Below are 140,854 nucleotides of genomic sequence, written 5' to 3' on the forward strand. Positions count from 1 at the left end.
ATGAAGATCTGCAGATGATTGATTAGAAACTCAGTAGTAGTCATTGATCAGAGAGAGAGAGAGAGAGAGAGAGAGAGAGAGAGTAAACGATTTGAAATTCTCGAAGCTTTCTATTTACATTTTTCCCAGCCAGCGATCACAACCCCAACCCACCATCGCAGCTCGCATTCATCAAATACAACACCAGATTCCAAAATCCTCCATAGCCGAACATCTAACTCTCTCTCTGCAAGTAGGAAGTTCTGCTCGAGATACAGGAGCAATACATGCGATTACATCAACAAGAACACCCCTCCCAAAAAAAAAAAGAAAAAAAAGAGAGGGAGATCTGAGAAGAGAGAGTCGAAACTGAAGTGGGTGGAAACGAGTACAGGATTTCAACCGAGAAGGGGGTTCAGAAGTGGCAGCCGCAGAAGAGGTAGAAGAAGCAGAGGGTGGCGACGAGGACGATGGCCTCCAGGACGGACACCAGCTTGAACACCAGGTCGTCGAAGAAGGAGAGCTGGATGTTCACCCTCCTCCACCGGAAGGCGCTCCCCAGGAACTTCACCCTCGCCCACCACGACGCCGCCCGGTCCCTCCTCGCCGCCCTCCTCAGCGACCACAGCCCCCACCTCCTCCTCCTCCCCTTCTTCTTCTTCCCCTCCGCCTCCGCCGCCACGGCCGTCGTCCCCGTCGCCGCCATTCCTTCTTCCCTCATTTCGCCTCGAAACCGCCTCCGGATCCCCTCGACGCTCCGTACGCTCAGCAACGAAATGGGGTTTCCTCTCTTTCTCTCTCTCTCTCTACTGGTTCCGTGAGTGGGAGGGTGGACGGCGTGGGGTGGTTATATGGGGAAGGGAGAGGGAACAATATTTTTTTTTTTTTTTTTAATTATTTTTTTTGCTTAGAGAGTACGGATCGATTCGATTCGATTGATCGAGGGGGGCTGCGTGGAGATTTCGGGGATCGAGCGGGGGCGTTTGCGTAATTTCGCAGGCGGGCGGGTGTAAAGGAGAATGAAACTCGCAAGCCACAACCGCGTTGTGATTGGGTCTTAAAGGTCTAGTTGTTGTTTGGGAGGGAGGCGTTTACGTGGGGACGTGGACTGGTGAGCTGTACTCGGGGCGCGTTCAAGCCTCTCTAGAAAAGATGAAAATTATTAAATTGAAAAAAAAAAGTAGTAATTCAAGCCCTTCAATAATTTTTTCAAAAAAAGAAAAAAGAAAAGGGAAAATTAATATTAATTTGCAAAAACATTGTCCTGCTGATTATCTAGAATAAAATGTTAGGAGAAGAATGTAAACGGACCGAGAGAGATGAGAGATTTTCCGGTTCGGACTCGCATTCTCGTCGCGCAAATCAAAATTAACGTGAGGATCTCCTACACGAGTCTCGTCGCGTCGCGCGACTTTTCGAACCATGATCCGAACGAGAATGTTTCGAAGGAGACGGGCCAGAGAGAAAGAGAGGGGAGCGGTGACGAGAGAGCAGATGAGGGATAGAATGATCGATTGATTACCGTGACGTTTTTTTTTTTTTTTTTGGACAAAGGCCAAAAGAACAATGAAGGGGAGATATGGAAAAATATTGTCTAGAGCTGCTCAGTGTCGTGGTACAAGAAACCCTGGTTGTTAATATCGATTTATTCTCGTGAGTTGATTCGAATTAACTCAAAATTTCAGGGTACGAACCCAATACCTGTGAAGTGCAAGGAACCATAGTCATCCTCAATCTATTCTCGATTCCCTTCTTCGGGTTATCAAGTTTTAATGTATACGTATATGCCGAGCGAATACGTAATTCTAACACGAACAGAGTACTAGTCCACTCCCAACCTTCAAAACCAATAGGAATCGTCGATAACATCGGTTAATAATACTGTCGTATTTCACTCTTTAAGACGGTGCGGGCTTTGTTAATTCATGTGGTGAGTTACGCTGTTATACTTTCCGCAACATAGATTAGATTTCGTGACGGGCATGGAGAACTAATCTTAAATGAAATAACACCTAAATTTCTTGTCTTTGCTAAATAAAGAACTATGTTGCAATTAATTCTATTTCTAGGTTGCAAATTATGCACAAAAAAAAAAAAAACAACGACAACAACAACATAGCCCTGAAAAGCCAATTGCTTCGTTTCTCGTGCTGCACGAGTTGCTAGGTACGGCACGTGTGATGGTGACTATCTCTTTCGACAGTCTATACTAGTCTAGGTCAGATCCAATACGACTTTCTCTTCATTTCTCCTTTTTGTTAGTTTAATTATTTTATTGGTAAATAGTAAATTGACGTTAAAAAAAAGGGTTAATACCATGAAAAACCCTAAACTGGTACACCCGTGACAAATTTACCCCAAACTATTTTTTTGACCACGAAAAATCCCAAACTGGTACATATGTGACAAATTTACCCCAAACTATTTTTTTTACCACCAAAAACCCTAAACTGGTATATTTGTGACAAATTTACCCTAAACTAATTATTTTGACCACGAAATACCCTAAACTGGTACACATGTGACAAATTCACCCCTCGTTAAATCGTCACTTTGTTTTGGCTTTTGGTCCGCTACGGTATGGGAGAACACAACCCTTGGTGCTCCACCCATCCGTGCGCTATGGATGGTGTCATCGTACAAGAAGAGACTACTGAAGGAAGGAGGTTCACGATTTGACATAAATAGGTAAGCCTTAGGGGCGGCCGACGGCGAAGATCCCGACCATGGAGACCATGGGGATAACCCGGTAACAATGATACGGAAAGCAAGTCTTCGATCTTACAAAGAAAGGCGATGGCTCGAAGACCTCGTCTCTAATGCTTTTGCCTTCCACGAGACCGTACCTGTCGGATCCGAAGATCACCTATCTCAAATTGATAAACCTGTAACAAATTGAGGGTTAAAACCCCATATTGGTATACCCGTCAACTATCACATGTCACTAAATCAACAATTTGATAGTTAAATTTAATGAAAATTAACGGAGGGTAAATTTGTCACATGTGTACCAGTTTAGGGTAAATTTGTCACGTGTGTACCGGTTTGGGGTTTTTTGTAGTCAAAAAAATAATTTGGGGTAAATTTGTCACAAGTGTACCAGTTTGGGGTTTTCCATGGTATTAACCCTAAAAAAAAAGGGGGGGAGTAAATTGACGTTTGCCGTTTACCCATTCCCCAAATTTTTTCTTTATATATCTCTTTTGAGTAAAATAATGGATTAACATCATAAACTAATTTTTTAATAAAACACCGTAAACCGATATTTGCCCGAGATTGATTTTTTGATCATAAAAAAAATCATAAACCGATACACTCGTGATAAATTTACTCTCCGTTGATTTTTGTTAAATTGAGTTATTAGCACGAAAAACTCTAAATTGATATACATAAGGGTGTAAAAATCCCAAATTGGTGTATCCGTTAATTATCAAGTGTCATCCAACTCATCAATTTGATGGTAAAATTTAAAGGAAACTAGCGGAGGACAAATTTGTCACGAGTGTACTAATTTATGATTTTTTTGTGGTAAAAAAATCAATCTCGATTAAATACCAATGTTGGACTTTTGGTCCTTAAAAAAATTAATTTGAATAAATTTATCACACGCGAATAAAAGATGAGTGATGTCGGTGCTTGTGACCCATAAATTCAAAGACATAATTGGAGGAAGTTTCCTCCGACAAGGATGAAGGAAAACGCACGGTGTCCTCGTCAAATGGAATTTCTTCTATACTTTTTTTTTTTTATGGGGCGAAATTTCATCGTAGCATATAAAAAATAAGAGAATAAAGGAGCATAAACTCCCTTTTTCTTTGAACGACTTTTTCATTTTGATTCCTAGCAATATACGTGACAACTCATTGGCCCGAATGTACGACCTTGAGCATTTCCACAGCTTTCCGAAAGGTATGCAAAGTAGAAGAATATTGTAATTGAAAGCAAAGAAAATTTGCAGCTGCGAGTGAAGTGAGGAGATAAAAGTTCGAATTGAGGGTTTGGAAGGCGGCACGTGGAATAATTCAGAAAGATACTCCAATTCGCGAACGAGAATCTCCGACTCTTATTTACGGGGAATCTTACCCAAAAGGAAAAAGGGAAAAAGAAGGCCGGACCAAAGTTCGAAACGAGAAATTCAACACGTCCCTGCATCAATTCAAAGGGGGAATACGAAAGTGAAATGTGTCTCCGGTAAGGTCGGCTGGTTCTCGAAGAAGACATTGGTTGAACCCACCACCGTCTTGAATCCAATGGATTTGATTTAAAGTAGTTTAGGGATTGGAATGTATTTTTTTTTTTTTTTGTCGAAAGAAAGATTCTATTCATTAATAGTCGAGAGAGTTGCATAGAATGCTTTCAAACTCTCAAAAGACGGAAAAAAAAAAAATCCCGGAAAGCAAATTATGCGGGTAGAAGCACACCCTCATCCTCCAAGCGTAGATCCGATACCATGACCTTGCGACGGCCGATCACCAAAGTTCATAATGGGCATACACCAAGAGCTCCCATATCAAATGCAATGACTTACGATGTGCGTCGAGGTTCGACATCTCTATCATCAACGCCGAGCAATAACACCAACAACAATATGTTGAAAAAACACAGATCGGATACATGTAGGGAACTCCCAAATCTATATCTAAATATAGATCGGGAGAATAAAATCCTTAAATCTAGACCTAAATCTAAATCGGGATAGAAGAGCGGCTTAATCAGCTATAGAAAATTGTTTATACTCATAAACTCCCAAAATATAGTGGGAGAGAAAAGGAAAAACAACCTAATAGAAAAAAAAAAAACCGATGACAGTCGAGCGCTTCGCCTTGACGATCGCCTCCCGGAGGCTAACGAACTCCCGAACAGAGAAGCGCGAATCGGGACTAGCTTCCGAGTCCAACTCCACCGAGATGAAAGAGAGAGCGAGAAAGGAGGGAGGGGGGAGGGGGGAGAGCTCTCTCCCTCCCCCTCGAAAAATACAGGCGGCGGCACTAACCCTAGGGGAGCGAGAAAAGGGAGGGCAGCACGCAGCTCTTGTATTATATTTACAGGCCACATGCATGATATTAAGTGAGTATAAGTGAGTATCGTGGATAATTATGTGCGAATAATCTCGAATTGAGGTTGCCCACCCGGCCCGGATGTTGTCGATTGTGAAACACAGAGTTGAGAATTCGTGCGATAGCTGTTGTTTCGAGCCCAATTTCTTAATTTAAAGCCATTATATGTTAATTTTACGATGGATCATGGAGAAGAGTGTCTCAAAAGCACTTGTTAAATATGCTTATTATTAAATTATTCAGTTCTTGGAATATCGATTAAACACAACACGATGGTAGAGGGTACATTGAAGACAAAACAAGCGATATATTTTTTTAGGAGGAATAGACGGCAATTATCGAGAGGGGTTTGAGTAATATTTCGATTACCCATAACACGATTGCATGTGTATCGACCTTGCTATGTTTGGCGGATGCTTGCCTACGAAGTCCTTGGGATATATCATGCTAAGTTCAATTTAAAAGTTAATACCACAAAAAGTTCTAAACCGATATACACTTGTTACATTTATGCCAAACTAATTTTCACGTCGCAAAAAAATCCCAAACCTTACACCTCTGGCAGCTTTTACACTATCCTAATATTCATGTCAAAAACAATCCCACATCATACACTCATAACAAATCTATCTAAATATTAGGGCAAAATTGGGGCGAAAGAGAGATTTTAGCAAATTTTCGAAACGTGCCAGAGCTCTTGATGAAAAATTAGCAAATCTTAGCGGATTTTCGAACCTCGGTTAATTTTCTATAGATATGGCTTCTCCAAAACGACGTCGTTTAGGAGACCCATCTAACACGTCAGATCCACATCACATGCTGATGTTCGAGTTGTTTGCCGCATGCGTTTCCACGTTAGCAATTTGACGGGGATATAGGACAGAAGCTAACAGAGGGTAGATTTGTCATGGATATACTAATTTATGATTTTCTGTGATGCCGAAATTTATTTGGAGTGAATGTAGCACCGATGTCCCGATTTAGAATTTCTTACGATTTGACAATCAGTTCAGGTTAAATGTGGCGTGGATGTGCCCGGTTTGTGATTTTGGGTGGTAGTAATCCTTGATTTGTTGAATAACAACGGCTAAATATGTCGTGGATCGGTGGATGTGCCGACTTGTGACGAAAAAGTCAATCAGGAATCTTTCTGCCTAGAGAAAGGCCAAAACAAGCAGCCCAGCTTGGTTTAGAAAACAAAATATTCCCCTATAGAAATTTTGCGCAACTCTTTAGAAATTTTATTGTCGACTTTAAGCTATGCCGGTGATGTGTTTATTGCCTTTCTCAAGATGCTCCAAATTAGAGAAATTTCATCTTCTCGTTGCAATGAATCAAGCCAATCGTAATTTCAGAGCAAGCCAATCAAACATAGTCTCATGAAGACAGGGAAAAAAGAGGGAGAGAGGAGATTATGGTTCCATTTGTTACGTGAAAAATGAAATTTTCTTGAAAGAAGTTTCTCGAATAAACTTATTCTATTGAATTTCCCCATATGCGGTTGTATTTTGCAAGCGATGGGAAGTCATTTCTCACACTTGTTGTAAGAAAAATATGAAACACACGTGTGAGGAAAAGCCTTGGGTATGACCCTGGATTCCGAGACTCATGGACTTGAGAAGGGGCGCTTGCGATTGGGGCACGAGAGCCGGGTACTCGTCGAGCACTAGGGTCCCAAGCACGGATGCTGGGGACTTGGGCCGGGGCACCGAGGTCCCAAGCCCATCGTCGAGGGATTTGGCTCAAGCGCCAAGGATCTAGGCTTGGCTGCCGGGGTCTTGAGCGTGAGAGACCGGCGCATGGGTGCTTGGGACATAAGGCTGGGTGCGGGGTCCTACGCCTGGGTGCTGGAGAATGTGCCCGACTTTGGGAGATTCAATCGTGGGTGTCGGAATTGGGACCTAGTTGTGGTGGTCCTAGGCTCGAGCTTTCAACGGTCCTTGACTCGGTCTTGGGGGACCCGGCACCCCGGGATTTGGTTTACTTTTGTAAAATGATCTTTGGTTTTTTTAAAGGAGAAAGTCATTTTCCTAGCTCCTTTGGTTTCGAGAAAAATGAGTGATTTGAAAAATATTTTCCTCAAAATGATCGCATGCATCGTTTAAAATAGTTAGTCAATGAAAATTATTGTCGGAAAACAATTTGTTTCTAAACATTTACTTAGACGCTGAAAATACTTATTGTCTATTCATTTTGGCAAGCGATATAAGCGCTCATTTTTTGAAAAATATTTTCCAAATCAATCATTTTCCACAAAACAAACGGAGCAATTTAAGTTTAGGTTTTCCGCTGATTATGAAAAGATTTCTTTTCAACTCCTTTTCAGAATTTAAGGATAGGTTTTCGGCTGGTCAGGAAGAGATTTTCCAACTCATTTTCCCAAACGATCCAAATGTTAGAAAACATTTTCAAAATAACAAAATTTTCGAAAAACAAAATGGACCTTGCTTTGTGGCGTGATCACCCTATATGTCACGACACACAAAAAAATAAAAAAGACATCAAGAAGGGGTCGGAGAAATGCACCCCAATTTGTCAATCAATTCGGAATACGAGAACCACTCTGCAATTCTTAGCTCCATTAAGGGAAAAGTACACTAGAAGTGCCATAACTTTTGTACGGCGTTCACTTAGGTGCTATAACTTTCAAAACGTTCACTTAAATGTCATAACTTTCAAAAATCGTTCACTTGAGTGCTACGTCGGCGCAAAATCGTTCACTTGAGTACTACAATAACTTTTCCGACGTGCCACGTCAGCTTTTCGACGCGCCACATCATCTTTCCAGCGTTTACAGTAACTTTTCCAGCGTGCTACAGTAACTTTTCTAGCTGCCACGTCGGTTTTTTCGGCTGCCACGTCAACATGGCACTCAAGTGAACGATTTTTAAAAGTTATGGCACTTAAGTAAACGTTTTGAAAGTTATGGCACTCAAGTGAACACCGTACAAAAGTTATGGCACTTCTAGTGTACTTTTCCCCTCCATTAACCATTAATCCGCGCCACTTATTCACTAATCCACAATATTGACAGCCGCCAACAATTCTCTCACTTCACTCCGCCTTTCTGTAAACTTTACATTTCGATCCAGAGGTCCGCGATCAAACCCATTTCTCAATCTGATTATTCACATTCGCGTACACATTCTTCCGATCGTTTCGATACCGTCCGACATCCTTCTTCATCGCGCACGAAACAGAGCACGAAAGCAAACTCTTGCGACGCCAGACAAGGCAACCATCATTTTTTAATGGAAGCATCTCAAAGCCAAATTGGTCCCGGACAAGAGGAATGTTGGTCCGAGATCACTTTAACAAATCAGCACGAAACATCCGTATGTGCTGTTGGTGACTGTTTTGCCTGCATTTTACACGACGTAGGAATGCCATTAAAATAACACTAAGCCAGCCCACGCACAGTATGCAACATCCAGAGGGATAAGAGCAATCAGTCTTCAAAAGCACACTACACCATCATTCCCTACAACAATTAGGTTGTCACCTTTGCCTTTATCTAAAGGCACTGGATTCCCGGATCGTCCCTTTTTTAGGCGCCGGTCGGGTCGAAAAGTAAGTAAACGGACTCGTTCGACCATAACTCGAAGGAGGTTGCCCCAGTTGATCAGAAGAGGGGGCACTCTCGGTAGCCTTCTTGATACCAATCCCGATTTCTAAGAGAATTATTAAAAAACTCTAAATCTATTACAATTGAGTCAATTCAGTTATAAATAATTTTTTTTATGCCAATTGAGTCCTTTTGCATTTGTACCAATTCAGTTTATCCGGTCAATTATGGCCTAAAATCATTGGAGTGGTGTGATTGACGCCGACGTTAACAACTTTTAATAATATTTCAGTATTTTTTGGATTATTTTTCTTATTTTGTCTTTTCTTTCACTTTTTTTTCTTTTCTGTTTTTTTCTTCCCTTCCTTCTTCCTCTAGCCGGTCACCGAGCCTCGGACCAGCTACAAGCAAGGGCGAGGTCGACCTCACCAGCCTCTAGCAAAGCTCGCCCCTCACTAGCCACCGGCGAGGCCAACCTCGCCGACCCTTGCCTTTGGCTAGTCGCCGGACCTCTATGACCGGCTGGAGAAAGAAGGAAAGGAAGAAAAAAAAAACAGAAAAAGAAAAGGAAAAAGAGAAGAAAAAAAATGAAAAGCAAACAAAATTTAAAAAAAATACTAAAATAGTATTTAAAATTATCCACATTACCTCCGGCCATGCCACGTCAACAATTTCCGCAAAAAATGGTCGAATAAATTGAATTGGTACAAATACAAAGGTTTAGAATTCAATTACCAAAAAAAAAAAAAAGGTTTATAATTGAATTTGCACAATTACAATAAACTTAATTTAATTTTTTGATAATTTTCCCTCCGATTCCTGTATTGCAGGCATATGTGCCTTAAGAAATTGATAATAAAATTTGGTCCCGTCCAATAGGACAGTCACTCCCTAATTATCTTGAAGAGGCGGGGCGTATTGAATTGTTCTTGTGGAGTAGATGTTATATTGTTGTTTATGTTGTCTATGTCATGTATTCAACTATGCACGTGTACGGGTGCATCAGAGCATATGCGTCACCTAGCGTATATATCTATTGGGTTTTATTAGCATAGCAGTTTTTGGGTAATTGCGAGGGTCAAGTAAGTGTGGTAAAGTAATTTTGCTAATATTTTTTTTTTTAAATATTGATTACCATGTTATGTTCGAGTAATGATAGTAAGCTCGATGGGAGGCTAAGAAAGTTCATGTTCGTAGGTTATCATATTGGTTGCTATGCATGAAATTAAATTCATCTGTTATCAACAGAGAAGTTTCATTTGACGAGTCTCTAGTACTTTTGGCTATGAGTGATTGTGGAAGTGTATATACAAATTTGAATGGTGTTAAGCTCAAGGTAAAGTTGCAATAAAAAACTCCTGAGGTAGCGCGTGCTCGCGGGATAGTCGAGATAGATGATGCTTGTAGCGAGGTAGAGCCTGTAGAGCCAACGGTTAATATACTTATCAAGTTTAACAAAGTACGTGTTCGATCTTCTAATATATGTAGCAATGGTGGTTTTGCTTTATCCGTGATTGTGCAGGTTGTGTCTAAGAATCCTTATGAAGTAGCTAAAGGTGCAGGTGGAGTTGGTGTTATGATGAGATCAACGATTATGGCTGGACTTGGAAGATGTGTGGCAGCTCAACTCCTGTGGAGCTATGCGAGAGTAGCAACGAAGTTCGGATGTCATTTTTCTCTCACTTAGGATGCGTTTGTTTATCGAAAAATAAATAAATCGAAAAATGTTTTTTTTTTTTAAATAATCGCCTGCATCACATGAAATAATTAGATTAGGAGAATATTTTTGTTATGGATAACAATTTATATCTAAATATTTTCGTGAATAACAAATTTTTTTATTTATTTATTTTTATAAGCGACAGAAAGATATTTCTCAAACTAATCATTATGGGCAAAACAACGGAAGGGTGGGCTCTCCCTCAAATGGCCGGCTAAACTCCCAGGGAGGAAGATTAACCGGGAGACCCGGCAATTGAGCCACTAATTTTTTCATGCAACATGAAGCCACAAATAGAATTTACAAACTGAATCCTCATTTTGGTCCCCTGTAAAGTCCGATCGACATCTTTGCATTTTAGGACCTTTGCTCAATTGCGTAAAATATCCGGGTCGCTCGCGAAATCACCGGCAAAATTCATTCAAGCCTAGATTGATCAAACTCGAGTCGTGCCTCATTTAATCACATACTCGGGCACCTATCACCGTCCGTAGCTGCGTAATGTCCTGATTAACGTCAACATGTCGCTACGGCGCAAAATTGTAAATTTAACCTGACATCCAGAAATTCTCTCAGGTTCTGGTATGTGCTTTGAACCGAATGTTCTTCTGTTAATCGGTTCGATCTTTTCTGTTAATGTTTGACTTGACGCTTTCGTTAGTCTGAAGGCTTTCCTAGGCCCATTTGACGATCCTAACAAAAGAACAGCAACTATCTAACTGCTTGGATGGAACAAAATGAATGTGGCCCTCTAACATTTGCCGCTTGTTTGATCTTTCTTTAATGGTGTCAACAGCGGCAGACCCGAGTTTCCTGGTTTCTTGTTCCAACGACAAGGGCATTTATTACTAGAGCGACAAGGAACACATGATCATGAATCCCCCCGAATCCTTCATCGGTGCAAGCACGTCGGAGAGGGATTGAGAGTTTTGAGGAAGAGGAAGCAAGACCGACCTGATTCCATACGGTCCAGGACGGAAGAGGGGGCATGGAAGGAAGTTCGAGTATGAACTCGACGCTGATGGAAGAAGAGCATTGCATCACGCTCCCCCCGAAGATCAATTCGCATGGGCTACAGGTGAAGGGTTACTGGGAGCGCGGCGTGTTCCAGTTCGCGATGCCCCAGATGCAGCTCCAGATGGTGCTCATCTTCGCCGTCTCGCAAGCCTTCCATTTCATCCTGAAGCGCGTCGGCCTCCCTCCCTTCGCCACGCAGACCCTTGTACGGTTTATCCTCTGCTCTACTGCGCCCTTTCCTTCCTTTTTTTTCCTTTTTCCTGATGAAAAGAACGAAATTCGCTGTTTATAATGCTAATGATGAGTTCGGAACTTTGTTCGGTTTTGGGGTGGAACTAAAATAGGCGGGGATTATGCTCGGGGCGGTGATCGGTAAGAACAAGGACATCAAGAAGTTCCTGTTTCCGAACTTTGGGATAGACGATTCGCAGGCGCAGGAGATCCTGGACGCGGTGGAGCTTTTTGCGTACACGATGTTCTTGTTCCTGAGCGGGGTGAAGACGGACATGGGGATGCTATGGAAGATCGGGAAGAAGTCCTGGGCAATTGGGGTTGCCGCCTCCCTAGTGCCGCTAATGGTAGGCGGCGCGGCCCTCTTTGCCCTTGCCGACTTCCGCAGGCCCGATACTAAGGAGATCATGCTCCTGACTGCGATCCAGTCCATTACCGTCTTCCCTGTGGTCTCATGCCTCCTCAACGACCTCAAGATCCAGAACTCTGAGCTGGGCCGCCTCGCGTTGTCCTCATCCCTTGTGAGCAACCTCCTCGGCCTAGTGCTCCTGTTCTTTCCATCGCTCACGAGGATGAAAAAGGAGGACGCTTTCAAGAACGTGGCCATGGCCGCGGGTTTCCTCTTGGTGATCATCTTTGTAGTGCGGCCCGCAATGCTCTGGATTATCCGGCAGAACCCCGAGGGCAGGCCCATGAGAGATGGCTACCTCCGCGCGATCCTGGCCATGCTCCTTCTGTCCTCGCTAGCGTCCAGGTACTTTGGCCAGTCGGTTCTGTTCGGGTCCATCTGTTTCGGGCTGGTGGTGCCCGACGGTCCCCCGCTGGGGTCCGCGATAGTGAACAAGCTGGACTGCTTCTTCGTTGGCCTCATTCTCCCGATCTACGTGACGGTCACAGCCGCAAAGGTGGACCTGACAGCACTGACGGGCTCTTTCCAAGATATGAAGCTCGAGCTGATCCTTGTCTCCCTCGTGTTCGTGTCCAAGTTCGCGGCATGCCTCGTGCCCCCGCTAATCTGTGAGATGCCCGTCAAAGACTCGTTGGCCCTCGCCCTGATCCTGTGCTGCAAGGGGGTCGTCGAGCTAGGCATATATCGGTTCCTCCACGAGATGGAGGTCCTCAATGAGGGCCGGATGGGGCTCGCCCTGATGGCCGTGCTCGCTTTGGCGAGCCTCATGCCAATCTTGGTTAAGCTTCTATTCAACCACTCTAGGAAGTATGCGGGCTACCAGAAGCGCAATGTCGTTCACCTGAAGCCCGATTCGGAGCTCCCAGTCCTGGCCTGCATCCACCGGGCTGATCAGATCAACCCCATCCTAGACCTTGTCGATGCCTTTTACCCGACCCCGGAGGGGCCTGTTGGGGTCTACGCGCTCCACCTGATCAAGCTGGTGGGACGGGCCATGCCCGTCTTTATCACCCATCAGCTCCAAAAAGACGGTGGCTGACGGCACGTCCTACTCAGACCAAGTCATCCTTGCCTTCGCCCACTATGCACGTAGCAACCCCGGGGCGGTCCGGGCCAGCATCTTCACCGCAGTGTCGCCTCCGAAGCTCATGTACGAGGACATATGCCAAACCGCCCTGGACAACCTCACCATACTCATCCTCCTCCCCTTCCACAAGAGGTGGTCATCCATCGATGGCTCTGTCGTGTCTGAGGACAACCACATCCGCAGCCTCAACTGCAGCGTCCTCCAGTGGGCGCCTTGCTCCGTGGGCATACTCATTGATCGTGGGGGACGTCCGAATGCTGCTGCCAGCACTGCCACGGACGAGCCGTTCCATGTGGGGGGTGTTCTTCCTAGGTGGGAATGATGACCGGGAGGCCCTGGCCATCGCCAGGAGGATGGCCAGGGACCCTGAGCTCTGCCTGTCGGTAGTGCATCTGGGTGTTGACGACGAAGAGGGGTGCGTCGTCAGCTGGGACAAGATGATCGATGGGGAGGCGCTGAAGGTCTTCAAGGAAGGCCTTTTGGGGAAGAACGTCGAGTACTGGAAGGAGATTGTGGAGGATGGCCCGACAACGGCGAGGCTGGTCAGGTCCATGGTACAACAGTTCGATCTGGTCATCGTCGGGCGGCGACACGAGCTCGAATGCCCCCAGACCGCCGGCCTCTTGGCATGGACCGAGCTCCCAGAGCTCGGGATTTTAGGGGACCTGCTGGCCTCCAACGATCTTGACACTAGTTCTTCCGTTCTGGTAGTGCAGCAACAGCAAAGGCATTAAGCCACATGCAAAGTTGTAGCTTGTTAGCATTGTAACCCTCTGGTCATCCTTTTTTCTACTCTTTTGATTCTCTACATGTACTAGCAAATCAGTGGTTCTTAGCATGTTGAACCCTTTATTCTCAACACATATAAAAGCAAATCCACTTTTTTTTTACTTCAAATGAGGGATTTACCGTTCGAATTAAACGGCTAGGTCGCATACTTTATGTTCGTCGGAAATGTCCACCTCTATCGAGTGTCAGAAATTCCGAACTTTAGATCGTTACGAAATAAGGGCAGTCCGAATTTGTCGTCCAACGAGAACGGATCGATGATTCCGGCCTTGCATGCAATTAGAGGAGATTACTAAATCCTTGTCATTTAACATGGAAGGAGGCCACATAATAAGAAATGAGGAAGTGAGCATAGGAGTTTCCTGATGAGACAGCACTTGGGTAATCTTAGTTGACCCGTGGTCAAGTTAGTCACCTTTTAGGCAAATCATATCGGTTAATCCTCGTATTAAGGACTATGATCCAATGTGTATGATTGCCTCAATAGACGAATCCCCTTTCGTTATTTACATCGATGCTCCATATTTTGCCTTGCTAATTTTTCATGGATGTGTATATCATATGGTTATGAGATTATTTTGTAACTTAGTTACACAATGAAACACCCATCTTGTTTTTGGATTCAAAATAGAAAGGACAATTTTGATATTTTCATTAAAATTCTATAAATATGTATATACTATGGTTTTAATAATTTTTTTGGTGCATTTGTTTCACCGAAAATGGATGGTTTGTAAGACATTTTCCTTAAAATGATCGCTTGTATTAATAACAAAAAATGAATGAATGGAAAATATTTTCATCGGCCATGAAAATTTTTGGATGTAAATTTATTGTGGATATTGAACTTTTTTTATTGACTTATTATTTTAAGTAATACAATCGATCTTTTATTTCTTTTCAAATCATTCATCTCCCATGAAATAAACGGAACTTTGATCTCCATGAGCATGCTCATTGCAGAAAATCGAGAAGTTTGAACTATCGCCAATTTTAGCTGGTATGGTATAGTCAATTTTAGTTATAGTGACAATTTTAGATATGTTCTATAGTTCTAATATGTATATTGTTGTCGTATAAAGTCAGTTTGTTATTGTACATATTACATCGCAAGAGACACAAAACCAAACTTTTCCCTTATATTCTTGTATAGATAAGTTTGTAGACATTTTTTTTTCTCTACAACATAACATACTCAACTTAAACTAATTTTATAAGTTGTTGAGAAAATTTTTCTATGTGTTTTGAAGACGGCAAAACATTATGCCTGCTCTAATATGGTATTTAAGCGTACGTACGAATTATCCTCCATGTATACAAGTTCATATACAAATGTTGTTAACAACAAGACGTATGTACTAGCAAGGGAATTGTTACTTTGCATATGGAGAACATGATGCTGTGATGAAAGGTTGTAGAGTTGGAAGGATTTTTCAAGGTTTGGTGAACCAGCAAGGGAAGGGTGATCGTCGGGGTGCTTGGACCGATCAAATGGGAGGAGAACAACTTGGATAACATTGAGTACATCAATATACAGGGACCTAAGTGTAGAAGGTAAACTAATAGGGATAGCATCAAGTTGCCAAGTCCGGATGCATCACACTGTAGAGGAAGTTTACCCTACAGATGGCGTGGATGGTACTACACCTACCTTGAAATGGAGATCTACTTCTAAATAAATTTGAACAGGAATTTTGGTGCTTTCCAACTAATTTTAAGTAGGGGTGAGCATGGTTTCCAAGCAAAATCTGGAACCTAGGACTGGATTGATAGGGAACCTGTTTGATTTCGGGTTCCAAAATATGCAGTGGTAAGTTTCGGGCACCAAAAATTGAGAAACCGGTTCTGACGGGATAGGTTCGAAGTTCCACTAACAAGTTTTTGTACTTTTCTTGGTATATGTCTTCACGCGATCCTGCGGTATTCCATAATATTGGATGATGAATGTGTAATCTAGAGCTACTAGTCCGAGTATCCATTTCGATTTTATTTTGTTAATGTCGTATTTATTCATGCGTGTAAATACGAGTTGTGATCGATGGATTATAGCAAGCAAATGACGTTCATTAAAGGTGATGATACACTGCAATCATTTAATTAAAAATACAGGTGGAGCACCCTAGCACCCGAGATAGGTAGGTTTCGTGATATGCATGGTAAGTTCCGATTTCAAAAAATGATGAACCTGTTCGAAAAGTAGGTTTCAAGTTAAACCTATATGGAACCTGAAACCTTTCACCCTAGTTTTAAGCCTTGGAATCCGTGAAAAATTACAAAAAATTCATAAACCTATTGCAATGGTGCTAATTCAACATAACTCTTTTAATTTGACCAATTTAGTCATAAACCTTTTGATAATTTGCTAATTCAGTCAATCTAATCACTTTTTGACCAAAAATCGCTAACATGGACAATTTCTATAAATTTTTAAAATTTTATGAATTTTTTTATCATTATTTTCATTTTTTATTATATCATAGTGGCCGACGAGGCTCAACCATCCCCTAAGATCGCGAGGATCTTACCCTTGCCAAATCCGACGAGGGCGGCCCTCACTAGAGGTTGCGAGGTCGAACCTCTTACCCTCGTCATATCCGGCGAGAGCGGCCCTTGCTAGAGGCTACGAGGTCAAAGGCCACGAGGTTCGACCTCGCAACCTCTAATGAGGGCTGCCTTCACCGGATTTGGCAAGGGCTCGAGCCTCGCCGGCTCGGCGAACTCATTGGCCACGAAAAAATAAATTAAAAAGAAAAAAGAGAAAATAACTAATAATAATATGAAATTATAAAATTTGTTCACATTAGCACTAGTGGTATCACGTAAGATGTAGATGGCCATCGTTTATGTCAACATTTTTTAGCCAAAATTGACCGGATGAACCGAGTTGTCAAACTTTCAAAAAAAAATTTTGGTCGAATTAAAAGGTTTAGACTGAATTGATACAATTGCAATATGTTTAGGATTTTTTTGATAATTTTCCCGAATCCATGAAAAAAATCTACGTCCTTTCAACAATTATAAGTAATTTATATGAAATTAGAAGGGAACGATACAAACGGTCCTTGGGCTTTGGTCCAATATGTAAAATTGTTTTTCAACTCTTGATTTATTCAACATGGTCCTTAAATTTTAGCCTAATGTGCAATATGGTCTATGAACTTTTAATTTGCTAAATGCAGCCTTAAGCTTTTTTGTACATGTTCAATTTAGTCATTGGACTAGATAATTCATGGACTGGATTGAATCTAGGAATATAATAATTCATGTATTAGATTGGACATTTACCAAAATTTCAAGGATTATATAGAAAAAATTAAAATTTCAAAAACGACATTGCACGTCGAGCAAGGATCAATGACCATTTGTGCAATGATCCCGTATTAGAAAATTGCACTTGTCCAGTATATTTTCTCTTCTAGTTTATTTAGGGAAAAAGAAAAGAGTTCATTTTTCATTACGGATCAGATTAATGCAGTCATTACGCAAAAAGTAAATCTTAGTGATACACTCAATATTCATACCCATGCTTCGTATGAGCTTATTTATTTGATTTTTTTTTTAAATTTCTATTTCGATAAATTCACTTGCATACTTTTATAAACGCCACTTTATTATTGTGTTAAACTTAAAGTGCTTCCAGTCGGCAATACAGCGGGCTGTCTGGATGCGTTTTTTATTTTAACGTGTTGGTACCTACACGGCGCACATCTCCAATTGTCAACATTATCTTTTTCTTTTCGGGAGGCAGGGAATATCCTCTATTTGTTTTACATTCAAGGGATCTCGAAATTCGAACGTGGCATCGGACGAAGCAATTTAAGAACTTACTTATGTCGAAAAACCGAGTTAAATTTACTGCTTATGTGTTGTGAATAATGAGAGATTTAGGTACTTTACAATATATTTCTCAACTATGTAAATATTATGAACGGTCAATTTCATTTTATAAGTAAAAATAATGGTATATTTAGGTGTTTATATTTGGATTGAAGAAAAGTCTCCTTGGGGCTTGAGAGCGAAAATTCCAAACTCAATTCGAGAAGTCGTAACCTGCGGATCTTCCCATTCAATCCATTCGTCAGACCTCAGCGGAAGCGAAATTGAATCTTTGCCCTCTCAATCTGTCAAGCTGGTGATCCCAGTGCAGGAATCAAGGTCGCTCCTTGCGGTTTCGAGTCTCGAGATGCAATCTGGCAGCTCCACGCCTCGCGGTCATTGATGCTTGTGTGGTCCGATTCGGTTCTGTTTCTCTTCTGATCTCTCTCGCTGCCCATGATTACCCCTCTTTCTGTTCGCAGTTTCGTGCTTTTGGGTACGGAAATCGGGTGCTCTGTTTCCTGATCGAATGATATGGAGATCGAAATTTGACTGGATTGATGGGTTTACGCTGGATTCTAATGTTCTGAACCTGGTTCCATTTGAATCTGAGAGATAATCTTGTTTTTTTTTTCCTCTAGGTAGATTGTAGCGAAAGAGAAATGGATTGAATCATGCTTTTGAACGTTTCTGGACATGGGTTCGCGTGGAATTTTGAACTCGTCTGGTATTGCATAAACGGGTCGTTTGAATTGTTATCTTTGAAAGTTTCAAATACGGCTGCTTGTCTCTATGTTAATGTTCTCCTTTTTAAGCGGTTTAATATGACATGCTTTGATGGGAAGTTTTAGACGGATGTGGATGATTGACTTCATTGTGTAATGCAGGAGTCCGAGGCGCGGGACTTGTGATTTCATCTCTGATTGAAGATTGATTCAGGGCAAATGGAATTTATACTTTCAAATTTGGTGAATCCTGCTTTGGATTGGGGATTGAAGGTTTTAGATGCTCCTTCTGTTCGAGCTGTGATTTTCGGAACGTCTATAGGCGGTGCGATTGGGATATTCTCATCATTTCTGTATCTGATGACCTTTTTTTTTTCATTTGAGTTTATCTCGGCTGATTTATCATCTTCTTTTGGAAAGGTCATATATTTGTGGATGTTCTGCTGCTGCTGGTGATTATCTACCTACTTTCTCAGAAGAGTTATAAACCCCCGAAGAGGCCTTTGACTGAGAACGTTAGTCCCAACAATCTAAGTTGTTTGCCTGGATGTGTTTGCTCTTTATGCTGATTTGAGTGCCGTACTCAATTACTTCCTCTTGTTGATTTGAATATTAGTTATTGATGTTTGCTTTTCACGTAAATCATGCTATACTCGTCTCTGACCTATAAATGTGAAATTAAAATGCATGATATGATAAAAGCTGGTGGTGGAGCTTGAATGCTTGATTGCCCATGCTCTTCGTTGAGAGTCTGTGTTATATTAATTAGGATGATACTAGAAGTAGTGCTGTTTTCTATTGGAGCTTCCTTTATTCCTTGTAAGGAGCATAATAATTCGAGTTGTCGGTATAATTCTTTGCCGAAATGGTTCCCCTTATCAGATGGCATTTACTCTGGATCCTCTATCTGCTGAATTTTGTTATTGTTTGCTTTGCTTTAGTATGATGAATGAACCATTTCCACATGCCTTCTGTTGATAACTGAAAATTTAGTCAGAGTCCATAAAAAGGCTTATGCTTCAAACTTAGATGTCAATCTTGCTGCGATTGGCATTGACGGTCCTTTTCTAAATGCATCAATAGACAGCCTCCATTAGGTTTTGAGGTAGTTGAATGGTTCTTGTAGTCTGAGATATGTGCATGGTGTCTGCAGGAAATAGATGAGCTATGTAATGAATGGGTCCCAGAATCCCTTATTCCTCCATTAACAGAAGAGATGACTTTCCAACCCCCCGTTTTAGAGAGGTAAAAACATCTCTTAGCACCATTCAATTTTTGTAAGCTCTGCTCTTCTTCTTTTTTTATTTAACTCATTATTCTGGGTAAAAAATTTATAACCAGGCTCTGTTTTCCGGATCTCATCAACAGACGGATATCTATTTTCTAGTTCACTAGAAAAAGAGCACGCTATTTATGTGTAAAGGAAAGTAGCGATGACAATTTTTAACTTAGTAAAGAATAATATAATACAAAAAGACTTGTTACCTTTGGGCATATGGATTCAGATTATGTTAAAACAAGGAAGAGGCGTGATTCATGGGATGTCCAACAATTATCTTGAATTCAAATTCAAAAAGTGAGAGACTGATGGACTTTTCACTTAAATTTTTTTAAATATTTAGGTTTAAGTTACAGTTGGTTTTTTTAATCAGTAATAGAGATGTTTCTTCTCTTGGTTCTCATTTTGGCAGAATCATTGTGCTCCACTTAAATCTTCTTTATTCACCTATCTAACTGAATCACAATCTACCGTTCTTGTGAATTTTAACTTTTTCGTTGAGATTCATCTACTCATCAATTGGCATCATGCAGTGCCGCAGGACCACATGCTGTCATCAATGGCAAGGAAGTCGTCAATTTTGCTTCTGCAAATTATCTTGGATTGATTGGAAATGAGAAGTTACTTGTAAGAAAGAGCTTTCCTGTAAATATATCACCAAGACAATGGCTTTGCCTGGATGCAGAACTTACTGCTTTGTCTTATTGCAATATATCACCAAGACAATGGCTTTGCCTGGATGCAGAACTTACTGCTTTGTCTTATTGCAGGAGTCATGTACATCAGCACTGGAAAAATATGGCGTTGGTTCTTGTGGTCCTCGTGGGTTCTATGGGACTATTGGTAAGCAACTAAAAGTGATCACAGAAGCTGGCTTTAAGCGATAGCGTGAATCTAACTTTCCTTAATTAAATAAACGCTTCTTTCCCGATTTGATAAGCTCTTGGTAGAGCTTTTATTCTTTTCCCTCCATTTCAGATGTCCATCTCGATTGTGAGACCAGAATAGCCAAGTTTCTGGGGACTTGTGATTCAATCCTTTATTCATATGGCCTTTCTACCATGTTCAGTGCAATTCCGGCATTTTGTAAGAAGGGGGACATTATAGTTGCGTAAGTACTTCTCTAATCGCCTCCATAGATTCTTTTTTTCATGGTTTGTGGCATTGAAAAGAAGCTTTTCACATGGTAATGAACCACATACATGAGGATCTTGGTTATTTGGGCTTCATTATTTGTAAAAAGTTTACTGCTATTGGTCTGTTCCCCATCACTTTTCATTTCATTTTTCTGCTTGGTTTTTGTGGAGCATCACCTTAAACCAACACGTCTCATTCTCATTTAGGGTTTTATGTGTTTCTGCATCTGTCAATCCTTCATAAATTGAGCAAGATTTATGTATCGATTTAGATTTTTTAAGGAGCCAGGAGTCTATTTACTCCCCATGTACTGCTTCTTTTAGAATTAGTTTGTTCACAAGGTTGATTACTTTCACCTTTCCAGGGACGAGGGAGTCCATTGGGGTATACAGAATGGCTTGCAGCTCTCTAAAGGAACTATTGTATATTTCAAGCACAATGATATAAATTCTCTTCAAAATACGCTGGAGAGAATTACGGCTGAGAATAAACGGGCTAAGAGGTTGCGTCGGTACATTGTGGTTGAAGCCATATATCAGGTGTAGTTTTCTAGCTTTTCTCCTCAACTTTGGAGTTTGGATTGCAATCCCCTTAACCTACTTGAATAAATCAATGGAAATTTGGAGAGCTTCCTGCCATTATTCAGGATGTATTATTTCACACACTACAAGTCCTAGAAAGCTGACATGATGTTTGCTGTATGCATTTATGCCTTCATTGGTTGAATTCAGCATTAATTAACTTCCTGCCATAAGATGGGACGAGAATTTGAGAGGAACATAGACAAAATGAAGTGGCACTTTGTCCTGCATTCTTTTGCCTGAGATAGATCCCAACAGAACTTTTATGATGTACCATGCATGTTCATTTTTCACGTCTCTGCACTGCAGTATGCATTTGCATTCGACCATAATCTCTAGCTTTGTTGTTCATTCCTGCAAGGTAAAAGAATGGAAGAAAATTGCAAGTCTTGAAGAGATTAGGCTCACATTTTAATGGAAATATATTGCAAGCTTCAGGGAAAATTTCAAGGATGTGAAAAAAGACTGCTTTTCATAGATTTCCATAAAGTTCTTGGAGCTAAGATGCTTCTTTATTTGGTCATGTATTCTTATTTGACTTGATTTAGACAGGTGCAGAGCACATGCTAGTATTGAGTATCGGGATCAGCACCTCATTCTTTCTGTCGCACATTGTTGTGAAGGAGTGAGTCTGTATGGTAGATTGGGGTTCTCCCTTTGCATTCTGAAATTGATTGCAGTAATGGGAAATGCAATGCACATCTATATCCTTCCTTCGTAGGTCATGAATAGGCTAAAGCAACATGCAAATGTTACAACATCTTGTTTGGGCTCTTCTTGCTAGTCTAGTATTTGTGACAACAGAGTTTTGTTTGCAGAGTGATTGGTTAAGAAGCTGCCTTCTTTTATCCTGTTTAATGCTGTCTGGAATATACTCTATAATGATCTCCATACCAATTTTTTCTGATACATGTACATTTTTGAAGTAATATGCATTCTTATGTTTTTTAGAATTCTGGTCAAATGGCTCCCTTAGATGAGATAGTAAGACTGAAGGAGAAATATCGTTTCCGCGTATTATTGGATGAGAGCAACTCTTTTGGTGTGCTTGGACGTTCTGGAAGAGGTCTCACGGAGTACTATGGTGTCCCAGTAAGCTATGAAGGATTATTTCGATCTTGATTGGATTGGTATGGTACATATATTCACAGTTTCTTTGTGCAGGTCGAGAAGATAGATATCATAACTGCCGCTATGGGACATGCTTTAGCTACAGAGGGCGGATTCTGCACTGGAAATGCTAGAGTAATTGATCACCAAGTATGGAACATTTTGACCATGAATGATGACTTTTTCTTAATGAATTTAACAACCATTTCATAGATGTAGAACTGTTTCTCTAAATAATTGACAAAGAAGGCAAAAGTAGAATCTTTAAGCGTCCATGCTTGTTTGAGTGGTCGTAATGCTAAATTTCTTTGGACTTTCAAAATATTAATGCCTGGGTTCTTGCACATTTTCTTTTGCAGCGATTGAGCAGCTCAGGATATGTATTCTCTGCTTCTTTGCCTCCATATCTTGCAAGTGCTGCAATTACTGCTATAGATGTCCTGGAGGAAACCCCTGGCCTTTTGACAAAACTGAAGGCTAATGTCACTCTGCTGTTCAAAGGTTGGTTCTTACCATGCTCTTGCTGTTTTATCATTATTTGTTGAGAATGCAGGCAATACTTGGTGTCTTTTGTGATCCATCCGGCCATGAGGGTTTAATAAGCTAGTTGGTTATCAGGACTTTTGATATGAGTAGTGTTTCTTAATCACAATATTTATTCCTCTCATAAAATAAGCTATATCTGATCAAGAAAATCCAGCTCGATTGTTTTGTTACTCCTCTTTTCCTGCATCATTATTCCGATTTAGTGAGTTTGGATTAGCCATATCAGCACTAAAGACTGCACCTGCAGAAGCAGCATAGGAATTATGTTACTGGTGATGAGTCATGCTCTAGGTTTATTTCTGTGGAAAGCCAAATGCTGCAATGGCTTCTCAGTAACTTCTGCCTGCATGTCCTTGAGGAGTCGGGGATTCCCGACATTCTTAGGCTCCATTTGTTACACGGAAAATGAATGATTTGAAAATATTTTTTGAAAATGGTTGCTTATATTGCTTATGAAAATGAATGAACGAAGAATATTTTCATTGTCTATGAAAATGTCTAGATATAAATTGTTGCCAATACTGAAAATATTTTGTATTGACTAAATATCTCAAGCAATACGAGGGACATTTTAATTATTTATTTTCCACAAAGCAAAAGGAGCTTAATCAGATTTCGTTTTCCTTGTCGACATATCTACATTTGCCACCTATGCAGAAGAAAGTGTATATTTGTGCTGTCGGTTCTGAGTCTACTTTCCTATTGCAGAACTATCGGGCATACCTGGACTCTTAATAGCAAGCAGTCCTGAATCACCTGTTATTTTCCTTAGATTAGCAAGGTCAACAGGTTCTATGAAGGGTGACCAACTCCTCCTTGAAAATATTGCTGATCGTGTAAGTAAAGAATCTACTGCTTTATTTAGATTAAGCCTGGTGAGTTACTTCTCTACTAATATGTTTTTTGCCAATGGCTCTTGTATTTGCAGGTGTTGAACGAAGATTCTTTGCTTGTGGTGGTGTCGAAAAGATCAACACTTGACAAGTGTCGTCTGCCAGTTGGGATAAGATTGTTCGTTTCGGCTGCCCATACAGAGTCTGATCTGATGAAAGCTGCTGATTCATTGAAGAGGGCTGCATCACTGGTTCTGAAGGATTGTTAATTCAGTAGTCGACAGAGATCTCTCGGATATTTGTTCGTCGTCAGGTCTAGTTTTCAGTTTTGACGTTGTATTTAAACTAGGCATTGACTTATAGTTGGATGGATAGTACCAGTTTTGGTTCTTAGATTATACAAATAATTCTTTCTGCGCAGTTTCTTTTGGAAGTTGTACCCCTTTTTGTATTGGTAGCCCTCAACTCTTGCATTACTCATTTTCTCTTGCTAAGGAACATTTTTCCTAATTTAGACATTTTTTGGGATGTCAAAGTACTAAAGGTTTTATTTTCTTAATGCAAATTCTGGTAAATAACATTTAGGTTTACACTCATTACTCTTGATTTTGCTTCCTCTGGATAAGACAAGCGACCATAGCGAGTCCCAAACTGAGAAATTATGCTTTGCTTGGATCGGTTCAGGTCTAGCTTCTGTTTTCTAGGAACCTCTGGCTTTAGCTGATATGCCCTACTATCTGCTGAAGTAAACTGCTACTTTGTGAACTGATGCATGCCCTTGAATAGCTACATGCCACTAAGAAGGTGAGCTGGTATGTCGCGAGGAAAAGTGTCCCCAATTTCTGTTGAAGCCAAAGAAGTTGATCACTGTGCTTCATCGACCTCAAAAGTTTCATTGTTACTCAGACTCTACATCGTTGGTCGGATCCAGCAGCTTCATCTCTGTTCAGTCAGTTTTCTGACTGAATCTCCGTTGGCTCATCGGTTGACATTTTAGTTAAAGATGTAGTGTCTTAGGGATGTGGATGGTCTTAGATCACATGTAGTGTCTCTGTTCCTGAAGCTGAAAATTCCCGGTTGCCGACTTTTTCACTTTCGTGAATTCATCTGGTTCTTGTCCGGGATAATAAGATAGTAAAATTCTATCGATTTGTAGTACTTGGAGTGAATGGTCATGAGTTCCAATGTCATCCTTTCCAAAGAGCATTGTTATATAGAAAAATTTGTGTGGATCTTGGTCTAGTCACTCACACTAACTTGAGATCTAGAGGGAGAACTCTCTAAGTGACAGTTGAGGTAACTATCTCACATATAGCTTTTAAGGGCATGAATAATAATCATTCTGTTTCTCTATTTTTTATCCAAACCTGTTTTTGGAACAAAAACTCGTTTAGTAACGCAATTTCATTTTTTTATTTCTAGAACAAAATTTTGTTCCAGAAATAAGTTTAGCGCAGAAATGAGAAGTTAAAATTTTCAGATTCTGGAACAAAATGAGAAATAAGAATTCTTCTCATCCTTTACTCCCTCTCTCTCTCGTGTCCATGGTCTGCCATTCACCGGTCGCCCATCGCCGGGCTACCGTTCGCTAGTTGCCGATCCGTCAATCGCTATTCCCCCATGTGCTGTTCCTCCGAACGCCGTCCGTCGTATGCCGATAGCTGGCTAGCGGTAAGCCGGTTGTCGGCCCACCGGTCGCAAGCCCTCCGGCTGCCCGCCGCCATTTGTAGTCTGTAGGTCATTGGTCGTCCTTCCGCTGGCCGCCAATCCACCGGTCTGTCGGCAACCCTAGAAATTTTATGCAGTTATCAAACGAATTTTTGTTTCACAAATAAAAATTTTGTGTCGTTATCAAACGCGTTTATCTATTTAGAAATTCATTTAGAAACTAGAAATAGAATAATCTATTTCTAACCACATAAATTGATTCCAGAATTTGCGCCCTAACAAGCTAGCTATATGAATTGTGGAAAAATCCATATGGGTCACTTTATATGAAAAAAGGCGAGGATCTCATCTTGATCTTTTGTTGAAGGGACATGCATTTTATGCTCCGTTTATTTTATGGAAAATATTTTTTAAGAAAACTTTTGCCACATTTTTGGGATTTTGGATTACTAAGGAAAATGAGTTAATGGAAAATCTTTTCCTACCAAAACTTAAATTCAAGATAATGATTTCCTCTTTCAAAACTTCGGAGATCATTTTCCTGGCTTGGGCTAGAAACTCTGTGTTTGGATACGAGAACCTCAACATTCTCGGACTCTTGGCAATGGGCCTAAGTCCCTATCACCCGGTTCCATCGAGACCGGGCTCGGGATTTCGGCATCCTGGACCATGTCCATCTAGGTTGCGCCCGAGACCCTCGCAATGGCTGGGGTCCATTGAGGCTAGTCCCGAGACATCGTTGCCCGTGCCCGAAATTCCAAGCAAGGTAATATTGACGATGAGCCCCAAGTCCTAAACGCTCGTGCTCAAATCCATCAATCCCATATTTTTTGAAAAATTGATCTTTTTTAATTTTTAAATATGCTTTAATTTTAATTTTTTTTTCTTTCTTTCTTTGCCAGTTTCTAGGCCTTGGCCACAATAGGCAATCGACTAGAAACATTGGTCGGCTAGCTGAACTCGCCGGTGCTCTATGTTTGCCCAATCCTGGCGAGCTCGAGGCTCGAGCTTGCTTGTCGTTGATGCTAGTTGGTCGTGGCAAAGGAAGAAGGAATAAGGAAAAGAAAAGGAAAGAGAATAAAAAATATTAAATAAATTAAAAATAAAAAATATTAAAAAACTCAAAAGTTGCCCATGTTAGCGTTAATCGTGCCACACAGGACGGTCATATCCCCATCAGCAATTTCCTGCCAACCGATGACACAAAAAATCTAATGAAATTTTCCTACTAAACGACATAAAATATTTTCTAGTTCATTTTCGGTTCTCAATCTAACATAGAAAAATATTGCCATTTTCCTAGAAAGTAACTTCTTGAAAAGTATTCTCCAAAAAGGTCACATTTTCTCGAAAGAAATGGAGCCTTAGGGTACGTTTGTTTCATTGAAATTTCATCATAAAAGAAAATATTTTGCCCAGATATCATTTTAAAGGAAAATATTTAATTTTCAATTATTTGGTGATTTAGGGAAAGTGATCCTTCTTCCCTGAAGGGGAAATCGTTGTTCATCAATCTAGTCTTGTTATTTCCAGTTCCTAGAAAACATTTTCCGTTTGTCGATTAGCTTTCCGTTTATATCAAATCCAAGTCTATATCATGCAAACCGCAATCGGCTATCATTGAGAATCGTCGACCCTATGGACCCCTTTGGTTCGGCTTTGGTGAAATGTCTTTCGGGAAATACAAAAAGCTTTTGGGCTGAGGGGGTTTTTCGAAATGCAAGTAGTGTTTGGTAAAGTATAGTTTCAAAACACATTGGGATACAACTTTGGTTAAAATGGTGTTTGGGAAAATCACACTTCACTAAACCCCTTTGCTTTTATTTGAAAAAAAAAAAAAACTCAAAACTTGCTACACCAGCCTCACCTAAGGTCGCGGGACCTCGGGCGAGGCCTAGGTCGCACGAACCCGGTGACTATCGTCTCGGCCTTGCACGACCCCAAGCGACTGTCACCTCGGTTTGCGAGACTTAGGCAATGTTGGATTGCCCGACCTCAGGCAAGGTTGGCAATGGCTCACCAGTGGTTCGCCGGCCATCTGCCAGTGGTTGGGGTTTTTGATGGAATTCTTGCAATTATGAAAGTATAGCGAGGATAAAATTAGAAGAATTTTTTTTTATTGCATTCTAGAAATGCAATATTCCAAAGTACCTTGAGACCTAACTCGGGCTAAAGGCCTTTAGAAGCTTTTGGAAATGTAATTGTATTAACCCAAAACTGTCCAAAAAAATTGCTAAGCGCCATTTGCATTTGGCCAAGTGTCCTTAGGGCCCCAAAACCCCATGTTAATGCTGAACACAATAGCATGTTTCTGTTTTGCGTAATGTTTATGCTTTAGTTATCTATAAGCTTATATCTCCTAGATTGCCATGTTTGTCCAAAAACCATACTAGAAAATTTTTATTGGACTTTTCTCAGCTTGAGTGTTGTGATGTCCTTTGATACAAACCAAATATCTGCTCCAAACATGTTCTTGGGGGCATAAAACTCACAAATTTGTATCAGTATAACAACAATATCCTTCGTCGACCACAAAAAGCTTAAATGTGCACAACGAGACATTAATACGCATCTTTTAAGTCACTAATACTCCAAACTTGTAAGGGTATGACAAAATTTTGTGGTATTTGTGCCACAGTGAGCATAATTTAAGAGTGCTGGTGCCACCAAAAAAGTTCGGGATATTGGTGTCGCAGTGAGCATAGTTAGCATTTTTCGTGACAAAAAAGTTTGGGATATTGATGTCATCACAATGAATATAATGTAGGATACTTTATGATATTAGTCCTTAATATAATCGTTGCCTTGTCAACAATACTGCAAGAAGACTTCAAGGCACGACAAAATATTTTTAACTTAACTAGTAAATATAGCCTAGCACAACATATTCGAGTAAGATCATAAATGGGTCTCGAATTGTCTTTTCCATAAGAGCATAAACATGCTTTATTTTCCTTTCCAATTAGGGGTGAGCGATTTCAGGTTCAAATAGTCCCGTAACCTATCCATTGGAACCGGTTCTCCATTTTTGAAACCCGAAACCTTCCCCGCATACCTTGGCACCTGCAACCTACCATGTTACGGGTTCCAAGGTCAGGTTCGGGTCTACCTAGGTTTCATATGTGTTTTTAATTGAACAATTGCAATGAATTATCACAACTAAAGGCCACCATTTGCTATCACAATCCATTGACCATAACTCATACTTAGAGACACATGAAGAATATGAAACATTAACAAAATAAAAGTCTCAATGATGAATATCGCTGGAAATGGAACCTGGGACTAATGATTCTAGATTACATACTTATCATCAGACGCTATGAAATATTGGAGAACCACACTTAGACATAGAACAATAAAAACACAAATATTTGTTTGAAGTTTGAAGTTCCACCTCTTGAAACCCGAAACCTACCCTTCGAAACCGATTCCTCAATTTTCGGAACCTAAACCCTACCCTACATACCCCGGAACCTAAAACTTATCTTGTTTCTTTCGGTTCGATTCCTCGCAATTTTACCCTAAAACCATATTAACCTCTTTCCAACAACATAACTGAGGACCAAGACATTTGCTACTCTATTACCCTCATCTTCATCCTATTCATCATTAATCTTAACTAGGAAAGTCAAAGTCAATGGTCAATGTCACATACAAGCTTAAGGTATCCTCATCTTCATCCTATTCATCATTAATCTAAGAAGGAAAGTCAAAGTCCATGGTCAACGTCACATATAAAGCTAAAGGGCGAAATCCTCACTCAAGCTAAGTTGGCTGTCTTACATGTCCTTATCCAACACTGAAACGAATAAAAGAGTATAAAGATGATAGAAAAACCCTTTGTATACGTCGTTGTTTAGGTGTTCTTTTATAAATGTCATTTTTCCATAATCAAATTATAAGTAAACTTATTAGCTTTTTACACTTTTTTTTTAATCTGCCTTCTCTCTCTGACTTTTTGTTTTGTTTCTTTGCAGAGCAGGGAACCCTGCACTTATTCCACCCCCGCAAGCCCAGTGACAACTTTTTACTTTTCGATAAGTTGATAATAGGTGGAATTTGTATCTCAAAAAGCGGGAGATCAAAACTCACTTCTTATATAATGCAAATTTTCTTGAGCTAGGCAAGAGAAAATAACTCTTAAGTGAATCACCTAGTACAATTACAATCACCTATCTAAATGATGTAAGAGTTCAAACTATATTTAATGGTGAAAACTGGCTTAAATACCATAATACCACAAAAAAGTAAGGGAAACTTCAAATAAGGTCCAAAAGTGGGGCTGGTTTTTCAAAAGAGGTCTGGAGTAGACATTGTATCAAACAAAGATTTAAAGTGGTCAAGTTAGTTTGAAATAAGGGCCTTAATTTGGGAAAAATTGTCAAAAAAGTTCTTAATCTTTCACACTTTTGCCAATTTAGTCTTAAACCTTTTAAGTTTGCCTATCTAGTCCTAAATATTTTCACTTTGTGTCGATTCAGTCCTAGTCACCGGAAATCGTCGACTTAGATGCTGGTCGTCCTATGTGGCACTGCCGGAGACAATTTTTAATAATTTTTCAAAATTTGTATTTAAAAAAATGGATTATTTTTTTTGGTTTGCTGACTTTAAGGCTGGCCACCCCCACCGGATAAGGGTTGGCGGGGGTTGCTGGCCCTAGGAAAGGACCGGGGGTCGCGGCCCTCACCCTTGTGGGCCACGGCAAGGGCGTCGCAGCCCTTGCCCGACCTCGGCATGGCCAGATCTGGTCCGGCAGTTCATCGTGGCCAGCTGGCCAAATCTGGCTATGGCATGGGCGGGTGAGGGTCGAGAGGGCAAGGGTCGTGACCCCTAGCCTTCGATTGCAAGGGAATTGCGGCCTTGCTCAGGTTCCTATGGGGGTCACCGGCCCCCACCGGCTCTCCCCTAGGGGCCGGTGACCCCCGCCGCTCCTTGCCCAAGGGCCGACCGGCGGCTAGGGTCGCCAACCTTGAAGCCAGTAAAGGAAAAAATGGAAAAAGAAAAGAAAAAATATTTTTTCAAATAAAAATATTTAAAAATTATAAAATTATCCATGTCGGCGCCGGCGGTGTCACGTAGGATGACCGGCATCCTTTTCAGCGATTTTCTGCAAATAGGATTGAATTGGCATAAAGTGAAAAGATTTAAGACTAAATCGGCAAACTTAAAAGGTTTAAAACTGAATTGACAAAAGTGTGAAAGATTTAAGACTTTTTTTTTTATAATTTTCCCCCTTAACTTGCCCGTCAACCAAATTTCGCCGACAAGCTTTTTTCCCATGGCAAGAGCAGGGGCAATTTTATTTAGAATTTTCTAATTTACCCAAATAAAGCTATTGTTTGTGCTGATCAATTGAAATAAAATGGACAAATCCCTAAAAATTAGACACCCCAAATTGAATCCACTGATTCCTGTTTTCTCCCAGACCAGCAATCTCACTACACGTTTCGCATGAACACTCATTGGTGCACCTGATCCTTTGTGTGTCCAAGAGAAAGCGATTGCAGCTTATTGAAGCAACACGTCGATAAGTTGTGAGCATACTGTGGAATACCACACCAATGGAAGCGACGACAACGATGGTAGGAGTGTATACGTTTTAGTATTGGTTTGGCTCGTTTGGTCGGATTTTGGGTGCATTCTGTCTCTCTTTTTTTTTTCCCCCCGAATCAATTGCTTTTCCTAATGGTAAGTGTTATCCACTCTGAATTTTCTAACTGGATTTTCTGTTGTCGTGATCCCTACGTGCCAGTCATGGTCCTAATTTTCCCAGTTTTGTTTCGTTAGAATCGATGCAATTTTTTACTGTCTTCGTTTTGTTTTTTCAGGTATATGTTCCGTCTTTAACAATCAAATGCGCTGGTTAATGCTTTGTTGTATCTTGCATGAAGCTCGCCATTGCTGAAAGTAGTTGATCTTAAATTTTTGGAAGTAGACTACATTTCATCATATTACAGCAGTACCCAAAGCCACCATGAGCATCGCGATTTCACCTCTCAGATGTACCTTGATGCCTCAAGAAGATTGAGACCCCTTCTCTCTTTAAGAACAGTCTTCGCTTATTTGCATCAAACTATAATCTTCCCTGCTAGAAGTTTGGATGTGCTGCTCAGACAGAGAGCATGGTAGTCTATAGATGATAACTATCAATCACATTGTGGGATTCAGACAATGTCTCACTCGAAGGGTGGAGTAGGATAAGGATATTAAATCAATCTTCGAGCCAAGATCATAAAGTAGACTCAAACGTGCAGAAAAGGCAAAAGTAACTTTCAGTCGCATGAGATAAAGAGTATAAACGTGAAATGCACGTCTCTTCTAAATCCGGGAGAGGACGAAGATTTTCGAAATATTCAACAGAATCGAATGATCAACAAGATGATCATTTGACCCTTTTAAAACGCACATATGTTTACACCAAAGAACGACCAACTTTTTACTGTTGACAAATGATGTGTTCAGTCAATGATAGTAATGATTGGTTAGAGTTAAGTCGCCGAGCATTAAAGTGGTCGACATGAGGATTGCCTCGCAGGTATCAATAACCAATGTGAAGAGAGCTGTCGATGGGGAGCGTTATCAATTGATAAAGGTTGTCGACAGCCCGGTTCCATAAGTTGCTGAGTATTGAAAGATGAGGAGAATGTCAAATTTATCCGGAGCGATATCGAGTATTATGCCCAGCGACAGTTTCTAGCGTCAAAGCCATCCCAATGACTTTGGGCTATGTTTGGTAGTTAGGATAAAAGTAGGGATACGATAAAATTTATCATATTATGTGTTTGGTCGGATATAAGACTGTGTTTAATCGTCAGAATTTCTATTCGGGATACGATGTGATAAGAAATCCTGAGATTTTATTATATCCTTCCTACTGTTTGGTGAGTTGCGGATTTAAATCCGCATATTTTTATATCTTATCCTATCTTTTGTTTGATAGAAATTAGATATAGATATAAATAATTCCAAGAAATAGCAAACCTACATAATTCTTCAAATACTACAGCAAAAACTATGAAAAATGCTAAAAACTTAGCAAGAAATAGTACATTCATAAAACGTATGATTCCTAGAAATAGCGAAAAGAATATTTTCAACGTTGTTCATTTTCATAAACAACAAAGGCAACATACCAATTACTTATAAAGAAAATTAGGAACAACTTTCCCCTTCCAACTTGCACAAATGTATTGCGACTCATCGCTCCAACTCTACCTAACTCACCGAATTCCACGAAAACTATTAACTAAGCTCCAAACTCTGCAAGAAATGGCGCATTCCGAACAAATCACCAATCTTTCCCATCTTCAACCTCTCGGAGAAGCTGTTCCACAAATGTATGTTGAAGTTTGTTTGTAAAACAAACAAAAAAGCTGCTTTTTCCAATCCCACATAAGATAGAAAGAAGAGTGCAAATCTCTTTATTAGTTAGAAGGCTAATATAGTCTTTCAAAATAAAGAAATTGGCAAGTGGGCTAGACCCCACTATACTCGCGTACGGGTGCGTGATTATTAGATGCACTTAGCACTTTGCACGTTTCCGCGGTCGCGGTCCGAATTTGGCACTATTCAGCAGTTATTTGTTTTTATTTTCAGAATCATAATAATAATTAACTATTGAACCCTACTGAAACAGCGCGATTGTTCACATAGGAGTTAAAGTTAATTTCTATTTTATTCCTGTTATTTAATTTCGAATTATGAAAGGTTGCGTCCGTCCGAATGGTGGTTTTCACGCACGAACATCCATGTTCGAATTGTGATTTTTCGAACATGAACGGTTGAGTTCGAATGGAGATTTTCACACAGGAACAGTTATGTCCGAATTGTGATTTTTCGGACATGAATCGGTGTGTTCATATGGGCAATTCGGACACCAAGAGGTGTGCTTTATTCATATTATAAAAGGACAATCATGTTCATTTTCTATTGTTCTTTTTCATTACTTCGTTTTCCTTCAAAAGAGAAACTAACTATTTTTCAATTGTTTTCGCAGAGAGTTTTAAGAGATTTATTGGAATTGCTATCTAGTATTCTCGCCGTGACTTTGTTGTATCATGAAGGGAATTTGACAGAAACCTATAGCTACTTCGTGGGGCAAATTGATTTTAAAAGAAAGTGATTACATGCCTCAAAATCCGACTACATTGTTACTCTATTTCCTCCGATTATTTTCCAACAGTGTCTTCCCATCATCTCTTGGAAACTATAAGCCAAGCTCCAACGCTGGTCCTTTTAAATCTAATCTGTTGTGATGCATAAGAACCTCCACATTCACAGTAAAGAAAAGCAGCAACGTGCATATGCTTCGCTTGCCCGGAGATCGTTCTAGTTACGGAATCACCTATGGAAAACCCGGCACATGTGAACTGGAGCATGTCCCTGGTTCTGGAAATGCAATGCATGCCTATTTCAAGTCATTGTCGAGAACAACTGTTTGCTACTACGTTACAATAAACCCAACGAAATGCGAAGTGCCTTCACATGAAAAAACCCAGGTGCAATACATATCTGAAGGCTCATAACATAAATTGTTAAAGGCACAAAATGAGTGAGATCAAATTGGAAACAGCAACATTTAAGGAACTAGGTTTCTCCATCTTAAAGCCATCTTAATGGGTGTGTTGAGGCAAGATGTAAAGACATCAGCAGCAAATTCAACACTCTCATTCACTCCTGGCGAGCCCACCCGGACACCCTCACGAAGCAGAAAAAAGAAAGAAAGTCAAATCTGTTCCCATCCGCATTCGAATTCGTCATCACAGGTACTGTCGGTTCCAAAAAAAACAAAAAGAATGCAAATACGGCCTAGCTTCGGCTGCAAGGGCCAAGGATTCTTCGTCTTGGTTTTTCTCTGTGGATTCGATTCTCATCGGAAAACAGAAAAAAAAGGAAATTTTACCTGGTTAATGAGCGAATCTGAGGCTACGAGTGGCGATTAAAAGAACGCTGCTCTAAATCGAAGAAACAAGCTCGAACAATGGAGAAGAGGAGTGGTGCGTGTGAACGAAAGAGAAGGAAAACGACAGCGTAGGGTTTTCCAGGAAAATTACTTTTATATTTTAGATATGAGAAATCCTATCCGGTTCTATCTCATCTACCTTCCTAAGATTTTTTTTTATATCCGGGCTATATCCCCTCTATATCTGACCTTATCATGTCCTAGACCTTTTATCCGGACAACCAAACACAGCCTAAGAAGATATAGTTTGGATCAAAATATCCTGTGGGAAGGTGAGATAAATGTGTATATGATTTCATATCCTCGTGGTCGAAAAGCTATTTTTCTCGAATAACAAACTTATTAACTAAATAATTAAGATAAATACATATATTTAATAATATTTGGATTCTAAAATAAAAAGGAAAATTCTATACAAGAAAAAGAACGATGGACAATTGTCCATCATATGTGTTTGAATTTCTTTCTATTCTATGAAATATGTTTTTAGTGTATACATATTTAGTATCCATATTATATATATAGTTTATTATCAAATAATTTTTTTGTTAAGGAATGATGGAAGGGAATAAAAAAGAAATAAAAAGAGAGGAAAAATAGTTCAAAAATAAGTAAATAAAAATGAAGTAGAAGTAGGACAGTTTTCAAATGAAAAAATTCAAACTTGAAAAAGATCTTTATAATTCTCCCCGTCTCCTTCTCCTTCATATTTCTAATTGATGTTGAAGCTTCACGATTCCTCCGTAGTTCTTTATTCACGTCAAAGCTCCACGAAAATGACAAGAGATTTGAAACTCATTCTCCTCCGTAACTCTCTGGTTCACGTCAAAAGTTTGTGATAGCAACAAAAAAGTTGAAGCTCCTTCTCCGTAAATTTGTGGTTCATGTTGAAATTTCACGTAAGTGTTGAGAGAGTCAAAGCACTGTATTTTCTAGAATTGTAAAGTTGAATAATCATTTTTTTTTCTTTTATATTTGGCGCATGCTAGCTGATTTACCTCATGAATGTCGCTGTACACAGTTTACTTTTTTTTGTCATATTATAAAATGTGGCTATAGAATGATGCAATGAGCTCTTTTTCTGTTTGAAATGTAGATCATACATTGATATGCCATTCACGGAGGTTATTTCCGTTTGTGCATTTGTGATTTCTTTAGCGGTGCACCATAAGAAATTCTTAGGTTTCCCGTTCGTGCACATTTAGGTTCATTTACATTGATATGCTATTTATACCATACAATGGATATGATTTGATATGAAATATTTGGTTTTATTGTTGCGATTCACCAAACAGTAGATAAGATATAATAAAGTTTCTAAATTTCATATTCTACCCTCTCCAATCATATTATGACTAGAAATTCACACTATCAAATGCAATATTGGAAGGTTTAACTCCTTTGTGGATATTGATTGTCAGAATATGAAAAGCACGGCAAGTACCTCGGAGGATGTGTAGCAGTAACCATAACTATAGTCTATGTCAGCCTTACATGCCTGTCCAAGATCAACATAGAACATGTTCTCGCAAAAGATCAAGGTCAACCATCTTGGTGCAAGATTTTTCACCTTTTGGGCGAAACAAGTATACATGAACTCGTGCTTTTGGAAACAATTATTACATAAATAGGAAATTCTCTAAGTAAATTTGGACTTTCGTTCCTATGCTTTTGGACGTCCAACTTGCATTGGGTTTTGGATAGTCCACATGATTCTATTTGATTTGGATTTTACTTACAGACTCAAACTCGAAACATATTCTAACAATTATCTTTCTTTGCTAACCTGACATATCATTAAGTAGTATCAGCTGCTTTGCTGGCATTGGAAGGAAAAAGAATGTACAAATAGTAAACGCTCAAGAAAAATGTTTCGAGTGTCTCTAATGGCCTTTTGAGTATCAAGCAGTGGGTCAACTAGTGTTTAAATCTGGAAACCTGAAACAATAAAACTAGAAGCGAGAAAGTGTCTCATGGATTCTTCATTCCATGTGTTAGCAAGTCAATCAATGCTCGGATTATCCTGGAAGAATTTCAAACATTAAAGTGGAAATTTTCTCTATATATTACACACTACTAACAGTGTGATAAGTTCCTTGTCCATATTCTGGATGTTGCGAAAAACAAGCGATTAAACAAAAAAACAAAAAGATTGAAAAAATTAATCGAGTGATACGCGGTTAGGTAGATGTGACCTACTTCATGGTAAGAGCAACACGAGATTTCACTAGAGACCAAGAGATATAATGACAATTAAAACAGTACTCGAGTCACTCATATACTCTCAGTATCTCTAGCCCTTTATTTTGTCCAATCACCCACACAATGTTTAATCCTCACAATTGCTCGCCGTCATACATGGCATGTTTGGTGCCTATATGGACGATTTGTTAAATTTCCTAATCTTTTGCCTTTTTTTTCTTTCCTTTGCAGAGGGAAATAGAAAAAATAAAAGAAAAAATAAAAAGGAAAGAATAGAAAAAAAAAGTCATAAACTTATTCCATTGAGGCCAATTCAGTTCTAAACTTTTAATAAAACTAATTTAGTTCTAAATTTTTTGTATTTGTGCCCATTGAGAAATCTGGCCAATTTTAATAGGAAATCGTCGACGCAGATGCCGACCATTTTACGTGGCGCAGCTGACTCCGGCATGGATTTTATTAGTATTTTTTTTCTTAAATTGAACTTCTAATAATTTTTTTTTTACTTTTTTCCCTTTCTTTTGGCCAACCAGGGTTGCCGACGGCCATCGCTTACCACCGAGCGAGGGCCAGCAAGCCCTTCCCGACCTCCGGCGAGGACCGCCACACCTAGAGTTGGCGGGGCCACAAAGGCCTTGGGTGAGGGTCCTCCCAGCCTCACTCGTTGTGGGAGAGATTGCCCTCGCCCAAATCTAGCAAGGCCGTGAAGGCCCTTGCCGGCCAAAATGAAAAGAAAAATAAGAAAGAAAAAAATAATTCAAATTTTAATTTTTTTAAAAACGAATTTCACGTCGGCACCAGTCGCGCCACATAGAACGGTTGATGTTCATATTGACGATTTCTTGCCAAAATTTGTCGGATGGACTCAATTGACACAACTTCAAATGGTTTAAGACTAAATTGATACAATTGAAAGATTTAGAATTGAATTGGTACCATTGCAATAGGTTCATGACTTTTTTGTTTTTGTACTTTTCCCCCCGATAACTCTCCATCAATGGCGCATCAACGAGGCAAAAGTAGCAAGATTACAAAAGGTATAGATATAAACGCATAGCCCAACTTGGTCAAACACAAAATTGATGAGTCGGTCACCAAGTCCAAATCCGATCCGACTTTCCCCTTTTTGATTTATATTGCCAACCTTAACTTGGATATGCATATGACCAAAAAAAAAAAAAAAAACTTGGATATGCATCCGCCCGAAATAGCAGCCAATGGAGTATTGGCTAAGGACGGCCAAGATTACCTTGCTCCAAAACCTTAATATTAGGAAAACAAAATCTTAAATAAATTAATGCAAATCAATCTTAGGAACAATTTAATTCTCGTAACCAAAATTTATTCTTACATATGGAAGGCACAGCGTACATACAATAGCAAGTTTCTAAACCCAGATCTCTGAAACCGGTTTAATTCATCGGGCGATGTTCTGCGAGAAGTAACAATGAGAACGTCGCCTCCATGTCGTTCATCCGATCTTTCAGTTTCCGGCGAAGGTCTTCTAACGAGCTCCTTAGCTCCCCGAGTTCAGGCAATCCGAGTTGATCGACAGCAGGTTGGCCCTTGGCAGCTTGTTTCACTTTCACCATCTTCTCCAGCATCTCTCCTCGCTTCTCCTCGGTGTTCAACCGCTTGAGTAAATCGAGGAGTCGCTGGTTCAGGCTATCGTCGGTCGTGCTCTCGTCGCAAGATTCGGCATCTTTGCTCCTGCGCTCGTCCGGAGTTTTTTCCCGATTTTGAAACCGATGGACGATGGATTCGACGTTTGGGTGCCCGAACGAAAAGGGTTTGCCTCCGGGGGAAAACACCACAATCGCGATCTGGACAGCACACAGGATCGCGAGCTCGCTCGCCTTCTTGAAAAGCCCGGTTCTTCGCTTCGAGAAAGTCACTTGCCTCGTGCTACTGTCTTTCACCATCTCGATCTCGATCTTCCGTCGACCCATGATTAAATTCCTTCGCCGCGAAGTTTCTAAAATCTCTTACTTTGATCAATTGCAGAGTACAATATGAAGAACTCTAGGATCCATTTTAACACCTATATATATAACCATGATCTCGAGACATTCGAGATTACTAATACTAATTTTGGAACCTTGTTACCATATATGAATTAGGGTTTACTGGCAAGGTGTTCCATAACTTGAAAATTAATTTATTCTTCCAGATTTTATATATTCAAATGTGGATGAAAATAGAATTGAAAATAATGAAAGAAAAATATAGCTTAAATTAGTAATAGAATGTAGCGACTGAGTTGAGGTAATACTAGAATTAAGCTGTAACTGCAATAGTTGGTGTTATTTTTGTGAAATTCAACATTTTGCTTAAATCTTGATTTGGAAAGACACGATGCATAAAAGAATGCAAATGATGAATTATTAAGAGTTTGCTTTTAGTTTCATTCATTTCCAATTTTGCCCTACTCTTCTTCTCTTCCCTTCCCACTTACCAAAAGATGGGAAAAAAAAAACTATTTTGGAAAGGGATTTATTACCATATTTGGAAATGTTTGTCATGTAGGTGAAAAATCAGGCAATTGAACAATAAACAACACTCTGACAACAAAAAAAAGAAAAAAGTAAACAACACAAAATGAGGGAAAAGTAAACACTGGATTATGTGGCTCGATCAATGTGATCTACACCATAAAAAAAGGATCATAGGTTTTGAATGACACTCGAGTCACTCAAACACTTTCGGTAATTATCAGCCTCAAGTACACTCAATAACTCATGCAATTTTCAACTTTCATAATTTCTAGCGAAACAATCTCCCAATCTCACAAAAGAATTCACATATCTTATCGGAAATTGACTGGCGACCAAACATTCTTGGATTTGCATCATAATGTAATTCACAAAAGCATGTACCACTTCTCAATGCACCACTTTTTGCAAAAAAGGACCGTTCATGGAGGCCCGGGCCCGGTCCCGGTCTGATTGAGCCGGCCCATGAAAGCATAAAATCCTGGCCCATTAATTCTCTCGTAGCCAGCCCATTAATTCCCTCATGGCCATTAATCTAAGCCTTCATTAGTGGAAACCCTCACCACTCATGCCTTGCCAAGTCGTCAAATATTTTACTCTCCAAAAATTTAAAAAAAAAACCATTGGCCAACGAATGAGAATTCAAAGAAATTTTTTTTTTAGAATTTTCCATCCAATAAGAATTAACCTTGCTCATGCCTCCCGCTAATGAGAACCATTTCTCTCCCCATTTAAAAGCCAAAAATGCCCTTTCTCTCTCGGCTAATCCTCAAGTGGGCACTAACTCTCTCGACATGCATTGAATTAGTATTTGTGTATCAGACTAGAAGGGAAGACAATACATGCGGTGCAAGTTTTTGTTTCATATTCCATACATATATGGTACATAATGTATATGAAAAACACATAATTAACAAATTTGCAATCGTGGATACATATGTATCCTTGTCATAGTGAAGGTACTCCCCTTATTGGTTTCAAACTAATATTGATTCACACAAGATAAATCTTCTAATTGATATGTAGGACAAAGAAAGAGCTTTAATTTAACTAGTTTCTTTTTATCAAAATGTTTGCTTTTCTTCCTTCAACCCTTTGAGCAAAATGCAGCAAAAGGAAAGAAAATTCATGGACCGACCCCATTGTCTCCACGCGGTAGGAACTACATGATTGCCCCAACGATGCCTTCGGCATCCAGGGGTCGCGGACCGACCATAAAATCCTGCTCAATGAGTGGAACGCATTAGCTATTCGCTCTTAGGTTGAGTAGTAAGGGTCGAAAAAGAGTAATTACTCATTCTTAAAACCAACATTCTTAACATCAAAGAGTCAGGCGGAAAAGGGGGGAAAGCTCTCTATTCCTAGTTCTCTTGTAGCTGGATCCTCTGGAACCACAAGAATCCACTCTCCATTCTTGTCCATCAAGAGGAAGAAACACTAGAGCTCTCTAAAAAAATTCTCTCAAGAAGCTCTCGAAAAAAGCTCTACAAATCCTCTCTCGCTTTGAAACGTCCAAGTGCTTCCTTCATCTGGTCACGCCTCTAGTTCATCACCGATTACTTGTTTTCCACCGACCCTTATTCGGTTCTAGCTAGCTTGCCTTTGATTTCCAGCAAGTCCAACGACTTATTCAAGCTTGTTCAAACATTTTTTTTTTTTTTGCAAAGGTAGGTTCAATCTTACTTAATTTTCGTCTCCAATGATTTCGGAGTTCTGTGATGTCTAAAAATCAGGTTTCGTTACTTTGATTCATCACGATTAATGCTCGGATAGGACAATCATTCTCTGAAGCTTGAGCCATGATATTTGTTGAATAATGATTGTCGATTGTGAACTAGGGTGTCTAGAAGAATGCTTGCACATTGATGAGTCTTATGTCCGGCCAAAGGATACTATGTTGATCGGGATAGTGCCTGCTCTTTTTTTTTTTTTTTTTGGTCGTAGCCTGTTCTTTCATGAAAATGTTTTGTGATGAGTTTATGTTGATTTTTAAGAGGAATGAAGCCATGATTGAACCTAGAACTTGCTGAAATTTGATGGAAGCATGTTGATCATGGCTGTTCTATGTCAATTTGATGTTCATTTAGCCTTAATTTGTCATTGATTTGATCATATTGACATGTAGTGATATATGATGGATTGTCGTAATGAATCGATAGCGGTTTTCAATGAAATAAAAGGTCATTACAATATTTAGAATAAAAGGTTAGATTTGATGTCAATTTGAGCTTAATTGGATGAGTTGATGATACTAACATGGGTTAATATCGAATTAATACACATGTGACAAATTACTCCAAATTAATTTTTTGACCATAAAAAATCCAAAACTGGTACACCTGTGACAAATTTACTCTCTATTAGTTTTTGTTAAATTTTACTGTCAAATTGCTGTGTCGGATAACATGTGGCAATTAAGGGTTGTACCAGTAGTGTACCTGTCTAGAGTTTTTTATGGTACTCATCCAATTTAACATAAACTAACTAAGGGTAAACTTCACACTGATGTACCAATTTGATATTTTTTATGGTAAAAAAATTAGTTTATGGTAGATTTGTCACAAGTATATCAAGTTGGAATTTTTATTGATTTAAAAAATTATTTTTGGGTAAATTTATCACCGATATACCGGTGTGGGGTTTTTGGTAGTCAAAAAATCAATTTAATGTAGATTTGTTATAGGTATACCAATTTGGGGTTTTTTTTTCTGATTTAAAAAATTAGTTTGGGGTAAATTTGTCATAGGTGTACCAATTTGGGATTTTTTGTGGTATTAACCCTACTAACATTTATGTGCATGTGATACTAGCTTAGTTTGCACAAGGTTCGTCATAGTTCACCCTTAAATTAGAGTTGTATCCAATAGAAGATTTCACTATTATTAGCACTTCCTACATTTTTATTATAACTCTCAACAACAAGAGAAAGAGATTATATATAGCTATAGCTATTCTTGGGTCCAAATCCAAACTACCAATAAAATACGAGCTCAAATTATAAAAACACTTTGGAGTCCCAAGGGTGCTACCCCCTACAATCCCCGCCGAGCGGCTCCCCCGAGACTTTGTGGCTTTTTGTCAATGGAGAATATTAACCACACTCCAACATCCTCGTAAATTGATTGCCTCACTTGATCTTAATTGCTTGATAATGGTGGAGATTGTTGTTTGTGTCTTGAATCAAGCTGAATGAATCTAATTTGAAATCAAATGAATCAGTTGAGAGGTTTAAGACACTCAATGATTGATGAAATGGTTGAGTGAATTCTTGTGACTTGGAGCCTTGAGAGCATGCTATATTTATAAGGGAATATAACTCACTAAATGACCAAATTAAAGAAAATCTTCAACTAATAAAAAATAGAGGACACGTGTGCTTTATGTTGTGGCTAACAATACAATCTAGAGATGGGTGAATAAGTTGCTTTAGAACTATTATAGATAAGTTCAACTTCAAATGTTGGGTCAAACATCCGCAAAGACATTATAGATATAAGCTCAACAGATGTTTGAAATATCATAAACCGATTGTGTGTGCAAGTGCATAAAGATTACGAGAAATCAAAGCATACAACAAGATATAGTGGTTTGGCTTTACCCCAAACCTATGTCCACTCTCATGACTAATAGCCACAACAAGGCTAGAATCCACTAGTAATATGCTCAACAAGTCACAATTGGCTAGCATTAAACCTTTCACTTGATAGATCACACTTTTAGGACTCAACCGCTACTTTTACTCTTACACACTTGATCTTTCGCATAATTACAACACGGAAAAATCACAACCGAGAAGATCTTTCGAGAGAACACAGAAACAACAAAAGAAATTAGGTCACAGTAAATATATGCATTTTTCCTTTGTGTTCTCTCTAATATTTTGGCCTAGAAAGTCCTCCATTATATAGCCAACTCCAATCTATCCGTTGGAGTAGCCGTAGTAGAGAAATTAGCCGTTAGAGACCCATTAGAACCATTGCAGCTACGTCTTCTGACACTATTATGAAATTGCCGATGGATGCCCGATCTTGTTCCCCGATAGATTTCCAAATCTTCCTCTACGGATCTTTTGCTCACCAACAGCTATAATATTCCCAGCGAAACATTTGCACTTGTTTGTTGTTCAAATAACACAAAAACCCAATATTGACATAAACATTGATACATCCGATCTTTGGATCCATTGGTACTGTTTATTAAAAAATCATTTGGATGACTTATGATCAATTATCCAATGATCATCTTGGCTTCTTCAACATACCTAAGGACATCAGCATCCCCACTAACACCTCATCTTCGCTTATTTGATTGAGTTAGCTTCCAAAGATCTCCAAGGATATCAACATTCTACCTGATTCCTCATCTTCACTAAACTCGCAAGGATCGTCAATATTGTCATAGTGTTTCGCTCGATCTTTATAAGGCAGGTGCTTTCTGCTAAACATCTACTGCTTTGATATAAATCCGCTACACACGATCTTTCTTTTGATCCTTCCAAGCATATTGGCAATTGTGATTCTACTAAGCTGTTCACCTTCACAAAGGTCTATCCATTGTTCGCTCAATCTTTGTACCTCAAAGCCATCATGAATAATCCCACTCTTCTCGACTTGTTCACCTCGATCAAGATCCTTCCAAAAGTTCACATTATTTGTAGATCCTTCTAACTCGTATACATCTTCAACGCCTAATATCTTGTTCATCTTTAAGATTTGGTGCCCTTTATACAACATATGTATTTCAGCTTGTGCATATGACACCTGGTACAACTCAACCAATATACATATTAGTAGTCTTTGATTGTTTTTATTATCGTCAAAACAAGATAGGGAATTTTCCAACAATCACCAGATTGGTGATATTCCCAACACTTGATAGGTTGATATATGACATAATCAATAAAATCGAGTTAAGGGGTCTTACTGACATGTTTTAGATATTCTAAGTTAACGGACCTTTAATGATAAAATCTTAAATAGTGGTCAGCTAGAGAGTTTTAAAGGATTTCAAGGGCTTTCCGACCTATTGGGCTCGCAATTTTCTGAGATGATCCGATTGGTTGGCTTAATGTCTTATCTCGGAAATTCCTGGACCTAATCTTGAAAGGTTACTAGACTTCCTAAGCTTTGAAACTGTGGGTGGCCCATTAGATTTGAACCACAATAGGCTAGGCTAGGACTGAAAAAAGCTTGAAACCAAATTTTAATGAAGTGTTGGTGGTAGGTACAATTTGCTTCTCTCTTTTGTCAAGTACTGTTTTGCACATGCTTTTCAACGGTAGCTTGAATATGTGGACGGTGAGTTTTAATTTTTTTCCATGAGCTTATTTTGATCAATCGTAAGCATGCATGTAACCATCCTTTAATCTCTAGTGTTTAGGAGTGGGACGTCTTAATTGGAAATGTCAAAATGAAATAATCTGCTGCCATTCCAAGTTGTGCGTGGTGATCATTGACCTTCATTCGATTAATTAACATGTCATGGGGTAGTTACGATTAGGAAACAGGTTGTAATTAATCAATTGTATGCATTGTTGAAGGCAAAAGGACACTTAGAGAGCTACTATTTGTGTATGGTACTCACTTTTGTGCAATTTTTTTTGTTTTGATCACTTAAGTGTCAAATCGGAGAAAAAATGATTACTTTAATGCCAACAACGAGAAATTCTGGCCAACTAATTATGTGTCATTTATTTTTAATTTTTTAAAATTATGAGAATTTAAAAAAAAAAAAAAAAGGCCACGTGGCATCCATGTGAACTTTTAAACTTAAAAATGAATTAATTTTTTTAAATATTAAAATTAAACATAAAAATAAGATAAAAAAATTGAAGTGGAGTGGCGAGGGCTTGCACAGCCCTCGCCGCCACCGCCCCAAATGACGATGATGGTGGGGCAGTAGCGACAAGGGCTGTGCAAGTCCTTGCCGCTGCACTTCTATTTATTTTTTATTTTTTTATTATTTATTTTTTAACTTATTTTTCTGTTTTTTAGCTTATTTTTAATTTGTTTAATCTGAAGTGGAACTTTTTTTTATTGATTTTTACCTTTTTTTTAAATTGCCGATTAGATCATCTGGCGAGTCACGTATGATTTACGGTGAAACTCGTCGGGGTTGACACTGAAATAATCATTTTTCAAAAAGATTGGCACTTAAGTGATAAAAAAAAATGACACCAAATTAGTGCTGTACACAAATATTGGCACTTCATGTTTCCTTTTCCCCATTGTTGAATATTGAAACATGGAGGTGTTGACTTTAATTTGATATCTAAATTTGACTGGGATGATAATTTTATTGTGATCTTGGGGACCTTGGATTAATCTAGAGGGCACTAGGATAGTCTTTAGAATCACTTATTCATAAGTTTAGAATCAATTATTCATAGGCCTAGTTTATACTTCGGGTAGCTCTTAGATTTACCTTGACATTGGATTAATGTTATGGTTTGAGTAATCTTTATACTCTGTTTATTTTGCTGAAAAAGTATGATTCAGAAAATATTTTTCAAAATAACGACAAGTTATATCTCCTTAAAAAAATTAGTCAATGGAAAATATGTTCCACAATTCACAAAAATTTATGTCTAATAATTTCATGAATGATAAAAATATTTTTCATTCATTCATTTTTATAAGCAATACAAATGATCATTTTTTGGAAAATGTTTTCCACATCATGATTTTTTCGTGAAACAATCACGCCCTTAAATTCACTTAAGGCATGGTATTAGTCCTATGATTTAGGAAAGTCGCTTGAATAATTTAATAGACTGGGTCGGAATAATTGGTAGCTTTGGAATTAGACATAGGATTCCTTTCAGGATTTTAGTGGATAATTCCTCAGAATAAAATGTCAGTAATTATTTGGCATAAAACAACCTTGGTTAATATAGGTTTAGGTAATAAAAGAGAAAAGGGATTATTAGGATACTGTTGCCTCCCTCATCGAAAACAAGTTAAGGTTGGTTCAGACTTCACCACGGGTCGGATCATTGAACCATGGTGGTCTTGAATAGGTCACGGGTAATCTTTCGAGAGGTCCTCGTCGACACTCGTCGGCAACAATAGCCCTGTAGAGCCTTCTCTTTAGGATTAGGTTAGAACTAAATTTCATGAAACAAGTTCATGGGTGATCGTGTCTTGAAGCTTAGAACAAAGCCATATACCTCTGCCCGGATTATATCCGGTTACTTTCCTATACTTACATTTTGTATTTTTTTTTTTATTACCTACCTTCTTTGTTTGTGTGAAATTCTTTGCATTTGATGCCTTGATTTCCTTAGTTTCATTTGACGTATGGGCTGCTCTCCAGGATCAGAGTCAATCAAACAGCCCATGCATGGACACTAAGCAAAAAGAAACTTAGAATTCATAACTTGACAAGATCGCGTGAATCACTTTGTAAGCAGAAATATTAGTTTAGGTATCGAAAGGGCACCGATTAGAAGATTAGCGTAACCCTAGACTTAGAATATCTGGTTCATAGAAATCGGATGACCTCTAGTGTTCCATTCTGCTCTTAATCGAGCCCAATAGATTAGTGGCAACTCCAAATAGAATAGCACTTCATAAATGGAACAAAATCTATCGAATATTCCTAGTGTTACATCAAATAAAAGTTTAGGACAACCCGTGCCGAACGAGGACGAGTACCTCGAGTTTGAGGTCCATTCATTCCTACTTGACATTGCTTCTATACCTACTCCCCTTGAGTGAAACCCCGAGGGAAAGTTGTTGTTGAATATTTCAACAGTTTTAAAATTATGATAATAACGACTTTGGCCTTGAAAGCTATCACTTTGTAACGGTTTAGGAATGGTCGTATAATGGCTTTTTCACGACTTTCTAACAGTCATATCTATCACTTTGTAACAGTTTTGCAAGCCTTACTCATCGGATTTCATACTTTGAGGGGCAAAACTATCCTTAAGGACAGTATTTGCACACCTCATACAATTGATCATACTTTTTTCACATTTTTCAACATATTTTCTATCATTCTTATTTTCATGTTACCTAATATTTTTCAACAATCTCAAGGATAATACTTCTCTTGTGCATTCTGACGTGAGCTCCGACGTGATCACAACCGGGAAAACTATGCGGTGAGCTTGAACATCAATCTTTATGAAGTGGAGGTGAGAGTGAACAATGACGTCAACAAATTTTGAGAGCTTGCTAAATGAAGTCCGAGATGCCTACTTTGACTCTCTTATCGGGGACTTTAGGGATGCGCTCAATCTCGTTTAGAGGATTCCAATTCCAATGAATAAGCTAAGTCTAACATTTGTTCTTTTGACTTTCAATTGAAGGGAGAGTAGGAGCCCGTTTTGTGTGATTGTGGTAGTGTTGAACTCCAATTATAGAGCTGGTGGTGACAGATTTGATGCCTTCATCAATCTGATGATGGTTTGGTTTACGCATGTTTTTGTCCAGGGAAACTCTCTTTTTGTTGATCAATCTATCCTGTTTCTTGCATTTGCTTGAAGAGAGTTGATCGGGTTTTCATGTGGGTTGTTTTGACGCTTTTGATGAGATTTATTGGAAGTCAGATTTGGATTGGCTTGGCCCGGCAATTTTTTGTGAAAGCTGAATGAAAAGTCTCACAAATATATAAACTCACAGCATATGGTATCATCAACAACAGGTTTAAGCTTCTTTACATGTAAAATTTTCTCGAGAATTGCACTGCTTACTGTTTATTCAAATAATTCAAGCTTAAACGAGCACAAGATCACCTTCTTTTGTAGAAGAATGCATACTCACATCACCTAGTTTCTGAATTTCAATATGCCGCGCAAATTTCTTCTATGATGAAATGAGCAGTATGTGGGTAATTTCACTAATCAAAAGATGTTGAAGAACCTCAAGGAACTTTAGGAAGTTATGAGAAACATGTCACTTGAGCTGGCTAATGAAGAATATGCCATCTCCAAGCAGACTTCTCAACATGTTGTTGCTTCTAAGAACACTTAGATTCAATGATCAATTTGTATGCGAAGCGATGTTTGCATTATGGCCATTCAAGTGCGTTGTTCCCAACAAGTTGCATCCGTGTTCGGTAGGACAAATTTAGCCATTAGTCAAGGCAATGGTGACGGTTGGCTAATTTATGGACAAATTGATGGACTATGCTGCTGGTTGTGACATTCTTCGTATTGTATATTTTGTCCATGGGTTGCTTTTCACTTCTTGTGGTCATGAAAGCATATGTTTGAATGAGACAAAATCTGATAATGGATATGTGTTCAAAAGATGACTTTATTGAAGCAGATGATTCTGAAGACATAATTGTTGCGGTTATTTCCCAAACCAATATTATGGCCAATGCAAAAAAAAAAAAAAAAAAAAGATGGCTGGTAGACATCCTACCAAGCATATATGTAAAAACATAATGATTTATCCTCCTACATTCTAGTAGGGGAAGGAGAAAAATATATTTATCTTGATAATTGAAGAACTACTCAAGTTATTGAAAAAGGGAATGAAACTAACACCTTACGGTGTATGTATTGTGATTGCTAAGTAGCAATAACCATTGCAAGGAATGAAACTTTCAATGATAGAAAGAGACACATCCGATTGAGACGTGATATGATAAAGCAATTGCTTGAATATGGAATTATGTCCATTGATTACATGAAGTCAAAAATGGATTAATACATCAAGGGGAATGTGACTTAAGCCAGTTGAAGAAAATCAACAATGATTGGCAATCCCATGAATTAGGTCCATATGGATAATAACAAGTCACTTGTCAATCTTAGTGATGCATTATTAAAACATTATTGTCCCCCCTCCTAAGGTGAGAATAGTGCAAGAGTGCAAGGAAAAAGAGGTTGGGCTAAGATCTTAATGAATTTCGTAACTATTGTTAGTGGTGTATTAATCTGCAGAATACATTTGATGGAATTACCTATATAAGTGTGGAGTGGGCCCGTTCCTAGGAAATTTTTTGGCGAAAATTTCTATAGTACTTATGAATAAACCAAGCACGAGCTTGGTCTAGTAGTGCAAAACCGAGTTGAACGACAAACTTTGTGGGAGTATAATGCGATTGGTGAAAATTAGAATTCACAAAAAGAAATTGTTAGTTCATAGAAGTTTCAAACTTCATCAATTATTTTGTGAATTATATTTCATTCTTTCTAGGGTTGGTTCATAGTCTAATCAGCACCGGTTCCGATGCATAACACTCTAATAACCCAACACTATTATATTTTTATTTTTCAAAACTTTTTGAAATATGTGGGACATTATTGAATATTTTAGCAGCTTTGATAAAGTTATAATCACCATGAAAGCTATCACTTTGTAACGGTTTAGCAACGGTCATATAACGGTTTTCTAATGACTTTCTACGGGTCATACCTATCACTTTGTAACGGTTTTGCAACGGTCGTATAACGGTTTTCTAACGGTTATATAACGGCTTTCTAACGTTTGATTTATTTATTCATAAACGTTTCATTATTTTACAACGGCTTTACAAGGGTTTCTTAACAACTCTTTTGTTTGCATATAAAATTACAAACCACAATTCTTAAAGAGTCTCTCTCCAAATTAGAAAAGAGAATGTTTCCTTCTTTCTTTTCTCTTCTTCGTTGGGTTATACACATAACTTGTTCCCGTTCTTCTAATATTCAGTGCGGAATATAGAAAAATGCATGTTGTATCTTGAGAGGATAGACGTTAGAAGCTTTACGCACCGAGTTTCGTACCCCGAGAGGCAAAATTATCTTTAAGAACAGTACTTACACGTTTGGGACAATTTATCATACTTTTCTCACCTTTTCCAATATATTTCCAATTATTTTTATTTTCATATTATCCAATATTTTTGAAACAATCAGCGACAAGGACTTTCTTTTTAAGTTCTTAATGTCCAATTTGGATCTCCATTGGATACATGCTAGTATCCCAGAGAGGAAATCTACTATATGTGAATTTGGACTTTTGTTGACATGCTTTTGGATGTCCGACTTGCATCAGGCTTCGAGCAATCCACATGCTACATTTTTATTCGGATTCCGCTTAGGAACTCAAACTTCAGACATATTCTAATAATTTCTTTTCATTTATTCAATTTTATTTTGCTACTCTAACTTGTCATTTACTGGTATCACTAGTTCGCTGGAATTGGCAGGAAGAGGAATATACAATTACAATGCGCTCAAGGAAATCGTTTCCTTTAACAATATTAATAAAAAAAAAGTTAGTTTTACAAGCATTTCTATTGGCCTTTTAAGAGTAAAAAGTAGCAAGTCGTAGTCGGTTTATCTGGAAGTGATTTTGTAATCAACTGATATCTTTTTGCAAGTTTTCTTTCCCGATCTAAAAGTAATTTTAGATTTGGGTGTTCTTTTGTTCCAATATAAAAATATATATGAGACTTCCAATGTGTTTTCTATGCTCTTTCAACCTAATGGTGTTGTTACTGTATCTATATGGTGATGGTGTGGGATGCCGAATCTAGGTGCGCATCCCTTTTAGCAAAGTTGTCGCTATTAGAGAAGGAAATCTCATCATGTGCTCATCACCGATGTTGATGTGAGAATCAGTGATCGGCCGTTAGTTGTGCTTTGATGCAATGACAAACCCGTCTTTGTGTAACGAACGAGTCTCTCTGCAGGCTGTACCAAGTTAATTTATCTTTTAGATTTACATGCTTTGATTAATTTGCATTTTTATCTCGAAATTCCTATCTCTCATTGAAGTGAAATAAAAAATTTCCTTCCCTTCCCAAAAAACAAAAAACTAGCGTTTAAAATCGGAAACCTCAAACCATTAAGCTAAAGGCAAGAAAGTATCCTATGGATTCTTCATTTCATGTGGTAGCAAGTCAATTAATGCTCGAATTTATCGTAACAAATTTCAAGTATTACAAGTAGAAATTCGCTCTGTGGAGGTTGCGGATATCACGAGATTGGATAGTAAAATAAGCAAAATAAGGAAACAAATCAGACGTCCAATTTCTAAAGAGAACAACACATTATTCACTACGTAATAAACAATACAATGGAGATTACAACTACCTTGGAGCCCATCTACACACAAGCCACTCAAAAACTATCAAAGGTGGCCCTAATTACATTTAAATAACTTATACCATGCTTAGTCCTCACAATTCTTGAGAAAATAATCTCCCGATCTCTTTACAAATCTAACCACAAGATTTTCCCGGCTTGAACACTAACTTCATGTATTATTCTCCACCACTAGCACAATAGTTCCACGGATGGAGAACTCTCCATCAACGGCACATCAACAATGCAAAACAAAAACTACCCATGGAGAAACTTTCAAATAAAGGTTAAAAGTGAAGCCAGATAATGAGGGAACGTTGTCTTAATTAAAGATCTGAAATGGCCAAGTTAATCTCAGATTTCGTCGGCCAACTTATTTTTGGCAGTTAGAGCAAGGGCAATTTTATCCAAAATATGCAATACGGTAACAAATGGGTAAAATCTTAAAAACCCAAAAATCCCAAATAGCCTCGGCCATATGATCATACTTAACATATTCTCCCAAAGCCCTTTAAAATTAGAAAGAAAGAAAAAATGCATTAGCATTTCGGAAATGCTAAATCCTAAAACTCTTAGAATTTGCCTCGGGCTAAGAGGCTTTAGAAGTTTTTGGAAATGCAATGCATTTTCCCAAAGCTCTTTAAAAAATCTGCCAAACGCCATAGCATTTGGCCAATGACCTTTAGAGGCCAAACGGCCTTTGGGAAAGCCATTGCCAAACGCAGCCTAAGTCAGCCATCAAGCCCAAATCCTCTGCCTCGAGTTTCCCCTTCCTCGAGATATCGCCACTTTCCCTTTTTGATTTATGTTGCCGACTTCAACTTGGATATACATTCCCGATATAGCAACTAGTCCGATTCCCCTTTTCGTCTTTCCCAATTTGGATGTCCATTGGATAATGACTGGACATTCCAAATGGGGAATCCCATACGTGAACTCGATCGGACATTCGTTGTTGTGCTTTTGGACGTCCGGTATCTGTCGGACTCCGAGCAGTTCACTCGCTCCAGTTCGATTTGTATTTCACCTGTGGGCTGAAACTCAATACGTAATCTAATGCTGGATCCATGGATTACTTTCTCGTATAGGAGAAGAGCATCCCGGATATTCTACCATACAAAGTTTCAATCTCTTCCAACCGATGGCTCTCTAGAAATTACTGCGTTGAATTATTTTTCTGTTTGTTACAAATTATGTATTTAATAAGTATTGAGACTTCATTTTTTTTGGTATAGTATTCACAAAAATTGTGCTTTTCATGTCAAAGATTAGGATTATCATAACAACAACTGCTTATGGACGAATTAGTCTTTAACTAAGTTCAGGTGAAGATCCGACCTAAAAGAGAAAATTTCAAATAAAAGACCCCAAGTCGAGGTGTTTTCTCGAAAGATGGCCCAAGGTGAATCTTGTCTCAAATAAAAGTCTGAAGTATCAAATTAGTCTCCAATAAGGGCTTAAGCTCACCAATCACTCGAATCTTCGTTAAATTCTCTTTTATTTTCTTTCTTTTCTTTTTTCGCCTTTTATTAATGTTTTCTTTCCTTTCATTTTCTTTATCTTTCTTCGCCCTTTCCACATCCTCACCTCAGAGAACTCCCTCGTCCTGGACGGCATCATCTGCGCCCTCTCCAACCTCGGTCGCGGCTTCTATTACAGGAGCGCCCACAACGCGCTAATTACTCGCTTTTTAATCGTCTCGTCCGCCTCGTCAAATCCCTGCGCGCTATCGAGACCATGATGACGAGCAGCATCGGCCTCAATCTCGCAACGCGGGACAATAAGGTAAATTGAAAAGGGAGAAAAGAAAACAAAAAGAGAAAGGAGAGAAAAGAAGACGAGAAAGAAAACACAAAAAAGAAGAAGGCTATTAGACGAAAATGCCCCTAGTCATATTACGATGTGGCTAGTCGGTGATCTCGAGCCTTATCTGAAACTAAGTTTGCCACTTCATGCCCTAATTTTCAGACAAGGTTCACTTTGAGCTCTCTTTTGAGAAAATGCATCCATTTCATGCCCTTATTTGAAATTTTTCTGACCTAAAATGATGTGTATGCTTACACAGTCCAGGAAAATTTGTACGTCTATAAAGTTTTTGCAGTTCTCCTCGCGCAGAAAGATCACGCTTGAGTAAGGACGTCCAAGATTATTCTGCTCCAAAACCTTAGTAGGAAAACAAAATCACAACTAAATTAATGGAAAGCAATCTCCAGGAACGACTTAATACTTGCAACCAAATTCATTATTATTGGGAAGGCACAGCATATACAATAGCAAGTTTCTAAACCCAGATCTCTGAATGGTTTACATCTTCGGCGGTTGTGCCGCGAGAAGCAACATCGCCGAACACACGTCCAGATGGATCATACGATCTTTCAGTTTCTCGCGAAGGTCTTCTAGCGAGCTCTTCAACTCTCCGAGTCCAGACAATCCGAGTTGATCGACCGGAGGTTGGCCCTTGGCAGCTCGTTTCGCTTTCACCATCTTCTCGAGCAGCTCTCCTCGCTTCTCCTCGGCGTTCAATCGCTTGAGTAGATCGAGGAGTTGCTGGTTAAGATTATCCTCGGTCGTGCTCTTGTCAAGGGGTTCGGCGCCTTGGCTTGTGCCCTCGTCCGGAGCCTTTTCCTGATTTAGAAATCGGTGGACGAGAGATTCCACATTCGGATGCCCGAACGAGAAGGGTTTGCCTCCGGGGGAAAACACGATGATCGCGATCTGGACGGCGCACAGGATCGCGAGCTCGTTCGCCTTCTTGAAAAGCCCGGTTCTCCGCTTTGAGAAGGTCACTTGCCTCGTGCAACTATCCGTAACCATCACGATCTCGATCTTGCGCCGACCCATGATCAATTCCTTCAGCGCGACGCTCCCACGATCTCTCAACACGGTCAATTGCAGAATGCAATCTGAAGAACTCGGGACGTGTATATATATATAGCCACCATTTCAAGGAAATCGAGATTCCTAATACGGGGTGTCGGAACGTAATTACCAGATTCGGATTAGGGTTTACTCGCAAGGCAAGTTCTTTAATTCTGTGTGACCAAAACATGATGAACCTCCAATGAGTCCTTGCTGTCTTATGAACAAAACTTAGGTTATTTCTATCCAAAGTCTCTCTCTCTCTCCTCTCCAATGTTGTACACTCCTGGTTCTGTCACTGTATTTTACTGGTGTTCCCTAACTTGAAATGCAAATTATTCATGCAGAATCAATATATCTGAATGCAATAGAATTAAGTATGATGAAACGAAATTTGGGTCATATTAGTAAGAAAATGGAACGACTTAGTCAAAATAATATTCGAATTTTTAGCCGTAATCGCAATTTCTAGTGTCATTTTTCTAGAATTCAAGAATGTGATTATCTTGGTTATGTCTTGATTTGGAAAGACACCATCCATAAACGGATGCTGACTATGAATCCAGCAATCATCAAATGTTTTTACTTGCCCTCAAGCATTTTCCAATTTTGCCTGGCTCTTTTCCTTCCTTTCCCACTTACCTAAAGGGAGAAACTTGGAGAGGGGACAATACTGTATTTGGAGAGCCTATCTTATCATGTAGGTTGGCAATTTGTTTTTTTCCTTGTTTTAAGACAGTACTGTGTCAAACTAGAATTGTCATGCAGCCCAGCCCAAGGTGAAGAGATAAAAGCCACAAAAAATCTTAAATTACGCTCACTAGGACACATTTACCGTGAACTTTTTTCTGTCTAAGTGACACATTTATTCTAATTTTTTCTGACACCGAAAATGCTCGAAATTTGTACCGCTATGACGTGTTTGCCTTCCATCAAGATAAGGTCAATGAGCACAGTTAAAAATTTTATGTGTCTGCTTAAAAGGACGACGGAAGGCAAATAGTACTGTCGCGACGCCTACATGGCAAAAATATGCTAAACTCAATATATGTTACTCGTTTTTCCTTATCTGTCCTCCGTCTTCTTCCTTGATTGGCATGGACGTGGATGAAGAAACTGCGTCCTCCATCGACGACAACCCCAATTCCTTTCATGGACGACTTTAGTCGTCAGTGCACTCTTTACCACCAAGCAGGTCTTCTCCTCCCTTCCTCTTTTCTCTATCACGCTTGAACAGCTGATAAGGATGATGGTAGTGCATTGCACATTGTTTGTGTTCTCTTCTTTCTCCAACGTCATGTTGGATCTGTCCCTTCTGTTGTGCACATTTAGGCGATGAAACTAAGTGTGATGATGCTCCTTAGTAGAATAAGAGTGTTTTAAGCTCTGTTTGTTTCGCGAAAAATGAATAATTTGATAAACATTTTCCTAAAAATGATGACTTGTGTTGTTTGAAATAATTAGTCAGTGAAAAATAGTTTCATTCTCAATAACTGTTTATGTTCAAGTATTTTCGTAAATAATGAAAATATATTTCGCTCTTTCATTTTTTGTAGACGATACAAGCGACTATTTTCAGGAAAATATTTTTCAAATCATTCATTTTTTTGCAAAACGAACGGAGCCTATCTATTCACCACAAGCACTTCAACTCCACCTGGCGTCTTGTCGGTGGTGGTGGTGGTGTATTGGGTGAAAGAGAGAGCCGAATTAACCAATTATGTATCTGAAGACAGTTGTTTAAGTGTGGTTATCCACCTGTATCAACATCACCTCTTTGGTAGTATGCTACGACAGATGCTTCTGATAATTTGCTATATGAAGTAGAGAAGAAGTAGAGAATGATACACAATTGATGTACGACTAGTTTTATTGTTTTTTCTTGATTGCAAGATGCAGTCGATAATGGCCAAAGAGAAATCTATGTTGGTGATGGCGATGGTGATGGCGATGCTAAAGGCGGCGGAGGTAGACACGCCGGCCAGGTAAACCAAGGAAGAAGGCGAAGAAGGAAGGAAAACTAGAAAAAAAGATAAACATATAGTGAGTTGGCATATTTTTGTCACATGGTTGTCGCGTCGGCACCATTTTTGCCTTCCGTCGTCCGTGTAGGTAGCTACATAAGAATTTTCACTGTGCTCGGTGATAGAGGAAAAATGTGTCACACGGGGACAAGTTTGGAGTTATTGATGTCACAAAAAAAAAGTTTTGAACAAAATATGTCACAATGAGCATAACTTGAGGTTTTTAAAGGCTTTTTCCCTTAATTATAATTTGTATTAGAAACTTTTCAAGGAATTCTAGCTAAGGGTGAGTAAAAGAACTGGACTGAACCGAATCAGTCAATTCTGAGTGGCTCCGGTGGAACAGGTGAATATCGATATGGTTTCCAGTTCCAAGTGTGGACCCACCTATTTGGACCACAAGGACTGGACCGTTAAATACATTCTCGTTTTTACAAAACTAAAAACCCTAATTACTATTCATGAGCCCCTCTCTCTCTCTCTCTCTCTCTCTCTCTCTCTCTCTCTCTCTCTCTCTCTCTCTCTCTCGCCAAGACGCATGCCTCTGGCAACCTCACGCTCACTCTTAGTCAAGCTCACTTTCAGTCTCTCAAACTCTCTTTCACTGAACATTTGAAGAAAAGCAATGGTTTTTCAGGTACCATTTCATTTCTCGCTCATTGAAGTTTCGGCCTTTGTGGGTGTTTTTTTTTTTCTGCAGTGCGTTCGGATCGAGTTTTCCTCTTCCGTATTTTTCTTTGGTTGGTTGCGTCGAGCTCATTGAGTCATGGCCGTGGATTAGGTTCCCGTACTTAAGCTAATGCTGAACGAACATTATGGATGCTCCTTGGAATTTGATGTTTCTCTGCATTACTGCTCTTGGGGTTGTTTATTTACTGCCTATTGTGATGACGCTTTTGATTTGCGAGGAAGATTTGATTCTGAAGGTTAACGATGATGACTTCATGCTTGAGGATGAGTTGGATGGTGAAGGCGAGAGGGAAATGGAGGATCAGGTCCCTGGGCGTCGGTTGGGTTCGGCTCTCGACTGAGTCGAGAACCAGATGGGCCGGTTTCTAGCTTCACAAACGAAAAACCAATCCTTTTGATATGGTTTCCAATTCCAAAGTGGGAACCGATCCACCCTAAATCTGGCCGCGGCACCCTCGCCTATTGCCGGCAAGGTTGGAGTCTAGGAAAAAAATGATAAAAAAGGAACAAAAATTAAAAATATTGAATTGTTATTGAAATTTGTCCACGTTAGCACCTGTGACACTTCCGGCATACATATCAGGGATTTTTGGCCAAATTTGGCCAAATAGAATGAATTGTTTCAAATACAAAAGATTTAGGACTGAATTGATAAAAAAAAAGCTTAGGACTAAATTGACACTATTGTCAAATGTCTAGGATTTTTTTAAAGATTTTCCCAACAAAAATGCATCAATTATCAAATGTTGGCATCGCATGAACGGAATGGAAATCGATTGCGGTTCGGTGACATATAGATGGAAAAATGATATCACAAATGTCACAACTTTTATATGGCGCTCATTTAAGTGCTGTAATTTTTCGGTTGGTTGCTTCGGTGCTACACTTGAATACTTCATCTAAGTGTTGTAACTTTTTAAAAAAAGTTTCACTACAATTATTAGAAATCTGACATCGGTGCACTTTTTTTTTTTAATTATAATACTCAAGTGATCAATAAACAAATTATGACAATTAGATCCCTCTCTTTTTCATGGTTGATGGATCGAGAGCATCTCAACTAGGGGTAATCGGTTCCAGGATGAGTGGTTCCCAACCTAGAATCAAAAACTACCGCTAGAGAAATGGAAACCATGAACCACCAGCTCATTCCGTGGACCCATCCGAGAACCGAACCATTGGTCCGGTCCGATTTTTGAATGGGTGTATGGAACCGGTCCCACCGAGCACCAATATCAATTAAAAAATATTGTACACGAGTGACCCAATGAAGCCATTCCCATGAATAAAGAGACAAACATGAGCATTGGTGGTGCACTAGCTGATTTCTTCAATAAATTCATAGAAAAAATCACCTCTGTTTTGAAACGAGAAGACCGGAAACGATGGAAGTGCCCATTGATGGTAATATCCAAAAGACCACACTGAATCTGAAATATCAGGCTGGTGTTTCCAGTTAAAACCACTTCAAATGGTAAATAGCTTCACCAATCCAAATTAAAAAAAAAAAAAAAACCAAACTGGGGCCCATGATCGACCACTGAGGTTACACATTTTTTCCCTCCTCAAAGCTTTTCGAGTTTCGCGCCAAATACTGCTCCCCCCACACCCCCCCGCACTGTCTGTACCTCTCCCTCTGTCGATCTCGATCTCGACCTGAACGAGCAATCGAGATCGCCCGAAGCCAAAGGGCATACCGGGCTCGCTGAAAGAGACAGGAAGAGTCGGATGGAGTCCGAGCCGGGCTCGAGCGACAAGCCGAGCAATGGGATGGACGATTTCGAGACCTTAATCTCCACCACCGACGTGGAGTTGTTGAGGCGGGCTTGGCGAAACGAGAAGGCGGCGCCTGAGATCCTCCGCTTCGAGACCAATTTGATCGATCGAGTCACTGGGCAGCTCCAATTGATGGTTAATTTTCTTTTCTTCGCCCCTTTTTCTCTAATCAAATCTTTGGGGTTTGCTGCAATTTGCTCTTCTTCTTCCTTTTTAATTCCATTCTCGCTTACATTTTGCATTAGTCAAGTTAGGTCCTAGCGTGGGAGTGGAATTCTGCGTAATAGCCTCATGGGTACACTGTCAAATGTATGCCCTGCTTGGGTTTATGTTCGAAATTATGCGTCCTTGGTGTCTGAGGTTCCTTGCCGGTATCTATGCTTGTTCCAATCCCCACTCAGAAAACACGACTCTTCTCGTCTGGCCAATGAGCGAAGTTTGTGAATTTTCCGAAATGGGATACCCCCAACCCCCCCACCTTCGATTGGCTCGTGTATTCCCAGTTTTTCGAGCTTAAAACAATGAGACTTATCGGTTTGTATTCCCCACCATCAATAGAGTCTAATTTGGCGAGTGGTTGCATAGGCATATATTTAGAGTCAATACCACATTCAATGGAGTGGCTTGTAGCTTAGCTTTCAACGTTGTTGATCCATCAGCCCAGGATGTTATGTTGCTCTTGTAGTGGTAAATTTGTACCCCCGCATTGACTTTGGAACGCCAGATAGTCTGTTTGCGGTACCTGGATGCTTTTGCTTCTTCTTTACATGTGTAAGTTGATTATGAATTTGACAAGGGATTTCCTTGGCTGACTCCTTTTTGAGGCACCATGCATCCATAGGAGCAATCATTTGATAAAATTCATATGAGACCATAGCGGTTCGTTGAAGAAGTAAATCACAATTTGCTTGGTTCAAACCAAGTTTTCTTAGCAGTGAGACAAGGCTTCTTTCTCATCTGTTATATTTTTTTCTCAATTTTAGTTTTGATCTCCATAAATCTTCTACCTTATTCTTGATGAAGCGGACTATTTCCAGGGAGAACTGCATGCCCAGTGATATGTGGAAGGAATAACGGCAGTATGAGAGGGTGAGACATTTCTCGAGCACGAGTCGAAATCTACTGACGATGGCTTTTGCATTCACCATAAACTCCATGTTATACAAGCTGATAGGGAAGAATTGGGAAAAATCACCACATTACCTAAATTTTGGGATAGAAGAGTGTTTGGTTCAACTGCCTCCACATTAATTCGTTGGTAAAGAAACTCTGGATCCAGTTGATAACCTGATCTGATAAACCTTCTCAGAACTATATAAAGAATACCAGACACAAGCCTCCAGGTCCTGGGGGCTTCTAGTGAGTGCATTTGCTTCAAAGAATTCCAAATCTTCTCCATTAGAGGTATAAGACAGATGCAGACATTTTGTTCCTGTAATGCTTGGTGTCATTACATCCTCCATGCTCCAGGTCATGAGGAACTTCTGTATTTGATTACTCAAATGAGGAGATATTGTTCAAAACAGTTAGCCATTTCTCCCTCCCCCTCTATCCAGTTGTCCTGTTCGTGTTTGATGCATACGATGCTCTATGTCTCCTTCTAATGATAGTTAACTACAGCTCCCTCAGACCTTCACTGCCTAACTCCAACCTGTTCCGGAGTTCATCAAGATCCTGTATTTTGTCCTGTTGTTTCCATGTTATCATCTGAAGGATATGCAGTTGAAGCTCCTCGAAGGCAGTATAACTCTTTAATTTTTTCTATTACAACTCCGATGAAATTCTTGCTCAGGCTCTTCGACTCTTCTTGGAGTATGTGGATTTTGTTAGCTGCATTTATAGGCTTCTAAACTGGTGAATTGTGCTGACTAGACACTTCAAACTACCTCCATGCACTGCTCAACATGTTTCCTTTTTTCCCAATCATTTTTAGAAGATCTAGATGAGTTTGCAAAGTAATATTTTCATTCCAATCGAATTTTAATTTTTTGATAACAATAATCCGCTTGTATATGGTTCATCAATGCAATTTCTATGCATGTCCAGGAAGAAACTGTGGATGACTTTGTAGAAAGTAGCATAGATCCTCTCACGGTGTCTCTCTACCAGATGGACTTGGATAGGACACAGTTCTTATTGAGATCATATCTCCGGATTCGTCTCCAAAAGGTAGTGACCCCCTCCAACATCGTTCCTTTTCTTCGAAGAAATTCAATCTGCCAAATTTTGGCTATTGGTTTCCACTATGCCAGAAATAGATGTTTTATCCTGACTATAGGAATTACTGGTGGAATCTGTCTTCCTTCTGATCATTTCTACCAGTCCTGTGCTTCTTAGTAGGGATAATTATGACCATAGAGACTAATCCTGTTCTACAAATACAATGCTCGTGTGAATAAAATTTGGTTTCCAAAGTCTTTATGACATTAAGGATTTCTTTGTCCAGCTACTAATTTCTGGTAATTGGTATCCTTTTGCAGATTGAAAAGTTTATGTTCCACATTTTGAAGACAAATGAATTGCATGATCGGCTCTCTAAACAAGAGAAAAACTTCACAAGAAGGTGAAAGAGGCGACATTTTCGTTATGTCATGACTTCAGGGCTATCGCTTTTTTTGTTTTTTCTGAAATTGAAGCCTTCACTTGATGTTTGCAGATATTCTGAAGTTATTGGGAAACATCTTGAGGAAAGTGTGTTATTGAATTTGCCTGATAATTACCAGTCTTTAATCAGGCAATCGACAACTAGCGAAGAGGATGACATGGGTAATGCAATCTTCTTTCCTGGTTCTTTATCTCTTCCTATTTAAAGAATATGAGCTCTTCTACAATATTGTTTATGCTTTTGCTTAACTCCTGATTTGCTCCTTTTGATCTATGTCAGTGCACTTGCCTTTGCATGAACTGAATTTCCATCTTTTCAAATATGTAATCTGTTTATACAGAGCTCTCAAAGAACCTTAGTTCTGAATTCAGTCTGGAAATACCTAGGAAATTTTCAGGTTAATCTTCCTAAATATTGCCGCATCTGTTAAGATCATGATTTCCATTTTGGTAGGGATCAGAATGGTACCCTGATTTTTAACATTTTTTTCTCACAATGTGAAGGCTTTTGAGAAATTCACAGCTGCATGTACCCCTGCCCTACTTCCATGTCTACAACCAAAACCTCCACTTCTTCAGTACCTTGCTGCCAACTGTTGGCTGTGCCGTCACTCAATCTGAGAACATTGTGCTTGTCACTCTTCAGTGTTGGGTGGCCACTTGAGAATCTGCTTGTTCAGCAGTTGGTGCTAGAACTAGCCATAACATTGGTAGACTTAAGCTAGTCATCGCAAGTTTCCATTTTTACCAGGGAAGGCCCTTTTCTTTCAAGACAGTGAAGAGTCACTCATACTGAACTTGTGGATTTCTATTTTTGGCCAACGAACTTGGAGATTTTACTTATGCTTGATTGCATTGATTTCTAGAACCAATAAAGGGAAGAAATACAGAATTAGTCTGACTGTTATACAGATCTCTCTGTTAGTAATATGTGTAACTCGTTAATTTTGTAATAAGTTTCTGAATGTTTCTTTTGAAGTTCAATAAGCTCACCAAGTTTCAGCTTAGATGTGCTCAATTTAAGCTTTTCTTAGTGGATACTTGATGGTAGCCGAACTCTTGTCTTTCTTTAATAAATAATCGCTCCTGTTTTCAGTCCCCGAGCCACAGATGGACACTTTCGTCGTATGCAAAGCCAGGGAATATGTTGGACCTTCTGAATTACAAGACAGGCAATCTAAATTTCCTACCATGTCTAGAGTTTACTTGTGGTTGAATGTCCTTAGCTTGTTTTTTTATCTGATGTTGGCAATTGATGGATTTCTTCCTAACTGGCAGCAACAAGTCCTTGGCATCGGATCTGCTCATGGAGATGGAGCCAGGTGAATTGTTCTTCATACCATTCAAGCGCATAAAGAAGCTTCTTGAGAATGGAAAAGTCGATCTAGTCTGAGCCCCGTAATTGTTTTGCTCCTGCAAGATGATGAGAAAGATAAATGTTCTCTACTTTCAGTAGATGGTTTTTCATAAATTGCTTGCCATCTCCTCTTGCTGTAATATATCAGGTGTTTCGTCCAAAATCCATGTCAAAAAACACATGATTGTCGGAAGTAGCTCTTTGTTAGTCATTTCGGTGCACCATCTCTTTATCTTCTGTATTGATGAGCTAATAGTTTCAGGGATTTTCTTGAAAGTCCAATGACGAATGCTGATATATTATCAGTAGAAATGAGTACAGGTCTACAGAAGGTTCGATAATGGTTGCAAGGCCACGAAAAAGAGACCATCTGTATTAGGCACGGATGACCTGATCATGGGCTTGATGGGCTTGAGAGGTTGATCGTTTTTGGTGGCTCGGCCCAAGCAAAAGATACATTTTCTGTTTTTTTGCTTCCAGAGTTCGGCTCAACCCTCCATTAAATAGATTTTGCTTAGTCATATGATTCATTTGGTGGGTGCAAATCTAACATGCGTCACTGGTAAAAAAATCTACTCTATTATTTGTTCTTGGGTAGCTGGCTGTTGAAACCACATACCGGTTATATCTTCATCCTGTCCTCTGAGTGTTTACTCAGACCTCAAGGAATGACGACAGCAACCACAGTTCTAGCCAAGCGGTTCGGTAAGCAACCTACTGATATCATGAGTTAGATTTTGCTTCTATTGTTCTTTTCTGTTTATGCTTTGGGAGATATCCGGTTGAATAGGAGATCTCAAAGCGAAGAATATGAGATTCTATGGCAGCTCTATCTTATCTAAATTACGTTTGTCTTCACGAAACATCACATGTAACTCATTTTCATGTTAGCTGAGTATCCTGGGAGAAAGGTTATGCATTGGTTGTCAGAACAACAGCAAGACTTGCATAACACAGATTTCTATCGGAGAGAAGTGTATGATTGCAAGTAGCTCGAAGAACAATTTGCACCCAGTCTGTTGAACATCAGTGCCACCTACCAAGGATATTCACGTTCTTTTGATCCAAGAGGCATTCATTCCAGAACTCATTCATTGTCTTGTCAATATATAATTTGCATTAGGTCAATCCAAGCAATTTGAGCAAACCCCTTAGAGTATAAAGGGAGAACAAGACGATTTGCAGTTCAGGTCATGTTCGATAAACATCATCAGGTTAAACAAAGATGATCCGAAATGTATCGGGATGATTTGTAAGAGGAAACAGAACTGCATGAGGGAAGGTAATATCAAATGAGCACGAGATACATTTACATTCGTGCGATAAATAAAGCCAATTGAAATTACTCTTTTTTCTGTTTAACTTTGATTTAGTTACGGTGTATATTGTGTATAACATCATTCATGTCTAAGTATTGAAAGAATTTCCCTTTGAGAAACATAGGAAGGCAAAAGTTTGCTATGTACAAGGGTCGCTTTTATGTAAGAACTGATCATGGGAACCCATTGAAATCCCATACAATGCACCGGTGACTTGTTAGCGTAAGAAATCCTATCAACATAATTGAAAAAGAAATGATTTAATTAGAATTACAATTTTAAACGTTCAATACATCTAAGTCAAGATTAGAAGAAGTGTTCATCTCTTTTATGGAAATCGAATCATTTGGATGTCATTGACGGTCTTTTATAAATATCCACAGCAAAACAATGTGCATTCGGAGTCTTTGGTTCCATTTTTCTGAAACCGGCTTCAATTGGTCATGGAGGATAAGCGGACCATGCGGGCCGGCTGTCGGAATCGTCGCCTTTCTGCCGACCGGCAAGCCCTTTTTGTTTGGCCATCCATCAATTGGAGCTATGGCTAACAGGGTTTTGGAAGAGAGATGCTTCAATGGATGATGCTACACATGAACTCATGGAGGCTCATGGGGGAAAAGCTACCAAAAAAGTCCAAAGCCTGTTATAATTGTCCTCAACCTTTTTTTTCAAGTGATTCTTAAACGTTTTTACATTTTTTTAATTAAGTTCATTCGGACAAAGTGGCCGAAAATTGATGATATCGACACTGTCCGCCCTACATGGAACTGCCGAAAATAAAGCAAAAATTCTTAATATAGTGAATTTTTTATTTTTAGGCCTTCTTTTTCTTTATCTGTTTTTACCGATAAGGCCAGTAGACCGTCGGCCACAAGGCAAGGGCTAGCGAGCCCTCACCGGTCACTAGGAGGGGGTTCACGACCCTTGCCCAATGGTTGGCGAGGGCCGCAAGTTCTTGCTAGCCGTGGTGAGGGTCGAAGCATCGCCCCCCAGTCAGCTAGGGCCACAAGCCCTCGCCGACACTCACAGGCCACTAGGCAAGGGCTCGCGGCTTGCAAGGACTCATTGCCCTCGCCTAGTGGCCGGCAAAGGTCGCCGAGCCTCAACTTTGTGGCCAGTGGCCTCCGGCCAACCTTAACAATAAGAAAAAGAAAAGAAAAAAAAGACAGAAAAATAATTGATAAAAAATTTTCATATTAGCGCCGTCAATGTCACGTAGAACAACCGGCGGACGGTCTATGTCCATATCATCAATTGTCGGTCAAAATTGACCGGATGAACTCGGTGATAAAATGTAAAAAGGTTTAGGACTCAATTGGAGAAAGAAAAATTGTTTAGGACTTTTTTGGTAAGTTTCCATAGGAGATTTTGGATCCAAGAGCTCGGGGAAAAGACTGATGAGCTAGCTGATCAAGTGAAAGGCCGAGCAAAAACGTGGGAGGATGCTTATGCAAATGACTTGGGCCGATGGAAGTGATGGTTGGTGGGACAAACCTGTTGAGGAGCTTGAAGCACATGAGCTTGAGTCAGCAAGCGCATCAATTGAGGAACTGAAGAAAATGCTAATAGATCGTCTAAACTAGTCCCTGGTAGTAGAATCTTCATCCTTTTGTTCCTGAAATGGTTCAAATGTAGGTCTCTGATAGAGATTAAAGAAGATAGGCAAGAAATTCAAAGAACAAGAAACGCTTTTTTCTATGGTTTACATAGAAAAAGAAAAAATCGGTATCTAATTTGAATAACTACAGGATTTCAGCATAAATAAAAGGGGGATATGATGAAGTTGGTAGACGCTATGGACTCAATTTGTTTGAGCCTTGGTATGGAAACCTACTAAGTGACAACTTTCAAATTTGAGAACCCTTGGAATTAAAGATGGGCAATCTTGAGCCAAATCTCATTTTTTGAACTTCAACAAAACAATAAGGGTTCACAAAGTGAGAATAAAAAAAGGATAGGATAGGTGGAGAGACTCAGTGGGAGCTATTTTAACAAAGAGAGTTAACCATGTTACGTTGGTAAAGGAACCTTTTTCTCAAAACACGAGAAAGGGAAAGGATAAACCCAAGTACATACGTATACATATCGAATACTATCTCAAGTGATTAATGATGCGAATATTTTAAAAGGAAAGAATTGTTGCGAATAAATTCTAAGTTGAAGAAAGAATTGAATATTCATTGATTAAATTATTTTTTCCATGGTCTAATAAGTCTTTTGAAGAACCGATTAATCGGATGAGAATAAAAATAGAGTCTCATTCTACATGTCAATACCGACAAAAATGAAATTTATAGTAAGAGGAAAATCCGTCGACTTTAAAAATCGTGAGGGTTCAAGTCCATCTATCCCCAAAAAAGGACCATTTGACTCCTTAAATTAACAATTTATCCTATATCTTTTTTTTCATTTTTTCTTTTGAAATCCAAAAAAATCTAGGGCATGGATAAGACTTTTTCTACCCCTTCGTCTTTTTAATTGACATAGAACTAAGTCATCTAGTAAAATGAGAATGATGTGTAAGGAATAGTCGAGATAGCTCACGGGTAGAGCAGAGGACCGAAAATCCTCGTCACCAGTTCAAATCTGGTTCTTGGCACATACTTAATTTGTATAACTATCTATTCCATAAATGAAATTGATATCTACAACTTAATTGATGTGGACCAACATACATATTCATTCATAGTATAGATCACGATACATCCTTACCCATCTTGCATGTGGAACTATATTCCTTTATTTTATAGCTATAGCTGAGGAAAATTTCTAGAAAGAGTATAAGCTTGCGGAACCTATGCACTTCTAAGAATATCACTTCATGCAATCGTCAAATGTATCTCGGCTTTGACTTAAGCGATACAAAAGGGGATGATATGTCCATTGGCCCCAGCATAAACAAGTGCACCCTAGACTCAAATAACTTATTTTCAGGCATAATTGGATAGAAAGAGCTCTGCTGATTGCAATTACTCATCATAATGATCATATTGTGTTCTAACAACAATTTTTGTCCAGCATGCTTGGCAAGAGCTGCAATCAAAGAATTAAGCCTACCTTAGAGATGGCGAGTGATTTTCAAGTCTATTTACTATGTACAATCCTTGAACAACATTTGGACTTTAACTTTTGGTACTTGTTCCTTTTACTTTGTCAATGTCAGAAACAAAAATGTAAGTTCGATTCTAACAAAGACCAATAGATCCATGAATGATGTTGCACCCAATCAATCAGATGATTGAACATAATCTTTTGTTCAAAAGAATCTAAAAAAAAAATTGATTATTGTGTGGGGCTCTCAAATATTATACACATGACATGTGATACTAACATAGGAAATAATTCTTTTTAATTCATGTGGATTTTTGCTATTCAAAAAGAAATAAAATAACCATTTCATGTGAAAATAGATGAGTCGTTCACTCTTTTAAAAGAAAAGGACTCAACTCCCTTTCCGTGAGCATCGCGGTCCATCTAAGACATGATGAACAATTCATTGAATTAGATTTCAAAACCAGATACGAGTTGATTTTAATCCTCGTCCACCCTCATAATTAGTAAATCTACCCATCAGATATGCATAATCTTCTAGACATTTTTAATATGGAATAGATATATGGACTCCTCTAGACATTTCTAATCTTATTTAATGGAATATTTAGAACAGACTATGAGGGAAATTCCTTAATATTGTTCTCTAACTATTAGATCCTCAAGAATCTCTATGAAACAAACAGTTTATAAGGAAATTTATTATTTATTTTTTTATGCGGCAACGGCATGGTGGTCGATGGTCGATCGCAGCGGGCGACGGTTGGCAACGGACACGACCGGCGAAAATCGTCGGTTGGCGGCGAAAGCGGCCAACGAAAGTTGGCAATGAGCGATGATCGGTGGTTGGCAAGTGGGCCGATGGAGGTCGACGGTGGTCAATGGTCGCGGATGGCAATGGGTGATAGCCGATGGTGGTTGGCTACTGGGGACGGTTGAAAGGTGGCGGTCGGCGGAGGTCTGTGGTGGGCGGGGTCAAGCAATAGGCGATGGTGGTCGTGGCAACGGTCGATGGAGATTGGCGATGGGCGGAGGCCGACGACGATCCACGGCTACGGAGGTTGGCGGAGATGGATATGATCGAAAAATGGATGGGGAGAGAAGTACTTCTTTGAGTTGGAGAAACTATTTTTTTTAACTTCTCAAATTGGGGAAAAAAACAACTTCAGAAATGAAAATTCATTTCAGAAGTGAAAATTTCTTTCATAAGTAAAATTTTTACCAAACAGATTTCTGCTTTAGAAGTTACATTATCAAACGAATTTCTGCTCCAAAAGCACTTTTAGAACAGAAATCCACTTCCGTAAGTGTTATCATACGCATCCTAAAACACTTTTGGGACAACAAACTCGCAAGTCACAAAAAGTTGGTAGTAACCAAATACTGTTGGTCTGGGACTAAAAGAAAGAAATGAACAATGTCATTCCATGATGCCAGAAAATTTCATTGATTACAAGGTAGCTAAAAGAGCTGCAATTACTCTCTTCCTATGCAAACAATACACAGGATATAATCGACATATACCCGTGCATCCATGGAAGAGAATACGTGAGGACGATTTAGATCAAAGGCGTCATCCATATTGGCGACAATCTTCCTGACAAAAGAACTTCCTCCCATGCCTACAATTCAAGCACAAGGATTACTTGCACAGAAACGCATCAGCTGGAGTTGGGGAAGATGCAATTTAGTACCCATGAAACTACGCAAGTGCTCTGACGATATAAGTTCGCTAAGGAGGAGAACACGTCTCACAACATCCAACCAAAATGTACCGGCTCAAGACGTGTACAATGATCTCATCTTACCGTATCTTATCTAGTCACCTAAAGGGAAAAAATTAAAGAAGGATTTCACTAAAGCTAATACAGCCCAGCGTGGTCATAGACAGCACAGTGGCATTTGCTTAAAGGAGAGAGAATTTGTCCTCCCATAGGAGTTAGAATAAGAGCACCTATAGAATAATGAGCCACAATAAAAAACCACACATCATCAGAGTATGCTTTACAAGATATGCTTCTTATGCACTGAGTTATGTCTGAAGAAATGTTGACAGCTCGTGCGGTGGAAAGGAGCAGATTATTAAGATGATTCCTCTCGTACTTTGGCTTATTTGGAGAGAGAGAGAGAGAGAGAGAGAGAGAGGAACAAAAAGGCATTTCAAGGATTTCAATCATCTTAGATTCTTTTAGGGATAATTAGTCGTATACTCTTCACTTAGGTACAGCAAAAAGTACATATCCATACAATTAAGGTGGATTCTACTTGAAGCAGTTTAGGGAGGTACCCCCTTGGTACCTTCTTAATGAAATCTTATCTATCATGCAAAAAACAAAAACAAAAAAAGGTTGACAATGTTGAAGCAAGCGTATGTCACCATCTTTGGATATGCACTGTAATAATACTACGAGAAACACAATCCAGGTTTTACTCCAAAGTAGGATGGCGCCAGACCTTGATGGTAATAAAACAAGCTAAATCAATTAATCAAAATCCAAAAGCAGCAGTCCCTGCATAGATTGAAACAAAATAAAATGTACCTCAAAAGACCTACGAATCTTCTTTGGCTTTTCCATGTAGAGAGCCAAAGCTTTTGAGTGGCCATATCTGCTGACAGAATCATTTCAAATAAGTGGTGCATAGGGCAGGATCAAGTAAAGATCTATGCATTTTTCTCTGATGTTTCAATTGCGCATAAGAAAAGCAATGAGGAAGGAGGCCTCTTGACCCAAACAACATATTCAAGCAAGGAAGCAAAAAAGTTAGATATCTTGAAGAGAACAAGCATTCCAGAAAATTTTTGTTTGCTCACAAAAATCAAAGGAGAAAACCGAATTACTTCCTTTCACAACATGCTCCAAATGGAATCTGGGGAACGCAGCATTCTAAGGACTAAAAGAACACCCTGCTTCCACATAAGTGTGCACCGTCATGCACAGACATGGGCCCAAGTTCAAATGTCTTTTGGCTCTATTGACATTTTGGCTTATAATATCAACATAATTTCAGAAGGTACAACACCATCTTCCATCTTTCCAAGGGCTGCCTATTATCATGAGTCAAATATGAGGAAACATGTGAGGGGCGGTGAACTTGCAATTGCACTCCAGAAAATGCAAAAAGAGTCGCCCCTCGTCGCCTTTCAATATGGATGACATCTCAATCTCTAAGTCTACCAATCCCATAACTTGCTGTACCAGGGGAATTCTATAGAGTTGTCCCTCTTCGCCTTTCAATATGGATGACATCTCAATCTCTAAGTCTAGCACACAAATCTGCTTGCAGTTGCAGCTACCCATCTAGCAAAGTATATTGATTTCGTTTCAATTGAGGCTGGCCGGACAGATCAACAGCAATGGAATACTATCATAAAGCACCCTTTTTCCAAATTAATCACTCATTGTAGTTTTGTTCAACCAGAGACTGACTGCATGAACTTCTTCTTGTACAAAGCAAATGCAAGTTCACAGATGTTCTCCGCCCATAATCAACTTACCAGATATCACTCTAAAAGAAATCTCAAGTTATACAATTTCCAAAAACATCTGCAAGCTATACAAAAGTTAAATATAGAGAAAGATCTAGTGGAATCACTACCTTACTAGCTTCAAGGCCTTAACATAATAGTAAAACAGAAGTATTGGAGAAAAGGGAAAAGAATATGCCGAAATGGTCCAATGAATAAGCATACTCACCCTCCAGAATAATTTGCCTTCTACAAGACCATAGGACACAGCCCCAAAAGTTCGTGAATCTCTAGAATTATATATGTAATCTCCTTGAACCCATACATTTCCCCAAGGAACCTACACAGACATGGGGACTCCAGATGACATTTCACTTACTGTAATACAATACACAGGCAAAAATGCAGACAAAGTGGAGTAATAAAGGTAAACTTTTTGAGATATTACAGGGAGCATAGTAAAAAAATAACACGAACCAGACATTATCTTTATAACTCTGACATGGAAACCAAAGACATCAACTTTAACAGCATACCAGAAAATAACAAAATAAAGGAAAACTTGACACGCCTCTCTAAAAGAAAGTGAAATTGACAGGAGAGCAACTGCGAATTATGTCAACTTGTTCCATAGTCCCTAGCAACCTCTCATTAAAACAACAACAATAACGGTTCAAGACATACAAGATTCATCAAGAAGCATCATCAACCAGCGCTATACTATTTAGAACTGAGCAAACATCGCTAACTAGTTCCAATGAATTGCCAGAATCCAATCCAAAGCAAAGAAATCAAAACGAACAAAATCAAGAAAGCTGGTCACAAGTACCACACAAGTTCTTGATGCATCACTGTACTTGGGATCCACGAGGTAAGTAACAGTATCGCCTTCCACGCCCACGATGCGCTTGATCAGAGTCTTCCTTGGATCCTCTGAAGAGCGCAAGAGCACCATGTCACCTCGACCCACTTTGCCGAGCCAGGTGGAGACCCGCTCCACAAGGACCAAGTCGCCAGTCGAGTTCAGGGTCGGGAGCATGCTTGGGCCGTAGGGCTGTGACACATAGAATCATCAACACCTGTTAACTAAAGAATTTCCTTGGAAAATTTTCCATTGTGTTTCTGGTACAAAATAAAAAGAAAAAGGGAATGGAATTGAAACTGCAAGGTATTTGATGATGATTCAATTTTTACCAACACAGGAGTGCAGACATAGGTGTCGATGGCATGGAGGAGGCACAGGAACTTGCCGACGCGAAGTGACTTTTGGAATCCTTCTACCACCAGATCAGTCCATAGCTTTAGACTTCCCACTACCATTGATGAGACTATGTCGCTGGCTATGTCTATCTGGAAGGTCGTTTGCTGTGTCCGAACTAACCGTGAGTCACTGTATAACACGCGTGACCACCTGTAACCAATTATGCTTTGCAAAGTCCTGTAGTATAGCAAGGGCCCCACTTTAGTACCTTTTGTACGAAACACCTGAATTGCATATAAAAAGTATTTTCCTTTTTGGAAACCTACAACAATACGATCCTAGTAAATTGTAAACTCCCCCATCACCCACTTCAAGGAATAAGTACAACTGTGCAACATATTGTAAAAAGAAAATGACATGTCCAAAGTCAGTTTCAAAGCAGCATGGAATCTCCCCTTGTGACATTCTTTCTTGATCCTTGCAAATGCACATTTTTCCCTTTATCTTTGGCCTTCTTCTACAATAGACATGACCTACCAAAGTAACCGATTTTCAAATGGACTTGCCTGAATGAAGTCACTCATTACACAATAAGCTCTTCCATTTTCTGAATCTCCTAGCGATAACTCAATAAACAGTGAAAAAGCACGGCTTTTAATCCACAAAGTTTGATGACATAATCAAGGGAGATGACATCAACCAACCTGTGAGCTAAATGAACAGTTCCCCACCCCACTATTTAATTGTTGCACTTATCTCAACACCTCCGTCTCCTTTTCTTTTTCACCTTTGCATTATCTAGAAATCTGCCCAGACAATAGAAGGTTAGTCTTTACAAAATGTATGCTTCACCAAATCAAGTAATGGATCAATTTGAGTGCTAAATGCTGCTGTTTACCTAATATCAGACTAAAAACAGCACTAGAGGTTGTTGCTCGGCCAGCCCAAGAATTGCACTAAGGGGTGTCGTTCAGGTTGCGACAGCACAGGAACAGCACTATTGGGTGCTTTTCATGCTATTGTAGCACCTGAACAGCATCCCCCGGTGCGTTTAACTGCTGTTACAGCAATGATGGGTGCCAAAACAACCTAAACAATGGCTGGAGTACTATTACAGTTACTAAAGGTCCTCTAAGTGTTGGTTCTGCATGTAAACAGTGACCAATTAAAAAATTATAAATTAACAGATGGAAATATCAGCAAAAAGGAAAGTAGTTCAACTCCAGTCAATCACCTCTTTCTATAAATCGTACGATGAAGTTAAAAAATCAACACATCAAGCAACAAAAGAACCATACTCATACATTTTTTTGTCTACACAAAGATACAACTAAGAGACATAGCCAGCCACAAGTTAATACCAAACAATTTTAAGCGTGGCAAGTTCCCTCAATCTTAAAATCAACTCCAAAACTGCAAATAAATTTGGAGTTCTCAAGTTTACAGGTCAGTAGCAGTTTCAACTTTCAGGCAATATAAAGATAGAACAGAGGTGGTTTTGTTTGCAATCATGATGAAATCATCCTACTTAAATTTATGCCTATAACTTAGACTTGTAATCACCTCACCTTGAAAAGTATAATTTTCTGTTTTTCAAAAGCCCAAAACAGAGACAGATTATTGACTATGAAAACATTAATGCTATAGCATTTGATAATAGCATTGAAGTAGTAAACTTTTTCTTGTAGTATGAGAAAGGTATGACAATTTAAATATACTTGAGTTTGCAATATTGTACTTAAAAATATTTAGTTAAGCCAAAGAATTAGATGTGTAATTAACATCATTTTCACTAAACAACATATCTCACGTTTGATTGCTAGTTATACTTTTTATTATTTTATTGCACGACAAAACCTTTCAATCGCAAGTTACATTGTTAAACTAAATATCAACTAGTTAGTTTTAACTGATGCCTTTATTTAGCTTAATAAGTGTTGACACAGTTCAACACAAGGACATAAGATCTTTCCATCCTTACACGACTTAGCAAACACAAACTCAAGAAGTATAATAGCTCCTTCCATTCCATGTGTCGATTATCAGTCCAAGAAGAAGGATAGATCCACCTCATGTACATCAGATGAGAAAGCACTAAACTGAAACTAGTTAAGAAACTATTCGAATAAAACACAAGACAAGTAAATTCTTTTACCTCTAACAAAATACTACCAGGGCGACATGTGCATGTCACAGGCTGCATCTATCATAGGCAAATACAAGTAAAGAAGGAACTCTTACTTCAAAGAGAGTCAATCATCGCAATATGTTTTAGTAAGTCTAGACAAATAATCGCATCCCATTAACCTAAACATAAGGATCAAATTTAAAAAAAAAAAATTCTTATCTCATCTCGAATACGGTCAATCATGTAATCAATTTGGATATTTGCAGAGAGTAGTAAAGAGACCAAAAAGTAAATGGGATCACATTCCACTTTAAGAGATGTCTCTAGCAACCTGGTTTGGTGTTCGAGGAACATATCTGACGTTTAGGAGTGTGCATGGGATGGGGATCCCCCACCAACGCCCTGAGCCCATTGCCCCACCCAAGCCCCCGCGCCCCCCCTCCCCCGGTCGGAGGCAAAAATTTCGGCTAACAATTTCTCAATCAATTTTTTCTAAACGTATCCCTGTTTTGACACAACTGATCAACTCAGCAGCATACACATAAGCTTCCAGAGAGAAAATCAGCTGACTTAACGCACCAAAAAGGAAAAACAGAGAGCCACGGCGGCGGCGGCGGCATGGGTACCTGAGGGTCCAACGACGACGTCGGGGCTTGCGTGGGATCGGGGTCGTGGCGTGCCGTCGCTGCAAGGGAAGGGCGAGCGGCGAGGGCTAAGCCACCGCGAGCTACAGGGCGGCGAAGCCGTTGCGAGCGACGGGGGGAGCCTCGAAAGCGGCGGAGTGAGCCTCTCTATGAGAGAGCGACAATAGAAGAAATGGATAGACTTATAATTTACTTTTTAGCAAATTTTATTTCATTACCTGAGTTGCTTCGTTAAAAAAAAAAAAAAACAGCAAGTGATTAATTAATTAAAAGTAACCGTACAACGTTTTGCTAAGATTGTTTTATTTCTTCTTGCAAAATTAATTACTTTCTTTCAAATTATAGATAGGTTTTTTGTTTTTCCTTCCAAATTATTTTTCTCAACTCTTAGTTAGATTTTATGTGAATCATAAACGAGACTCGAGAAGTTTTTCTAGTAATTCGATAACATTAACATCGAGATGTTGCCATGGCAAATACATGTTTTTTTCGAAGATATTGATATTGCAAAAGAACATCGTAACTATAATTAACAGTTGAAGTTATCTAATGACTTGTACGCAAGATTCTATTTTAATTGCTGGATTTACAATATAGTTGTAGTTTGGAAAATCACACTAAGATTGCCATAATTTTCGGACGCTTACTTTAGTGCCAAAACTTTTCGAGATCATTTCAATGCCACATTATTAGAAAAATGATCACTTAAGTGTTATCACCCATTTAAGATGCTAGAAAATCCGACGTGGTCTGCCAGCAAAGTGAGTCGGCTTTAATCGCTTTAAATGACATCGCATAGCACATATTTCCCCAAATTAAAAGAATTGGGGGGGACAAATTCACTTCTTCTTCAAACCCTAAATTGAGAACCAACTTACCTTGGGGGTAAAATTAGTAGCTCAAACTTAACGATAGAGAGCAAAACATCATTGTGAACATCTTTACTAATTTTGACCATGTTAACTAACCACATTTCAATTCTGGAAAAACATAGGTTTTTGCAAATGTTAAATGCAAAAAGCACATTGCGTATAATATCATTTAAGTCTTATCCTATTTTAAATTTTATCCCGACCGCGGATCCCTCAAAATCGACAGTCATTAGGTCTACTGGTTTTGGGTCTAGACACAACGAACAAAACACCCCCAAATGCATCGGCAATGAACTAAACGGAACAAATTAAGCAAGATTAGCCTCCCAAGATTACCTCATCGCCAACAAAAACACTACAATCACATCAGGAAATCCACCATTTCATGAATCTCCTGGTCATCACATTGCATGCACGGGACGACACGATTTGTAGAATCTTCCAAGACCGAACTTAAAACACAAAATCAAAACTATTATAGTCAACAAACTTAAGTAATGTGTTTGATAAATCACACGTATTGTTGGTTATACTTATAACTAGATCCTCTCATCATGACTCACCTAGCTCTCAGCAGGGTACAAAAGGGATAAACACAACGTTCTTCCATGTACGTGAGAATGTGATCTTATCTCCATTGATTCACTCTTCTTTTTGGCAAAATCTAGCCAACTTTGATCATGACGAGCTGCTAAACTCATCGAACTTGTCTAGACCCCGATTAATCTTCGTCGGAGACAATTAGGATATTCTAGCCATCTCGTTTGATTATACGTATTTCGAGTTACGTTATTTTGTAATTCATCTAATTGATCGTGGCGGATAATGTACATTATCTACCCATGTTTAAACCTATAGATGCCTTGTATTTTGAGAAATTACACAAACCCATTTCTCTTCTGCACATATCTTATCTGTTCTAATTAGGTTCATCTCCAATTGAGCTCTCCATTAGTCAAGTCCAATCTCCAAGCTACTCTTCCATCAGAAATCTCAGAAATGCCTCATTTCGCCACAATCACCCTCATCTTTCTCGCTCTTTTTCTCGGCCTGTACGGCCGCAAGAACAGTTACAAAAGCCAAGCCTCCTAAATTTAGGGTTGACCATTTGTCCGCGTCGGCGTCGGCGTCGGTGTCGGCGCTGTCGCCTTCTTCTTCGAGTGCTGCTAACTACACTTAAGTGTGCGATGCCTCGCGCTATGCGAAACTCTCGGCCTTCTCGTTCTGCAATGCCTCGGGGCCCTACGAGGCAAGAGCGACAGATCTTGCGAAGCGGATGAATCTCGACTAGAAGGCACGGCAGCTTGGCAACCACGCCTATGGCGTCCTTAGGCTAGGGCTTCCCAAGTACCAGTGGTGGTCCGAAGCACACTACGGCGTCTCAAAAGTGGGCTTCGGGACCTTCTTCGATGACGTCGTCCCCGGCGCGACGAGTTTCCCCACTGTAATCCTCATGGCCGCCTCCTTCAACGACTCTGTATGGAAAAGTATTGGCCAGGTGAGCGAAACCCCTGCACTCAAAATGCACGTAACAATCACAGAATTAGAGGCTAAAAACGACGCTATGCGTGCTTAACGCAGGCCGTTTCGACCGAAGCGAGAGCAATGTACAACCTAGGAAGAGCCGGGCTGACGTTTTGGAGCCCCAACATTAACGTGGTAAGAGACCCTAGCTGGGGACGAGCTCTGGAGACCCCCCCGGGGAGGACCCGTTCGTGGTCGGGATGTACGCCGTGAACTACGTCCACGGCTTGCAAGACGTCGAGGGAGCCGAGGCGGACGCCGCCGACCCGAACCAAAGGCCTCTCAAGGTCTCCTCAAGTTGCAAGCACTACGCAGTTTACGACGTCGACAACTGGAACGGGGTCGATCGCCCATTTTGACGGGACGGCAATCCTTCAAAAAAAAAATGTCCAGTCCCTCTTTCTCATTCTAGGGTTCACATCGGGCGATCGTGAAGCTGCCCGTTTTTTTTTTTTGGTAAGGGCGAAGCTGCCCGTTTTTCGTTCATAGAGAAGCAAAAAAAAAAAAAAAAAAAAAAAAAGAGAGAAACTTACGTCGGTTGCTTGTCCTTGAAGGTGCACGAGCAAGATCCAATGGAGACATTTCTTAGGCCTTTCGAGATGTGCGTCAAAAACGGCGACGTTAGCAGCGTCATTTGCTCTTACGATGCAATTCCTAATCTTAAAGGATAAGATTAGAGAAGAGTGGGATCTTCATGGGTATATAATAATATTATTATTATATTTATAAGAAAACGCCTCGACCCATTTTCTAATTTCTTTTTTATTTTTGTTTATAGAGATTTATTTTGTTAATTTTTTTTAAAAATTTATTTTCAGGTATATAGTGTCCGACTGCGACTCAATCGAAGTGATGGTGGACAATCACAAATTCCATAACGACTCAAATGAGGACGCCGTGGCAAGAACAATTAAAGCAGGCCAGTTTTGGCTAATCTCCCTTAATTTCTTAATTCATTCGATTATTCGTTAAATGAAAAAAAAAGCCACAAAAAATCTCAAATTACGCTCATTGTGTCACATTATTATTATTTTTTTTGTGACATCAAAACTCAATGTGACGCATTTACCCTAAAATTTTTGTTTGTGACATACAAAACCCCAAACTTAAACTTATTGACATATTACCCTCCATTAAAATTCCGTCAAATGATTTTAATCAGGCAAAACAACATCATTATTATTTCAATTAAGCCGAGTGGGCATTAACACCATTTGCTTTCGAGCATCCGTGTAGGCAAAATTTTGAAAGTGCTCGTTGACCGAATCTCGACGAAGAGTAAATGTGTCACCTACGTACAAATTTAAGGATTTTTTATCCCATAAAAAAGTTAAGATAAATGTGTCACAGTAAGCATGGTTTGGGATTTTTTGTGATTTTTTGCCCTTGTTGAATATGTATTTTTTCTTTCTTTTTACAATAACAGGTTTGGACTTGGATTGTGGAGATTACTACACTAATTTCACGGCCGGTGCGGTGGCGCAAGGGAAGGTCGGAGAGCGAGCGGTCGTTGAAGTATCTTTACATCGTGCTCGTGAGGCTAGGCTTCTTCGACGGAAGTCCCAAGTACAAATCTCTCGGCAAGAACGTCGACGTTTGTTCCAAGGCGAACATCGAGTTGGCCGCTCAAGCGGCGACGGCAGGAATCTTTCTCTTGAAGAAGGAGAACGGAACGCTCCCCGCTCAGCTCCCGCAAGGTCAAAACCCTAGCCGTCGTCGGCCCCCATGCCAACGCTACCGAGGCCATGATCGGGAACTACGCCGGTGTGTGACCCCGAGCTGCCCATGCTACTTTGCTTCCCGGTTTCGATCTCCCTTTGTGATGTTGTGACTCGAATTCAGGCGTCCCGTGCCGGTTCACCGCGCCTGTCGATGGCTTCGCTAGCTACGGACAGGTGAAGTACGAGATGGGGTGCGGAGACGTCGCTTGCAAGAACGAGAGCTTCTTCTTCCAGGGCCATGGAAACCGCCAGGCGTGCGGATGCCACGGTAATCTGTCGGTGGAGGCCAAGAGTCTGGACCGGACCGACCTCCTTCTTCCCGGCTTCCAGACTCAACTCATCAATCAAGCGGCGGAGGTCGCCAAGGGCCCGTCGTCCTCGTGATTCCGTTGGCCGGCTGCGTCGACGTCTCGTTTGCGACGGAGAATTCGAAAATCGGTGCCATCTTGTGGGCTGGATATCCCGGAGAGTAAGGTGGTCAAGCTATCGCCGATGTTGTCTTTGGCAACTATAATCCCGGTAAATAGGAAATTGCCCTACCATATCAAAGTGGATATATTTCGAATTATACTTTTCATTAAATCAAAATCTTACAATGCATATATTTTAACATATTTTAAATTCAAAACATATGAAACTTTCACACGTTTGAAAGTGTATAATTTTACAGAAAAGCTAAAAAATGACTTTTATATATCGTACTATTATTTACTGTAATAAGCAATCGTGGTATGGTGAGTTATGTTGATTTATTTACTAGGTGCAAGGCTACCACTAACATGGCACACATGACTGACTATGTCGACATGTTGCCCATGACATCGATGCGGCTAAGGCCGGTCGACTCCCTGGGCTACCAAGGACGCACTTACAAGTTCTTCGAGGGCTCCGTCGTGCACCCCTTCGGCTACGGAGCTAAGCTACATCTCGTTCAATTACTCGTTGACGTTCGCGAAGCGGTCTGTCCACATCGGGAGAGCGAATCTCGAGTACCGCCGGGAACTCGACTACGCGCATACTACGCGCATGGCGCTGAGAGGCTGTCATGTCCCGTGGCACACGTGGACGACTTGGACTGCCACGACGGCGGGCATCGATTTCGAAGTCCAGGTGAGGAACACCGGGACCGTGGACAGGAGCGACGTCGTCCTGGTGCACTCCAAGCCTCCTCGTGGGATCTTGGGCGCACCCCGTAAAGCAAGTGATTGGGTTCAAGAGGGCCCTCGTTCGTGCTGGAGGTAGCCAAAAAGTTCATTTCGAGATCAACGCTCGTGAGGGCTTGGAAATAGTCAATTCCGGCGCGAATCGTATCTTGCCATCTGGCGGTCACTCGATTGTGATTGGATGTGATATTCTTTCTTTTCCATTTCTGGTCAACTTTTAGTTGACGTGTTGTCTTGGTTTGGGTAATTATAAATAAACTTAAAAAGGATTCTCTCGAGACTGAACGTATTTAAATTGTTCATAATGTTAACTGACATATTATGTTAAACAGTCATTTTACAAAATTCGTCGTGTTTGCTCCCCGTAGTTTGGGAAATTATAAGCAAACTTGAAAGGGATTCTCTTAAGACCGAACTAATCTCTATAATTCCACATATATTAATTGATATATGTTATCTTAAATAGTCATCTTATAAAGGCCTATACATAGGCTTGAAATACACAGAAATTCCACAAACCTATTCTTTACATTATTCTTATCTTAGGTTCTGTTCGATCCGCGAAAAAAATGAATGACCTGAAAAGCATTTCCCAAAAAAGTAATCGATCATATCGTTTACGCAAATATTTTGACATGAATTGTCATCGGTAATGAAAAATATTTTTCATTGATCAATCATTTCTAGCGATACATGCGATTACTTTAAGAAAAAAACATTTTTCGAATCACTCTTTTTTCGTTAAACAGGCGGAGCCTTGGTATCAGAGCTAGTCGATTTCGAAGTGCGGTGAACACTCCGTACACACTCTGAGTGCGCAGCTGGAGCTAATCTTGCACTCCTCAACGTTTTTTTTTTTTAATATTCTACTTCTTTTCTATATTTGGGCCCATTATCTTTTTCTTTTGGCATTTCACTGCGATTAATTAATGATGTCATATTTGGAATATATGATGGCTATAATACAACCATGACATAAAGTAGATTATATTGTCCGTGACAGTGAATTTGCAAAAATGAAACCCTCATAATCAATTACTCAGATCATACGGGCAAGAGGGCAAAAGGTAGCTGTCGTGCGTACCAATATAGAAAAGAAATGGATAAGAGATTTCCAAGTCATTTTATGTGATTCTTAGATTAAAATGTTTGTTATGAAAACAATTAAAATTGTTTATGTACAATCAATTTTAAAGTTCTTTTTTTCGAAGATGAAAATGTGGTTGGTTTAATTCCGATTTTTTATTGGGAAAAAAAAAAGTCAATTCCAAACGTCAAGAAAGTTATATTGAAGGCTCTGTTCATCTTGTGGAAAATAACTTCTAGGAAAACGTTTTTTGAATTTTTCAATATTTTGTTAATGGAAAACAAACTAGTCAAGAAAAACATTTCCCATAAAAAAAGAGAAATCATTTTCCTTTCTCTTTCCTCCCTACACAATTTCACATTCCTTTTCTTTTTAAAATTTTTTTTTTTTTTTATGTTTGGATTTATTTATTTATTTATTTTTTTATTCTTCCTCTGCCAGTGGTTGGATACGGCAAGGTTCGGCCTCACCTGCCTAGGAAGAAATAAAAGAGAAAAGCAAGAAAAGAAAAAATAATGTATTATTGAAATATTCATAAGCTTTTTTCAGAAATTACAAAAAAATTTCAAGTTAGTGCCGGCCGTGCTGGATAGGATGGTCGGGTTCATGACAACAATTTTTGACCAAACGACAAGGCGTAACATCAAATGATGGAAGATACTTTTCTTACCAAACAAACGGAAATTTTCTTTCAGTGCATTTTAATATTTCAGCCAAACACCAAAAAATGCTATCATTTTCTAAAAGATGACTTCCCATAAAATATTTTCCAAAAACACCATATTTTTCACAAAACGAACGGAGCCTAAGTAAACCATTCCCAAATGATTTTTTTTTTTTAAGGTTTCAACACAACACATACATGAGAAAGATTCCAAGGGGCAAGTTTCATTTCACTTCTCAGTAAATTCATATTAATGGTATATCATAATTGCTAGGCATATATCCATGCCGTAAACTCTACGCTCGTAATTTTCCTACTCAAAATGACCTCTTGAGACTACGCTTGCGATCCCTAATTCCCCATCGACAAAATCTTATCCGATGCACCTGAATAGACTACCATAATGAATTTACCTAATCAAATGAGTCGAAAATGAAATATCTATAAAAAAAAAGTAACAAATAGGAGGCGTTTATCGTCGTTATAATATGTAATTTACAAAAAAATCCCTTTCTTTTCGGGTATAATTTAAAAAAAAATGTAATTGCATAATAAATTTTCGGGTATAATGTCTTTACAATAACGTCTAAAACTCTATGTAATTTTTGCGAATGTTAATATTACTAGAAAAATTCTGTTATATTTCATGGAGAATATTATTTTTAAGAAGTGGCAGGGAGGGCATTCCACTTTTTCCCCCCCTGGAGGGGGGTTGCTATCAGTTTCGATCGAAGATGCGGAAGATTTTGTCAAAGCTAGCGGGCCCCACAGACTCCCCCACCTTCACTTCACGCGTGCTCGATCCGACGGCCGGAACACCATCCGCTGGACCCGGAAAAAGCATTCCCGATGCCCCCCATCCGACGGCCCAGATTCCCCGCGTTTGACTTGGAACCCAACCAAAAATAAAATAAAACAAAAAATACAAATATATTCCCTGGTGTGCACTACTCTCTCTCGCTCTCTCTTCGCATCTCATCACTTTACTCTCTCTCTCTCTCTCTCTGCGGGCATCTGCGATCTTCGAAATTAGGTCTTCGTTTTCCTGAGAAGAATCAGAGGTGAGGTTCGTCCCTTTGTCCCCGGTATTCCCGTTTCGTTTCGTTTCCGCTTGTGATTTCGATCCGCATCGCAGTCGTTTCTCTTTCGCCCGTTCTTTTGATTGCTTTCGAGCTTAGGGAAATGGGGGTTTTCCCCGTTCCTTTCCCCAATCGTTCGAGTCGAGCTTCTCTTGTTTGAGCTCGTCGGGGGACCGAATCGAGGGGAACGTCGCGCGCTTCGTTGCTTTGTCGTCGCGTTAGATCTCGCCCTGCTCGTTCGTGAGGATTGTTGGGAGTAGATGATGCTATCCGTAGGAACTAGGGGTTTGCCCGTGTCTTTGTATCCTGAAGTTTGAATTTTTAGTTATATGTGGTAAGATGGTGTTGAATGGGTTGTTGGCTAGGCTATTTCTGAAATTGCAATTGCGGTCTCGTTGCTTGATTTTTTTTCTTTCCTCTTTTTATACACATCATCTTGATGTCGATTCAGATCGAAAGAAGTGGATCAACATGCCGTGGATGTTCAGGAACTTCGTTCGCTTGGTTGCCTTCTTTTTTATCCTATAATTTCATCGAGTTGGTAAGTCCTTTTGCTCTCAAGTTCTGCAGTATGTTTTCAGTTTGTCGTGTAACTTGTCTTATTCACAAGAAGTTGACAATATTGAATGGGGCGGGAGTGTGGGATTCCTGAGGGGAACTTCATTCTACGGGTGATGGTGTTCTGTCTGTGAAATTTAAGTTGCTGGAGGTCTTCAATTTCCGTATGCTTTACCTCTCACCAAGAGTGATAAGGTGGTCGTTTTATCCATTATGAAGTAGAGCAGTTAGTGACAACTGTCAAGAGTATAAGTTTGTTCTTGTTAAATTCTTTCTCAACTACATTTTTGGCATCGTGGGCAAGAGAATGGCTATGTTCTGCTTAGCTTCCTGGTTTTCCCTTTGCAGGTAGTTTTTCAAAGTAAAGCAACACATTCATCCGGTTTGGCCATTTGGATTTTGTGGGAGAATTGAGAATGTACATTGGAGTCACCTTTAAGAGATATCGAGCAGTGAAGGAAGTTGGCAAAATTAAAATGAGTGTTGGATTGATTGCCCATTACCAATTGATGCAAGTTTGTCAGGTGAAGTGCTTATTTTGATGTTTGCTTGGTCGAGAACTTAATTTCTTATGAGGTTGCTCTCCTTGTGTTTACCTTGAACCTACCGAATGTGCTTGCCCAAATGCAGCCATTTTGGTTACTGCTGAGTGGGTGTTACTTTTCCGGACTAACATCTGCCACTTTGCTTTTCAGTATCTTACGTCAAATTGCAATGAAAGAAATGTTATTCTTGAAAAGAGAATTTTGAGTTAATTAATGACATCTTTGCTTCCTGTGCTTAGTTGCGCGGTTGTAAATGTTTAAAATCCACACTAGTGCTTCGTTATGATGATATATGTGACCTACTTGTGCACTGTTGGTCCAATGTTTATCAGTTCCTGCAATCATCTTCTGGGCATGCATTTCAGTACTGTTTGGGGAGAACTTTGGTTTGTTCACTGAAAGTTTGGCAATGGTATGACCCTAAACTTTTAAAAGTTGCATCTACCTCAATGAACATTTTAGTTTAGGCACTTTTCAGTTTATGTGACGCTTCTACAAACCTGAAATGGATGGTTTTTTGCACTTTACATTGTAAACTAACATAAATCCTTTAAGTGACTATCTTGTGGGATTCCACATTTATTGAAGTCGACGATGCAAAATATGACACACTAGAAAGTTCACGCTACAAAGTTGACGGGGTGAAAATGCCAGGCTTTGAAGTTATTGGTTTAGGGTGCAAACTCAGACCACCCCAAAGTTGAGGGATAAAATGGAATCCCCTTTTGCATTTCCTATATGTCAATTGTTGTAGTTGCCTGTGATTGGCCCATGTATCGCCAATATGCCTTCCTTCAATCCCTCAAGTTGTCTCTATCATGTTAATAGCGCATCAAATGTTAAATATGGGATAAAAGCTAACTGCCTTTTCTTTGATATATACTTGATTATTTGGTTTCCTTTCATTGGATTATGCGCCTTTTGTCTATATACTGGCTACATGTTCTTGCTGCTTTTTCTATGCATGTTTGCCTTAACCTGATTGTCTTATTTGAAGAAGAAATATTGTAGCCTAAATCCCCTGTTTCCATGTTATACAACAGGCTGAATACTTCCGTCAGTTGCTTAAGCCTGTTACGTAGTCTCCACCCTGTTAAGCTCTGGGAATTGGGACATTAGGGAGAATAGAGAGGCGCTCTGGTTGTGTATATGCAGGAGTAATGCCGTGAAAGTGAAATATTTGGTTCTGATAATCGTTACAATAGCCTTATACAGTATTTAGTTTTGTGACTCTGTCGTCACTTTAGCTGCCTTCTCAGCCACTTGAAATTCAGTGTTACGAACTCGGACAGCCGAAGATTTACGTCTTCACTGCAGACGATTATTAGTTGGAAATTGTAACACTGATGGAGAGCAACCACCCCTTGCCTCCCAAAAAGGAATCATATTCCATGACTAATCAAATGAGTGGTGAGTACATGGATTTTTCGACTGCATATGCATTTTGTGCGGTGCCACCACCACAGGCCATGGAACACCTTCCACCGGTCCATGGTCTTCAATTCCAACCATCTACTTTGTGCCCGAAGAATTTCATTGTATTTGACCAGACTGCTTACCAGAGCCGGATCATGTTTCACCCGGCAATTGCCCCAAAATTTGGAAATCCAGGCTTTCAAAGCTATCCGACCTATGTTGAGAAGAAAGATGAGATAAAATGTGCTTTCAACGAACAAAGGGAGGTTTCATTTTCTGATAAAGAGGACTCAGATGATATTGATGCTTTGCTGAGCTTGGAAGAGGAGGAAGATGAAGAGTATGACGAGGATGAGGTGAGCACTGCAAGGACCAATGGCAATTATGGGAGCTCGTCCCCTGATTCGTGCTCCAGCTACAGATCAAAGACTAGGAAACTTAGCATCTCTTCTCTTCTCCAGAAGTCCTCGGGCGGTACAAGCAGTTCGAGCAATGAACCCAAGCAGCAGAAAATGAAGAAGATGGTAAAGGCGCTGAGAGGAATCATTCCTGGTGGCAATCAGATGAGCACTGTTACTTTGTTTGATGAAGCTGTTAGATACCTCAAGACTTTGAAGATTGAAGCAGAGAAGCTTGGAGACTTTAAGGACTAGGCTGGTATCCATGCTATGGCACTGGGACTAAGCTGCTACATACGGGTAGCACTCCCCTTCTCTCTCTCTCTCTCTCTCTCTCTTTGTGCTGATAATATGCATTTGCTAGCTTGTAGATGCTGTTAAGATATTTGCTAATGGTTGTTAGGATGTTGGGACTATGAACCCTAGTTAGCTGCTTTGAAGAGAAGAGAGACTGAGAAATGACCATTTATATGTTGTGTAAGATGCAGATTTCTTATGTTGTAGCTGTCTCGACTCTTGGCCTTGTAGACAGTAAAATAAAAAGTATGTGTCATTGGTGCCTCACTGGCTTCACTGTCATTTATCAAGTTGTTTTCCATTAGTAGGGGTACTGTAATTAGTCTTTGTTTATCAGTAGGGTACATCTTAAAAATTGGGCTTATTGGTATTATCTGTTGGCTTCTTCCATTCTACAATCTCTTGCATTATAACAACAGGGAGTCCCAGTTTTTCTGGTACGAGTTAAACTTTTTACTTGGGGGTTCACAAGTACGTTTTGCTCACAACTATTATAGCTGTGGATTTTAAGCTCCTAGCAAGCTAGATCCGTATGCGCAATTCCCTATTAATTACTACATAATCAAGTTAATGAAGTGGCCCATAAATTTCGCTATATGTGAATTTGTTTGTGACCATGTGCTGTTGTATGTGATTGAGGAAAGCAACCCCACTACAAAACAAGGCCTCACTTTCGCTCTGATTCAACTTCCGTACCTCTTTTCTTGAAGTTATTCTTTTGCCAGTTGAATTTTGTCTTTGTTGATTTGTTAGCACCTTCGCACGAGTTATCTTTGAGGACTTGTTTTTCGTTTTTCTTTTTCGAGAACATCCCTGGCCTAATTCTGAATTTCCACGCCACCCGTGGACAGCCGTGATTTCGAGTACAGAAGTAGAAAAGATGGTTGTGCTTTCATAAACAGGAATTATAGAAACATTGAATGAACCAATTCACGAGGGAGAAGAAAAGAGCAGTTGTGAGTAGAGCCGGCAATATGGGTCATATGCCCATTTTCTGACTCATTTTGAGAAGACCCACTCTATATGGGTAACTCACTTTTTTTCTAAAATGGGATAAAATGGGTTGAAAAAACTAAAGTCCAAAAAACAGGTTAAAATATGGGTTATCTTTTTGATCCATATTTTAACCCATTTTTCAACTCTACGTCACTCGGAAAAAAGGCGAACCCCACACTTTGGAAGCCATTGGAGTTTTCATCTCTGTTTCCTTCTTCTTCACCGAGTCCGAGAGTAACGAACACAGAGGAAGATCACTCGACGGGGACTACTTCTGCCGCGATAGCTACCTACAAGCGTCTAGCTCGTCCGAAATTCGCTGTTCAATCTTTACGCGTCCGGAGGCGGTGACATGACACTTTGCTGCCGGATGTTCGACGAAATGCCCCAAAGAGACGTTGTGTCGTGGATTGTCCTCATCACTGCATACATGAAGGTTAGGAGGTTCGATGATGTCTTGACGGCGTTCGAGCGGATGTTGCTGTTTGAGTTAAACTTGAATCGAGTCACGATGGTGAATGTGTTGGCCGCTTGTTCGAGTGTTCGTGAAGTCGCCGGCCTTAGACGGAGGAGGGAGGAGGAGTTGTAGAGGGGGAGGAGGGAGGAGGAAAAAAGAAAAAATAAAAAGGAAAACAAAAAAATAAAAAAGGAAACGCTTAAGAAATGCGGGGTCGGGTATGGGTTGGGTATGGGTTGGGTCGGGTATGGGTCATAAAATTATTATTGTATAGAAATGGGTTAAAACGGGTTATATGGGTCAATATGGGTCGGACCATATTTGACCCAAACCCGACCCGATCCACCCGTTTGACACCTCTACTTGTGAGATACATTGAAAGAGAAGAAATTAATGTAGGAAGTACCGATAGATACCAGTTGTTCCCCGTGTTTCGGGAAGAAGGAACTAATAGAAAATCTAGGAATAGAATGAGAACGAATAAGATGTTTAATCCAAAAGTTATGCGCAACTGATCAGCCAAGTCATGAGATGATCACTAGAAATCGATTTCAAAGATCATATTCACCATGCGTACAAACACTCGGATTGATTTTTCAAATCATGCTGTTTCGACAGTAAGAATAGAACTTGCAAATCCAAAGACAAGAATCCTAGCACGGCAAATGACGCGCTTATAAGGACATTCAAGAATTTGCCATACAAATCGGTGAGTTGCTAGCAAAGAAGCTCATTCAATCAAGGACAAGTCCTGCATTTATGGTGTGATACCATTCCAAAGGAAAGATGGGAATAGCCGGAAGCCGGAATCACAGAAAGCTTAACGGTGATTTGGTTCTTGATGGAATACTTCATTCCCAGCAGAACAGTATCATTTAACAGAGCAGATGGTACCTCCTGGTTCTCGAAAATGACGGTAAAAGTGGCCATCGGCAGATCAAGATGGCAAAGGATGACATTCCATTAACAGCTTTCGGTGCTCCACAAGGACATTATCAACGGGGAGTTATGCCTTTTTTTAATTATGCTTAAGAAAGACACGGCCGTCGGACTTGGACTACTCAAGACACATTTGTTGTCAAAGCTGAGAAAAGATGCAAGTTACCGTTCTTGTCGGCAATTTTCGTCACTTTTTATCGGAAAATATTGTAGGGGTAGTTTTAATAAAGCCGAGATTAATTATCGACAACTGAAAACAGAGATATTAGCAAAAACTAAAGGCGCGGAATTTTCTTTTGTAATTACTTTTTTTAACTCCTAAACCATTTCTAATAAAAACTAATTGCAAAGGTACCCTCAGCTTCATCAGGAAGAAGTCATCCAATATGTAAGCACAAGGGCGACTCCCCACATTGACAGATCTGGCTTAAGCGGTTTACCTTTTTGTTGATAACATTCATGGTTCATAGAATTCTTTTTGCTGCGGACAGTATCACCCGAAAAATTGTAAAAGACAGACGTGTGCTCTTACGCATCGCCAAGACAGGGAAGACATCGGACTGGGCAACTCCGGCACTGTCGGTTTGGTAAGAAACTTGACGGGAGTGGCAAATGCCCGCCCGGCGAATGGACTAGTCGAACCCTTGAACCAGAAAGCACAAAAACTACTGATGTTAGAACTACCAGCTTTCCTTTCCAGTTCCCAACTAATACACGAGCAAGTTCCAAAGTTCCTTTCTGTAAAGATTTCATTGGAGGAGGCAGGAAGATTTGACCTCGGATTCTCCTGCTTTGATAACATGTGAGATTTTGTAAGATCACTCCCAGCTGTTCTAAAAGCTTAAACTGTTAGATGAAAACGTAATTTAATATTTAAATATTATATCGTATGCATATGGTTAATCGAATTCACAAGAAAAGAATTTGTCATATCGGGTAATATATCCCGTTCAACATAGGCATAGAGAAAATATAACCACAAAGCATGGGGCGAGCCTCTCTTGACCGCGTTGGATCCACTAACGTGTCGAGCGCAAGTCTCGAAGCACGACGCGCGTGTAGTACAGTCTGATAGGTACGAAAAAGCTGTAATTTCGAAAAGGATTGATTTGTGTTTTGTAATCTCTGCAATTTTTCTTTGTCAAAAGTTTGGAAACTGATTCAGCTCTTGACAATCTGAGAGGGAACACTAGGGCACATCCGTCATGAAACCATGTTCATCGACCCTGGGATGCCAAGAACAAGTTTACTTACGTACGTGGTGAAAGCTCGAACAATGGAGAATATCTGACTGCCTAAGGACAAAACTATTTTCTTAAAATTATTGGTAAGTGGGAAGCCCTTCTATTCCTAGGCTTGATGGCCGAGATGAAATGGAATATGCTGGCTTAGAAGTTTGATGGTAACGATTTACAAAATCTGATAGGGGATGCATTGAGATCAAAGTACTTATTATGCTCTTAAGAGATTTAGATTGGGATCGTCCATTTTGAAACGGTTTTAATCAAGTGATTCCTCTTAGGAAATAGATTGAAAAATTTAAAGGACAATGTAGAATTCCTTATTCTCTAGGATGAATTGAGAAAAAAAGGGAAAAAAAAAAGAAATATTGATGGAATGTTTTTGATTTTGACTCTGGTAGCGGTCGTAGGAGCACCAGTCTAGGAGAGGTACGATGCGAAAAAATTAGGGATAATTATACCTAAACTTATTGCACTTTTGCTAATTCAGTTCTAAACATTTTAATTTTGCTAATTCAATTGTAAACCTTTTGCATATGTGTCAATTTAGTCCTAAACATTTCTCATTTGTGCCAATTCGGTCCATCCGGCCAACTTTGACGGGCCGATGCCGACGTGGACGCCGGTTGACACCGACCGGGTAATTTTTAATAATATTTTAATATCTTTTTCAATTTTTTATTTTTATTTTTTTGGTTCATCTTCAACTTCCAGCCGGGCACCATCACTAGGGGAGCTCGACCACGCCTTGCGATGATGATGCCATGGTCGGGCGCGCTCGCCTAGATCCGGAGACACTAGTGGCCGGTGATGCAGATCATCTAGATTGGAGGTTGAAGATGAACAAAAGAAAAATAAAATAAAAAAATAAATAAAAAATAAAAATAAAAAATTATTAAAAATTGTCCATATGCTTTGGTCGGCGTCCATGCCAGCGTCGGCCAGTCAAAGTTATCCGGATGGACCGAATTGATACAAATGCGAAAGGTTTAGGATTGAATTGACACAAATGCAAAATGTTTAGGACTTAATTGGCAAAAGTGCAATAAATTTATAACTTTTTTTGACAATTTTCCTGATAAAAGCATAATAGGTTTATGACTTTTTGAATAATTTTCTCAAGATAAATTTGTTCAAATCGTCATAGTGTCGAATGTTTCGGGAGATGGGCCCAAAGAAAGAAAAACGAAACATGAAACCAGGTTGACCCAAGATTATCACAATCTAACTCCAATTCCATTGAGTCACTTATGATGCACCAATGATCCATTCCTTGGCCGTCATTTGCAATTTGCAGAACTCTATCCATTCCACGCTAACTCTATCCATTCGGGGCAAACCCGTTTGGCAGCTCAACGAGCATTATCTGTTCTATTCGTCTGGTTCTCGCAGTGCAAATGGCTGACTTTGTCCTTTTGCCGCCCCCACGCTCTGTCTACCCAACTTGCCCATTGAAAGGAATCTTTAATCACGGGTCCAATGAAGGATGTCCCCTCCCCCCCTTGCTCTAAATTCCATCTCAAGTAAGCAATGCCGTGTTAGTGGTCAAATATACAAAGGATTTGGTCAACGAGCATAGGAGAAATCTATAGTTTTCAAATTTTTTTCTTTTTGTATAGCTTTTCTAAAACAAAAAGGGAAGACATTCTCTCGGGATATTTATTTTCGCTAGAAGTGTCAAACGGGTGGGGTCGGGGTCGGGTTTGAGTCGGAACAAATACTATCCAGTTCATATTGATCAATTTAACCCGTTTTGACCCATTTTCATACTACACTGATTTAGTGATTCATACCGGACCCGATCAATATTGTTAAAACACTTCACTATTAAAATCCAGTTTAGAAAAATTTATTTTGACCAATATATATATATATATATATATATATATATAGCTAAATTTTTTTATAGGTCTTTTTATCTAACTCATTTATGACCCACTTAAAATCCATTTAGGACTAAAGTTTCTAATTAACCCATTTATGACTGACTTTTAAAATTTAAGTAACCTATTCATGACCAACCACCAGGGAATAAGAGTCAAGTATGGGTTCTAGATCCATTTTGCCACCTCTAATTTTCGCATTTAAATGATCCAAGGCAGAGCAAAAACGAGCATCATATTCTTAGGAAAATGAGAAATTTCACATTGTAGTTTGGTGGGTAGGCCAGGTTCCAGATCTTATTATTCTGTAGATTTAAGGGATTCAATTGGTGGGCATGGTCTCGTCTTCATCTCCAGCTAGTGGCCGATGGAGTTTTGTGACAACATTCAAGTGATCTGGTCAAACTTTGGCACTCATTTCATTGTCCTTGAACCACCATGCAGTCTCACGAAGCGGAAGCGAAAATGTCAGTGAGACTGCATGTTGAAGGTCCGATGGCACCTTGCTTCGACCTGAGCTATGCAACAACGAGATGTCCCTTGATCCTTGTTTCCGTTTTTGGAGAAAAAGAAAGGACTGTACTCCTCATCAAAAGTACCGTATTAATGTGCAAATTAATGGAGATGAATTTCCCTTTGAGATCTCTATTTTACCTAATTGACAGACTATTGATGGGAACAGTGACCCACTCAACATTGCACTGTTTCCGAAGAAGCCTTCGCTTGAACACTAAAAGCCTTCAATCGTGCCACCAGCTATAAAAACACTGCAATTTTTCATTATTAAAAACTTATAAATTGGAGTCAATTACTTTGTTAAAAACTCAGCTTTTACTTGAAATCATCCATATGGATGTTCATCTATTATTGAGCACCTCTTGCATTGATTTTATTCCTTGCACATTAATAAATACATTCAAATGTCTGAAATATCCTTGAAATTTGCAATTTGCCATATAGTGATTACGTAGTATCGGCTTTATTTTAAAAATCGAAACCTTCATAGTCGAGGGCATTGCTGAGAGCCACCGTAGCTAGGTGAGGGCCAGCGACCCTCCCCACAATCTGGGTGGGTGAGGGTCACCGGGCCCTCACCCGTGGTCAGCAAGGCCGCCGACCTTTTTTGGCGACAGGGAGGAGGAGGCCCTTGCCTTTGGCTTTCTTTTTTTTATTTTTTTAATGCATTTTTTAATTCTATTTAATGAATATTCTATTTAAAAAAATTAGAACTTAGGCTAAAACGACGTTGTTTAGCCTTATGTTTCATGTTTTAGCCACGTAGGAGAAATAAAATACTCCAAAAAAAAAAAAAAAATCACATCAGCATTCTCTATTAATGGACGGAGTTAATGAAAGGACTCATTTTTAGGACTTGAGTGCGCTTGTTATAAGTTTTATGACTCAATTACACTTCCACGACAAGTTTTAGGACTTCCGGTATATATATCCCTTTTTCAAGCTGCTGAACAATGGCTACCTTCTTGAGCCGCCATAGGAAGTAGGAAGATAGAAAAAGAACTTGTAGGAGTTATTTATTTTTTACATCCAAGCATAGGAAATGACACCTGATAATTTATGCTATGAGTTTTACATTCAAGAGTGGTTTATATATATTCCCATTGAATGAATGAATAACCATTTCTTACTTACCACATTAAGTGAATTCTTTTTTTTTTTTTGGCTCAAACCAATAAATTAAGAAATTATCAATCGCAACCTTAAAGAAATTAATTTTCACCACTTGATGCGCTGATGTAACATAGTCTAGGATAAGGATTTCGGAGCGAAATGCAGCTATTCACGATTGATGTTTGTTGAAGTATTTCTTTTTTGACTGTTACTTGGGCAAAAGTTATTTTATGTTGATACGCATTGTCATAGCTTAAGTCACAATACTCTGCCATACATAGAGGACATAATTTATGAGGACCCCAACCGGTCACTCGATGGGGCAAGAAGCACCTCAAAACTTGCTAAAGAAATCATGAATGTGTTGGTTGATGTCATGAGGTCTTTCTTGGTTGAGGAAATGCGCCACACCTTCCATGACCACCACTTCCTCCAAGAGAGGGACCGTCTTCTTGAACCCGCCTTTGTGTATGAAGTCTTTGATGCCTGGCATGTGGTAAACTAGGTCAAGCTCACCCACAATGAACTTCACAGGCACTTTCACCTCAGCCTCATCCCATGGTGCCATCAGCTCCCAGTTGCTGCAACAGTCAATACAAGAGAGTGTATCAGTTCAGAAGAAGCTCCTTGATTCCTACTTCCATTAGTGGCTTGCTAAGCTAATCGATCTGGTGAAAATCACGCTGAAACTGTAACTAAATTGGTGAAAACATATGGACGCCCCTCCTTTCAGATCATGGATTGCACAGTGCAGAGAGGAGTAGATCTAAGTCTTGTACCAAACTAAGCGAAATTTCAGAGCAATGTGAATTTCAAGTAGACAGTTGCGATGTCACAGCACAATGCGATCTCATCCCTTCTCCGGTGCACATACATACAAGAGATCAAATTGATCGTCTCGGGGAAAGAGCAGCTTACCGATTGAAGTTCCTGTAGTAGTTGATCCCTCCGGTGAAGCCCTTCTTCTCAAACTTATCGACGTAATAGTCGACGTCCTCCGGCGTCAGCCATGAAGGCAACACAACTGGGTCTTCCACTGGGTGCCCGAACCCTTTCCCTTTGGGAAAGAAAAGTGGGCCGGGAATGCGATATGTCAACATCCCCTCGAGGACTCTCCTAGTCCGCATCTCTGCAAACTCGGCCTCAATCTCTCCAGGTTCCTACATTTAACTCAACTATAACAACAATTATGCACCTTAAAATGGACTCGATTTGATATTACCCTTGTCACGATGAATCTCTACACAAAAATCAAATGAGTTTATGATTGTTATGTTCACTCGGTTCTAACTCAACACAAGAAGATCAATACCTACAGGAAAAAAGCGTCGCATGTTTCCCGAAATCAAATGTAGTGCAAAACTCTAGATGACAACCTGGTTAGGGGTTCAAAGAGTAACACAAGAAAGAACCGAACCTGAAACCTGCAGATGTAGTAGTCATCGCCATAGGCGGCCCTATAGCCGTCGAGGGGCTTCCTCTCGGGGTTTCGGGGCAGCCACGGCACGCTGAGATTGACCAGAGCCTTGACCCGGTCGGGCCTGAGCAAGCATAAGTACCACGCCATCAGGGCCCCCCAGTCGTGGCCCACCACAAATGCCTTCTCCTCCCCCTCCGCTGCCACAGCGTCCAGGAGCCCCACCAGGTCGCCCACCACATGGAGGGCCGTGTAGGCATTCGTCGGGGCTGGGGCCTCGGAGTCCCCGTAGCCGCGGAGGTCGGGGGCGACGGCGCGAAAGCCGAGCGTGGAGAGCCCGAGGATCTGGTGGCGCCATGTGTACCAGAGCTCCGGGAACCCGTGGATGAAGAGGATGAGCGGGCCCTCGCCGCTCTCCGCCACATGGAGGTTCACACCGTTGACCTTCACCGTGCGATGCTTGATGGTCTCCATCTTTACTTGGGATTGTCTGAGTGAAGTTTGCTGCAGGGAGCGTGTTTCCTCGATTTGTGTTGTGTGATTGAACTTTTCAAGAAGATGATGAGGAGAAAGAGCGCAACAACAAAATTCACAAATGGGATGGGACAAAGTAGAGAGATTAATGGAAAAGGTTAGATCGCAACCCGGATAGTAGCAGACAATTGTCACGGGCCGAGAGATTGTGATCGACCCGTGCGGCGACTCGGCTTCCTTTGGATCGCTAGAACGCCCGAGCTAGGCCTTTTCTTTATATTCGTCGCCCTTTTAACCAGGATCGGAGATGAGACTCTGGGAGGAAGCCTTGTATTTCTTTGGTGGATGATCAAATGAGAAGGAGGACTCTCCTTTATATAGGAGGGGGCTTCGAATTACAACCGTAGATCTTACTCTCATCTAATGGCCTAGATTTCATCTACCAACTTTCCAACCACTGAGATTAAATAGGAAGGTTCCGGAACCTTGCCAAATTACCGATTTGCCCGTCCCCGGAAGCCTTCTAGAATATTATAGAAAACTAGTAGAAAATCCTAGACAAACTCTAAGGGACCCGGACATATCAAGTCGTGGGGCGTTTCTCGGCTTTTGCATGACGGGTTGGGGCACAAAAACCTTGGCCCGTGTCATTCTCGGGCTTTTTTTCAAATTGCGCAATTTTTTTATACCAAAATAGGTTTTAAAAAAAAACATATTTACCAATTTAGGGTTCGCTCGGCACTAAAATCGCCGAGCATATCCGCTCGACACCGAGAGTGCCGAGCAAGTAATAGCCGAGCAACCGGCAAAGCCGCTACTCGCCGTGGGGATGCCCCCCCGGCCCCCCGCTCGGTAGGTTAACCGCCGAGCGAGTGGGGTGGCAGAGCGAGCGGGGCAAGCATGCTTGCTTGCTCTACTCTGTGTCGTGTGATGGGCTCCTCCCGCTCGGCAGCTTAACTGTCGAGGGGGTGGGGTGGCAGAGCAAGTAGCTTGCTCTGCTCTGTGCGATGAGATGCCCCCCATTTGCTCGGCACTTACACTGTCGAGTGGGTAGGGACCCCTACCTCTGCCAGCGCTTTTAATTAGGTGCTGGCACTAGCGATGTGAAAGGTGCCGCAGGCGCTGCCGCACCTTTCACCAAGACTACTGAGCCTTCGGCTCTGCTTAAAGCAAAGCCAAAGGCTTTCTTCTCCGCTGAAGCTCATCTTCCTCCGCAAAAGCTCTTCCTCTTTTCGCACTCTCAGAGCCCCCTCTCCTCTTGCACTCTCCCTCACACAGTTCACGAAAATTTTCTCATATCTCCCTCTCCTTAGGTGCTTTTATTGATGTTAGTGTTTTTATTTTACTGCTAATATTTTCGTCATGTTTAAATTAAATTGAGACATTTTTTTATTTTTGCAGAAGTTGAGACAAAAGCAAAGCCAGCCTTCTTACTCGGTGCTCCCTCTTGATAGTTTGAGCTCTACATTCGGCGTGTGATTACCCTCAATAGTTTGAGGTAAACCTCGTTATAGTTATTTTTTGTAGTTTCGTATGTATTGTTTTATTTATTTGATTATTATTTGTACCCTAAATAGTTATAATGTTTACGAATTTAGGTAAATAAAAAAATTACCATAATCTAGTAAAACAAATTTTTTGGGACTCATTTTTGCAACTATGTCCATATTCATTTTGACGATTTTCAAAATATGAAAAAGAAATTTAGGAGTGTAAAATGAATTTTTGGGAAAATAAAAAAAAGTTGATTAGATGGCCCGAGAAGCGAGGACGGGGTTTGACTCGGTCCGAAAAATATTTTCTTAATAATTTCAAAATTCGAATAATAGAAAATTAGAAAATACAAATTTGATTAAAAATATAGAAAAATCATAGAAAATTTCAAAAAAATGAAGGAAAAATATTAAAAAATTTGAAAAAAAAAAATAGGAAATAGCCACAATCAAGTGGTTATAGACTATTTTGGCTATTTTGGCAGACGACTTTAAAAAATGACGAATTTACCCTTCCGACAAATTGTCTCCCAAAAAAATTGTAAAAAATCCCAAAAATTAGGAAATAGCCACAATTAACTGACCATTGATGATTCGGGGCATTTTGGCCGGCGACTTTTAAAAAATGACGATTTTGCCCTTCTAGCAAATTTTCTTCCAAAAAAATTGTAAAAAATTAGAAAATGGCCACAATCAACTGGCCATGGATGATTCGGGGTATTTTGGCCGACGAATTTTAAAAAATGACGATTTTACCATTCTGGCAAATTGTCTCTCAAAAAAATTGTAAAAAATTTCAAAAATTAGGAAATGACCACAATTAACTAGCCATGGACAATTCGGGATATTTTGGCCGACGCCTTTTAAAAAATGACGCTTTTGCCCTTCTACAAAATTGTCTTCCAAAAAAATGGTAAAAAATTTCAAAAATTAGGAAATGGCCACAATTAATCGGTCATGGATGATTCAGGATATTTTGGCCAACGACTTTTAAAAAATGATGATTTTGTCCTTTTGGCAAATTGTCTCCCAAAAAAATTGTAAAAAATCTCAAAAATTAGGAAATGGTCACAATCAACTTGCAATAGACGATTCAGGGTATTTTGGCCGACGACTTTTAAAAAATGACGATTTTGCCCTTCTGGCAAATTGTCTCCCAAAAAAATTATAAAAAATCCCAAAAAATTAGGAAATAACCACAATCAACTAGCAATGGACGATTCAAGGTATCTTGACTAGTGACTTTTAAAAAATGACGATTTTGCCATTCTGGAAAATTGTCTATCAAAAAAATTATAAAAAATTTCAAAAATCGTGAAATGGCCACAATCAACTGGCCATGGACGATTCAGGGTATTTTGGCCGACTGATTTTAAAAAATGATGATTTTACCCTTTCGGCAAATTGTCTCCCAAAAAAATTGTAAAAAATCCCAAAAATGAGGAAATTACCACAATCAACCGGCCATGGACAATTCGGGGTATTTTAGCCGATGAATTTAAAAAAAGACAATTTTTCCCTTCCGGCAAATTGTCTCCCAAAAAAATTGTAAAAAATCTCAAAAATTAGGTTACGCCCTTAGGGCAATACTAGGATATTTATTTCATTTGATATATTTATAGTGGTAATGTTAATTTGATAATGTATACGAGATGATATTTATCAAATTGTAGTTTAGAAATAATTTCTAATTTATTTATTTAGCAGAATGTCGTCTACATCTTTTGCGATTGTGCATCGGAGAGGTACAATAGTACGAACTGAATATGGAATTGATTACGAAGGCGAACAATCTACCATGTTCGGGATTACAAACATATTGACATTTGATGAGTTACGTGTTTCGATTGAGAGCGCGTTGAATATAATAAGAAACCAGTATATTCAAACAATGGTGTATATATATCCAGTTGTAACACGCAATTGTGTTACATATGACATTACGGATGTGCATGATGATGCTATAGTTACGATGATCCAGCAATTTGCACTTTAGGCTGGTGCTACAGGATTTTTACGGTTTTATGCAACCGTAGCGGAACACCAAATGAGAGATGATTTCGCGCAGGAAGGTTCGAATGTTGGTGAAGAAGACGATGGTCTGCATAATTAGTACGTGCAGTCCGATGATAATGATGATAATGTTGATGATGATGATGATGATGATGATGATGATGATGATGAAGATGATCCTTGGATGGACACGGATGACAATGATGAAGAAGATGTCGAATGTGACAATATGGAGGATTACTACAACACCCAGTGTAGTAATCCCACTTTGCCGTTGGTACATCCACCGCCATATTCAGAGATCGACTTTGACATGATGCAAGACAATACAAGAGCCGGACCGTATGTTATTTGATCCATCAAAAGAATTTGATGTTGGCATGTCGTTTCCATCATAGGACGCGTTGCGGTTAGTTGCAAAAGAGTACTCCCTTAGGAGAAATCAAAATTTTCACAGTTATTTGACAAAGAAAACAGAATATGTGATAAAATGTGGCAATCCAAATGGACCGTGTGGTTGGAGGCTCTACGCGATTGCTAAACCGGGTGGCATGTTTTGGAAAATAAGTAAGTATAATAGGCTACATACATGCAGTTCTCCGCACATGTCACGGGATCATCGGCACCTTGACCAAAAGTACCTTTGTAGCCAGATAGAAGCAATGATTGCAGCCCAATCAGATATCAAAATCAAGCCACCGATGGCAGATATTCAAGACAAGCTGCACTTCGAACCTACTTACCGTAAAATCTAGAAAGCCAAACAAATGGCGATTGCCGGATAATTTGGAGATTAGGATGAGTCATACAATAGGTTGATGACGTGGATGATCGAAATGGAGAGCCGGAATCCAGGTTCGCATTTTGTGATCGATGATCATATCAACCTAGATTAGGGCTGCACGATTTTCAACTGGATGTTTTGGACTTTCAAGCGGACGATTGAAGGTTTTGCAAGTTGTCGTCCTATCATATTTGTTGATGGTACATTTTTGTACGGAAATTACCACAGAACCCTCCTTTGTGCGGCCTCACTTGATGGCAATAATCATAATTTCCCATTGGCATTTGTTGTAGTCCATCGGGAAAATGTTAATAATTGGACTTGGTTTATGAATCTATTGTAGAGATATGTCACTAGAAGAGATGATATTTGTGTAATATCGGATAGATATATCGAGATTCAACGAGCAATGGAGACAACACGGTGACGTCCTCTACATGGCCACCATAGATATTGCATTCGGCACATTGCTAGTAATTACAATAAACAATTCAAAAATGCGGAAAGCAAAAGACTTGTTCGGATGGTAGGTAAATTCTCGAATTTGTAAATTTCAGGAAAATACGTGTGCAAAAATTTGAGTACGAAGTATTAATTAATGTTGTAATGTATAGCTTGCGCGAACCAACGGCGAAAGTTTGACCAAATCATGAGCCAAATTAGGGGGTTTGATCCAGCCACGGTTGCATGTTGCAATTAGATTTCAAGAGAAAAATGGACAAAAGCTTATGATGAAGGGAGGAAATATGGATCGATGAGGACAAATTTAGTTGAATCGATCAACGGGATGCTGAAGAGTTTCCGTGGTCCGCCAATAACAGCCATGGTCGACAAGATATTCTATCGGTTGGTGCACTATTTTGATATGAGAAGAACGATGTACATGGTGCAAAAAGACAATCGGTGGAAATATACACAATTTGTGGGTGTCACGCTCAAGCACAACAGTCAAAAAGCAAATAGACATGCGATCACATGTTTCGACTACGATAACGAGGTTTTCGAAGTGAAAACTGCGTGTGACGGTTCCAAGGGTTTAGGGGGCCACAAACACATAGTGCGCCTAGACTAGCGAACGTGTGCATGTGAAAAATTTCAAGGGCTAAAAATCTCATGTTCACACGTAATTGCAGCATGTTAAGCGTATGGTATTGGTTACGAACCATACGTAGATGAATGATATACGTTAGATAAAACCCTTCAGTGCTATTAGTATATGTTTAATCCATTGGGGCATCTTGATTACCAGCTTGAACTTGACGAGCTGCCATTAGTGCTAGACCCGAGTCGTATTCGGAAGAAAGAAAGGGCCCGTGCATCACGGATCTGGAATGAAATGGACTGGAGAAGCTTGAGTAGTAGCACTTCGTGAAATCATTGCACATACTGTGGAAAATCAGGGCACAACAGGAAAACTTATGCACATAGATCGGCCCGAGAGTAGATCATACTTGTGTTAATTATGTAAATTAGTTTCATGAAGAATTTTTTGTAATGTTATAATATTATTATTGGATTGATATTTATGAATTTCATTTTTCTCGGGTTTTTACATTACATATATGAATTTTTTGTAATGTTATAATATCACAATTGCACGATATTTATTCAGTTCATAGAAAATCTAGGAATAGAATGAGAACGAATAAGATGTTTAATTCAAAAGTTATGCGCAACTGATCAGCCAAGTCATGAGATGATCACTAGAAAATGATTTCAAAGGTCATATTCACCATGCGTACAAACACTCGGATTGATTTTTCAAATCATGCTGTTTCGACAGTAAGAATAGAACTTGCAAATCCGAAGACAAGCATCCTAGCACGGCAAATGACACGCTTACAAGGACATTCAAGAATTTGCCAAACAAATCGATGAGTTGCTACCAAAGAAGTCCTGCATTTATGGTTCGATACCATTCCAAAGGAAAGATGGGAATAACCGGAAGCCGGAATCACAGAAAGCTTAACAATGATTCGGTTCTTAACGGAATACTTCATTCCCAGCAGAACAGTATCATTTAACAGAATAGAGGGTACCTCCTGGTTCTCGAAAATGACGGTAAAAGTGGCCATCGGCAGATCAAGATGGCAGAGGATGACATTCCATTAACAGCTTTCGGTGCTCCACAAGGACATTATCAATGGGGAGTATGCCTTTTTTATTATGCTTAAGAAAGACACGGACGTCGGACTTGGACTACTCAAGACACATTTGTTGTCAAAACTGAGAAAAGATGCAAGTTACCGTTCTTGTCGGCGATTTTCGTCACTTTTTGTCGGAAAATATTGTAGGGGTAGTTTTAATAAAGCCGAGATTAATTATTGACAACTGAAAACAGAGATATTAGCGAAAATTAAAGGAGCGGAATTTTTCTTTTGTAAATACTTTTTTTAAACTCCTAAACCATTTCTAATAAAAACTCACTGCAAAGGTATTCTCAGTTTCATCAGGAAGAAGTCATCCAATATGCAAGCACAAGGGCGACTCCCCCTTTGACAGATATGACTTAAGCGGTTTACCTTTTTGTTGATAACATTCATGGTTCATAGAACTCTTTTTGCCACGGACAGTCTCACCAGAAAAATTGTAAAAGACAGGCGTGTGCTCTTAGGCATCGCCAAGACAGGGAAGATATTGGACTGGGCAACTCCGGCATGTCGGTTTGGTAAGAAACTTGACGGGAGCGGCAAATGCCCGCCCGGCGAATGGACTAGTCGATCCCTCGAACCAGATAGCACAAAAACTACTGATGTTAGAACCACCAGGTTTCCTTTCCAGTTCCCAACTAATACACAAGAGCAAGTTCCAAAGTTCCTTTCTGTAATGATTTCATTGGAGGAGGCAGGAAGATTTGACCTCAGATCCTCCTGCTTTGATAACATGTGAGATTTTGTAGGATCACTCCAAACTGTTCTAAAAGCTGAAACTGTTAGATGAAAATGTGATTTAATATTTAAATATTATATCGTATGCATATGGTTAATCGAATTCACAAGAAAAGAATTTGTCATATCAGGTAATATATCCCGTTCAACATAGGCGTAGAGAAAATATAACCACGAAGCATTGGACGAGCCTCTCTTGACCGCGCTGGATCCGCTAACGTGTCGAGCGCAGGTCTCGAAGCACGACGTGCGCGTAGTACAGTACAGTCTGATAGGTACGAAAAAGCTGTAATTTCGAAAAGGATTGATTTGTGTTTTGTAATCTCTGCAATTTTTCTTTGTCAAAAGTTTGGAAACTGATTCAGCTCTTGACAATCTGAGAGGGAACACTAGGGCACATCCGTCATGAAACCATGTTCATCGACCCTGGGATGCCAAGAACAAGTTTGGTTACGTACGTGGTGAAAGCCCGAACAAATGGAGAATATCTAACTTGCCTAAGGACAAAACTATTTTCTTAAAATCATTGGTAAGTGGGAAGCCCCTCTATTCCTAGGCTTGATGGCCGAGATGAAATGGAATATGCTGGCTTAGAAGTTTGATGGTAACGATTTAGAAAATCTGATAGGGGATGCATTGAGATCAAAGTACTTATTATGCTCTTAAGAGATTTAGATTGGGATCGTCCATTTTGAAACGGTTTTAATCAAGTGATTCCTCTTAGGAAATATATTGAAAAATTTAAAGGACAATGTAGAATTCCTTATTCTCTAGGATGAATTGAGAAAAAAAGAAAAAAAAAAAAGAAATATTGATGGAATGTTTCTGATTTTGACTCTGGTAGTGGTCGTAGGAGCACCAGTTTAGGAGGGGTACGATGCGAAAAAATTAGGGATAATTATACCTAAACTTATTGCGCTTTTGCTAATTCGGTTTTAAACATTTTAATTTTGCCAATTCAATCATAAACCTTTCGCATTTGTGCCAATTCAGTTCATTCGTCCAACTTTGACCGGCTGATGCCGACGTGGATGCTGGTTGATACCGACGGGATAATTTTTGATAATATTTTAATATTTTTTTTCAATTTTTTATTTTTAGTTTTTTAGTTCATCTTCAACTTCCAACCGGCCACTGGCTGGGCACCATCACTGGGGAGCTCGACCTCGCCCGACGACGGTGATGCCATGGTTGGGCGAGCTCGCCCAAATCTGGAGACACTAGTGGCCGGCGATGCGGATCATCCACATTGGAGGTTGAAGATGAACAAAAGGAAAAAAAGAAAAAAAGAAATAAAAATTTAAAAAATATTAAAATATTATTAAAAATCGCTCGTAAGTTCCGGCCGGTTTTCATGCCAACGTCGACCGGTCAAAGTTGTTTGGATAAACTGAATTGGCACAAATGCGAAAGGTTTGTGATTGAATTGGCGTAAAAAAAAAAGATTTAGGACTGAATTAGCACAAATGCAAAATGTTTGGGACCGAATTAACAAAATTAAAAGGTTAAAGACTGAATTGGTAAAAGTGCAACAGGTTTAGAACTTTTTTGACAATTTTCCTGATAAAAGCACAATAGATTTATGATTTTTTGGATAATTTTCTCAAGATAAATTTGTACAAATCGCCATAGTGTCGGAATGTTTCGGGAGATGGGCCCAAAGAAAGAAAAACGAAACACAAAACCAGGTCGACCCAAGAATCACAATCTAACTCCAATCCATTGATTCTCTTATGATCCACCAATGATCCATTCCTTGGCCGTCATTTGCAATTTGCAGAAATCTTATGATTCTTATCCATTCCACGCTGCGTCGGTCAAAAGGGGCAAACGCGTTTGGCAGCTCAACGAGCATTATCTGTTCTATTCGACTGGTTCTCGCAGTGCAAATGGCTGACTTTGTCCTTTTGGCCCCCCACGCTCTGTCTACCCAACTTGCCCATTGAAAGGAATCTTTAATCACGGGTGCAATGAAGAATGTCCCCCACCCATAAATTCCATCATGCAAGCCATGTCATTGCCATGTTAGGGGTCAAATATACAAAGGATTTGGCCAACGAGCATAGGAGAAATCTATAGGGATCGAGTCGGGTTTGGATCGAAACGAATACTGTTCGGCCCATATTGGTTAATTTAATCCGTTTTGACTTATTTTCATGCTACACGGATCTAGTGATCCATACTTGACCCGATCAATATTGTTAAAATACTTCAACATTAAAATCCAGTTTAAAGAAAATTATTTCTTATATATATAGAGTTAAATTTTTTTATAGTTCTTTTTATCTGACTCATTTATGACCCAATTAAAACCCGTTTCGGACTAAAGTTTCTAATTAACCAATTTATGACTCGCTTTTAAAATTGAAGTAACCCATTTATGACCAACCGCCATGGAATATGAGTCAAGTATGGGTTCTAGACCCATTTTGCCACCTCCAATTTTCGCATTTAAATGATCCAAGGTAGAGCAAAAGCGAGCATCATTTTCTTAGGAAAATGAGAAATTTCACATTGTAGTTTGGAGGGTAGGCCAAGTTCCAGATCTTATTATTCTATAGATTTTAGGGATTCGATTGATGGGCATGGTCTCGTCTTCATCTCCAGCTAGTGGCCGATGGAGTTTTGTGACAACATTCAAGTGATCTGGTCAGACTTTGGCGCTCATTTCATTGTCCTAGAACCACCATTTTTTTCTTCTTAGCATTGATCTAGGTTTGAACGTACGCAGGAAGAAGACGACTTCCCTTCACATAATGTCAAGGCCTCTATAATTCTCAAGCGTTCTACTATAGAAGGGTCTTCACTGAGTGTTTCAGCTCCACTCACTTTCGAAGTAGTTCAGGGAAAAATGAAAATGCTCGGTCTTGATTTTGTGTTGTTCATAGTGTTTTTCCTTCTGGTTCTTCCTTCTCTTTCTCTAGAAACAAACACACAGGTTGAGATTCAAGCACTGAAAGCCTTCAAGAGCTCCATCACCAGTGACCCATTGGGAGCTCTTGATGATTGGGATGAAGTGAGTCATTCTCACTGCAACTGGTCGGGGATTACCTGTGACCCGGCGTCGAAACAGGTCGTGTCCATTTCTTTGGTGGACAAGCAGCTTGCAGGAGGCATATCGCCTTTCCTAGGGAACCTCTCAGCCCTGCAGGTTCTCGATCTAACTCTAAATAATTTCACAGGGAAAATTCCGGCGGATCTCGGAAAATGCTCGCAGCTCTTGGAATTGACCCTTTATGAGAACTCTCTATCCGGTCCGATACCGCGAGAGTTAGGGAATCTCAGGAGTTTGCAGTCAATTGATTTTGGCAACAATTTCCTGAGTGGAAGTATCCCCGAAAGTATCTGCAACTGCACATCCTTGTTGGCGCTTGGTCTCATCGGCAACAATATCACCGGCAGGATTCCTGCCGGAATAGGAAGCTTGACCAATCTTCAGCTCTTTACAGCTTTCGGAAACAACTTGGTTGGTCCTATACCTAGTTCTGTCGGTTCACTGGAGTCTCTCCAAGCATTAGACTTGAGTCAAAACCAATTGTCAGGAGTCATTCCTAGAGAAATCGGCAACTTGTCCAATTTAGAATACCTCCAGTTATTTGAGAATGTCCTCGTTGGAGAAATCCCGAAAGAACTCGGCCATTGTACCAACCTTGTCGCTCTTGAGTTATACATCAACTCCTTCACGGGCTCCATTCCCACAGAGCTTGGGCATTTGGTTCAAATGAAAAGCTTGCATTTGCATAAGAATAGGTTCAATTCCACCATTCCACCATCTCTATTCCAACTTAAGTCGCTGACCAGATTAGGACTCTCAGAGAATGATTTGACTGGTAGTATTCCTCCTGAGATAGGTTCATTGAGATCTTTACTGGTTCTGACCCTTCATTCCAACAGGTTCACTGGAGCAATTCCTTCGTCCTTGACGAACTTGACCAATTTAACATACTTGTCTATGAGCTCCAATCTTCTCACAGGTCAGATTCCGAAAAATATCGGGTCGCTTTACAACTTGAAGAACTTGACCCTTTATGACAACCTTCTCGAGGGATCAATACCAGCTAGCATTACCAACTGCACCGGTATTTTAGTCATAAGTCTCAGCATGAACTATCTGAGTGGAGAAATTCCCCTAGGCTTAGGAAATTTGTCAAATCTGACATTTTTATCTATCTGGGCCAATAATATATCTGGTCAAATCCCTGATGATCTCTTCAACTGTTCCAGACTTGCTACTCTTGATTTAAGCGACAACAAGTTAAGTGGGTTCGTAAAACCCAGCATCGGCAACCTGGTTAATCTCCGCATTCTGAAAATCATTAACAATTCTTTTGTGGGTGAAATTCCACCAGAGATAGGCAATTTGACCCAGTTACTCATTCTGTCGATGGCTGAAAACAACTTTTCCGGGCCGATTCCTTCAGAAATCTCGAGACTCTCTCTCCTCCAAGGCTTCTCTCTCCATGACAACGCCCTGAAGGGAACGTTACCTGATGGACTATTTGAACTGAAACAGTTGACGAACTTGCAGTTGCAGCGGAACAGGTTGATGGGTCTGATTCCAACTTTAATCTCAAGACTCCAGTCACTTTCTCTGTTAAGCCTCAGTGGAAACATGCTTAGTGGGTCGATTCCTAGAGAGATGGAGATGCTGACGCGGTTAATGACCTTAGATCTCTCTGATAACAGTCTTACTGGCTCAATTCCCAGATCTGTGATTGGAAGCATGAAAAGAATGCAGATATATCTGAATCTTTCACGCAACTCACTGACAGGAAGTGTGCCAGATGAGCTTGGTGAAATGGAAATGATACAGGCTATTGATATCTCGAACAATAAACTCTCAGGAACCATTCCTAGAACACTCGGAGGCTGCAAAAACTTGCTTTCGCTTGATTTTTCAGGAAATAGACTTTCTGGTCCACTTCCGGTTGAAGCTTTTACAGGAATGGATTCCCTAACAAGCCTGAATCTTTCGAAGAATGAGATAAATGGGTCACTGTCCGATGATTTGGCAAAGATGAAGCATTTGAGTTTGCTTGATCTTTCATATAACCGTTTGATGGGCGTGATCCCTGAAAGCTTCGGCAATTTTTCTAGCTTGAAGCACCTCAACCTTTCCTTCAATCATCTTGAAGGCCGCGTGCCAGAGAAAGGCATATTTGTGAACATCGATGCGTCGAGTTTGACAGGTAATGATGCTCTTTGTGGAATCGAATTTCTCGGCTCTTGTGACAATGAGAGTTCTAAGAAATTGTCGAAGAGAACCATACGAATTTTATTGGCACTGGGGTCTGTCACTGTACTTTTTGCATTAGTTTTGATACTATCTATCGTCAAGTACAAAGCAGGCAGAAAAAAGTCACAAGAGCTTGAGAATACAGAACCACATTATGCATCTGCCACGAACCTCAAGAGGTTTGAGCAGAAAGACCTCGAGGCTGCGACTGAATTTTTTGGCGAGGACAATATCATCGGTGCAGGCAGCTTGAGCACTGTGTACAAGGGCCTCTTGGAAGAAGGGAAGGTTGTTGCAGTGAAGAAACTGAATTTACGTCAATTTTCCGCAGAATCCGACAAATGCTTCAATAGAGAAGTAAAGATCCTTAGCCAGCTGAGGCACCGAAATTTGGTTAGGGTGATCGGCTATGCTTGGGAGAGCGGGAAATTGAAAGCTTTGGTCCTGGAATACATGGAGAATGGAAACTTGGATAGCATAATACACGACGCTCAGATGGATGGGTCGCGGTGGACGCTGTCTAAAAGAATTGATGTCTGTGTTTCCATTGCGAGCGGGTTGAGTTACTTGCACTCTGGATATGGTTTCCCCATAATCCACTGCGACCTGAAGCCTTCTAACATCCTTTTGGATGGAGATTGGGAGGCTCACGTGAGCGACTTCGGAACCGCTCGGATGCTAGGTATTCATCCCCAGAATGGGACTGGCATTACTGCTTCGTCAGATTTCCAAGGCACGATCGGCTACATGGCACCAGGTAAATATCTTGCTCATACAAGTCAATGGCCATGTGATTTAAGCCAAAACATCCCAAGTAGCCATTTCATTTCACTTGAGTTCTGAACATTTCTTGAGCGTAATAAGCCCAAAGAGTTCACTCTCCTTGGAGTTTTCACTAGGTAAAAGCGTCAAAGCCAACAGCCTGCTTCTGCAAGCATACAAGCTGAAATCTTGACTGTAGTGTTGCACACAAAACATAATCAGCTGGTATTTAGCTCATTCATTCATACTCATACTATGACATATTTGAACATGTATGCAAGCGAAAAGTGAGTATATAAGCAAGCAAACCGTATCAGAATATATTTATGCATGTATATATACTGAAGTGTCGACCGTAGAGTTGAAACACAAATCATCAAAGCTGGCATTCAACATGTTCATTCCAATTAGCATGATAATGGATTGCATAACAACTGAGAAATGTCCTATGATTCCTCCTCCGTCTGGACTCTTTTCATGATCTTTCCGGTGCAATTTCTAACCCATAAATAACAACTCTCTCTATCTCTCACTCAATCAGCATCTTCTGTCTTCTCCCTTTGGCCAGAGTTTGCCTACATGAGAAAAGTCACAACTAAGGTGGATGTTTTTAGCTTCGGAACGATAATGCTGGAGCTGCTAACAAGAAGGAGACCAACTGCGCTCACTCAGGAGAACGAATACCCAATCAGTTTGCATCAACTGGCAGAGACGGCTCTTGCAAGAGGAACCAGTGGGATTTTCCAAATCTTGGACCCGCTTCTAGCTGCGAATGTTTCCAAGGAGCAGCAGGAAATCGTAGAAAAGCTCTTCCAACTGGCTCATCAGTGCACTTCTCCAGATCCGGCAAACCGACCAGACATTGATGAGGTCCTGGCTGTCCTTACAAAAATAAAGGCCAAGGCAAGCTAAAACTGAAAACTTTTGATGCTATGAGTTATGGGAAGCATTGTAAAGAGCATGATAGTTGAATCCTGCTAGTTCTTGCACCAGCAGAACCGATTTTGAAGCAGGATTACATTCGCTCAGCTGTTTTCGTCCCATTTCTCGAAAATTTTAGCAGGTTCGGCATAAGGAAATAGAAGATCTCAATCCAGTCTTGAAGAAACTTTGACAGTCTAGTTACTTGCATTGGATATCCTAATCACATTAGAGAATCCAGCTGCTTGTCCCTAGCTTCCTTCATCACAATTTCAGATCGAACCGGAAAAGAGATGGCGAATGGCAAGTAGACCAGAGAGCTCGATCAGACAAAAAAGCCCAGAAACAAGAATTGCACAGATATATCTTCTCGTTGCATCAAAACTCAACCTCACTCTCTACAGAGCATCACATTCCGACAAACAAGAACTCAAGACTTTAACCATAAAGGAAATTGAGAATTCGTCGCGAATAACCAAAATGATCACGACGATCAACCTCAAACAGTTACCAAAACCTTGTGAAGATTGCTCAAATGTCATCTCTTATGTACCTTTTTGGGGGCTTAACCATCAGGACCAGGAGGATCGTTACGAAGAAACTCATCCACAGTGGAAGGAAACACCAACCCACCAGAGCCGCATCCACCGCCCTCGCAGACAGACGCGGCTTTACCCAGAAGCAGATGCACCAACCTCAACGGCTCCACCCTCTCATCCCCATCACCACCGCCGCCGCCGTTCAAAAAGCACTCAATCCACCGATCCAGTCTCTCTGCCTCCTTCCGGCACTTCGGCCCCTTCACGCCGGCGATTCGCTCGTAGAACCCTCCCTTGCACTCGCAAGCCCCGGCGTCTCCGCAGCCCGCTCCTCCTCCTCCACGAGGCTTCGGCTCGCGGTTCCCCAGACCGAGCATCCGCATCAACCGGTCGATGTCGTCGGCCGAATCGGCGTCGATCTCCGTTGCCGGCGGCGGAGGAGATTCGGGCGGAGAATGGAACTGGGGAGAGAAAGAGAGGAACGCCTCTGGTGCTTCGCTGCTATCTTGAAGAGGAGGAGGAGGAGGGGGAGGATCGAGGGCTTGGTGGTCGTGGTGGTAGGGTAGGGAGGGGAGAAGGTGGAGAGGGGATGCCGGAGAATGGTCGAGTGATGGCGAAGCAGTGGTTTGCGGCGTTTGGCGGCGGCGGGGGCGGTCGAGTTTGAGTCGCTTTTCGACTCGCTCGAGTGAAGAGAAGAAGTTGGAGCGCATCCTTCAGACGGCGAACGCTGACGCGGCAGTTTTCAAGTTTATTAGCAAGATATGGAGGGAAAAATGGTTGCGCGGTCGAGAATTTGTATTTTCCGGGACAGTTATACCATTTTTGCAAATATAATTTATAATCGATCAATCATATTATTCGCGTGATATCGAGATCAAATTAATTTATTTTAGTGACAAGAAATTTCATGAAAATTCAAAAGTAATTTGTGTTATCGGTCAAGGGGAGAGAGAGAGAGAGAGAGAGAGAGAGTTGCGATTCTCATAGTGACGCAACCAAAATGAAACACTATCCTAATCTCTTTTTTTCGCGAAAAATGAATGATTTGAGATATATTTTTCTAAAAAGGGTCGCTTGTATCACTTACGAAAAAGTCGACCAAATTATTTAGACGTATATTATTTTTGATAATGAAAAGATTTCGAATTGACTAATTATTTTAAACAATACAAACGATCATTTTTAATGGATGATGTACATAGAATTTCATAGAATGGTGTGATATCGACAAATGAATGATTTGATGTACTTAAAAATGATGGACGAGGCCCACATGAGTTGATTCAGATTTAATATAATAAATGTTTCATGATTTGATTATTCGCGTGATATCGAGATCAAATTAATCTTTTTTAGTGACAAGAAATTTCATGAAAATTTTCAAAGTAACTTGTGTTATCGATCGAGGAAAGTAAGACGGAGAGGAGTGAGTTGCAATTCTCATAGGGACGCAACCACAATGAAACACTATCCTAATCCTTTTGTTTCGCGAAAAATGAATGAATTGAGATATATTTTTCTTAAAAAGATCGCTTATATAACTTACAAAAAAGTCCACCAAATTATTTAGACATATATTATTATCGATAATGAAAAGATTTCGAATTGACTAATTATTTCAAGCGATACAAGCAATCATTTTTAATAAAATACTTTCCAAATTATTTATTTTCAAGGAAACAAACGGAATGTACGTAAGTGGCGTGTATTGCGTTGTTTAGTTATGGCAATACCTCTTAGCGATAGGGTTAGACAAGCTCGTGGACTACCGAGGCCCGTTGGCTTGACGGGCCCACAAGGCTACCAGGGCCATGATTAGGTTGACCATTGGGATAATCCTCGGAAAGAATAAGGATGCATTTGGTTCGGCTTTGGAAATGGGCTTTAAGCAATTGCAAATGTCTTTAGCCCGAGTGGTTTTGTGAAAATGCAAGCGGCATTTGGTAAAAAAATGTTTAAAATGCAACTTTGAGTTAAGTAGTGTTTAGTATAAGAAAAAACTTCAAAGGGCTTTTGATCGCATATTTCTTTTTTTATTTTTAAAATTTTTTATTTGAAAAAAAAATCAAAACCCTTTGCCGGTCGGCTTTGGCCAACGGTGAGCCGGATCTAACATCGGCAATCGTCATCCGAGGCCACCCGGGGTCGTGTGACCCTAGGCGGCCTTCGCCGACCACCTTGAAGAAGACGAAGATGATTCTAGGGTTTCACTTTTAAAAAAGAGTAAAATGAGTTTTTAGTAAAGTTTTGAGGGCAAAATAGGTAACTGACTATTTTCATCGATGAGGCCTTCAGTATTCCGAAATATGCTGAAAACTCAATGCTGTCCCTCCCAACATTGGGTTTTCAAGCTTCTCAAGGCTAACATTTGGCCAAATGGCTCTTGAAAAGGCTTGCCTCCCCAACATTTTTCCCAAGGGGCTTTAGCTTAACCAAACACACCCTAATACTATCCCTCCCAAAAAAAAAAAAAAAAAAAAAGCATCCGAATACTAGTTATATCGACATTTGATAATAATTTACGGTGCATCTTTACTTGTATCTTGTATAAAAATGTACAATGAATATTGTTTTAGTTTTATTGGCTTCTTTCCATTTCAGATTTTTCCACTCACAAGAAGAAGACGTTATTATGTATTCCATTAGTATTCTTCAGTTGAGACCAAGAGTTTAAAATTTTTGAAGTCTGATTCTCCCCAGCTCCTTCAAGACTTGATTCTACCGCATGAAGAGTTCGATGTCTACGTTCCGATGTCGAGGACGAAAGATTCAGGGATGATTAGTTGGTGTATCTATAGCGATAGACAAATGGCTTTTCGCGTTTCACTGGAATGCCAAATGTGGGCGATGACGCCGATCCCCGACACTAATATGGCAAAGAGAGGCCTTACATATTTCATTGGAAAATCACATACGGGAAAGTCATGTAGGCACTTATGCGCCATCCATTTACATTGTTCATGAAATACGAACATGCACATCTAACACGATTTAGAACTTCTAACTTATCTGATTAGATCGTTATGATGGCTAAAAGGATTATTTTGTTTTGACAGCAGACTCTGCGCCGGAGAATCCTTCATTATGATAGAATGTTTTTGAGGATGGCGTTTGCAGATAAATCTATGAATCTTAAGCCGCAAAGGGTGAAGAAAAACAAAGAAGAAACGTGGGAGTTCAGTTGAAAGGGAAGGAAGATGATTGAGTATGTCACTAAAGCTAGCAGCAATACACGAAATTCCACACCTGCTGAAGTGTCGTTTCCGACCAATCCACATCACATGAATGAAATGCCAATCCCACTCAAGACTCTCGCAATCACTTTCCAGGGACGAAGTTGGTGGCATAGGCCCAAGCATTGTTGTTGACTGGGTCGGCAAGGTGGTCAGCCAAGTTCTCCAATGGACCCTTTCCCGTCACAATGGCCTGCACGTAGAACCCAAACATGGAGAACATGGCGAGCCTGCCGTTCTTGATCTCCTTCACCTTGGGCTCAGCGAAGGCCTCGGGGTCGTCGGCTAGGCCCAACGGGTCGAAGCTCCCGCCGGGGTAGAGCGGGTCGGTGACCTCACCGAGCGGGCCGCCGGCAATACGGTAGCCCTCGACGGCTCCCATCAAGATGACTTGGCAGGCCCAGATGGCTAGGATGCTTTGGGCGTGGATCAGGCTGGGGTTCCCTAGGTAGTCGAGCCCACCCTCGCTGAAGATTTGGGCACCGGCCTTGAACCACACGGCCTCGCCGAACTTGACGCCATTGCGGGCCAGGAGCTCGGGGAAGACGCAGCCGAGGGCGCCGAGCATGGCCCACCTGGCGTGGATGACCTCGAGCTCGCGGTTCTTGGCAAAGGTCTCGGGATCGGCCGAGAGCCCGGTAGTGTCCCAGCCGTAGTTGCCAGGGAACTGGCCAGTGAGGTAGGACGGGGGCTCGCCGGAGAACGGGCCCAAGTACTTGACGCGGTCCGGGCCGTACCACGGGCTCCCGGAGGAGACGGACTTGACTGATTTCCTCATGGAGACTCTCCCGTTGCCGAGGAGCTCGGGAGTGGAGGGGGATAACCTCACCGCCTGCCCGGCGAGGGACGGGGAGGAGAGAGCCATGGTGGAAGCTGCCATTGAGGGGGTGGATTTGGGAGCTTGATGTGTGTGTCTTAAGTGTTTGAAAGAGAGAGTTGAGATGGAGTGGTGATGGTTGTGTTGGGCTATATAAATGCACGAGGGTCCTTATCTTAGAGATCTCTATCTGAATTCCTATTGGCTTTGCAAGTCCTTGGAAGTTCGATTTTTTGTCTGTCTACTTGGCGCTCCCTACTCCACTAACTATATCTTCTGATCCTTCGTTTTATTTTTTTTTATAAATTTTTTTGTTATTTTTGTTTTGGGGGGGTGTATCTAGAGGTGGAGAAATTTCAGAGATAATTATTGTAAATTCAGAATTTTCCCACCAATCGGAGGGTGCCACTTGGGGCCAATTCAGATAACCCTGTATCTGCATGAAGTTGCATGTTCATCAAATTGGGACCGCCACCTTCTGGGTTGTACAATTCTTGTATCAACACGAATATCCCAGATATCCTTAGAATATTGAGTAGAAGAAATAATTATGTGACTATTTTTAATCCACTATGAGATTAATAGTTTATTTCGAATCACAAAAAAATAAAATAAAACAAGTAATGAGAAACTGTTGTGGGGGTTTATTCATTCTAGAATTTGTGATCCACAACATGTTGTTACTCTCAAAAGTCACTTAATGATTTTTATGCTAGCAAAAATATTAAAAAATCTGATATTGTTTATTAAATGGATAATTAACTGCTTCTGTGTAATTGTTATCAACTCACTTAATGAAGTTAACAACAAACTAAGGCTCCATTTGTTTCGCACAAGACAACTTCTTGAATTTTTTTTTTTGAGGTACTTGATTCGCGGAAACTAAAATAGTCAACAAAAATATTTTTCACCCATGAAAAAGAACACCTTTCAAAAGTGAGGAAAATGATTTTTCTTTTTGAAAAGAGAAAAAACATTTTTTCTCATCTTTCCTCCCTCTGCTCCTTCACATTCCTTATATCTTTTATTATTTTCATTTCTCTTTTTATTTCTTTTTTGTTTCTTTTCCTTCTTCTGTGGTTGACCACCGGCCAAGGCAGAGGTGGAGGAAGGAAAAAAAAGAAAGAAAAATAAAGAAAAAGAAAGAAAACAAAAGAGCATGAAAATATTAACAAATCAATTTTTTAAATTTATAAAATTATTTGCGCTAACACCGGCCGTACCATGTAGGACTGTCAGCATTCACGTCGATAGTTTTCGGCCAAACGACTATGCAAGAAATCAAAATAGATTTTCTTTGCCAAATGAGATAGAAAATATTTTTCAACTCATTTTCAGATAAGCCAAACACTGAAAAATATTATCATTTTCCTATAAAATGACTTTCCGGAAATCATTTTCTAAAACGGTTATATTTTTTGCAAAACAAACGAAGCATAAGTTGTCACCATCATTATTCAAGCGGTGAATTGGTAACTAATAATATAAGAATCGATTTAGCAGAAAACGGAGAAGATAAATTGCGGGTTGCACATGGAACACGAACATCTTTAATTCTAAGTTCTGCGACAGGAGAATGACTTCCGCTACATATGCATAACAAGAAAAAACTTTTTGTTTTGTCGATTTTCAAAATGCTTCACTTGCTCACTGGCAAAATGGGTGATTCCGCTTGGTTTTTCGAAAATATTTACCGATCAGCTTGGATCATTTGAATGATTAGTTCATCGAAACTTGTTTTCGTTATCAAAAACAATTTATGTGTAAATATTTTGCGAATGTGTGTATGTATATTGTAAGCGATATAAGTGATAGTTTTTTTTTAAAAGAAAATGTTTTCGAATCATTTATTTTTCGTGATACAAACGGAGTCTAAGAATTATGAAGGAATACGAACCACTAGAATTGCAAAAAGAATTTAATAAAAAACAAACTTTTTGAAAATAGAATCTGAACTGTAGAGATGATATTAAAGTATCTCTAGAATAATTGTTCACTTAACGAGAGCATTGCTCTTTCTCTTCTTTCTTATGGACCTCATCTCCTTCGTCCTAATTTCTCAAATATCTGACCTGACAATTTTTTTTCCTTTGGATGTGCTCGTTGCCTTGCCTCATGACCTCAACCTCCTCTGCGGCATGGAGCTCGAGCCGCCAGATCTGGTTCTCGGGCTCAATGCTGTAATGAAGCTTGAGCCCTCTCGATCTGGGGGCTTTAGCTCGATGCCACGAGGGAGCTCGAGGTTGATCCTTGTGAAGGACGAGAGTAGCAAGTAGCAGCACCGGAAGAACCGAAGGGATTTTAGCTCTTGAGTTAAGCTAAGACAACCTCGAGCTCCAGTGGTTGTATGGGGCGAGGGCTGCGACCCTCACCCGCTGCCGTCAAGGGCTTTGTGGCCCTCGCCTTGTGGCCGGCGACTCTAGCCAAACTTTGTAAGTTCGTAGGACAAAAAAAAAGTAAAAGATAGGATGACATTGTTGTACTTAATTCTCCTCGGCTCCTTCAAGACTTCTACTTTACCGAAACTCCATTATTTTAATAATTAGGATCAAGAATAGAGAAGAGTAGACGTGTAAATGGACTAGATAAATTCGATTCTATGGAATGAAGAGTTCGATGTCTAAGCTCCAATGTCGCGTAGGAAAGATTCAGGGACGACTAGTTGGCGTGATAGCGAAAGACAAATAAGGTGAAAGGCTTTACATATTTCACTGAAAAATCACCAACCAGTTCAACAAAAAGTCATGTACGCACTTTGGCCTTACGTTGCTCGTGAATATGTGTGGATCAGACATCGCTTAGCCGAAATACGAACATGCGCATCTGACACGACCTAAAACTTCTAGTCTATCTAGTTAGCTCAATACATGTTTACAATTGCTATCAAAAGGATCATTTTCGCTTCGACAGCAGACCCTACGCCAACGAATCCTTCCCTCTTGCGAGCATATGTTATTTGAAGAGAGGTTGATAAGCACCGTTTGGTTGAGGGCTCGACTCGCAACTCGAAAAGTCATTCAGGATTGGGCGAACCGAAGATCGCTTGTCTGATAGAAAGCTTTTGAGGACGGCGTTTGCAGATTAATCTATGGATCTTAAGCAGCAGATGACAAAGAAAAACAAAGAAACGTGGGAGTTGAGTTGAAAAGGGAAGGGAGATGATTGAATATATCACTCAAGCCAATACATGTAATTCACAGTTGATAAATTTCCAACCAATCCACATCACATCAATGAAATGCCAATCCCACTCAAGACTCTCACAATCACTTTCCAGGGACGAAGTTGGTGGCATAAGCCCAAGCATTGTTGTTGACTGGGTCGGCAAGATGGTCAGCCAAGTTCTCCAATGGACCCTTTCCTGTCACAATGGCCTGCACGTAGAACCCAAACATGGAGAACATGGCGAGCCTGCCGTTCTTGATCTCCTTCACCTTGAGCTCAGCGAAGGCCTCGGGGTCGTCGGCCAGGCCCAACGGGTCGAAGCTCCCACCGGGGTAGAGTGGGTCGGTGACCTCACCTAGCGGGCCGCCGGCAATACGGTAGCCCTCGACGGCTCCCATCAAGATGACCTGGCAGGCCCAGATGGCTAGGATGCTCTGGGCGTGGATCAGGTTAGGGTTCCCCAAGTAGTCAAGCCCACCCTCACTGAAGATTTGGGCACCGGCCTTGAACCACACGGCCTCGCCGAACTTGACGCCATTGCGGGCTAGGAGCTCGGGGAAGACGCAGCCGAGGGCGCCGAGCATGGCCCACCTGGCGTGGATGACCTCAAGCTCGCGGTTCTTGGCGAAGGTCTCGGGGTCGGCCGAGAGCCCGGCGGTGTCCCAGCCGTAGTCGCCGGGGAATTGGCCGGTGAGGTAGCTAGGGGGCTCGCCGGAGAACGGGCCCAAGTACTTGACGCGGTCCGGGCCGTACCACGGGCTCCCGGAGGAGACAGACTTGACTGATTTCCTCATGGAGACTCTCCCGTTGCCGAGGAGCTCGGGAGTGGAGGGGGATAACCTCACCGCCTGCCCGGCGAGAGACGGGGAGGAGAGAGCCATGGTGGAAGCTGCCATTGTGGGGGGTGGATTTGGGAGCTTGATGAGTGTGTCTTTAAGTGTTTGAAAGAGAGAGTTGAGATGGAGTGGTGATGGTTGTGTTGGGCTATATAAATGCACGAGGGTCCTTATCTTAGATATCTCTATCTGAATTCCTATTGGCTTTGCAAGTCAGTTCGATTTTTTGTCTATCTACTTGGCGCTCCCTACTCCACTAACTATATCTTCTGATCCTTCGTTTTATTTATTTATTTATCTTGAGGTTTGTTTGTATCAAGTAGTGGAGAAATTTTCAGAGATAATTTTGTCAATTCAGATATTTTCAACCAATGGGAGGGCGCCACTTGGATTAACTTGGATAACCCTATCTCTGCATGAAGTTCGTTGTTCATCAAGTGGGACCGCCCAGCTTCTTGGTTTCATAGAATTCTTGTGCCAACACGACCATCCCCACCAAAATGAGTAAAGGAAGGATGTTGAATGTTGATATCCCTAGAAATATTGACTGGAGAATTTGGGATTGTTGATTAAATGGATAATTAATCGCTTCTGTGCAGTTACCATCGACCTCTAATCTGGTTTAACTCAGCCTATATCTATGGTATAATCAATGCCATGCATACTTATGTTCTTGAAAAGATATGCACATCCAATGGAGGTTGCAATGAACTAAGTCATTGATATCATTACTCAAGCGCTAAATTCATAATTAATCGGAGCTTCTCCTTATAAGAATTGATTTGGAAGAAAATGGAGAAGATAAATCGCGGGTTATACATGGAAAACGAACATTCTTACTTCTAAGTTCTTAAACAGGAGAACGACTTTTTTCTAACCCCTCGGTTTTTCAGCAAAAGCTAGGGAGTTTACTGAAACTTTGTTAAAAGTTAGGCTTCACATGTTCCCAGGTAATTGTAGAAATTATGATTTAGGTGCACGAGCACAGAGTTCCAATTACTCGGAAGCTCGAAAAATACTATCCCGTTAAATTGATTGACTCCAAATTTTTCCCAGAACGGGTGAAAAAAGTATCAAAAATTAGTGTCAATTCGGTCATAAACAATCAATTTACTTCTAAACTTTTTGCAGTAGTATCAATCCACTTCATTTGGCCAATTTAGGTCGGAGTAGCTAATATGGACGCTAGTCATCCTATGTGGTGTGGCCGGAGCTAACATAAATATTTTTTTAATAATTTTTTTCTTTTAATTATTCTTTTTTTTCCTCTCACTTTGGTCGGCGACCATTGAGCAAGGGCCTTCGAGGCCGCGAAGGCCCTCTTTTTTTTTTTTCCTCTCACTTTGGTTGGCGACCATTGAGCAAGGGCATTCGAGGCTGCGAAGGCCCTCGCCTTGGGCCTTCGCAGCCTCCACCGACCCTCACCAATGATTGTCGAGGGCTGGTCAGCCTTGCCCAATGGGCGGTGAGGGTTGCTGGTGACCATCACCAGTCAAATTGGTTTAATTGAAAAAATTATGACTAATTGGTACTAATACAATAAGTTTAGGATTTTTTTGGCACTTTTCTCCGTTACGGATAGAACATCGTGGAATTGGAACAAAGTAATTTTCGATTATTGAGGTGAAAATCTCATGCTGGGTTTGATATCTTTTCTGCACATCATATTTCACTTTAAAAAAAAAAAGACATATTGAAAAGTTCAAACTGCCACTTTGCTTTATTTTTGTAATTGATGTGATGCAAGAAACCCTTTCAGCCGAACAAGTCAGACTGTTACTTTCACACCGTCTTGAAATATCTCCTTGAAAAGCACCGCAAGGTGTGTGTAGCCTTTGTGACATAAGATGTTTGTCATTGATTTTGATGAAACATACATAAGATGTTTCAGTTTCACTGTCTGACTAATTTTTTGTGTGTGATGATGTTTATTTGTGGCAAGGATATGCAAGAGCAAGATTTCATACCGGAATTTAGTGTTCTTGATCTTGATCTTACAGTTTCTGTTGTTATTCCATGGTGAAGAAAGTTCAAATTTACACTGAATTACATGTCATCCATCATATACAAGTGAAAGCCTTCAGCTCTCCCTCTCTGCTTCTTCTATGGGCCCAATTTTAAGAGCACAGAAAATCTTGGGTGGATCAGAGAGTGCCCAAGAGGACACAAGAAACCAAAGCTAAAATCTTCAACTCCCAATGGAAAGATAGATATAGATATCCCAAGATAAGAGACTTGTATGAACCCCTGCATATAAATACCCCTCTAACCTCACCACCCTCTCACAAGTCACGACCTCTCAACATCTACAAGTTTCTAAACACAAGGCGGGAAAAGCCCCACTTTGAAACCATGGCTGCTTCCACAATGGCTCTCTCCTCCCCATCCTTCGCCGGCAAGGCGGTGAAGCTCTCTCCTGCCACCCCCGAGCTCCTCGGCAATGGGAGAGTCACCATGAGGAGAGGCGTCAGGCCTGCCTCCTCTGGAAGCCCGTGGTACGGCCCGGACCGTGTCAAGTACTTGGGCCCGTTCTCCGGCGAGCCCCCGTCCTACCTCACCGGCGAGTTCCCCGGCGACTATGGATGGGACACTGCTGGGCTCTCGGCCGACCCCGAGACCTTCGCCAAGAACCGTGAGCTCGAGGTCATCCACGCAAGGTGGGCCATGCTCGGTGCCCTCGGCTGTGTCTTCCCCGAGCTCTTGGCCCGGAATGGCGTCAAGTTCGGCGAGGCCGTGTGGTTCAAGGCTGGGGCCCAGATCTTCAGTGAAGGCGGGCTCGACTACCTGGGCAACCCTAGCTTGATCCATGCCCAGAGCATCCTGGCCATCTGGGCTTGCCAGGTCATCTTGATGGGAGCCGTCGAGGGCTATCGCATTGCCGGCGGGCCTCTCGGTGAGGTCACCGACCCACTTTACCCTGGCAGGAGCTTCGACCCATTGGGCCTGGCTGATGACCCTGAGGCCTTTGCGGAGCTCAAGGTGAAGGAGATCAAGAACGGCAGGCTTGCCATGTTCTCCATGTTTGGGTTCTATGTGCAGGCCATTGTCACAGGAAAGGGTCCATTGGAGAACTTGGCTGATCACCTCGCTGACCCTGTCAACAACAATGCTTGGGCCTATGCCACCAACTTCGTCCCCGGCAAATGAGCTTTAGAAGCAACATGTTTTTGCTTCAAGTGTGCTCTTATTGGTGTAATGTAAATTTGTGCAAATTTTATTGAGAGGTTAACGTGAGTTTTGTCGTTAATCCAGTGATCATTGTGATTTTTTCATTTTCATGATTCCAGTCTACTAATGCTTTGCTTCGACACGGTAATAGGCTGGACATACTTATTAACATGTGTAACGAAAAATTAATATGAAAAGTCTAATTGCAGTGGCATCGGAAAAGAAGGGAGAAAAAAATGCATCATTGTTCAGATAAATTAGCATAACCAAGTGAAATTTTGTCAAATCTTTGGTTATACAGTCAATAACTTGACAAGCATCGAAGGATTTCCAATCCAAAGATTTATAATCTTATCAATGTTTGAACTGATCAGAGGTTCATGCATTGCCTAGTTCACCGTACAAGTATCCATTTCAGAGATCATAGATGCAGTACAGGGCTTCTGACCAGGACCGTTGGAGAAACTTTTTTCAACTGAGTGGCGATTGGTTATCTCGCTTTACAACTCAAGTCTTTTCCAGGGTCTTCGAGTACTTCATCGGAAATTCGATGTGCATGAAAATGTAGCATGTCGTAAATCAAACCGAAGATCCAAAATACAGCCACAACAGAAGCAGAACCAATGAAAAGAACATGGCCATGCTCATATCCGAAATGTTACAACACTTTATACAGTTATATACACACACAACTTTTCGTTGTTTATAGCCTAAAAGAAGCGGCGCAGACATCGCCCGCTGCCATACAACGAGTGAAAGAATAATTTAAAGAATATGAACACAAATCGCATAGGCTACAATGTGCTGCAAGTATGTACCAATGAAAGGCACTGCTCTGTCAAAAATGATGAGAGAACATTATGACATTGAGGATGAACTCTCCATTCAGCTGCGCAAGATTGATATCTAGGTTTCTCTGAATGTCCACACATTGACTGAAATTTATCCTGCACCCGCCATGTAGAAAACTGTGCCATCGAGAATACTCTGGTTGACAGAACAAGCACTTGCTCCATCACAAACCATTGTCGAGCAATCTTAGCTTCATCGTGCTGCCCTAGCTCTTGCCACAGATCTCAAGTAGAGTTCCTCGTACTGTGATGCTGAAGGATCCCAACTGAACTCAATGTTCATGACCTTGTGAACTAGCTGCTGCCAGCTCTGTGGGTCATTGTTGTAGTGGTTAAATGCACGTTCCAAAGCACCGTTCGCTCCCTGAAAATTGTGTATCTTCATATCACCACAAAGACCAAGACAATACAAAACTTTTCCTGGAAAGAGAAAGGTTATGCCTATCTGATGATTCCGGTGCCACAGGTCCCACTACTTTAAGCTTATATGCTGTTACCCAAACAAGTACTCTCTATGGAATCAGGGTTGAAACAGACCACAAGAGTTCTATGTTTCTTTGGTTGCTTGTAAGACTGCATTTTAGTTGACAGCGACTTCATCATACTTGAGTTGATAGATGTCTGATTAAGGGAAACAGCTTAAACTTAGTTTATATGCAAGCTAACAGTGTCAATTTGCTTTTGAAATTTAGGGAACTGCTTGAGAGGTTATTCTAGGAAGCTTTCGCATCTTTTTCCTTTTTTTTTTTTTTTTTTTTTTTGCTTTCAGCTTTTCACTTTTGTCATTTGGCATCAAAAGCCAATCAAAAGCCCACCCAGAAGAAGATGCCCCAAGAAAAAACTGTCCCGTCCCCAAGTAAAAACTTTTTTTCTTGAGCAAACTGGAAAAAAATTCCGTGAGATTTTTTTTATCAGCGCAGAAATGAGAATTTCGTGAGCTACAATTTCTTAACTGCACGTTCAATAAAAGCCCACCACTAAAGCCAAAAAAGTTCATAGCTGAAGCAAAAAAGTAAGTCGAGGCCTTTGTTTGTCCCAAGCTTCTAAAATAAAACAAGTTTTATGATTCTCCTCGTATGGCTAGTTTTCAGCTTCATGAGTATCATATTTACCCAGATTCATCAGTTCGGTACCAACGACATGCTTCTTAGCCTGAAAAGTGGTTTGTTCTGCGAATCCTTCAATCGCCATCAAACTGCCTTCTAAAATTTGCACCAATGCAAGAACTTCACGGCACTCTTTGCGCTCCTTCCCTTTTCAGGTTGTGAGTTGAAGAAATTGCAGAATGAAGCACTTTTGCAGCTCTAAGAAGCATGTCGTTCGCAACGAAGTAATGCCTTTGACAAATATGCTCATTGTTGAAGTGGAAAATGAGCTAGGAGGGCATAAGTATCACTTGTGAAAGAGTTAGCATACAAATTTGAAAGAAAAGAGAGGCAATTCAAAATTCATGAGGTGAGCCGACAGAATTTAATTTTGAAGGGGCAAAGTAAAATTTACCTAGAATTTCGTTTTAAACTGTACTTAAAATTTTGACCAAAAAAATGCACTTAATTTTCCCAACTATCAAATCGTAGCGCCCCCTCCACCATTTTCTCAGCCTTACGTTTCCTGTAACTATCAAAATGATATTCGAATAACAGACAGGAGAGTTAGCAGACAGTAAGGTAAATTACCTGTTCATCGGCATTCAAGAATGTATATCCATTTCGAAACTGGAAAGGAATAGTTTCATCGTCTACGTCGAAAACGCTACAAAAGGCAAACCAAAAGATCCTCCATCAGTAATCTCCCATCAATGGAACCAAGAAACATGAAGACCGACTAAGCAACTTATAGTAGTCCCACCTGTCATTTAGTCCACCTGTCTTTCTTGCAATGGGTATTGATCCATACCTCATTGCTATCATCTGCACAAGGAAAAATTATTAGATATAACAAGAACACAGCTCTAATTAGTGCATGTAAAGGATGCTTGGATCCATAGACATGAAACATCTGAAGACCATAAGCTGGCCCCACAGATCAAACAGTTGTTAAAAAATTATTCTGAGGAAAACTCCACATGAGTAATTTAGTAAGTCACAGCAACTGGTTTTCTTCATCTATTAAACAATTTGCATATCTGCAAAATATGTGCAGAATGTACCTGGGTGAGACCACAAGGCTCAAAGATTGATGGAATGATTAACATATCAGATGCTGCGAAAATGCGATGGGAAAGAGACTCGTCGTACTTCAATATCAGCCGAATGTCACCATGATTTTGAAATTGCTTTGCAATACCCTCAAACTCCCTCTGATTTCACAGTAAACAAGAGACACAATAAAAAAACAAACGTCAGTCCATACAAGTGAATGAAATTGGCTCATCATATCTGTGGCACCAATTTTATGCAGATGATAACTACAACATGTTTCAACACTCGTTAAATTAACTCGCTGTAACCATGACTTCGATTAGATTCAAAGCACGGAAACTATAGTAAGTTGAGAATGTCTCCGTGCTACAACGATGCACGCATACGATTATGAACCCCAGTATATGTATGCGCGCGCGCACATGTGTGTAGGATTTGCAACTTCCAGAATAAAATGATCATCTTAAAGAAACAGATGTGGTGAAGTTACTTCACAGTATATGAATATTGATGTGCAAGCATGTGCATCACCAAAATCTTCAACTTCCTGAAACTTGTATGATGTACATGGAACTACAGGGGTGCTCCTTGGTTAGACTATATGAAGGTCCATCTCATTATGGTCGATATGATGTGGATGTATAAAATGAGCTAAAGGTTCGTGTATGGCATAAAGTAACTGATCTGTTTAAGATAAAGGAGCATAAAGTTGGAAGCTCAATTATATCAGTTGCTGATTAGACTGTCAAAATAGGAGCCACGATGTCCAGATACTTGTGTGCAATCAATCAGTCAAGAGCATGGCAGCAAATCTGGCCCTCAGAACAACAATTGTAATTGACAATTTAATGCACAAGAAATGGTGTCCCATTGCACAAGGCTCCCAGAAATAAAGGGGACTAAAAAAATGCCCCAACCAGGAAAAATTCACAATTACATATATAAGCATAGTTGCACACATGCATATGTGCATGAACATTAACCGAGTTCCATCCATAAGAATGGGAAAAGAGAAAAGTGAAGGAATATCTGAACACTGGAGGAAAATTGGTCCGACATTATGAAAAGAATAAGAGTATCATCAGTGTTGTGAGAGCAAAATTTCACACCTAACAATGGTTAAGTAATCCGATATCCCTACTAAACAACAACTGAATCACAGGAAATGCCAGGAAGAAATAATATGGTAGGTGTCAGGTTTGCTGGACACAACTCAAAGTAACTCATTCGAAATACACAAGTTACATCCACAACAATTATGAGATCGCTGTCATTTTCTAAAAGTTTAAGCTGCAAAATGAGTCACTCATAAGAAGGGATTTGGTATAAAAATAAACCAGGACAACTAGATACAGTGGGGGAGGCAAATGACAGGTCTTGGAGAGATATTTGAAAACAGGGATTTTTGCTACCATTGCCTATTATCTATAACAAAAGCAATCAAATGAAAGTATGGTTTTAGTGACTCTTCAAGAAAAAGGAAACGAACTGAAAAAGCACTATACAATAAACCATGATCAAGAAGGGTAATTCAATCCAACATCAGGTGGGGACTATCTTATCAGAATGCATGCATCAGAACTTTAATGACTAATTTGCTAAGAAATATAATACACAAAATCTTAAAGGATTGGTCCACTTGCAGAAAATAAGACTAGATGCCATAAGATGACCTCATATGATAGATTCACATTAAGAGAAATTCCACTGTAGTTTGCAAAAGTCCATAGACAGAGTCATTTTATTAGTAACTGCACGAAATATGGTGAAATGTTTGTCAACACGCAGCCTCACACAGATCAGCCAAAAGCTCTCTTAGACCTTTACAAGATAATTAGACAACTATTTGATTTCCTATTTCAACTAAATAAGATGGTGGATAATTAGCTACCATGTCAAGTCTTGAGTTATTCACCTTTCATGCCATTCAAAAGCTTTACATCAAAAAAACCCAGTAGGTGATGTCTTCTTCATTTGACTATAACTAAACTCTATACAACACCACCAGAGTTTATTCGTGTTCTTTTATTTTGAGTTACTATAACACCATAACTTAAACCTGAATAAGCAAATAGTAGTCATTAGAACCCATGATTCCCTAAGCCAAAAAGACTTCTCTAAGAGGATAAGTACAACAGCATTCCACGGAAGTTCCACAATTGTACCAGATTCCCTGTAAAATAACAAACAACTGAAGGTAGAACTCTAAGTGAATTATTACCTGAATATGTGGCACGGGACTTGAACCAAGTAGTAGAAACTGCCCTCCAAGCTCCAGTGTTCGGTACAAAGCATGCCTAATAAGATGTACACCCTTTTGTGGCACCAGTCTTGTTATGCAGCCCACCTGATCAATTCATATTTGAGCGACTGAGCATGATAAAAAGCAAAAGAATTGGAATTTCACAAAGCAATTTGCTAAATCTAACAGCACCGTGAGTGACAACTTACAAAAGGGGTACAAAAGAGGAAAAGGGAAAAAGAAGGTCAAGCATAAGTTAGAAAAGGAAATCAAACCAAACCAAAGAAGTTGAATACATAAAATTTATCATCTCACCCGCCTCGATTAAAATTAGACGTGCAAAAGAGGAAATTGAAAAGCCAAAAAGAACCAAAACAAATCAGATGAAAACTTTGCTTCTCAAGAAGTAACTGACATGAAGAGTCACCTAAATTTAGGCTACTTTTCATCCCGCCACAATTCCAAAACTTTATCTCAAGTCACACTGATTTCTAGATGGTTTCATATGGATTACTTCATCAAGCATGTTACAAAAACTAAATCAAGAACTCGTGTTTAATTCAATTGGAAAACAACTAGAACTTTCTCTAGATTCACATGGCATGCCATGTTCCATTAACAATCACTTGCAATATTTTTTTTTTTTTTTTGGGTTTACGGCCATTATCTCAAGTTTTGGATCTATCGGATCCATTGACACAATTAGTTCATTGGATGAATTTGAGTTATTTCAGCTTAACATGATTTCAAAAGGGGAGGAACTTAAAGTACAACAACATGATTAACAAAGGAAACAGCGTTGAACCACCAAGAAGCAATTTAACCTAATCCATCAGTTGGATTCAGCTTGAAACTTGTGAAAAAAATTAATTGACTTGTCTGGGCATAGGAGGGAGGAAGAATATTTCAGTAACAATGAGAGATATAGGAAATCTATCATTCTTGGATACATTACTACAGCACTGTCACTGAATTTGTGTTTCATCCATTTATTTTCATGAACATACCATTCCATAAATTAACAATGCCAAGTAAGGAAGTCAGATCCTACACAAGCACATAGCAATGCAGACTAATTGCACGGGCAAGCTATCGTATTAAAAAGTATCAAGATGCAGACAAATTGAGTGTATTTTACAGCAATCTAACACCCCTGAGTTGTCAAATATAACAAATTCAACCATGATAGATTACAGCTTCTTACACAAAGCAACAATAATTTGTGCTATAAGCGAGCTCGTGACTGATTACCATTGGTTTCGAGGCATTTGCAGAAGAGAGACCTAGTTGCCTCCTTATTGCTCGTTTATTTTCTGCTTTTCCTTGGAGATCATTAAAACTGTACTGAACTTCAAGGAAAGCATCAGTTGCAGGATTCCATTCATCTGTGTCGACACCATTAAGAATTCCGACAAACTTTTTACTATGGAGATTCAGTGTTGAATGCAGACCTTTTCCACCCTGTGAAAGACAGAAAACATTTACATTTACCCTTCTTAAGCACAGAACATTTCTGCCAACAAAAAAGGCTCAGAAGTATCGGCTAGAACAGTTCTGTCAGATTTGTTCAGCATTAGAAACTCAAGATATCCCTTCAGACTTTCTAGAACCTACTCTTCTGAAAACTAGTCTAAAATGGCACTGATATGAATTGTTTCCCAAATAATGCATATGCAGAAGTTCATAAAAAATGAAACTTTCATCCATTAAACTACTATGCCTTTAAGAGTTACACAATCAATAAAATGGAAGAAGGTATGGAAAAGAAAAAGATGAGGACAGAGACTCAGCAATATGCAATCTTCACGGGGAGAAAAAGCTAATAAAGTGGAATTTTGTGGCGCAGAAAGCTTCAGTAGCTCGCTGAAAAACAACATAACAGAAACTATACAAAACATTAAAAGCTTTTAGAGAATGCATTTTATCTAATAATCACAACTGTCCATATTTTGGCATATGGCAGAAAACTCTACAATGTTAATGATAATACAGTAGATTGACTCCTTTAGATGCACCTGCTTGCTATATAATTTAGCTCTCATTTCTTTGCATTCTGGAATCATGTTTTCTTTCTTATTTCTTAAGTGAGTTATTCTGGAATAATAAATACATCCAATCACCACAATAAGGTGTACCCTTCCTTTGAGAATGGAAGTGGTCAATGGAATTGAGACAATGTAGATACATCTATCCTATGACAGATATCAAAAGTTGAAAAGAAAGGTTAATTAAGCCACAAGCAATTGAAAACAAATTATTAACACCAAAGGATGCAGTAGAGTATTCAACTTGATCATCGTCTTTATTTTCACAAGAAAGCTACTGCCTTTTTACTCCTTTTGCTAACTGACGTTACTAAAATTATGTTCCTAAACTTATTTGTTTATCCACCTGTGACAGGACTCCTGATCAACAAGGATAACAAAGTTAACAGACATTCAATGCCGAAACCTTCAATTAGCATTTTAATGGCAGCCATAGTTTCCCCTTCTCCTTCTTTGATATGTAGCTCATATGAACCCTCAGTATACAAAAATATGGTACTATGACGACATAATATGCAAAACATCAAGCACCAGCACCATGAGATGTAGACTACTGTCCCTAAGATTTAACATGTACTCAAAGCAGAGAGTTACAGAGGTTCATATGTCTATTGTGATGCATAAGCACAGTTTCTAACACATAATTAAGAGTGATTGATTATGCCTATTCACATAATAACTAACTAGTTATTGAAGGTTATAGAGGCAAACTTCTGCTCATCTGCGGAACAAATATGATTCGATTATTCAGCCTATAATCTACAAATGAACAAGTTCATGAACAAGGGAGCAAGCAAAAGTAAAGGGCCAATGACCATACCTCAGCTGTCCGGACCTCCTGTGCATAGGTTGGAGATACTGTTGTGACAATATTGGAAAAGACAACTGCACCCTAGATAACGTGATTTGGAAAGAAGAGATTAATCCACATATATGAACGTGAAGGAACTTTCACAGAAATATACTCAGAAAACAGAAGACATATTCCAGACAGGTTCCTCAAGATTCTAAACTTATACTCAGAAAAAAGAGAATGCTAAATGTTGAGTAGAGCATGCATGTATATCTAGAATACAAAATAAAAAATAAGATGAAGCTCCAAGTTTTGCTAAAAGGAAAGACCACTTCTGTTCAGTCTGTACTTTCTAATTCCAGTTCAGATAAATTCCTACCAAACATTTCATCATGACTCAAACTTTCTGTTCTCTCTAATAATGGGAAGCAATTTATACCTTTACAGGATTGACCCTATCACGTGCAGAGTTGTCCTGCATTCTATCTGGCCTGTTTAGTTCTTGAACATCGAGACCACATGATGCCAATTCCGAAGCAGGTGCAGTCCCTTGATACTCAAAGTTGTGGCATGTAAAGCAAATTCTTGCAGAATCCAAGCCTTTTGGGGCATACAAATCCCAATACAATGGTGCCTATGATTGCAGATGATTGCTGGTATGAGAATCAAGAGTGAGTCTCTCAAGAAAAGCACACTTAAACCGACAACATTTGCAATTGAACATACAACAAAAGCCGTTTGCCAATCGTGGCAATGGATAATGTCAGGTCTCTTGCCAGATTGAAAAAGCAACTCCAATGCTGCACGACTGAAAAATGAAAACCGCCTGAAGTCATCATGCTCTCCATAGAATTGTCCTCTCCAGAAGAACTTATCGGGATGAAGAGGCTCAATAAAAAAAACGGGAAGGCCTGGATGAAGAAGTCAAATCAGCACATGAACACGAAGATCAAATGAGGAGCAAGAGATAATAAGAGATTTCTAACCATCGATTGTGCCAACCCAGACTTTGTTTTTGTACAGTCTGCCATCAAAATAAGATTCTACAACAGCATCTAAGGCCTACATAAGATAAGTTGAACATAATCTGTTAAGTGAAATTGCAGATGTTCAAATATTAACTCAAACCATCACAGAGTCAATTACCCTTAGGTCAAGCATACGGTCATATTGCATGCAGTCATATTTCGGAACAATAATCTCAACATGGTGTCCTCTCTTCTGGAGTGCCTTGCTAAGACCAGTCACGACATCCCCCAACCCACCAACCTGACATATTTGCAAAAGGAGCAGTCTTATTGATTCTGAATATAATGTGAACAATGCAACCAAAACATATGAAAGATGCTTAAAGATAACACAATGTTTCATTGCTAAATTTATCTATGTTCATAGAAACAGAAAGATGACTCCGCTACTTTTTCAGAATGAGAGATACATAATTTAGCTGCTAAATGGTCAAGGTGGCCTAATAAAAAAGCTATTCAAATTTGCACGACATTGTAATTTGTTTGCATACTAGATGTTGGATCGTTGTCAGTACAACTGCTCATGCTTAGATAGAGCTAGAGTACTGTTAAATTTATCTAAAATTTTGGTGAAACTCAACATCAGTAAGCATATCAGCCAGATCAGACCTCACTTGTTCCATAGTCTGCCAAACATTTTTACATCATCATCTCATCAAAAAGCATGAATAAAGATGCTAAGTGGCTATGAACCAATGCAGACGCTAAAAGATCAGGAGAAATAATTATAATGACATAGTTTTAGGAACAACTCCAATTCTAAAAATTTCAGTTCGTGATGGCTATTTGGATGATGAGGGCAAGTATTGGTGTGACATAATGGTTACTCCAGAAGAACATCATGTAAAGAGCCTATCCAGCATGCATGGGAAAGGCTGCATGTCAACCATCTACACCATTGACCTTGTAATGCGAGAAGCCATGTGAATGGGACATCTTTGTTTGTTAAGCTAATGCTTTTGGTGACAAGTGACAACAGCTGATGACTTAAACTAGGAGTCACAAAAAGTACAAAGTCTTAACCAGTTCAGTAGTCATGCAATTTGCCATTTTAATTCAGTCACGGCCATGCTTGTGTTAAGTATCTGTCCATTAACATCCACTTTCATTCTTGCAGATAATTATTCAATAAGGTTGCAATGATAATTCAACCGAGATTAACCAAACTGTGTGGACAAATACTCAAAAAACCATATATCCAAGATGCATACATAGAAACTTCACTAGGAAGACTAAAAAAGAGAAAGCTTCTAACCAGAAACTACATAGGTGCTAGTCATGAACTTCCTTTGGAGGTACAATGAACAAATAGAAATGACTTGCAACTTTTCTCAGTCATATAACTGCCACATGCAGTCTTTACAAAGAAGTTTAACAAAAGTTTACCCAAAAAACAAAGGAACATGACTAATATGAAAGCTAATCCTACAACCAGTATCCTACCGGGGCTGCCACAACCACAACTGCCACAAAATTAGTGGTGACATGTGACAACTGCCACAAACCATTCAACATAAGGGTAACTACTGTAACAGCAGAAATTAACGTAATTGGAACCAATGTTTCACCAACACATCAAAAGATCAAGTATTCAATTTTGTAGCTATCTCGAGCTTTACCTTAGCAACAGGTGCCATCTCTGCAGCTATATGAACGACATACAATCCTGGGCTAAATATCAACAGAAGGAGCAAATTAAACAACAGAAGCAGATTTAGCAAAATTTTTCAGTGCAAGGTAGTACCTCGAGGGTGCTGATATGAGTCTTAAAAAGATGGCCAAGGCCTCGCGTTCACTTTTGTCTTTGCATTCCATATACGCATCACAAATGTGTCTATCCCTTTTCCACACCATTTCTCTCAAAAGCTTAGCATCATCAGCAGATATTTTTTTCTCAAGTAACCAACCATCAAACTTCAACAATAAATGGCTCCAAAATCCACGTGGCATATCATCCACCGGTTCATCAAGCATCCTTTTCCTGCTTTCCTTTTTCAAGGTATTGAGAGTATCTTGAAATTCCTTAACGGATTGCTGATATAACTGAACATACGAATGAATCTCTTCGTCCGACCTCTGAAGGCGCTCCTCTAACAGCTTAATCTTTTGGTGCATCAGTTCATTATATTGCTGCAATTTTTCAGAGGATACCTTGTAAACGTTGGCTTCTTCAAGAGTCTCTTCCAACTTATCAACCTTCTTCCGCAGTACCTGGTTTTGCTGTAACCCTACAATAGCTTGATCAGCCTGTGCAGTGGCCCTATCAAGCAACGGTTGCAAATTTTCTACCTTTTCCCATAGGTCTTTGTACTCAAACTTTAAAGATGGAAGTTTGGAAACATCTTCCTGAGAAACTGAAAGTTTAGATTCTAGATCCTTTAGAGCTGACTCAAGATGGAACCTTTGTTTTTCCAGCATCATCACACGCTCATCTGTGTCCTTAACACTATTAAGCTCTGCCTTAAGGGTTTCGATGTCAATTTTTAGAGAGATATTCTCTGCCCTCAGGGAACTAAGCTCCTTACTAAGGAAATGAGCGCTAGTTTGATACGATGAAGGTTTTTCTGCATTCAATTGGATGTTCTGATTCTCATAAATACTATGCTCATTCTTTTCAATGCTTAGCTCACTTCTTTGTATCAATTCGCTCCGTAGCTTCTCTAACTGATCTTCTAAAAGTTCTGCATGCATCTTTTCCCGGGCAGCAACTCTTATTCGTGCATCCGTTTCTGCTAACTTCATCTCCAAATTGTTAATTTCTCCGTGCAGTGCTTCCTTCTCAGAGAGTATGTTATCAAGATCCTTAAGTGCACTCACCCTGGCTTGGTTGAGGAGTAGAATATCTAGCAAGTAGATGACATACATGAGCACACCATTTCTTTAAAACTTAAACTCCAATCAAGGCAAAAAATTAGGAACTTGCAATTTCTTACTCTTTTCCGCACTCTTTATCATGCCCATCAGATCATCAACTTGAATACTGGATAAGTGCTGCCCCGTATCACTGACAATCGCCTTCAGTGAACGTGAAATTGGTGGGATGGCACACAGGAAAATGAAAATTTAGAGCTTATCACATTTCCTCAAAGTCACGTGTGAATTATTTTGCAATCTATCTCTCTCTCATGGTCAACAAGTGACCAAAGTCTAGGCACCATATGATGAAATCAAAAGCATAAAACACAGTCAAAACATACTCTCAAATTCCCAATTTGCGAGATATTCATGAACTAGAACCGATGTGCACATTGCATACGCATATCTAGACAGGAAAAAAAAAAAAACCAAGAATTCACTAGAAATGCTTCAAGAAGAATACCAAATTTGTCTCCAACACCGTACTGTTAGAAACTTCTTCTGTATCAACATTCTCATTCTCCACATCGATCACGACTCCATCGGAATCATCTTCCTCAGATTCAGACACAATTTCCTGATCAGCGCTACGCGCGCTTTCGGCCGAAGCACCACCGCCTTCGCCCTCTCCATTAACAACAATCGAAGGCGGCCTATCCGGCGAAGCCTTCTTAACTTGCGGTCTCCTACTCCGAGAACTAATCATTACGCAAAAACAAAGTGAGAATCACAACACGCGCCCATCCCCAAGAAACCACGAAACAATCAACCTCCGACCGCTCCTTCGCACGCCCGGAATCGGAACCCGCGGAAATCGAGAAATCAGCCAGGCCGAGTACCTGAGACTGCGCTGCCGCATCTTGCAGGAAGCGGGGAGAACCCGGCGGTGAGAGGCGAGCGAAGCGAAGGGCCGCGGGAAGCTCGAGTCCCTCCGGCTCGGTCCACTCAGCCCCCGACTCAGCAAGCACGAGGACATCGCCGCGGCCATTGGAGCCCGATCGCAATGCTCGGACAACAGTATCTTCTTCACCGAGCAACCACCATAGCCAGTGCCGAAACGGCGCTTGTTACAGTCATCGCAGTTGCGGAGGCTTCGAATCTTCGTTCTCCCTTTCGTCTTTTTTTTTTTTTTTTTGGTTGGGTCGGAGAAATGGTTACGGTGCGCGCGGGTGTACAAGAAAACAAACGGTTGGTCGCGGTTGCGAGGCGCTTTTCCGAGAACGTTATCCAGATCCGACGGTGGGAGGTCGGTGGGGTCCATACGCGATTGGGGGACTAGCGTAGTTAGATGAGGGTTAGCGTAGGGGAGAGCAGCTCCAGCGGCAGGAATTTGAAGCAAGGTTTCTTTAAGAGGAATCGATGTGAGATGGAACCATCAATTAGGGAACCTTGATGTAAGAAAATATCCGGTCCGAAAGAAATGCAACTATATATGATAAGTAAGGGTGATTTGTCCTTATTTTAGAATTAGGAGCTAGACCAGAATGGTCGGTTCTCAATTTGTGAAATCGGAAACTGGCCCATCTGGCCATAGAGTTAAGAATCCACCGTATCTTCTTTTCTTTTTCTTTTTTTCCGTTCTTTCTTTCTTTTGCTTATTCCCTATAAGACTATAAATGTTGTTGCATAGTCTAAACTGGGCAACAAGACACTTTTAGTGCAAAAAATTATGCATGTAGATCACTTTGATGCTAAAAGTTTCAATCGAATCACTTTAGTATTAAGTTCTTTGAAAAAGAATCACTTAAGTGCCAATTCCGATATTCTTTGCCGGAAATCCAACGTAGAACTTTTTTATTAATATATGTCGCTGATGTAGCTCGTTGGAGGTCCATTGTGGCATTTTCTTTTTAAATTTAAATTTTTATTTAAAATAATTTGAAAAATAAGCTAAACTTTTTTTAAAAAAAAAAGCTAAAAAATTTTTAGAAAAGAAAAGAAACAGTTGACAGGTGGCGAGGAGGGTCGTAGCCTCGCCACTTCTTTGCCCCACCATCGCCGACAATGGGCGACGACGATGGGGCATGGCTAGCGGGGTGTCGGCAACCCCCGCCGGCCGCAAGTGAGGGTCGCCGAAGATCGGGGCAAGGGTCGGGGACGATGGAGCGGCGGCGGCGACGGCAGCAAGGGTTACAACAACCCTCGTCGCATAATCTGCTTTTTTTGTTATGGTTTTTTGTTAATTTTTTGGGCTTATTATTTTAATAAAGTTTTATTTTAAATTTTTTATGTTAATTTTTCTTTTTTAAAAATTTAATTTAATTTTTAAATTTATTTTTGAATTTTGAAGTCCACGTGGAATCCAGTGGACTTCATTATTTTTTAAAAATACTAATTAAAATTTAAAATTTAATTAAAAATGCCACGTATTTATTTCACCAGAAATTCTCGTTGGAGGCACTAAAGTGATCATTTTATCTCCGATTTGGCACTAAAGTGACCCAATTAAAATTTTTGGTATCAAAGTGATCTTTGTACACAACTTTTGGCATTAAAAGTGTCCCGTTTGCCGTCTAAACTACTATATGAGTGATGTTAATAGAACAAGCTCATTGAACAAGAGGTGTCGAGCCTCGAGGGAGTAGTGAGCACTGCATGACTAAGATTGAGAGAAGTGAGAGTAAGAGGCGTATGGTACGAGCGTGTGTGACTAAGTCTAGGCGAGAAGAGAACGAGAATTAGGGTCTTGAAATTTTGAAGTAATAAGAAGTAAAAAATCGGTGCGGTTCGGATGGTCCGGAGGGGTAGGTCTAGCCATGAAACTAGGAACCAGTTCCCAAGTGATTCGCCCAAAATCGATAAGTTCGATTCGGTTCGATTTGATTCTTTTGCTCACCCCTAATAATAATTAGCATAACCGAATTTTTCTATCATCTATCGAGACATCAAATTGTCCATGATAACTTAAACTGATCATCCCTAGAAGATAAGGGTGATCAGTTTCTAGTTAGTCAACTCTCAGCTTGGTTTAGGTGGGATCGGTTCGAATCCCGATTTTAAAAGAGAATTGGTCCATGTAATATTTTTGGTTAAAAAACAAACAAACATACATACATAGTAACAAGTCGCACAATTTCACTATGAAAACATACGCAGATCAATTGATTGTGATTATTTATTCATGTTGAAGGTTCGATTCTCGAATGGATGCAAAAGTGTTTTGTTTTATGTTTATTTATTTAAAAAAGGCTTCCGAACCGGTTCTCGGGTAGATACTGCGATTCCGGTGGTCCAGGCCGGTTTGGTGCGGTGCAACACCGGTCGAACCAGATTCGGTGGTCGCTCCTGTTGGGAGGACACAAACTGCTAATTTGAGGACAAGTGCCTCCACTCATTGACTTTGTTGAACAAGTTTCAGAATTATTCTTACCAAAATTTTGAATGGGGAAATTCTCTTTTCTCATATGTCTAGGGTGATTTCAGTGCTGATAAATTTGAGTCTTATTTGAGTCAAACCTAAAGTTTCTTCATTTTACCTTATTAAGATAAGAATATGGCAAAAAATCGCATGATTTTTGTGTATCTCGTAATAGAGAGCACGTTAGATATTTATAATCAATCAAGATTATGCGTAATTAAAGGGATATATACGATGAACGCGTTTTTTCCATTCTCCATTTGGCTTCGACACTCCCTATTATAATGTCTTTACCATATCTTCCGTTATGTGGCTCCCCTTTTAGCATTGTTCTTCTTGTGAGTCTCCGGCAAAAGGACATAAGGAAGAGCAAATTATGAGGCAAAATGTCAAATGAACTTGCTGGAGTTATTGTTTGCTCCTCTCCGCTCGCAACTTCATCATCAGTTACATTCACGCAATTCCAAAACGCACGACCCCGCAGCGTTTTGCCGACGACTCCCTCACCACCTCAGCGTCCAAGAACACGTGTTCGTCAACACGACGTCGAACTCCTCCCCGATTCCCCTTGCTAACTCCTCCGATCTCCATGCCAGCTCCCTCGCCTCCATTCATTCCCCTGCGCCATGCGCCCCGGGAGACCGGCAGACCCGGCGCCGAGCTTGATGACATTCTTGCCGGCGAGAGGGGAACGAGTGGAAGTGGGCTCCGGTGGAGAGCCACTTGGAGAGGACGAGGGAGGAGTCCCAGAGGCAGGATCTGGTGAGCGAACTGACTAGGGACCGAACCGTGGACGTTGTCTTGTTTGAGGAAGGTGTATCGGTGCGACTTTCGATCTCCCTCGTGGTCATTAATCCCTACGTCTGCGAGCTGCTTCATCGGTTAATTTTCAGTTCTCCGTTCGAGGGAACTAACAAATGATAGAATGGGGAAAAGTGTACTAGAAGTGCCATAACTTGTGTACGGCATTCACTTGAGTGCCATAACTTTCAAAACGTTCACTTAAGTGCCATAACTTTCAAAAATTGTTCACTTGAGTGCTACGTCGGAGCAAAATCGTTCACTTGAATGCTATAGTAACTTTTTCGGCATGCCACGTCAGCTTTTCGGCGTGCCACGTCGGCTTTTCGGCGTCTACGATAACTTTCCCAACGTGCTATAGTAACTTTTCCAGCATCTATAGTAACTTTTTCGATTGTCACGTCGGCTTTTCCAGTTGTCACGTCAACATGGCACTCAAGTGAACGATTTTTAAAAGTTATGGCACTTAAGTGAACGTTTTGAAAGTTATGGCACTCAAGTGAACGCCGTACAAAAGTTATGGCACTTCTAGTGTACTTTTCCCGATAGAATGCTATGGATTGGACCTTTTTTCTATTGGTTCCGTGACTGCCATTGCCAGCTTGAGTTCAACGAGTTCACTGATCGGTTCGACCTTTTCATCAAAGTTATGGAACTTTTTGGCTCAATCTCTCTTCCACGAATCCTCCTTGTGGAGTCTATACTTGCTCTAAAGGCTTGTCTGAAGTGAAAAAAAGGAAAAAGAAAAAAGGGGAATAGTAAGGGAAAGATAAGAAGAAGAAGAAGAAGAAAAATGGGACTGTGAGGAAATAAAATAAATAAATAAAAAAGAAAGACAATACATTTGACCAAATAAAAAGATGAGAATAATGCTAAAAGGCGGACCACACAAGGGACAGTATAGTCATAATATTATGATAGGGAGTGTCTAAGTTAAATAAGGAATGAAAAAAGCACGGTCCATATACAATCAAGGAAAATATGAAAAATCATATCCCTAATACCTTTTTAAGCTCAAGATAATGCAGAAGATGTAAATTGAAAAAGAATACACTCGACGAGATGTGCTTTAGTGAAGACATCAGTAGTCTAATCAACCGATACAGTAGGGACAAGATGAATAAAGTTTAAGCAAAATCGAAAGCAACGACTAAAACGAAAAACAAAACCGAGAACTTCACTGAGCATAATTAAAGAGAGAGAAAGAAATCTCAAAACCCTAGCGCCACCTCAAATTAGAGCATTAACATCTCCCATTCTGAATTTGGCCGGACTGCTTGTCACTTTTATCTTGAGCCTTGGAAGCAACATCATCAAGATGTTGCTGGTACACATAAGAGAGAAACCCCCATATTGCCAACGCCATGGCAATCCCCTTCACTCCATCCATCTTGTCATCCAAAAACACTACAGCCAACACCGGGACGATCGGCAAACCCACGACCGCGATCACGTTCGAAAACACCGACGACACCTGGAAGATCAGTCCTCCCATCCCGATCGCAAACACCTGCCAAGTTATCGCCGTCCAAACTAAGGTCATGACATAAGAAACCTTCCCTAGCGAAAACTCCTCCATTTCCTCCCTTAGTCCCTTCCACTCCCCGCTAGCAAATAGCCCCACCAAGACGATGAATGTCGCGACCATGGACTCGTATGTCAGCAGCTCGAAGATCATGTAAATCGGGTCCTTCCTCTGGACCTTCCGGAAGTAAAGCTGCGTGAGATTTAGTATTAATGCGCATCCAGCTGACGCGATTAATGTGCATATAAACCCGACCACATACTTTCCGGTGGACACCGTAGTAGTACTATTTGAATCGGTTTGGAACACTAAGAGGGTAGATGAGACAGTCAAGAGCACTATAGAATTGATTGTCAAGGGAGTGAACTTCTGCGAGTTGATGAAGAAGGCGAGTAGGGCATTGAAGCCCAGTTGCGACGCGGTGATTAGAGAGAAAGTCGACACAGGGAGGTATTGAAGTCCGACCGAGAACATCATAGTGCTCGCCGCGAAGATTATGCCGAAAACAACGTAAACAAGCGCAAGCAATCTCGAGTCAAGAGCGGTTTTTGTGGTGGAAGAGGGCTTGTTTGGTGAGAAGAATAAGTAAGGAATGAGGATTGGGAATCCTGCAATTTGAACAAGTGTTTCCATCCATTTGCTCTTCCCTCCTTTCTCATAGTAGAGTCTCCCCAAGATTGTGGCTATTGATTGACCTGAGAGGACAAACAGCGAAAATACCGCGATTTTCAGCCAGCACTTGTAGTTTCTTGCCGGAGACGGGGCGGCCTCGGGTTCGCCGGCGTTGCTCATGTGGGCAGGTGATTTTGTTTCTCTGGATTCTTCATCTGGTATCAAGCACATAACTTTCGGATTATGACTTTATCTAAAGCCGGATGCGCAGACATTTGCTCTAAAGTTTTAGGTACTAGAGTGCGACGCAGATTACACTTTCTGAACACTTGCATATGAATTCAGCAACAATAAGTTGCACAAAAGCAAGTCACTTGAGCACAAGAAAAGACACTCAAAGCCAACAGGAATGCAAGCTGATATCGATCCAGTTAATGTATGGAAACAGGTTTATCTAGTCTGAACAAGGCAAAAATAGACAGCTTCCTTTTTTTCCCATGAAGGAAAATACTATCAAGTAAGTAATAGTCAAGGAAACTAGAAAGAAAATAAAACCTGCCAAACACCCAACACAGATCACAAGCATTTTCACCTTCCTTTTGCCTCATGCCATGGATATGGCCCATGAACAAGAGCTAAAAGTTCTGGACATTTAGCTAGAACTCTGGTAAAAGAGGCAAAAAGGACTATTACTTTCATTCTGAAAATATACTGATCTGGTGCTCTATTCCTACTTGTGAAAGTCTCTACTTACCCCTGACGCTGAGCTGAGTCTCCTGAACTTGTTCACCCATGGAAACTTGTCAATTGATCCACCTGAGAGAGTCTTTGTTCTGCAGAGTCCCCAATAATGTTCAAGCTGATATATTTATAATGTCTTGTCTATGCACCATCCCTTAATGGGTGGGTAATCAAGTACCCTTTTACATCATTCTTTGCCATTATCCTCTTCCTTCATTTATTTAATTTCCACTTTTTAACGTACTCATCAGAAATGGGAAAGCGCCAGAATCAGACAAATTGCACTGATTTTTGGAGTTAACAATGATTTTTCCTTCTAGACATGATGTCACTTTTCAACCATCCTACTGGCCGGCTGTGTTCTGCAGTCCCCACTAAGTGGAAGACTGCCTTCCACAATTAATGAATAAATGCAGATAAAGAAAGGTGCTTTTCAGTTGTTTATTCTTTAGATTAAAGGTATGCTTTTTTCACTCCCAATTTGATTTAGACACTCACTTTCACAATGTACTGACCATATTACCCTTTACTTTTTTCTCCTTTAAAATTCTATATTGGAAAAAACTCAAATGTGAGGTCCATCTAGGATTTTATTTTATTTGTTTCAAAATTTTCTTCCACTCCCCTTTTTTGTCTTGGTGGTTTTGTTGATTAGGGACTCCTGGATCCGAGGATGACGTCGCCTCCCGTGATCTGAGGATCAACGACGAGAAAAAATCAACCAATGCGGTAAAAGAATTGTATCAGCCCCGGAACATATTGCTCTTGAATTATTCAATGATTACCGGAGATGAGAAGTTGTGTTCTTAACGTGAACGAGACTGTTCCTAGAACAATTATGTTGATTTAATCTGCGATACTTTCATGATCTGATTTTTCTTTTATCTACATGAGTAATCTCAAAGAGCTGATCAAAGTAATCAAATTCTCTCTTTATTCGTACCGTCTATTATAGCTGCTAATTTCTGGTAAATTAGAGCAACGAGATATTCGACTGAATTTATAAACATTCGAGCAAAAGTGGCTTCTCATTCGCAGTCTAAAGATCGTGAGTTGATTTCCCATATCACTCCAATCGAGTAATTATCAAAGTCGTTGAGGTATTCTAATTTCAAAGGGATTCCACCATTCATCCAATTCTTGATTGTTTGATGTGAAATGAGTAGAAGCGCTCCAGTAACTACTCCACTGATTCTCATCATTCAAGGACTTGATTGTACATGTACTTAATCTATGCACTCTTGAAAGCTTCCTCCATTATCTTTGGAAACCGGATGACTTCGACAATTTC

General features: G+C 40.1%; 14 protein-coding genes and 1 pseudogene across 26 annotated transcripts; 7 read left to right on the plus strand and 8 right to left on the minus strand.

Moving 5' to 3' along the window:
• The first annotated feature begins 449 nt into the window (after positions 1-449).
• Positions 450-13,017, plus strand: LOC115756004 (cation/H(+) antiporter 4-like). The gene is made up of 6 exons (XM_030695664.2): positions 450-574; positions 9,850-9,937; positions 10,124-10,249; positions 10,898-10,903; positions 11,295-11,543; positions 11,683-13,017. Exons 1-6 carry the CDS (start codon positions 450-452, stop codon positions 13,015-13,017), a joined length of 1,929 nt encoding a protein of 642 aa, XP_030551524.2.
• A 5,560-nt stretch (positions 13,018-18,577) lies between these two features.
• On the plus strand, positions 18,578-24,437 carry LOC125316647 (long chain base biosynthesis protein 1-like). The gene is made up of 12 exons (XM_048285493.1): positions 18,578-18,720; positions 18,816-18,910; positions 19,549-19,640; positions 20,208-20,301; positions 20,445-20,517; positions 20,653-20,785; positions 21,176-21,350; positions 22,344-22,484; positions 22,557-22,652; positions 22,862-23,003; positions 23,757-23,884; positions 23,977-24,437. The coding sequence occupies exons 1-12, from the start codon at positions 18,615-18,617 to the stop codon at positions 24,148-24,150; spliced, it is 1,449 nt and encodes a 482-aa protein (XP_048141450.1). The 5' UTR covers positions 18,578-18,614; the 3' UTR covers positions 24,151-24,437.
• Positions 24,438-38,128: 13,691 nt separating this feature from the next.
• LOC115730269 (agamous-like MADS-box protein AGL29) lies at positions 38,129-38,665 on the minus strand. Its single transcript, XM_030660887.1, has one exon. The coding sequence runs from the start codon at positions 38,663-38,665 to the stop codon at positions 38,129-38,131; it is 537 nt and encodes a 178-aa protein (XP_030516747.1).
• Positions 38,666-53,503: 14,838 nt separating this feature from the next.
• Positions 53,504-54,077, minus strand: LOC115730268 (agamous-like MADS-box protein AGL29). Its single transcript, XM_030660886.2, has one exon. It carries the CDS (start codon positions 54,075-54,077, stop codon positions 53,541-53,543), a length of 537 nt encoding a protein of 178 aa, XP_030516746.1. The 3' UTR covers positions 53,504-53,540.
• A 4,356-nt stretch (positions 54,078-58,433) lies between these two features.
• On the plus strand, positions 58,434-62,853 carry LOC125316523 (DNA replication complex GINS protein SLD5-like). Its single transcript, XM_048284993.1, has 6 exons — positions 58,434-58,720; positions 60,632-60,754; positions 61,066-61,148; positions 61,242-61,351; positions 62,286-62,361; positions 62,468-62,853. Exons 1-6 carry the CDS (start codon positions 58,538-58,540, stop codon positions 62,580-62,582), a joined length of 690 nt encoding a protein of 229 aa, XP_048140950.1. The 5' UTR covers positions 58,434-58,537; the 3' UTR covers positions 62,583-62,853.
• A 5,473-nt stretch (positions 62,854-68,326) lies between these two features.
• LOC115727996 (mitochondrial inner membrane protease subunit 1-like) lies at positions 68,327-74,477 on the minus strand. 10 transcript variants are annotated; one of them, XM_048284995.1, is made up of 8 exons: positions 74,291-74,401; positions 72,482-72,727; positions 72,288-72,389; positions 71,577-71,867; positions 71,212-71,436; positions 70,612-70,722; positions 69,457-69,526; positions 68,327-68,538 (listed from the first exon to the last, which is right to left on the minus strand). In XM_048284995.1, the coding sequence occupies exons 4-7, from the start codon at positions 71,700-71,702 to the stop codon at positions 69,467-69,469; spliced, it is 522 nt and encodes a 173-aa protein (XP_048140952.1). In that variant the 5' UTR covers positions 71,703-71,867; positions 72,288-72,389; positions 72,482-72,727; positions 74,291-74,401; the 3' UTR covers positions 68,327-68,538; positions 69,457-69,466. The 10 variants fall into 10 exon arrangements, with proteins under 10 accessions (XP_048140952.1, XP_048140951.1, XP_048140953.1 ...); XM_048284994.1 differs by lacking the exon at positions 72,482-72,727 and having other exon boundaries at positions 71,577-71,820; positions 74,338-74,471; XM_048284996.1 differs by lacking the exon at positions 74,291-74,401 and having other exon boundaries at positions 71,577-71,820.
• Positions 74,478-76,226: 1,749 nt separating this feature from the next.
• LOC115727993 lies at positions 76,227-79,913 on the plus strand (annotated as a pseudogene).
• Positions 79,914-82,907: 2,994 nt separating this feature from the next.
• On the plus strand, positions 82,908-85,885 carry LOC125316522 (transcription factor bHLH144-like). The gene is made up of 3 exons (XM_048284992.1): positions 82,908-83,006; positions 83,372-83,547; positions 84,612-85,885. The coding sequence occupies exon 3, from the start codon at positions 84,915-84,917 to the stop codon at positions 85,635-85,637; it is 723 nt and encodes a 240-aa protein (XP_048140949.1). The 5' UTR covers positions 82,908-83,006; positions 83,372-83,547; positions 84,612-84,914; the 3' UTR covers positions 85,638-85,885.
• Positions 85,886-92,918: 7,033 nt separating this feature from the next.
• LOC115732610 (epoxide hydrolase A-like) lies at positions 92,919-94,727 on the minus strand. Its single transcript, XM_030663297.2, has 3 exons — positions 94,242-94,727; positions 93,743-93,984; positions 92,919-93,405 (listed from the first exon to the last, which is right to left on the minus strand). The coding sequence occupies exons 1-3, from the start codon at positions 94,713-94,715 to the stop codon at positions 93,159-93,161; spliced, it is 963 nt and encodes a 320-aa protein (XP_030519157.1). The 5' UTR covers positions 94,716-94,727; the 3' UTR covers positions 92,919-93,158.
• Positions 94,728-104,738: 10,011 nt separating this feature from the next.
• On the plus strand, positions 104,739-108,972 carry LOC125316582 (LRR receptor-like serine/threonine-protein kinase FLS2). The gene is made up of 2 exons (XM_048285283.1): positions 104,739-107,886; positions 108,460-108,972. The coding sequence occupies exons 1-2, from the start codon at positions 104,745-104,747 to the stop codon at positions 108,801-108,803; spliced, it is 3,486 nt and encodes a 1,161-aa protein (XP_048141240.1). The 5' UTR covers positions 104,739-104,744; the 3' UTR covers positions 108,804-108,972.
• Positions 108,253-110,092, minus strand: LOC115733057. The gene is made up of 2 exons (XM_048285284.1): positions 109,018-110,092; positions 108,253-108,466 (listed from the first exon to the last, which is right to left on the minus strand). Exon 1 carries the CDS (start codon positions 110,059-110,061, stop codon positions 109,378-109,380), a length of 684 nt encoding a protein of 227 aa, XP_048141241.1. The 5' UTR covers positions 110,062-110,092; the 3' UTR covers positions 108,253-108,466; positions 109,018-109,377.
• Positions 110,093-112,612: 2,520 nt separating this feature from the next.
• LOC125316464 lies at positions 112,613-117,525 on the minus strand. Its single transcript, XM_048284803.1, has 4 exons — positions 116,672-117,525; positions 115,522-115,650; positions 113,811-113,923; positions 112,613-113,550 (listed from the first exon to the last, which is right to left on the minus strand). The coding sequence occupies exons 1-4, from the start codon at positions 117,460-117,462 to the stop codon at positions 112,670-112,672; spliced, it is 1,914 nt and encodes a 637-aa protein (XP_048140760.1). The 5' UTR covers positions 117,463-117,525; the 3' UTR covers positions 112,613-112,669.
• Positions 117,526-119,676: 2,151 nt separating this feature from the next.
• Positions 119,677-120,643, plus strand: LOC115730788 (chlorophyll a-b binding protein of LHCII type 1-like). Its single transcript, XM_030661397.2, has one exon. The coding sequence runs from the start codon at positions 119,755-119,757 to the stop codon at positions 120,547-120,549; it is 795 nt and encodes a 264-aa protein (XP_030517257.1). The 5' UTR covers positions 119,677-119,754; the 3' UTR covers positions 120,550-120,643.
• Positions 120,644-121,254: 611 nt separating this feature from the next.
• On the minus strand, positions 121,255-133,648 carry LOC115730787 (probable starch synthase 4, chloroplastic/amyloplastic). 4 transcript variants are annotated; one of them, XM_048285290.1, is made up of 17 exons: positions 133,366-133,648; positions 132,990-133,224; positions 132,604-132,685; positions 131,415-132,513; positions 131,290-131,341; positions 129,789-129,911; positions 129,629-129,704; positions 129,369-129,553; positions 129,082-129,276; positions 128,670-128,741; positions 127,056-127,265; positions 125,784-125,909; positions 123,571-123,720; positions 123,270-123,331; positions 123,098-123,173; positions 121,614-121,785; positions 121,255-121,517 (listed from the first exon to the last, which is right to left on the minus strand). In XM_048285290.1, the coding sequence occupies exons 1-16, from the start codon at positions 133,512-133,514 to the stop codon at positions 121,615-121,617; spliced, it is 3,063 nt and encodes a 1,020-aa protein (XP_048141247.1). In that variant the 5' UTR covers positions 133,515-133,648; the 3' UTR covers positions 121,255-121,517; position 121,614. The 4 variants fall into 4 exon arrangements, with proteins under 4 accessions (XP_048141247.1, XP_030517253.1, XP_030517255.1 ...); XM_030661393.2 differs by having other exon boundaries at positions 121,255-121,785; XM_030661395.2 differs by lacking the exons at positions 121,255-121,517; positions 121,614-121,785 and adding an exon at positions 122,236-122,573.
• A 4,110-nt stretch (positions 133,649-137,758) lies between these two features.
• LOC125316577 (purine permease 21-like) lies at positions 137,759-139,735 on the minus strand. Its single transcript, XM_048285274.1, has 2 exons — positions 139,577-139,735; positions 137,759-139,037 (listed from the first exon to the last, which is right to left on the minus strand). Exons 1-2 carry the CDS (start codon positions 139,614-139,616, stop codon positions 137,929-137,931), a joined length of 1,149 nt encoding a protein of 382 aa, XP_048141231.1. The 5' UTR covers positions 139,617-139,735; the 3' UTR covers positions 137,759-137,928.
• Between the last annotated feature and the right edge of the window lie 1,119 nt (positions 139,736-140,854).

This window comes from Rhodamnia argentea, chromosome 9 (genome assembly GCF_020921035.1).
Source record: "Rhodamnia argentea isolate NSW1041297 chromosome 9, ASM2092103v1, whole genome shotgun sequence".
Lineage (NCBI taxonomy): Eukaryota > Viridiplantae > Streptophyta > Magnoliopsida > Myrtales > Myrtaceae > Rhodamnia > Rhodamnia argentea.

What these genes read in the sequence shown, in the direction of transcription:
- LOC115756004 (XM_030695664.2), top strand. Translation starts at nt 450, where the DNA reads ATGGCCTCCAGGACGGACACCAGCTTGAACACCAGGTCGTCGAAGAAG. An exon ending in GCCCACCACGACGCCGCCCG is followed by an intron (nt 575 to 9,849) that starts GTCCCTCCTCGC and finishes TGTTATCAACAG; the next exon opens with AGAAGTTTCATTTGACGAGT. An exon ending in TGAATGGTGTTAAGCTCAAG is followed by an intron (nt 9,938 to 10,123) that starts GTAAAGTTGCAA and finishes GTGATTGTGCAG; the next exon opens with GTTGTGTCTAAGAATCCTTA.
- LOC125316647 (XM_048285493.1), top strand. Translation starts at nt 18,615, where the DNA reads ATGGAATTTATACTTTCAAATTTGGTGAATCCTGCTTTGGATTGGGGA. An exon ending in CAACCCCCCGTTTTAGAGAG is followed by an intron (nt 19,641 to 20,207) that starts GTAAAAACATCT and finishes GGCATCATGCAG; the next exon opens with TGCCGCAGGACCACATGCTG. An exon ending in TTGGAAATGAGAAGTTACTT is followed by an intron (nt 20,302 to 20,444) that starts GTAAGAAAGAGC and finishes GTCTTATTGCAG; the next exon opens with GAGTCATGTACATCAGCACT.
- LOC115730269 (XM_030660887.1), bottom strand. Translation starts at nt 38,665, where the DNA reads ATGGGTCGACGGAAGATCGAGATCGAGATGGTGAAAGACAGTAGCACG.
- LOC115730268 (XM_030660886.2), bottom strand. Translation starts at nt 54,077, where the DNA reads ATGGGTCGGCGCAAGATCGAGATCGTGATGGTTACGGATAGTTGCACG.
- LOC125316523 (XM_048284993.1), top strand. Translation starts at nt 58,538, where the DNA reads ATGGAGTCCGAGCCGGGCTCGAGCGACAAGCCGAGCAATGGGATGGAC. An exon ending in TCCGGATTCGTCTCCAAAAG is followed by an intron (nt 60,755 to 61,065) that starts GTAGTGACCCCC and finishes ATCCTTTTGCAG; the next exon opens with ATTGAAAAGTTTATGTTCCA. An exon ending in CCTTCTGAATTACAAGACAG is followed by an intron (nt 62,362 to 62,467) that starts GCAATCTAAATT and finishes CCTAACTGGCAG; the next exon opens with CAACAAGTCCTTGGCATCGG.
- LOC115727996 (XM_030658322.2), bottom strand. Translation starts at nt 74,331, where the DNA reads ATGCCGCCGCCGCCGCCGTGGCTCTCTGTTTTTCCTTTTTG. An exon ending in CTCTCTGTTTTTCCTTTTTG is followed by an intron (nt 71,773 to 74,290) that starts GTGCGTTAAGTC and finishes CGTGTTATACAG; the next exon opens with TGACTCACGGTTAGTTCGGA. An exon ending in ATGCATCAAGAACTTGTGTG is followed by an intron (nt 70,723 to 71,211) that starts GTACTTGTGACC and finishes ATGTCTGTGTAG; the next exon opens with GTTCCTTGGGGAAATGTATG.
- LOC125316522 (XM_048284992.1), top strand. Translation starts at nt 84,915, where the DNA reads ATGGAGAGCAACCACCCCTTGCCTCCCAAAAAGGAATCATATTCCATG.
- LOC115732610 (XM_030663297.2), bottom strand. Translation starts at nt 94,715, where the DNA reads ATGGAGACCATCAAGCATCGCACGGTGAAGGTCAACGGTGTGAACCTC. An exon ending in ACTACATCTGCAGGTTTCAG is followed by an intron (nt 93,985 to 94,241) that starts GTTCGGTTCTTT and finishes AGTTAAATGTAG; the next exon opens with GAACCTGGAGAGATTGAGGC. An exon ending in TACTACAGGAACTTCAATCG is followed by an intron (nt 93,406 to 93,742) that starts GTAAGCTGCTCT and finishes TGACTGTTGCAG; the next exon opens with CAACTGGGAGCTGATGGCAC.
- LOC125316582 (XM_048285283.1), top strand. Translation starts at nt 104,745, where the DNA reads ATGAAAATGCTCGGTCTTGATTTTGTGTTGTTCATAGTGTTTTTCCTT. An exon ending in GATCGGCTACATGGCACCAG is followed by an intron (nt 107,887 to 108,459) that starts GTAAATATCTTG and finishes CCCTTTGGCCAG; the next exon opens with AGTTTGCCTACATGAGAAAA.
- LOC115733057 (XM_048285284.1), bottom strand. Translation starts at nt 110,061, where the DNA reads ATGCGCTCCAACTTCTTCTCTTCACTCGAGCGAGTCGAAAAGCGACTC.
- LOC125316464 (XM_048284803.1), bottom strand. Translation starts at nt 117,462, where the DNA reads ATGGCAGCTTCCACCATGGCTCTCTCCTCCCCGTCTCTCGCCGGGCAG. An exon ending in ACCAACTTCGTCCCTGGAAA is followed by an intron (nt 115,651 to 116,671) that starts GTGATTGTGAGA and finishes GTCCTTCACAAG; the next exon opens with GATCAACCTCGAGCTCCCTC. An exon ending in GTTATCTGAATTGGCCCCAA is followed by an intron (nt 113,551 to 113,810) that starts GTGGCACCCTCC and finishes GCATTTATATAG; the next exon opens with CCCAACACAACCATCACCAC.
- LOC115730788 (XM_030661397.2), top strand. Translation starts at nt 119,755, where the DNA reads ATGGCTGCTTCCACAATGGCTCTCTCCTCCCCATCCTTCGCCGGCAAG.
- LOC115730787 (XM_048285290.1), bottom strand. Translation starts at nt 133,514, where the DNA reads ATGGCCGCGGCGATGTCCTCGTGCTTGCTGAGTCGGGGGCTGAGTGGA. An exon ending in CAAATGCCTCGAAACCAATG is followed by an intron (nt 125,910 to 127,055) that starts GTAATCAGTCAC and finishes TGAATTGATCAG; the next exon opens with GTGGGCTGCATAACAAGACT. An exon ending in TCTTGAATGCCGATGAACAG is followed by an intron (nt 121,786 to 123,097) that starts GTAATTTACCTT and finishes CACAATTTTCAG; the next exon opens with GGAGCGAACGGTGCTTTGGA.
- LOC125316577 (XM_048285274.1), bottom strand. Translation starts at nt 139,616, where the DNA reads ATGGGTGAACAAGTTCAGGAGACTCAGCTCAGCGTCAGGG. An exon ending in GACTCAGCTCAGCGTCAGGG is followed by an intron (nt 139,038 to 139,576) that starts GTAAGTAGAGAC and finishes GCTTGATACCAG; the next exon opens with ATGAAGAATCCAGAGAAACA.